The following is a 109,221-nucleotide window of genomic DNA, read 5'->3' on the forward strand; positions in this document are numbered from 1 at the left end:
TATGTATAGGGATCAGGCACTATTTTTACATTTCTCGCCGAGATTTGAACTCAGGACGCACCCGAAGACGTTTAAATCCCGATCAAGTTTTTTTGATGACTGTCTGGATCTTTTTAACTGAATAAGAATATATGTCGTGTGTTTATGAGTGACTGCGTGTTGTGTAGGCCAGGGGTGTCAAACTCGTGGGGTTCGAGGACCACATTGCAGTTCAAAAATTATGCCGAGGGGCGCATGTGATTTTTAATCAAGTTTTATACACTTAAACAACCTTTTCGCTACGGCAGCCACTTTGCAGATCCTTATTTCACCAACAGGCGCCATTTATCCGCTGGTTTTTGTTTTAAAATTACAGATGTAAAGAAATATGTTTATATCATATATATCTATTATATGATATACGTCTATTGACGTCCCCGAAGCCCAGATTAACTTCCAACTTGACAAGATTGAGCTAGTTTTACTGTTTATTACGTCATAATCTATATTGTGACGTTTTTGGAGCCTGTTTTTTCGCATCATTTGCACACAATAGGCCTACAAAAATCTGACGCATATGGCTGCTAGGCTGGTATTACCCTTTTCAGTAACACAAAATCTGTTTAAAACAGTTTCAATACTCTGCTGCAAAAAAATAAGATACAAAAATGATGTACACAAAAACAGAACAAACAAAAACAATGGTGAGCAAAGTAGTTGAATATGTTGTGATGTATTATTTATTTGTGTATCTCTTAAAGATCACAAAAACAGTGTTATTTTACTCTTGACAGATTCTGTCGTTTCTGCAAACATGGATATACATTTCATTGCATGTCAAAAGAGTTGTTTGAAAAACACTGCAAAACATTTTCCTCAAAAAAGGTTTCATGAAGTTCATGGAAAGATGTGTAAAGTTTCCTCTTGAGCCTTGATGTCATAATTTTCAATGGTTTGGGTTGATTGGTGTATGTGTATGACAACCAAGCTACTTGTCACAATAAACATTGTAATTTTTACCACATAAAAATAAACCATTTACAATACAACAGTCGTTTTACACATTTACACAAGTATTTTAAATTACTACTGCATTTGAAAATTGCAACTTAAACTAGCAACTTAGCTGAGTGATTTTATTCTAAAAAATGGCGGACACGGAACGTAAAGTCAGGCCCGTTTTCTCACAAATACCTAAGCTCGAACCCGGCGCGAACCCGAAAGTATAAGCCCGTTTGGGCCCGTAATTTTGATTGACAGGCCTATCCACAAAAGACTTGCAACATGATGAGAAAAGAGAAAGACAACAAACACAATGAACAATAGTTGGCAATGGCGTAAACAATACGTTTTAGAGTAGGGTGGGCATTACGACAAAGCCAGTTACTTAGCTGAGTGATTATATTCAAAAAATGGCGGACACGGAACGTAAAGTCAGGCCCGACTTGTAACTCTGCTACAAACCCTAATTTATGCGACTTTTCATTAACAAAGGCAAAGCTACTTACAGCAGGATTCGTTGTGTCATGACCATATGCCGTTTTCGCGCACTACACGCCAAATTTCTAGTATACTAACCAATCAATGTCCGACCATACCTAATGAAACTTCCCTCGCACATCTGTACTTTCAATTACGTAACATATGACCCAATCCAACTGCGCAAAAAACATCGTTTCAACTATAGTTGTTCCAGGTGCAGCAGTACGCTGTTGAAGAAAGCTGATTCTTTCTGTAGTAGAAAACTCGCTTAATTCACTTGACGTGGTAACCCATAGATTTTCGGTGTGCTTGCTCTCTAATGAAATCTGTTGAATCTACTGTTCTATGAAATGTATCTTAGCCCTGATTTACAAAACTTCCATTTGAAGGCGTTTTTACGGCAAATATTTACAACTCGGGGAACTATGAACAAAAAATAGAATGCAGTGATTTTAGGCAACATACCAAATGTAAGAAACGCGAGAATTACATCATCAAACACAAGGCTACAATGTGTCCGATCGAGCATCAAATTTCATTGCCTATTGTGTTGACTATGTTACACTTTGTTGGTTGTGAAGGTAATGTTACACGATTCACTGCAGAAAAGGAATTGTTCGCCGAAACCATATTATTTTCATACTCATATAGACATATAGTCTTGAACTGCCGACCGGTTTATACGGGAATTTGTGCTATTATAGTTAACAAACCGCTTAGTAAACACATTGCAAAGCAGCAGGAGACAGTTTTTGACTTTTCAGCATAAGTTTGTAGATTAGCAAAGCAAAGCCTGATTATGTTTTTGGATCAAGTTTTTGCCTGGAGAGATCTTCTTTCAACCAATAACATGAAACCTTGGTGGGAATCTGTGCGGTCGTTTGCACTGGCCGGTTTGGTGTCTTCCACTGTACTTTTGTTTTATCGCACTGGATCAAGCAACTTATCTTGTGTTCCTCAATCTCTCAACACGACCATCCTATTTAGTCAACCTGTTGCAGATTATGTAAACCAAAAATGTGTCAGGGGTGCAAATCAAGTAATCATCAACTTTTGGTGGATTGGATTACTTTTCACTTCAGTGCTGTTTATAGCTAACAACTTCTGGGAGTATATTGTGCCATGTGCCAACTCGATAGCTTCCTTTCGAAAGAAGTATGAACTACTTAATGGAATTGAAAACTCGGTTGATGCTGTAATCAAATTTGCTGTTACAGCAAACACTGCCGAGGCACCGGAACCAGAAAAGCAAAAGCGCTTGAAATGCAGAGAAATTGTTGTTAACTTCATGGACTGGAACCTTCCTGAAAACGAACCAAGTTCATCTGACCAAGGATCACAATCAACATCAGTTGGATTGACATTAACTCTAAATAGTGAAGACTCTAGCATAAACGAATCTGAAAACCTCACTGCTGCAGTACCTGATGGGGAACACACTGCGCGAGGTTCACAAGAAATTGAACCATTAAATGCCGTAGCAATAGAACTTGTTCAAACAACAAATCCTAAATCAGATTCAGAAACTGCAAGAAAGTGGTATTTGCGGCGAAACATAATCTCCATAGCGATTTGTATTGGATGGTTTGTGTTCAACATTGCCTTGCTGATTGTTCACGACTATGTAAGCGAGTCTGGGTTTCAGTGCGAAGCTCTTGAACACGATTTTACTTGTAGTTATTCATCAATGAACATTTTCCTACTGACAGCTGTTCTTCAGATAATAGCAGTATTGGCTCAGATTGTAAGTTTATCATTTGGAATTAATCACACCAGTGTTGACACGGACGAGGATTTGTTTCTGGCAATTTGTGCAGCACACGGTGACACTAAACAAACTGAAACATTTAAGGGCATTGCCAAAAGTTTACCCGACCAAAGAGCTGCTTTGCTCGAAGGTATGAAAAACAATCGGGAAGGTGCTGTCATTGCTCGAGATCTTGGTTTTTTCCTCTTTTATCTGAAATTCGACCGTGAAGGCTTGAGGAAATTTTTGAATGATTGGCCTCATCGACTGGAAGGTTCGGCTGATTTCCATGATCTACTAGTGCCGCTTGTGAGAGGAGGGGCGAAATTGCGAAAGCCGCCAATAATTACAAATGGTTCTTAATCTGTAAAACTGCAGTATAAAGCTGTTATCGGTGTCAGTTAAACTGATTTTCGTAAAAGTTTCCTTTTCTTGGTGATGCTTTATAGCAAATTCTGACAACAAACATTCAATCGCATTTGCCGTAGTTAACCTGATTTATGTTGTAGCAGAAAATTTTGATATTTTTCTGGAAACATTTGAGATTAAAAACTTTGTACAGCGTGTTTATTGAAGTTGACATATTCACCTAAGTTCAGGATATTGTTGTAACTCACACACTTCTCCACTATTTTACAGTTTTGTGGAAATTTGTGTTGTTATGTCAATATTTTAATGTCCAGAGACCTTCAAGGACATCGTCAAAAGTTTAGATCTTGGCTTTCTTCTTTCTATTCCCCTATTCCCCTGAAACATGACACTATAGCGGAATAAAAGACTTTGTAAAGTGGCCTTATCGATTGAAAAGCTCGAATGATGTATGATTTGCTTCTGCCTCTTGTAAAAGAAATGACAAATAAGCCAAGCCAAAAAATTAAATCATCAGCTCCTGCTAAAGTGACAACTTACAATTAAAAACTTTGTTTCTACTTTATCTGTACATAGATTTTTGAACATCAATGATCGGCAGTGCTGACTATCTAATAATGAATTCATTGCATGGGTATGTAGGCTACATTTGCACACATCGACCCAATGAAATAATATAGCCTAAAAGTCTAATGGGCTATGTGAACTAAAAGTTTGTTGCTACTCTATCTGTCCATAGGTTTTCGAACGCCGATGTTTGGCAGTGCTGACTATCTAATTATGAATTAATTCGGCTTGCACATTTGAAAACATCGACCCAATGAAATATTATAAAAGGGTAGACATTTCCAAGGGGGGCGTGAGCCAAAAGTTAAATAACCAAATTTATTTAACTTTGGACTCACCTCCCCCAAAAATTAATTTTGCAAGTGTAGTGTATTGTTTGCGAGCACCACGTAAAAGAAACGAATATTATGATGCAATACCTTATGGCGAAACAAAAATTTTGAACGACATACAAGGCAAAGTTTTTAGTTTGTCAGTTTGGAGCAGGGGTCACCAAATTTTTTTAACTGCCGGCCGGATAATTTTGTAAGTTTATCATTTGGAATTTATCACACTGGTGTTGACAACGACGAAGATTTGTTTCTGACAATTTGTGCAGCACACGGTGACACTAAACAAACAGAAACGTTCGTGGACATTACCGATAGTTTACCTGGCAAACAAACTGATTTACTCGAAGGCATAAAAAACAATCGGGAAGGTGCCGTCATTGCTCGAGATCTTGGCTTTTTTCTTTTCTACCAGAAACTTGACCCTAGCGGCTTAAAAGACTTTGTAAAGTGGCCTGCTCGATTGGAAGGCTCGAGTGATTTTTATGATTTGCTTCTGCGTCTTGAAAAAGAAATGGCAAATGGCCCAAAGCCAAAAATTAAATCTTCAGTTCCTTCTAACGTGACAAATTACCATAAAAAACTGTTTTATAATACAGTTGTTTTCTAATTCATCTATCAAGCATATTTTTGAACACAAATATTTGGCAGTGCAGCCTATCCGAACAAAAGTTGGATATGTTCCTGCATTTGTGTTGTGTATATGGGACCAACAAAAATAAAAGGTCTTGGCTGTTGCTCGCGTTTGATATGCCATTCAGGCGAACAATTAGGTAATTCTACAGCAACCACAAAAACACGGTGACTTACAAAGTAAAGCTTTCTGTGCGTGGAAGTTGTTTACGATTCCATGGCAAGAAGGTGAAGTTGAATTGTAGGAAACTTGTTTACTCCAGTAGATATAACAAAATGTTTTTTGCAAGTTAGAAAAATTGAACATTAAAAACACAACTCAACAAACAAGATAGAGATTACCGAGTTAATGAAGCACGACTTTGTGTTCGTCCAGACACTGAAGAATATTTGTACAACGATATTAATTTAACAATCCGATAAAGAACCCCAGCCAGCCAAATCTTTTTCCCGAGACTGTTTCCTTAATTTTGTAAAATCTTTGGAAAAATCTGTATTTCTAAATGCTGTAAAAATAACTGCTTACCTCAAATACTAAAACACCGCTCATTAGTTGAGTGGTCTGCGCATACTGTATTAAAAATCTATAGAAACTTAAATCATAAACATTAGGTTGCGGAAGAATCCAGAAAGGACATTCCCGGGGACGAATCCCGATCAGTTTTTTTAAGTTTGTGTATGGGTCAGGCGCGTCGGACCATTCGGCCAAGTTCCTGCCGCGTATTTTCACACTTTTTTACGGGGTTCGAACCCAGGGCGCTCCCGGGGACGAATCACGATCAAGGTTTTTATGTCTGTACACGGGTCAAGCGCGCCGGACCATTCGGCCAAGTTCCTGTCCCTGTATTTTCACATTAGCATTGAAAAACGCCGTGTGTTTCATAGTGACACTCGCTGTAAAGGATTTGCCGCGTAGTGTGAGCACGCGGTGTCAGCATAAATTAAACATACAAAAAAGAGTTTGAAAGTTACGTGTTACAGGGCAGGAACTTGGCCGAACGGTCTGGCGCGCCTGACCCAACAGACATACAAAAACCTGATCGGGATTCGTCCCCGGGAGAGTCCTGGGTTCGAACCCCGTGAAAAAAAAAAGAAAAAAAAGTTACGTGTTACAATGAAAAAAGCTTGTGGCCATCAGCAACTTTCCTAGTTGATTATTTTTTTATTACAGACAAATCTACTTGATTGCATATCCATCATGAAACTGCAGTCTATCACTTGCTGAAAACACTACACGTACAGTACAACTATATTACAAAGCGAAATGATATTTTAGGTCACAGTTAAGTTCGCCTTCATTACAGTAATTCACATTTTGGTCATTAAACACACACATATATATACATGTACAAAAGGACTCACCAATAATCGTCAACACCAGAATAAACGGCTTTTCTAGTATAACCGACGCAGCACCGTGCTCCACGGAAGTCAGCAACGAAAAGAACTAAACCACATTGCATTATCACACAAAACTAGCAGTAGATTATTACGTCACACAACGCATTAGACTTCAACACAAGTTGTCGTGAGGAAAAGCTGGAATCAATAGAAATCGGCAATTACTGGCAAATAAGATGTAACATTCAAAAAAGCTTTGAAGTAAATTCTTCAGACCTAAAAGTGGCATCGGGTCAACTATAGCATATTTTATTTTTTTATGCGTTGCTGTTTTGTTTACCCACAAGAAAAAGATCAGTAACTCAGTTGCAGGTCAGGACGACGGCCTAGGCCGCCTAAAAACTGACAAAATAAGAATCATAATACCAGAGAAACTTAACGCGTAGCTAGCGTAGCCTATGACATCTCGTGACGTCACAAATAAACCGGTTGAGTTGGCAAAACTGCTAAATATTCGCTTTTTTAGTGACTCGGTCCAAACTTAAGCGTAGTGGGCAGGAACTTGGCCGAATGGTCCGGTGCGTCTGACCCATACACAGACATAAAAACTCTGATCAGGGTTCGTCCCCGGGAATGTCCTGGGTTCGAACCTCGTGAAAAAAGACTTTTGGCGCCGTAGTCCAGTAGTTCTCAAACTGTGCGTCGCGACGCCCTGGTGCGTCGTTTCAATTTTCCAAGGGGGCGGCGCAGAATAGTTCCCTTTCGTGGCTTTTTGTTGTTGCATCAATAAACACAACTTTAATAATATAAGTTTCCTCATTAACTTTTATTTGCTGGTGCGTCGCAAGTCCAGAAAACTTTTCCAGGGGCGTCGCAACAAAAAAAGTTTGAGAACCACTGCCGTCGTCTATTCGGCCAACTTCGTAGGAATGCACAAAAAATTGAAGTTTGTTGTCAACGGTAATACGCTTTTTCGATTTAGACGAGAATGGCAAAATAACATTTGCGCAGTCTATATTGTTGATTTATTGTCGGGTGTTTTTCTTACGAATCTTGTCTTGTCCTAAAACCCAAAACTTCCATTTGAGGGCGTTTTTTACTGTAAATTTTTACACTCGGGTCGGGGACTCGGGGTAAGTATGATATGAACTAAAACAAGAACGCACTGATTTTAGGTAACATACCTAACTTTATTAGCATTATCTAAATAAGTTTTTTGCAAAGGTGTAGCAATAATTCTGTATCAACAATGAAATTTAGAAATTTATTGAAGCAAAAGTACTTTCATAACATGCTATTACTCGTTCCTTGTTAATCCATTCCATTTTGCACTATTTTGTAATATAGACAGCCGGTATAAAAACATGATTAGTTTGTGATGATTTAGGTTGTGTTGCAGACGGTCATGTTCAGTAGCTTTTCATACAAGCATCAACATTCCTCAAAAACTTCCACACTTAATGGTGGTTCAGGTAATTAAGACCAATATTATGGAGTTTGGAAAGAGCTTGTGCAAGGGGTCAAGCATAAATAGTTTGTGACCTCAAAGACTAATTTAACTTTGTAATAAACAGAACGTACATTTTACAGCGTTCTGTACTGCTGCCATTGCTACCAGGGCCATTATGACGTCATCAAAGTTACGTTAACAAAGAAAGTTTTGATGTTTACAATTATATGACATCATTAGCAATGACGACTGACGTACACAGTACACTCCGCTATTACAAAACTTAAAGATCAAGAACAATAAACATTAATCAATTTAAGGGTGTTACGTTTATTTACGTTTTTAAAGTGAACCATTTTTCCATTTGATGTTAAACAGTTAAAGCAGTTGAACTACCAGTGAGTTGCTTAACAATTTATTGTGTCCAACCGATGAGTGTTTTTGCTTTATAGTGACATATATGTTTCCTATTTAGACAATACCCACACTCCACATTCACCCTCACCATCTCAAAAGGTCAGAATACTTTTGTTGATGTTTTATCAATCTATTGATCAAATTTGGAAATTGTTCAATGATGCAAAACAGTTGCTTCCCAACTCTATAGAGCAGAGTTTAACAAACTGTGCAAACGGACGGAGCTCTGTTTTTGCATACTTTTGACTTTCTTGTTAAACCCCCACAATTGACTTACATCTTCCACCACTGTTTTATTTTATTATCCTATCCTTTTTTTCACATTTATAAGTTAAATTGAACATAGTTTCAAAAAAACACTATTCTATAGTCTTTGGTTTGTTTGTTGTGGTTTAAATTAAAAATATTCACTTGTCACCTGATGTCAATCTTCTGAAAATATTGTAACAATTAAACTTTGTTCCTTTTTTAAGCTACTGTTGGAAAAAATTGCACCAAAACAATGTGCCGTTATGTCAGTTGTTCAATGTCACTGAATGAAATACCTTACATTTAAGTTTTTATCTAATTCACAGATGACCTCATTAAAAAGACAGTTTTCCTCTGATTCTAGTGAAGATGAAGCAAACAGCATTAAATCAAAAAAGATTAAAATAAATGGAAATTCTAAACAGTAAGATACATATAAGCTGCTACTGTTTTTTTTGTACCCCAGCCATGGCATATAAATTAGCTAGTGATCATCCCATCATTATAAATAACTAAAGTGAAAAAAACGTACATAAGAGTAGTGTTCACAATGAATAAAGCAAACATGTGCTTTTTTAAATTATGCCCTTTTTGTTTGGCAGGAATGATTTTGTTTCTCAATTTTCTGGTGATGATGATAGCGATTCCTATGGTGGGTGTTCATGTTATACTTAATCAATCAGTTTTAAAATTTGTCATAAAACTAAATATCACCAAGGGGTAACACAACTGTAGAGATTGTACAAAACATTCACTTACCTAAAAATTTTGTCAGTGACAACTGATATTTTGAGGTAACAGAAGATATGGCAGTTAAGTCCAGCAACTGAAAGGTGATTTTAGAAGAGACACAGATAACAAACCAAGCTCAGACTAATTACTTAAACACATTGGTATTGGCCAAAGTACTAGCAGTAGGTTAGTTTATTCCTTTGCTAATGCTTGAAACTATGGTATACAAACAACAGTACAGAATAGAGATTGAACATTGGATTATGAGAAAATTCTTTTTCTTTTTAATTTGTGCCAAAATATGTTTTGTTTTAGTTTCAAAAAGTCTTACATAATGTGTTTCAGAAGGAAAGTTTTCTAGTTCTGCATATTTTCATCAGATATCTGTGACAAATCATCTGCAGTATTTAAAACAGCTATTTCCAGAAATAGATGAGAGTCGTGTAAAGCAAGTTTCAAAGCAGTCAAATTCAAAGAATGGTGCTATAGCTTGTTTGTCCCAAATTGCACAGTTTGGTAGGAAAATTACAGTTTTTTTGTTTGAAAACTAAATATTTCTTTCAAAATTTCAATGAATCTGTCTTAAACCATTCCGCTTTTACAGAAAATGCAACGAAATTTAATGACGATGATCCTGCTGTGACAAATGATTCTTCTATTCCTGAATCTCCATTATTCAAGAGCAAAAAAACTGTAAGTTGTACAAAACACCTCTTTTTTCTTAGTTCATAAATTCTTATCACAGGCAAATCTATTTAATTTCATAATGCTTAATGGAATAATTTGTTTAATTGCATATTCATCATGAAACTGTAGTCTAACACTTAAAATTGTCCGCTTAATTACATAATCCTGTTATTTGCAAAAAATGCCTAGGTTATGCAATAAGCAGTGTTTGTCTGTAAAATAATAGGCCAAATAGTAAAAATTATGCGTTATTTCTCTTCATTGTTTTAACATGATTACATTTTTCAGTTTAATCTGTTTCTAATTCAAAATATGTTTTTGTTAGAAACGATGCCGGTTTGTAAGTGAAAACAGCAGCTCAGATGAAGAAACTACAAAAAGAAAACTTAGCTCTACAGAAACAAACCACATTACTCCTGTAAAGACAAATATTTCCCAACTGAGTTCTAGTGAGGATGAAAATGAGCCACAACAACTAAGCAATGAATCTGTGAGCCCAAAACTGAACCCAACTAAGAAAAAGTTTGTTATTGGAATATCTTGTCGAAGAATAATAAGTCCAAGAAGCTCAGGTATATTATTTCTTAGGATATTGACTTTTTTTGTTGTTCTGCTGCCTGTCCATGCATATTAGGCATGAAAGTAAGTGTGCCTATACTTTTGTTTAAACCAGTGTTCTTCAACCTGTGGGTCGCGACCACAGGTGGGGTCGCCCAAACTTTTTTGGGGTCGCCCAAACCTTCTTTTTTTTTAAAAGCTATAAATGAAATTTATTGGCGTTTAAATTTATTACCAAAAAATGTTTTCTTTCTTTTCTAGTTCCCAGTCTTTGGTCATGTTTTGCAGTACAGCTTGGCACCTCGTGTCACAATCTAATCGTTGTGATGCAATAATCTATATAAAACACAAGTTGTCCAACCTATTGTTACGCGATAGGGCCCCATGAATGACATATTGTGTCCAAAATAATACAGCGGGTACAGGGAAAAATACATAAATCTACTGATTTCTGCAAACTGGTGGGCTTTAATGCTATTTAGCTTGGCCAAATTAAATAAAACTTTTGGGATCTAACATTGTGTGTAATAATGTACTCTGAATGCTAATATTCAAAGTCTAGTTCAAAATTAAGCGGGCATATTTACATGAAAAAAGTTTCAGTTTCGGCATTACAAACATTTTTCTCCCTATCGGAAAAATATGGGGTCACATCTCGCATGTAAATGCTGATTTAATTTTCTTTTAAATTGGGGTCGCTTTTGAAAAGGGTTGAAGACCACTGGTTTAAACCATAAGTTTAATAGTTGTGTGCAAGGGTATTTTACAAACCCTGATGCCGCCTGTTCAAAACTTTGTCAGTATTTTAATTGGAGTGTCAATACATGGTCTTTTTACAATCTTAATTGAGGTCTTGTAATAAGTGACTGTTAAATTGTATAGTTAGTCTCATTTACCAAGCAATGCTCCTTTAGTATGTCAAAAGCAACAAAAGGAAGCAGTTGTTTATGCACAATTGAAATTTTTAGTCTTGTCTGTAATGTGATAAGCTGTCTTTGGATCCTTCCTGTGCATTGTAATCCTATGACACTACATGTTGTCGCAGCAAAACTTTCTCAAGGACTAAATTAATTTTTGAATGGTACAAAGTTACCAATATGATTTGGCAAACCAAAAAATGTGGTCAAAATGTGGTGATCCCTTGTTTAAATCATGGCCCACTAAGGTTTTTAATCCGGCCCACAAACTTGCCTTAAAAATTGCAAAAGACATATAGTAAACATATTCCTTGTATAAATCACTCACAAAATTACTTTTACCCTCTAGTTTTAGTTCCATCCAGCATACCACCAATAGAACGAGATCTGAAATTTGCATCATGCAAAGTGTCACATGTTACAGAATTTTCCCAAATCTGGTTTACAGAGCTTTAAAATTTTAGCAATGAAAGACTCCCCCACTGAAAAACTTTATAGAACTGTGGTTTAAACTAATAATTCTAATAGCCTTAAAGGTGTTAATTGTGTTTTCAAGCAAGACAATATTTGTTCAGTTGATGTTTTACAAACTCCCAAGAAAAGTGAAAAACGTGAAAGGAAACCCAAGCAGAAGGAAGAGTCAGATGCAGATTGGTCTTCAGAAGATGATGAAGACTACATTAGTCCAGAAAAAAAGAAAAAGATCTTGCATTTTTTCCAGGTAATTTGACATGTCTAGCCATTCCTTTATAATTTCCAATGAAATGTTGTGTTTTAGGAGAGTTCTGCAGAAGAATTGGGAACAATTTCAGAGTGCAGTCTTAAAAAAGCTGAAATTCTTGTCAGTTTAAGGCCATTTGTATCATGGGAAGATTTGGTAAATGTTTGTTTGTTTGTTTTATTTTTATCCTCTGTGGGCAGACATGCCGAAAAGTTCACAATAAGTCATTGTTGAGCTGTATGTTTGATGCAAGTCTGTTAAATCTATCTTTATTTGATTTTCTCGACTTGGGCAGTTGGTGACTTCAATTTAATTCAACCCATAGGGAACCACTGGGTTGGAGCAATGTCGCTCAGAAACACAAGCAACCGAGATGGGATTAAAACTCACAATATGGTGTACATAAGGCAGTTGTGCCAACCACTCGGCCATCTTGGCAATTTTATGAGATAAAATATGTTCGATTTTCTTATATTAGAAAACTTATAAAATGATTTTATAAATAAACAGTGTGGCAAAACAATGACAGCAACATATTTTTTCATGCTTGAGCTAACTTTAATCATTTTCAATGTTTTCCTGATTGTTGGAAATTTCAATTTGCCTGGTTATAACTTGTCAAATTAAAGTTAAATTAAATCTTTTCAAGTAGCCTTACCTCAGATTTTGTTACCATTTAAGAAAATTATAAACTTTAACTTTGGCTTAGTTATCCTTACATGATAAATTTTAACAATTTTTTTATATCCCGTAGACAAACAAACTCAATGAAACCAAACACTTGAACGAGAAATTGATTTGGTCTTGCATTGATTTGTTGCATGAGCGAAGGACTTTGTGTTCTCTTATGGAAAAATGTGGAATAATATCTGAGAAATTGGAAAAGGAATTTAACGAAGTGCGAGATATCAATACAGAGTCCCCACGCAAATCAAAATCAGTTACTGTTGCTCAACAACCCGATACCATCCCAGAAAAGTGAGTTTGTGTGAAAATAGTTGCAAAGGTTACCTGAAATAACCTTGTATCTTGGCCACTACTTTTTTTTGCAAATCATTATTTTCAGCTACTTGTTCGATTTTGGGGCAGAAATAGCATTTTTTTTTAAATAAAAAAAAGATGCGTGAAAACGCTGATCGTTATGGTGAGGTTTTATAATAAATCTTAGCACAAACCTTTAATTTAGTTTACAAATAAAAGATAACTGTGCTTTTTACGCCATCTTTAGAGATTTAGCAAACTCTTAGCCAGTTCAACATAAGCAATAATTAAAATTTGCCAAACCAAACTTTGAGCTGCAACGCCGGAGAACAAGCAGAGAAAAATATCAGTTGTATTGGACTACTTATGATTGCTGTATTACGTATATATTTGATGAAATGGCTTCCTGGTAGTTTTTGCATCAAAATTAAATTGGTTTGTGTAGTATATATATATTTTTTTCAAAGTAACACTCTGTAATTTTGCCAAGCAATATTTGTATCATTTTGAGTCATTTTTATTTCAAAATTTTGCCAACTATTTCATTTAAGACAGTGGTTTCCAACGTTTATGGACGAATTCCTCACTTACAATTTAAAACATTTTCATTCCTACCCAATAACTACATAGTAGATATACCAATGATTTAAAATTGTGTCTTTTATCAACTTTGCAAGCCCGGAGCTTAAGTGTCTATTTTACAAACCGGTAGTACAGTTTAAACTAAATTCCTCCTTAAGTTTTAAAATCATCCACAGTTGGAAACCACTGATTTAGGAAAACACAATTATATTCCTTACTGCTAGCACTTTAACAGTTTTACACATATTGGACCCAATAACCACAACACTATAGAATTCAAGTAAAGTATTGACAGTCAGGTAAAACTGTATCAGTGCATAAGTTTACAAAAGTGTTTCTGTTTCAGCTTAATACTGAAACCTTATCAAATGATCGGTCTCAACTGGATTTCCCTACTGCATCGTAACAAAGTTAACGGAATTTTGGCTGATGAAATGGGTTTGGGCAAAACCATCCAAACCATATCATTTTTTGCTTACTTGCAAAGCCTTGGCGAGATTTCGAACCCGCATTTAGTTGTAGTTCCAACTTCAACTTTCGGTAAGTAATAATGTCATTTAAATTAAATCAAAGTACGCCAGGCCTATTAAAGGCGTTATGCCACCTAGCTCAGTTGGTAGAACGCGAGTCCTGGAAAGACTCTTGTCGTGGGTTCGAATCCCACCGCAGGCTAGATTTTTCTAGCCTGTGCCTTGCCATATGCATATGGGAATACTTGGTGACCTGCTGATTCGGTACGCCTTTAATAGGCCTGGCATACTCTGATTTATCGATAAGTATGCCCCCATTGCTGGTCTGCATCGACGCTTTAGGGCTGATCCCAGTATGAATATATTTGGGTTGTTGACTCCTGTCATGGGTGGAATCCAACCGGAAGCTAGATTTTTCTAGCCTGTGCCTTGCCATGTGAGAATGCTTGGGAGCCTGGCTGATTTGGTATGCTGCCTTTAATAGACCTGGCATCTTATGATTTATCAATAAGTATGCAGATTGCTGGTCTGCATCAACGCTTCAGGGCTGATCCCAGTATGAATATATTCATCTTAGTCATTTAAATTAATGCTACTTTGAGCTTACGTTTTGTTACTTTACAGAAAACTGGGTGAGAGAATTTAACGTTTGGTGTCCAACTTTACATGTTCTTCATTATACTGGTTCGCAAGTGGATCGGAAATGTATTCGAAGTGATTTACAGAAGGGTAGATTGTTATGTGATGTCATCTTAACAACGTGAGCTTTTGTGTTTGTTTAGTTTCTTACTATATAAGTAAAATCTTTTACATATATTTACATATACAAGAGGCATTGTTTGAAACTCAACTTTTAATTAAATCATATCCATGGCATTATATATAAATATAAATAAAAATCAGTGGTTTTTGAAAGGGACTTTTAACTGGTTTATATGATAGCTTTTTAAGGTCCACTAATGCTAAAATATTGGCTAAAAAGCTCTTTGAAACTTGAATAGTTTTTATATTACATAGAACACTACAAATTCTATTCAAAAGACTTTCTATTCAAAAGCGAAAACAAGATTTGTTTGCTTGTTATGTCACCTCTATTTGTCACAATATCTTCCAATAGATTATATGTTGTGGCATAAAAAGGTTGCTCTGAATGCTAGCTGGTTACATGGTGTCAAAGTTTTTTGGTTAAATTTTTCAATAAGTTAGTGTGTAAATGGTGCTTTGAAGATTTCTGCACAGTCAGTAGTTGTTGAAAATAAAAATAAGGACTCAAGTCAAAAACAAGGACATTTCTTCGAAATAAGGACAATAAATTTGTCAAGACGTTGCCCTTCAAAATAAGGACAAATCTTAAAATAAGGACGCTATGGCAACCCTGTTTATACACCAGACAATCAATGGTTTAGCACACAATAATTTTAGCAGAATCACCTTGAATAACTTAACAACCATTGTGAGCAATGTTACAAATACCCACTGCGGCCACATGCTAATTTATGCCCATCGTAATAAAAAAGTATTGTTTAATTTTGACTTCAAACTTTGCAATTGCAGATACCACCTGGCAGTCAGCACTCCAGAGGACAGGTCATTGTTTCGAAAACTGGACATTTGTTATGCTGTGTTTGACGAAGGTCATATGCTGAAAAATATGTCATCCCAGAGATACCAACAATTAATGAAAATCAAGGTATATTGAATACATGTTTTTTTGTGGGACAAACATGCACAGAAGGCTGTAAGAAAATGTGAAAATCCCTATTTATAAGTATTTACATGTAAAATGATAGTAAAAATCTGTCCAGCATTGGGATTTGCACCCATGACTCACTCATTAGTGGTAATGCTCTGCAAACCGGTTTACACAGGTTTTATGATATTGCTAACTGCTGCTTACTGAAAACAATTAATTTGAGTAAAAATCCAAAGACGTATTTTGGAACACAATACAATATACACTGATCTAGTTATGAGTTTACTTAGGAACATAGCGACATAAAGAGAGTTAAAAGGGAATGTGCTTTTTTGTTGAGCCTTATCGGCAATTGGACATAAGCGTAGGCAATAGGCATCATCAGTATTAACGTCTAAACAATAAAGCATGTCGCTTTTTGCGTTAATTCGGGCCGTTGTATAGGGGATAATGTACGTGGCATATATCCCCTTGTTCCTAAAAACCTCAAACTTACACTTATAAAATGCCATGATTTACTGCAATCGCCATACACGAGGCCCATTAGAGGCGTTATCCTGAATCAGTCGATCACCAAACATTCCCATATGGCAAGGCGTAGGCTAACATTTTGAACCCACGACTGGAGTCTTCCTGTGCCTTGCACTCTGCCAACTGAGCTAAGCGGTCTCAGCGGCGAACCCGCCGAAAGTCGAATCACAAGCACCGTTGCCTGCCCGGTATGCTACACATGTCAGCTTCGTAGTAGAGAGTCGCCAGTTTGGCCCGTATCAATTACTGCAACAGACCCTGTGGTGTGCATTTATGATAATTATGTTTTCAAGGCAGAGAGACGGTTGCTTTTGACTGGCACGCCACTACAGAATAATCTGTTGGAGTTGATGTCACTCCTACGATTTGTAATGCCCCACATGTTTGAAGAAACAACAAACACTCTTATTCGTCTGTTTTCTCAGGTTGGTTTTTACACAGCTCAGGTTTTTACACGGTTACGTTCGTTTATATGTACAGCGATGCACCACCTTTAAAATACATTTTTTGTTAAAAAAATATTATTATTTTTCCATTAAAAAGGTACAAACTGAGGTGTTGTCGCTATAGATAATTAGCGATAACCGGTATCGGTATCGACTTTAAACAACCATGTCGGTCAACGTTAACACGATTTTTTTGGATCAACATACCGCTGTTTTTACTCAGAGTGGGAATGAAACAGTGAACAGTAATTTTTACCAACGTCGAATTGAACACGCCAAGCAGATCATGCAACCTTTCGTACTTCGCAGGTAGGATTACATTTTTTTCAAGGAAAACTTGTAAGGCCGATTTAAATATGTGCCCGCCGTTGAAGAGCACTGTGCTAAAATTTATCAATAAAATAGAGGATAAATCCTTACTCTGTATTTGACAAACTGTAAACCCTCTCAGCGTTCCAAACACTGATTTCTTATCGACAATGTTGTAGTTTTGAAATATTGCTGTTTTGTAGAATGAAAAAAGATGTTTTGCATCAACTGCCGAAGAAACAAGAAACAATAGTATTTTGTGACATGGCACCTTCTCAAGCTAATTTGTATTCCAAAGTGAAAACCTCGTTAAAAAACAAAACCACAAAGAAAAATCGTAAGTCGGCGTTATTTTTACATCCCTAGGGAGCTGCAATTTTATTTGTTTCGCGTTCAAAAAGTAGGAATCACACTTCAACATACGCTCTGTTGGCTACAATTGTTTGCCTGGTTAAAAAATTTTAAAAATTGTGTTCTGTAACAACAGAAATCGCATGCGGCTTACAATCGAGTAAATACGGTAACCATCATTTCCCATAGTTTTTCTTGTTTTTGGACATACAGTTTAACACTTATTGTTGAACTTGTAAGTAACATTACATATGTACCCTTTGTCAGCACTTTAGTTATGCATAGCAATGATAAATTTCTTGTGTATATCAGTTTTAATTTTAACCCTCCAGTGCCCACTTCAATTTTGTGTGTGTATATATATTATATCAATATTATATAAGAAGCCTGTGGCCTCCAAACTAGTTTGGGTCCACACGTAACTATCAGGTCTTAGGAAATTCAGACCGTTTTGAATTTTTTTATTTTGCACGGAGGCAAGCGCGCTAAAGGCAAAAAATTTTATGTTTGTCAATACAAGTAACACTGTCCGTAACAAAACCTGTTGCCGACAAACGATTATTTTTGAAAAACGTTATTTCTGTATTACCAAGATTGTGTTACTAACGCTTATTTAATTCGAACAGTGCCAAAAGAACGCTTTCAGTTTTTTTCTACCATTGTTCAGTGTTGCTGCTATACCGGAGTAGTATACGGTCCCGAAGTTCGAGCCCGAACCCGAAGTACAAGCCCGAACCCGAATCGTTTTTGAAAAGCCCTTTGGCCCGAAAGTTTGATGGACAATAACATACAATGACCTATATACAAGACGTTTCAGGGCTTTTGAGCATTAGGTTATATCCACCAACTAGCTACTCAACTAGAAAATTTATACTTTTTGAAATTACTGACAAAGAATGTGAATTCAGGCCCGAATCAAGCCTGTTTGTTAAAAAAAAACGAAAAGCCCGACCCGACTTACCACTCTGTGCCATACATCAATTAACCGACTTTTCTACTTTTGCATTTTAGTGCCGAAAGCAGAGTTACGCAACGTTTTCATGGAGTTACGAAAAGTCGCGAACCATCCTTTACTGCGACGCGAATTATACACACTCACTAAACTACGAAAAATGGCTCGTTTCCTGAAAAACGTAAGTCGACAAAATAAAAATGTACTGTTTAGTTAAGTCTGTACCCATGTAAAATGTATCGCCTATTTGATCAATAATTCCGGTTTTGATGTTTTTTAAAGATGGTTGCGTACCCAGACAACTGGAGACGTCACAAACAAAACAACGTTAACACCCCTTGACAAATTTTCGGAGGATTATTATTATTACGCAACAATGTAAAGTCATTCGAAATGAGAAACACTGCGGCGCAAAGTTAAAGGTGCCCTCGTTACAAAAACAGGCGATACAAAAACATTTTTTAAAGACCCAATTTTGTGAAACATGTACAGTAAATGCAGACCCGTTTGGACCCAACAATCTGGCCAAATTAGTTAAAAAGCCGGATTAACCGATGTCGATTAGGTAAAGCCTTACTACATTACAGGTTATTTTTACTCCGAGTTTAATCGAATCCGGTTTAACCGCGGTTTACAGTACTGTATATCAAATATTGTGGGTGTTTATTTGTCAACGTAATTTAAAAAAAATGTCAATCACACCGGGCTTCCATTCATGTGTATTCGGTTGTACAAAAAAATATTAGCGCTTACAGATATGCAATTAAATGTGCTTAAAAATCCGTAAATTTTAGTATTTTTAACGTCTTTCTTAAGGATGTTACCTATATGGATTCGGATGAAACTTATCTTTACGAGGACATGGAAGTGATGACCGACTTCGAACTTCATAACTTGTGTGTTGAACATCGGGTCGTGGACAAGTTCAAGCTCACCAACAATGTTCTGTTTGATTCCGGAAAATTTAATAACTTGGATTCGATTCTTCCTCGGTTACACAGTGAGGTAAAAGAAAACGTTATGAAACAAAACTATATGTCAAAGAGCGCGAAGTCTAGACAACAAACACTAGTTTCATAGTCTAGACCAGTGGTTCTCAACCTTTTTTCTTTCGTGGACCATTTTCGTTGCATGAAAATTCTGTGGCCCAGTAAACTTTTATGAAAGAAAAAAAAACTGTAAAATTGGTTCAGAACAAAAAAACAACAACAATGACTGCAGAACATATTTCAAACAGATGATTTATTCAACCATGCATTAGTGGGAAACTTGCTGCTGAACATAACACACCTGCAGAAGTTCAAAATCACTTAATGCAAAAAAATCATAAAATAGCACTTTCCCTTCTTTTAATCAAGCACTTTCGGTTATGATCGAGTAATTCGACAGTGGACATGCTGCTATTATCTGGCTTTATTGCAATCACAAAATAGTTTATTACATCATAAACAAAAAGTGTTGCAGAAACTCAAAGTAACTTTATTCCGTAAATAGAATAATTCAAATAAATTTACACTCCTTCTCGAGCCATTATTCTTCTAAAATTGAGTATAGTGACGCAGATGAAAGCAAATTCTTAAAAAAAGCTAATTGGTCTGTGGCCCACCTCAAAATGCTTCCATGGCCCACTGGTTGAGAACCGCTGGTCTAGACAAAAAACACAAGTTGTCCCACTAGTTGTTACGTCCTAGATCTATATATATTAACGGACACTCGGCGCAGGGAATAGAATATACAACACCACGTTGTTCAAGGGTGTCGATTGGATCTTTCGGGTGACTCAGTAGCTTAGCAGTTCCGCCTCGCAGTCGTCGCTATGAGTGCACAAGCGTCGTGCCTGATCTTTTAGGGAACGAACCACCCCTCTTTTCTAGTATGTGGGGTGATGAGATCGAAAATTGAGATACCTGCCGGTACTCGCGGTATCACAAGGCCACCGCATTGATTTCAATGCGGCGTCTGTTGTGGCCTGGGAGCCTGACTAAAGGAAAAGACTATTTCTTGAGTCATGGAATATTCACCAACGGGGCAACACAATGAACATCAAAACAGACGTGATGCTTCCAGCGGCATCCTGCTTAAAGATTAGAGGGCCAATCATTTGTTATCGCGCGGTGTCTTCGTTGCGTTGTGACGTGCTTGCGTTCCATTCTTTTTTTCCTTGTTTATCGTGCACTGCATGTACTAGTCGCATTCAGTGTTATTTACCCTGATGAAGACGACCTGTATAGGACGTCGAAACGTCGGAATAAAATCACATTTGCCAGAAGAGCTCTTTAAACTTGATTGGGCTTTATCGTTTAACAATAAGATGGAAAACTTGTGATTTTAGACTTTGCGCAAATTGCGTCGGTCTTCTCTGAATGACCATATGTGGCAAGGAATAAGCTAGAAAATCTGGCATGCGGTGGGATTCGAACCCACGACAGGAATCTTTCTGGGACTCGCGCTCTACCAACTGAGCTAAAAGACTCGGTGGTGGGCCAGTTGAAAGTCGAATCAAAAGCACTGTAGCCTACCTCGTATGCCGCACGTGTCAGCTTCGTGGTTGTCAGAGGAATTTATTTCTGCCATTAACCCTGAAGAATTCATACCAGCGATCGCGGCACACTCAAATGTAAACTACAGTACGCCAGGCCTGTAGCGTTCTATCGTGGCTTTGACGGGCGAGATTTTTCTACCCTATGCTTTGCTGCAAAATGATCAACGCGCTGATGCTACACCGTTACTAAAAAGCGTTATGTGACAGGGACTCACATTAGAGGATGCGGTTCTGGCGCATTGTGATGTAAAGGTTTTTCGGGTAACTGACTGTTAGCCAAACTGGCGATCCCCTACTACGAAGCTGACATGTACAGAATACGAGACAGGCAACGGTGCTTGTCATTCGACGGGCTCACCGCTGAACGGGTGAATTAAACATTGAATTCCTTTTTCTTTCAGGGCAAGAGGGTTTTAATTTTCAGTCAGTTCACGATGATGATGGACATCCTACAGCGTTACCTTGACGACAGAAAGCACAAGTTTCTTCGTCTTGATGGGCAGACCCCGATGGCTGAAAGGTTAAAACCATGTCTAAGTTTTTACGATAAAACGACTTAAGGTTTTGTTGCGTCAAGTCTCGGCCTGTACATGCAAGCATAATCGTGGTGACTGAAAAACACTACGATTACCATCCGTTGAAACTAGATTTTTCCGCAATTTCAATTATGCTACTCTCCTTAAAAATATAGTATGTTACCATAATACAATTCCTTACCTAGAGCCAAAATAACAGTAGAAAGTTTACTTTGAAAACGGAATGGACCCTGCCCTGTAATTCTAATGTTAACGTTGTACCTTTTATTTCCAGGTTAAATCTGATCGATACATTTAACGAAGACCCTTCATACTTTGTATTTATGCTTTCCACCAAGGCCGGTGGGCTTGGAATCAATCTCACGTCGGCCAGTGTCGTGATTCTACATGATATTGATTGTAATCCGTACAATGATAAACAGGCAGAGGACCGATGCCATAGAGTTGGACAAACCAAGTAATATTCACTTGTTGGTTTCTATTTTCCAAAGTAGACACATTTAGTTCGAACTTAGTTTGTTCCATTGTGTCTTAGTTTGTCTAGTGATGCTCTGAAATTACGGTTGGCATAGTGTGCCATTTTGACGATGTTTCGGCCTGAACTATTTTAAAACCAGGTCAAAACCAAACTTTTAAGTCATAAAACTAGAAGGGTGGCTTAGCACATATTGCCCTTGCATATACACTATAACACATATTTTCTACACTAATTTTATATTAGGTCCCATATCATCCATTGTCTTTTATAACCTTGGCTGTTTCTGCAAGCAAAAACTCATGGGTCCCCCACACATGCAAAGTTGTAAATAATACATTTCAAGAGATAACCATGAGAAAGTCGGGTGTTGTAAGGTAAAACACAGTGATCGGTACTGTGCCTGAATAAATATGCTATATGGAGAACAAACTATTCAAATTCAGTCCATTTATACATTTTTGAAGGTTTTTCTATTTTATGGTCTATCTGAGAAAAAAAGTGTTAAACAGTGAGAAAATAGGCTAAAACACAACAATCAGCTCCTATAACACAAATCAGCGCGAATTGCACGTGACTGTTGGTGGCTAGTGGAGTAAATGATAGAGCTACAGGGTTGAACCCAACAATTAACACCTATAAATATTGCACTGTACAAGCTCTCCAAATTTCATTTAATTCAGACATAGTTTGAAAAATTGACCCATTTTGGGGGGCTAGTGGGGTAAATGCTGGGGCAACAGGGTAAAACACAACATTATACACCTATAAATGCACACTCTACAAGCTGTCCAAATTTCATTTAATTCTGACATTGTTAAAAAATTGACCCATTTTGGGGGGCTAGTGGGGTAAATGTTGGGGCGACAAAGTTGAACATAACAAACAACAACTATAAGTAGCACACTCTATAAGCTGTCCAAATTTCATCCAATTCGGACAATGTTTAACAAATTCACCCTTTTAGGGGGCTAGAGGGGTAAATATTGGGGCTACAGGGTTAAACACAACAATTGAAACCTAAAAATGACAAATTATACAAGCTGTCAAAATTTCATCTAATTCCGACAGCGTTTAAAACACTCACCCATTTTAGGGGTTAGTGGGGTAACTGATGGGGTTTAAAACCCAAAAGTATAAAATATGAAACCACAATGACCCAATCAACAGTCATGTAAAATTTTATCCAATTCTGACAATGTTTAACATTTTGACCACTAGAGGTGTTATTAGCAACATTCGTCAATGCTTCTGACGTCATAAGGCTGTTAAGTGTCAACTGCAAAACATCCTCGAACAAACCCACAAACACTGGTAACAAATGTCTGGTTGCCTTTATAACACCTCAGAAAACTAACATTTGTGGTGCGCACCAACAACATTTTACAGTTTGATGGCTAGCAGAAAACTAACGTTTGTGGTGCGCACCAACAACATTTTACATTTTGGGGGCTAGCGGGGTAAATACTGGGGTTGTCATGACAAACGAAGCAGATGGCACATCTGCACAACCATATCTACCATCTGTGAAAGTTTCATCTAAATTCACCAAAGATTTCATGGCAAAATGGGGTGGACAAACTTCAGGGAAGAAAAAAAAAAAAAAGAAAAAAAAAGAAAAAAAAAAAAAAGAAATCGAGTAAAATCAAAATGTGTCCCCTTCAGGGAAGGGGACCCATAATTAATGCCCAAACTTTTGACATTGCCAATTCAAATCAGCTGTTGTGTCAAAAAACACAAGCCATGTTGTCAAGATTTTGACATTTTAAGCTGCAGACAATGCACACTGTTTTGACCTACAAGGTCTCATCAGTGTAGCTTGTGACAAGAGATCGGCCGCATTGCACAGGATAGGTGAGGCACAAGTTTCTACCCTGTGCTCCCAAAAAACTGGAGTGCCGTTGGATGGCTACACCAGTAAACTCTGCTGATCTCTTGTCACCAGCTGCACTGATGAGACCTTATAGGTCGAAACAGTGTGCACTGTCTGCAGATTATCATTTATTGGCTCAATGCTTTTACATTTAGACATTTTGTTCAGCTTAAAACCACGTAAAATAGTAGGACCCAGCATGCATGAAACGAGTGTATTGCACTGCATTGATATGTTTGGTAATTTTTCGTGTGCAGAACTGTAGAAATAATCAAACTGGTATCAAAAGACTCGATAGAGGAAAGAATGTTTCAATTTGCACAAAACAAGTTGCAGCTGGAGAAAGAAATGACAGAAAACAGTAAGAAAACTGGTTTTATATTTATGGACACAGTAAATCCTGGACCAGTTTGGACAATGAAAATTTGTCGATTAGTTAAAGCAGTGGTTCCCAACCTTTTTGTAGTCATGGACCCCTTTTATAAACTTTATCGGTCCGCGGACCCCCAACGTAATTTAGTCTATTTTCGTTTCCTACATTTTACGTTATTATACGTTTTTTGGGGGCAGAATTTTATTCAACCTTCAAAGTCCTTTAATCTCAATAAAGTTACTGTAGTGTAGCAGTCAATGCACTAAAAGGGATAAATTTTCTAGTGTACAATACCTAAAACAAAGCACTAAGAATTATATTGTTAATGTCTGTTGTGATGTCACAATGGAGGTAACAATCACAAGTTTTCCTAATCCAAGGGTTTGATAAACAGTTTGTACTCATATACAGGATTGTAAAAACGGTCTGGGAACTTAAAAATATTGTACTGTTGTTAATACTGCTACAAATGTTTGCCTCCACGGACCCCCTGAAACCATCTCACGGACCCCTTGGGGGTCCGCGAACCCCAGGTTGGGAACCACTGAGTTAAAGCCTTACCACATTACAAATTATGTGTACGTCAAGTTTTGTCCAAATTAGGCGAAAATCCGGTTTAACAGAGGTTTACTGTAAATGCATGTTTGCCATCATAAGTAAATTATCTAAATAATATAGTATTGAAAATGCAAGGTCTAAAATAAAAAACACTATTTCGTGTGGTATGTCTTGTCACATTTTTTTGCTTGGTTTGCAGGTACAGATGGAATAGACCTGGCTGCCTTGATTACAGAGTCTCTGTCATCTTAACCTTTATTGTCATCTCGTTATGTTGCTTTTTTGACAAATCATTTGCTAGGACAATTTTTGTTGTTGCTTAGGTCAAGATTTTTTTGCTGCAATGAAGTATTGGTATTTAAGAATAGCAGCATAAAAGTTCCAAATAGAAAATTCCGGCCACAGTGCATCTGTAAACTCCAAACATGCTTCGCTGCATTGCCACATCAAAAAATCACTTAGACGAATCTGAAATAAAAAGAGAATTATTGTCAATTGTCAGGGGTCATAAATTATCAATTTTCATGTGAAAATTTATGAGTAACACAGGGCAATTTTTGACTGGTTAAAATGACTAAAAGTGTACATTTTGCTTATTTGTTTTCTCGCAAACCAACTCTTATTTTGACATTTGTACTTTTGCAAGTGTTTCTTTCCTTTTGTATTACATCGTTGCCACATGTTTGGACAATCACACACCTTTGTTTGTAACAAAGCAGTATTTGAGAAGCTAGAATAGGCGAATCCGTAAGACAGTGAGTCTTAATGTATTCAAAATATTACGTGAAAACCACTGCTCAATTAAAATAATTTCCAGATTGTTTACCTCTCCGGAGGTTCGGATTGCTAAATCAACGCTGGGAATTTGAAGTGTCTTTCCAAAAAGGTCGTCTGTTATTTGGTCTTCCTGTAGTGTTCCATTCCTTAACCTAAGTGAAATGTCCTTCATGGCTTGAACCATTTCATGTCGGGATGTGTATGCAAAACATACATTTAGGCAGCACCTGACATAAAAAAATAACTATCAGTGACTAAAATGCCTATTTAAGCTTCAAGGGTTAAGGACTTTTTGAAAGAAACCAAAAAATGTGTCTTTAGGACTACTGTTTAGAAACCTGCTCTATAGGCATATGTCAGTGATTTCCAAATTGATTTTATTTCACTCAATAAAATAAATCGTAGTGGCACAATTGTGACAAACGTTTCTTACTTGCGTACAACTTAAAAGTTTCATACAATATTCGCTTGTCACAGGCTACAGCAGTCGTTCTCAAACTTTTTTTGTTGCAACGCCCCTGGAAAAGTTTTCTGGACTTGCGACGCACCAGCAAATAAAGGTTAATGAGGAAACTTATTATTAAAGTTGTGTTTATTGATACAACCACAAAAATCCACGAAACTGAACTATACTGCGCTGCCCTTGGAAAATTGAAACAACGCACAGTTTGAGAACTACTGGGCTACAGTACAGTAACTACAATCAATACAGCACTCTTTGTTGCATCATAAATGAGTGAAATGAAATTTATTTCACTATTTCAGATGAACATAAATATGTCTTGCCATATGGAAATGCTTGGTGACCGACTTGATTCGGTAAAATACATCCAATAGGCTTGGCATACTATAAATTTTATACTATGTAGATTTACCTCTTGTCGACTAAAGTAAGTTTGTGTACCAATAATAGTAAGCGTAACAGAGTTTTGGAACCACTAACCTATGTTCAGTTGAATTACGACTTGCATTTACATTTTTTTATTTCGTTAAATAAAAACAGGTTACCTCGCATGATCTTTCGTTATTGACATAACCTCTTGTGCCATGTTTTGGATATCCTCGGGAAGTTGTTTAAGTTCACCAATGACACGTATTTTCACCCCATTTGCTTTTAATTGATCTCTGTAAAAAGGAAAAGGGTAAATAGTGTGTTTGCGTTTTTCAGCAGCAAGCTACTAAACTGTTCACAAATTAACGTAAAATTTTACCTTTCTTGCATAATAAGTGCTAATTTGTGTCTAGCAAGCTCCATTAAACTTTCAACCTCTTCTTTTGATCGTTTAAAGTTTTCTGCACTGAATGCAAAAACAGTGACTTCTTCTACACCAAGATCCTGGCACCACTTCAACACCTAAACAAAAAGAGCAACATTATGTACAGAATTTACACAATTAAATTTTTCGCTTCTTTCTGCACGTACTTTTTTCCGCATATTATGTACACATGGAATGAAAAGCTTAGGAATTTGTGGTTAAAAGTTTTTTGGTTAATATTTTGACTGGATTTAAAAAACTGTTTTTTTCACTATTTAGTTTTTACAATATCCTTACAAATAAAAAATGGCATAACATATGTTAAACAATAACAATTTTTGGTCAAAGGCCATGACTTGAGTTTTCATATAATTTCAAATGGAGTCATAGAAATAATCGAATTTATCTCAAATTCATTTAAACCTAGCAAAAGGATCACATTTTTTTATATTTTGTGCATTTACCTCTGCAAGTTTATCAAATCCACGTGTGTGGCCCTCAATCCTTTCTACATGTTTTTTGGCTGCAAACCTTCGATTTCCATCCATGATAAATGCGACATGCCGAGGAATTGGCCCTTTGCACATAAATCGACAGCAACATTTTTGGATCCAAGTTTGTTCAAGAGCATTGTCCGGTCGAATTAACGCCATCTTTACTCTTCTTGCAAAGTAAAACCTAGATATCTACCAATATACATAAAAACCTAAAAGGGCAGAAGCTTCTTTATTTTTAAGACACTTTTTACTTGTTTCTGTTAATTTTAGGCTGAGACAAATTTAGCCAAATACATTGAACATTTTTTTGAAGTAAGAACTAAAAAGTCTAAATCAATTTATCTAAATTTTATATTTCAAGAAATGGGTTACAGACAACAAATTAGAATGCAAAAATCCACCAGTTTAGCTAATTAAAATGCGAATTGTACAAAGGTACACCTATTACTGAAAAAACACATAAATACCGTTGCTAAAGTCTTTTGCAGAAAAGGTTTGTGTCTTATTTCTTCACAAAATGCCTTCAAGTAGATTTTGCACCGTGTCAAAAAATACGTGTTCTTGTAGGGGATTCCCCTTTGCGTGACGTAGTTGTCCACACAATCCGCGGTCTGCGGATGAATATTTGCTTGATTTATCAGATTTTTGTGTTTTTCACCAAAGAAGGCCTCTAATTTTTTCAGTTGAATGTTGTATTTGCTTAGTTGGCTCATTCGCACAAAGGCTGTAGTAATATTAAGTTATTTTTGCGCGTAAATGAGGAAAAACATTTGAAAAAGTAAAACACACCACCCTTGGCCTGTCTGGTACAGAGGCTTTGTAAAGATGAATGGTAAAGTGAATTCTGTTTGGCTCGACATGCGAAAGGTATAATCAAGCTCCCTTGTCTTCAATATTTAGATGTGAAACGGGCGTTTTAAGTTCAGAATGTCAGGTTTATCAGAAAGTGGATCAAAAGACGAGTTCGGTAGGTTTAGGCCTGTGTAACTTAGTTGGAAGTAGCTGATCTGTTGCTGTTAAGTTTGATTAAGTGATGAGGAAGAAAGATTACGTTTTCTTGTGTTCTTTCAGATGTTTACTGCCTCATTGAGCGTTATTTATCTCAGGGACCATTCCAACGCGTCGCAAAGGTATGTTAAACAGCATGCATATTATTTGGCTGATCAAAGTACATGTACAGTTTTGTAATGACTTTGGATCTTTTCTGCAGATCTTACGGGAAGAAATGGGATCCCTCAAGGTAGGAGGACTCTTCAGGAGCCGATACCGAAATGTTTTTGCTGAAACTTTCGTTTAATTTAGTTGCTTTTTTGTCATGTCAGGGTCACTTTTTGGTGCCTAAAATGTTTTCAAATTTTTCAGTTGATCCCAAAGAGACGAGATTGGAAAGGAGCTTTTCATGAGCAAAGTTACGATGATTTGGTAAGTTCGCGTAATTAATTTACCTCCTAATACCCTTCGGGCACGATGCGCCTAAACACATTTGTCTTGGGTTGTATGCAGCAAATGCAGCTAAAAATGTATTTTCGCAAAAAAATGTTGCAAATTGCTGCATTTTGTGGATGTTGGCGTTGATCCCTGGGTCGTTTTGTATCCAGGCGTAAAGGGAAGGCATTTCGCTTACAGCTATGCGAGTTCTCTGCTTTGCCTTTGTCGTGCCTTTTTCCCCTCGGCGAACGTTTGTCCAATCACGCTTGGCTCACGTGACATTATATAAACGCGTCATGATGCCGCGAGCGCTCATGCAAGACCGAGAGAAAAAGGCTTCTCTCGTCGCTTCAGTTCGGTGGAATAATGGCCGAAATCGTGCATGTTTTTTGTCTGATATCCTAAGTGCCTAGTTGGGTAATTGCAAATTCTGTTCAATATATTATAGTTTGTGTTTTATGTATGAAACATTTTTCAATTATATTTTATCGATAGAATTGCCACTAGCTGCCAATTCCGTGGTAGTACCGAATTTGTTTGTTGGAAAACAGCAAAAACAAAAATTATTCACTTTTTTGTAGTAATGGAGAATTTAAGTGTCCCTTTACCTAACAGACAATTTTTGGGTCAATGGGGGGACCCTTGTACCCCCTCGAAATGCCAAAAAAATCACCTTTTTGTTTGAGAAAAGCCATTCAAATATTACTTTTACATTTCAGCAAAGAAAACAAGTAAACGTCCAGAACGACCATTTGCTTCAGATCTGTTCCCGACTTGCACCTTTGCTGGAAAAACATGTGTCCCCTTCCCTATTTCACGACTCATCACTGCTTAACACTGGCAGAAGAAATTCCCTTTTGCGAACCGTCGAATCTGTTGCACACACAAAATGGAGTTTCAAGCATTTTGCTGCGTCAGCAAATGCTCGACCTGTGGTCCCGCCAAGCAATCTTCAAAATTGCAATCGAAGTAAGGCAATTTTCACTGTGAATTATAAGCCTTGTTTTTATGACCCATTTGTGGACAACACGATGTTTTTCATAGCGGTTATTGCACCTGATTAGTAAATTTCCATGAATTTAACATTTTGGTGTTTTTAATTTCAACCACTATAGTGCAATTTCCAAGCGTGTCTCGAATTTTAAAGCGAAACTAGTGTCTTAGTTTTGATCCTGTTGACGAAATATGCCTCACCCATGATAGTAAAACACGTTAATTTTTCGGACAATTTACGTGTTTTAGCATGCAAATGGTACCTGAATCAGATAATTTGAGCGTCAAATCCCCAAAGTACTAGCGCGAATCCCGATATAAGGCCTAAAACAAGGTAAAATTACCATGGACCAGTGTGTAAAGTTTGGCCTAAAAAAAGCATACCCAAAAAGCCCGACTCGAGTTACAACTCTTACCGGAATATTACAGTATCTCTATTAGTTTTTTTTTTACAAGATGCCATTATTTCAAACCCGATCCGAAACGGCCCGAATCGAACTCTGGCCCGAATATCACAATCTCTATAAAAATTTTGTACAAGCCCACATTAATCGAAGCGATTAAACGGTAAACAAAAAATAAACTTGCAATAGGGTGAAAATGAACGTTGGGACGGGAACTCGGCCGAATGGCCTGACGCGCCTGACCCATATACAGACATTAAAAACCTAAAAAAAATAGGGTGGAAATGAACAGATTTTTTAACGCTGTTTGCAGTTCATCCGTTAAGAGGACGCGAGCTAAGACAAACTTCTTCAAACAAGTTAATGGTTCCGGTCAGTTCGTACAGCGAGATGAAAATGTGTCTTCGATGTCTTGGTCATCTTTCCTCAATCTACTGTGTCTTGTTTGATCGAACTGGAACCAAAATTTTTACTGTAAGTAAACGAGATAAGATGGCTGGACTCTAATCTTGGGTTCGAATCCCACCGCCGCTAGGTTTTCTAAGACTGTTAATTCAATGGTCAAATTACCATGATAGTACTGGGATCATCTTAATAACCTTATAACTTCAAAAGGTTCCAAATAAGGCGGTTACTTTATACAGCAATGTATAATTACAGTTGAAAACAATCCCTAATATGAACCAACTAAGGTGAATATATTCTTACTGGAATCTGCCCTATACGGTCCATACAGACCACAGCATACTTCTCCGTAAATTATAGTATGCCAAGCCTCTTAAAGGCGTGATACCGAATCAAGTCGATCCAAGCATTCCCATATGGCAAGGCGAAGTCTAGAACAGTGGTCGGCAACCGCTGGTCCGCGAGGAGTTCGTTACCCGGCCGTATACTTTCAGGTTAAATGCTTTAAACCATTTTGCCCATGTATCCCGGAGATGATAAACTAATTAATGCGTTTTGATTGTTGAATATTTGTAGTTTTTGAAGGCCGGTCTGAGATTAAATTTCAGTTTCAAAAACGGTCCGCAGTACAAAAAAGGTTGCCGACCCCTGGTCTAAAAAACGTAGCCTGCAGTGGGATTCGAACCCACGACAGGAGTCTTTCTAAAGTAAACCAGTGTTGCTCACACTTTACTTGTATCGTGGTGCAAATATACAAAATGATGTGATTTTAAAATCATGTCATCATTGATTCTTCCAAGTTACTGTTACTATATATATAATCATTATTCGAGCACTAAGGTTAAAATGAAATGTTGTTTTTCAGGGTTCTGACGACTGCCTCATTAAATGCTGGTGTGTTTTTACGGGTCGGTTACTTTACACTTTTCGCGGTCACCAAGCTGAAATTTGCGACATGGACGTATCGTTCGACAACCGACTTATTGCAGCGGCAAGTTGTAACAAGGTAATTTACAGAACTCGACATATTACTATGTACACCCTTACCAAAATGTTTGTAGATAATCGCTATATAGGCCTTGTTTATTGAATTATTTGAGAAATTTTAGGCGGGACTTTTCCAGGTTTTTAAACTAAACATGTTGGCGAAATGAGATGCTTATGCAAAAAAAAAATGTTGAATGTAGCTGTTCCGTAACGCAAATGACCCAAACTCATTTTGTTTTTCAATTGACTCATGTTGTTGTAGCACATGCGTTTTAACGGGTGTCCTTCATGAAATAAACATATGTTGGTGTTGCTCGTTTAAATTGCATAACAATGCTAATTTGCATTGCAACAACTGCCGCGTTGTGTAGCAAACCACGAGACACTTGCGTTTATCATGGTTGTGGCATTAAATACCACAAACAAACAGTTAAAGCTAAAGTAACTCACAGTCATGTCTGTGGTTTTTCTGACAATTATGAATAAAAAACAGGACTGACATATGAGAGGTAACATGCCATCCTGCATTTAACAACTTAGATTGACACACCCGCACAATGACAATCAATTATATCGTACTTGCTTTATTCTTTGCTATAAAGCCACCGCCCCGCGTTGAAACGATTGTGTGGGCTGCATATAAGGAACACTATTAATTTCATGGAAATATCTTATTGCTGCGAACTAGAGTTGTACCGGGCCTCAAACATGGTTACAACCTGGATTAAAATCAAACCGATTTACCAAGCTACGACAAAATGGGGTCTAGTGTAAAATCCGACCCGAACCCGTTTTATTCAAACCGAAACCCGAACCCGGCCCAAACAGTCTGCCCGATTTACAGCTCTGGACGAAACAACCTGCTATAAGCTGTGAATACGAAACTTACGTTGGTTTACTAATCGCCGGACCGAAAAGAAAAAAAGTTTCGAAAAAGTTACCCCACATCGGTCGCAAGCAAATATGTTTTGGCGCTGTTTTGTAACTTAAATCGGTTTGGATGAAGCGATACAATTACAGCGTTTCGCGAAAAACTATGCTGTCTTATTCGAGTTGTACCCAATTTACACAAAAAAACGTTTTTTCCGTGGTTTAGTTGTAATGAAATCGTTTCTACTTTAGATTATTCGCGTGTGGAATTTGCAGACGGCGGTACCGATTGCGATTTTACACGGTCATTCTGCGACACTTACATCCTTGGAGGTTTGTATATTTTTTACCCTAAATATTTGATTTCGCATGACTGTGTTTTGACTTTTGACTTGAGCATTAACCGAAAGTGTTCGATGCGATCGGTTATCGGCAATTGTGACGTCACACGCACATGACGTAACAACCTCGTAGTCACGGTGTGTTTTATTCTTGTAAAGCGAAATGTTTCACAATATTGTTTTATTATATCTAGCGAATATTATGGCAAAACCGTGATTTGTGTAGTATGATTATGAGCTACACATTTGCGAATTAATATTACCTTACAAATAAACTTGCTCAAATGTTTTGCTTGATTATCTCAAACCCTTTAACAGATTTTGATAACATTAACAATAACTTAAACATTATTTTTATTTTTTACAGTTTAGTCCAGTGATACACGATGATATGAGATACCTTGTTTCTACTGGCCGAGATGGTAATGTCTGTTTCTGGCAGTGGAATGCTAAAACTCAAGTTAGTGAATTGTAACCTATGTACTAGGGATTGGCCAAAACTGCAAATATTGTGTTTGGTTGAACAACAAGCATTCACATGATGCATTGTGACATCAAAAACATAGTTTCATGTCTTTTCCAGGCCTGAATATGCAAATTTGATGCTGGGTCAGTTTGTGTAACTTCTTGGCCTAGCACTGAGCATAAATAAAAAATAAAAATAAAAAAAAGGTGACGCTCGGTACCGAGTACTCAGGTTCTGGCTTGGCTCGGCCCACTCTTTCGGACACTAGTTACGTATGTTAGCAGGGAGTGAATATGCAAATTTTATTTTGGTTCAGTTTGTGCAAGTTGAGCATCGATGCTCAGTACCAACTACTCTGGTTCTGGCTCTGCTCGACCCATTCCATCTATGTACCTTATATAAGAGCTCTTTTGCTATTTTATCAAGCAATGAAACTCAACCTTGTAAAGCTAACATATTTTTTTAGGAATTTTGTACACAACCGATCAAATTCCAGGAGCGGAATCGACCTGGTGTTTCGATGCTGTGTGCTTCATGGAGTGCAGGGGGGAGATTTGTGGCTGTTGGTGGATCTGACTGCAATGTTTACGTTTATTACATAGCGCCAGACCTTGATGTACCATGTCGAATTAATGAACTCTCTTCACATACTGTAAGTTTTGAACGGAAAACCAAAATTTTTTTTATGGTTGCTGTTCCTTAGCACATTTTATTGGTTTTGCATTGTAACAACAATAGCCAATTTGATGTACAGTAAACCTTGGTTAATCTAGACCTGTTTTAAACAAAAAACTTGATTGAATAACTGATGTCAATTAGTTTAAGTCTTATGACATTATAAATTATTTATATGTTGAGTTTTGTCCAAACTAAGCAAAGATCCAGATTAACCAAATCGCTTTATCTTAGATTTAATGTAGCAAGGTAAACAGTGGGGAGGGGGAGAATTAGTTTTGACATGCATTGGAGAAATAGAAACAATTTACTTTTGTCCATATTTTATTTGGAAAATCATGCCCTTTTATGTCAAAATTTTTTTTTGCAAAAAATTTGACATAAAAGACTTTATCCAACAGCTTTGTTATAAAACATGTGCTGTTAAACTTTAATCACCAAAAGGGTATAAATGTTTTTGTTTTTGCAACAGCTTAACGAGATTGCTTGGTGATGAAATAAAACACATAAAAACCAAGCAGTCGAAACGCTTGTCGTATAAGTTCAGGTTCGATTGGGGTTCAATTTCCATTGTTTCAAGGGGTTCGGGTTTGGTTCAGGTTTTTACAAGTTTATATTTCCGGATTCTGGTTTTGTTTTACTTTGGGCAATTTACCAGTTCGAACCGTTTTGCAGATTTTAAACCGGTTTAAATTCCCATGTGTTTAATTTTAAATCAACCCACACAGCCTTATAGAACCATAAAGGAATTTTTACTCTGATATGCGCAACACCTTATAATGTGTAAGCCATTTATGACAATCCCTATATGTGTTAACTTGTGTCCTTCAGTACTTTTCTGAATTTAACAACTCTTTTGGTTGCAATTACAAATTTAATACTATGTTTTGACTTTTTACTGGTTCGGGTTTAATACCAAATATAGGGTTCAATACCGGCCTTTTTTGATAACAATATGATGTAACAAATAAAAATGTGTTTCTTGTGTTCAGGATAAAGTTGACAGTATATGGTTTGCCCACAACAGTCTGCGATTCGCGAGCGGCTCGTGTGACGGTTCTGCTCGTATTTGGAAATTTGAGAAAAACGAATGGAAATCGTCATGTTTAAATGTTGCAAAGTCAGAAACGGTAAAAAAAATGTGTTGTTATATTGGATATATAATAAGTGATAAAAGGTTTTTTGTTTGATTTATTAAAATTGAAATTAAAATACTCACACATTGTTTCATACTACTTTTACCATTGTTAATGCACACAAGTTTTCAGCCCAAAAATGTGGTTACACTAACTGAGTGGTTCTCAACCTGTGGTACGGTACCACTATTGGCATGATGTAGCTTTTCCTGTGATTATATTTCTGTTAATTCAAGCCAAAATGAAAAAATGTAACCCAACCGACCCAACTAAACCAGGGGCGGGCAACTTCTCCAGTCAGCGGGCCTAAAATGAGAAAATGAAGTACTTGGCGGGCCGGATTCCTGAATCGATACATTAATCGCGTATTTATCCAGTGATTTAAAACGCATTTTTGACCACCTAAACCAAATACAATCAAGAATGTCACAATTACAATACAGTTTAAACTATCTAACTGATATAACATAAAATTATTCACCACAGCAAATTTAATGCATACACCACAGACTTAGATACTGCTGAAACACTATAACTAGGGTACACGTGTGGAAACAAAGGAAACAGTGAAAGCAGACCACAAGCAAGGTTGGCACTTATGTCGTAACAATGGACGTATGGTGCAACAACGGCTGGAAAGTATTTTTTTGCTATTGAGAAGCGTTACTGTCCATTACATTTACAACTATAATTTGACGTTGTAAGCAAGTAGTGGGGGATTGTGGCAGACTGTGGATGCGGGCCACATTATCATGTAAGACTGGAAACTGTCTGCGGGCCGCTTAAAATCCCGTCTCGGGCCGGATCCTAGGAGATTAGGAACCACTGCATGACCCTATCTGGTCAATGTCTTGTCACCAACTGCACCAATAGGACCTCATAGGTTAAAGCAGTGTGCACTATCTGCAGCTTACATAAGCCCCCTAAAAAATTGCTTTTCATAAACTTTAGCACTGGCGGTACTGCTATGATGAAAGGGCATTTTTACAAAATTTTACAATTTTTCTCCTAAACACAGAATGACGAATCTTCATCAACTGACAAAAACAAAATCAAAGTTGTGATGGTTGCTTGGGATTGCCACGACCAACATGTTATTACTTCTTTAACTGATTATACTATCAAAGTGTGGAAAGCTGATGATTACACACTGCAAACTGTTCTAAAGGTAGAAAAAAATATTTTACGGCATTATTAGACAATATAAACCAAAAATGACGTGTTTAAAAAGTATTGTATGGTTTATGGGAAGTAGGTTCTTGCTTCAATAAAATAGTTGATTTAAGTCCTAAATTGAATTTACTTTTCTCTCTATGGTCAGAAAAATAGTTTGGTTGCTTATTGTTTTTAACTAATCATTAACATTACTATACAAATGTATCTGATAACAGATAACAAATTTAGATGTTTTTTTGATCCACATTTGTGCAAATGTTGACAACCACTAATTTAAATATTCAAATTTTAACAATTTTACTCTAAAAATACACTTGCAGGGTCATTTGGATGATGCTTATTGTTTGGAAGGTCATCCAACAGATCCTAGAATCTTGCTCAGTGCTGGCCATGATGGAAATGTTTTCTTGTGGAATGTTACCACTGGGGAACATATCATGAAATTTTATAACATGGTAAAAAAAATCTGCACAAGATTTGAAGTTATTTAACAAACTGGGCCTCAATCTTTTTCTTCGGCAAACATAGCATAGGCCTAACCAGGGTTTTTTTTAAGGTTTGGTTTGGGTGACTGCTAAGTAGTTTTAAGAGACCGCAAGTGTTTCATTTAAATACCAAAAAATAGCCATATTTGCAAAAAAATAGCCATAAGTCCAAATTTTGGGAAACCGCTGGAGAAATTTGGGGGACCGTTTCGGTCCACCAAAACACCTTTAAAAAAAACACTAGGCCTAACCAGTGAAACTGAAAATTCTAAATATTAACTTTATTGAAATTTTATTTGATGCTTTTATTTTAAATATTATTATTTGACAATTAATACTAATAAAGCAAAAGTTACCAAATATGCTCAGTGGTTAGCGCAACTGCCTTGTGTTTGCAAGGTTGTGGTTCCTAGTCCTGTCTCTGTCACTTGTGTTTCCTAAAAAACTTAAGCAGCATTGCTCAACCTAGTGAAATCCGATCACTTGAACTAAATTGAAGTCCCCAACTTCCAGAAAGTCAAAAAAATAAAAAAAAAGATTCAACAGACTTGCAATTAAAACATAATGGTGTGAGTATAACACATTTAGGCATTGCCTGTCCTCCGAGGATAAAAATAAAACAAGCAAACAACAAAAATGCAGATAACTTCGTCACAAACAAAACTTAATTAAGTTTTGATTTTAATAAAAAAGAATCTAAAGCAAAGGCACAAAATATTTTTTCTATGTTTTAGCTTGAAGGTCAAGGCCACGGTGCAGTATTTGATGCAAAGTTTTCACCAACTGGAGATCATATTGTTTGTACAGATTCCCATGGACATTTGATTATATTCAGCTATGGAAACGGACTTGCCTACAAAAAAGTTTGTTTACTTTTACGATGTAACACATGCCAAAAGATGTCAAGAGACATTGACAAAAATTTTAAAATAAATAATGTGATTTTTCTAATATGTTGTCTAAAATCAAAAATGTTTTAATCATAATTACTACAAGTTTGCATTTGCCTGTCTAAGAATCAGCCCGTTTTTGCCTACAAAACCACATTGCTTTGTAATTCCTGAGTAAAGATTGGGACTTAGTTGAAATTAGGCAAAAAACAAAGAAACATATCTGTTATAAGGGCGAATGGTGTGTTTGGATAATTATAAAATAGATAAATTTGCAACAGTCATGTATACAGTTTTTCATAATTGGGCAAAACAAGATTTCCAACATATTTTTTTATAAAACTACAAAACAGGTGCCAGAAGAGCAGTTTTTTCACACTGATTATCGACCACTTATCCACGACTCCTTTGGTTCCGTGTTGGACGAACAAACCCAGCAAGCCCCACATCGAATGCCACCCCCGTTTTTAGTTGATGTTGATGGTAACCCACACCCAGCTGACCTGCAAAGATTGGTCCCAGGAAGAGAAAACTTGGCAAATGATACTTTGTTGCCAGTTGTCGCTGTTGCCGAAAACGGTGAGATATAGCAACTGAATAGAAAAATAAAATCACATTTTTTTATACTTATACAGCAAACCTTGGTTAATACGGACCCTTTGTTCCAAATAGTTTGTCCGGATTATATGAAATTCGTGGAAAATTTGGAAAATTTTTGAATTGTGGAAATTTATGGTCTTGTATTTTATTTAGGTTTGCAGGAAGTCTTGGGAGAAATGGAAGATGGAAATGTACAACCTGGGGAAATTGCAAACATAGCAGATCAACCAGAAAATCCTTTATCACCAAGTAAAGCATCTAATTTTAACTACATTCTAAGCTTGAACATTATTAAATTTTCAAATCAGATACAAATCTGAAGTGCTGAAATAAATCAGTAATTACAGCACACTTTTATATAAACCATAGCGCATTAGACCTATCAAACTCATAATACCAAATCAGGCCATAAAGCATCATTACACGTGGATAAGAAAATGATTTAGAATAACCAAATAAACGCATGTACATGTAATAATCTGCTAACACAATACCTCTTTTTCACCACACCAACCATACCCCTCATTAGCTGCAAAATTAATCATTGTTTTTTTTGCCCCACCTATTGAGTTTAGTTAAATTTGGGACTGCTGTGAGGTATAGTGTTAATAGCTCAAATACTTCCTTCATATTCCTAACAATTTTTCCACTCAAAATTGATTCTGCAAGAGATAAGAAATTAGCATGTTTTAATTAAAACTGAGAATATATGGTAAATTAAGTGTACTATGTATGCTTTTATTTGAGCATATTCAGTCACTTGCCGACTACAACTATGCAACAATCTGTAGTCAACCACTCAGAATACTGCACTAATTTAATCATCAACAAAAGTTGTTCAAGGCAATTAAACCAAACCTTGCTTTTAGATGCAAGACCTGAACAGATGCTACCACCATTGGCCTCCCCATCTCGAAATGCCCCAGTAGGTTTACGGAGAGAAGGAGAGGTAGCCGGTGTTCGTCAAATGCACAGCAATGCACCAAGGAGCCAAATGGCTTCAGCTGCAGATCTAATGGCATTAGGTCAGCGAATGCTGGCTACTGATGATTTATCTCATTATAACAGGTAATGATATGTTTTTTGTGTGTCAGACTATTGGATACTGTTCTGTTTTTGGCATGAAATTTTGGCAAGAGAGTTTTGTATTCACTGCATATGCTTGGCAAGATTACGGTTTGAGACCTCGGGTTCTACCTATTATCGACTGGACAGCCCCGATATTTTGCATATTACTGATTATATTCAGTATCAGCTTTTTTTAAAATTTTTGCCGTGGAAAAGATACAAAATTTAAGTCACCCCTTCGGTGATTGGCCTACTTAACTATTAATAATAATCGGTATCGGCCTTAAAAGACATATCAGTCCATCTCTATTAAGAACTGTGGTTTTTAAACTTTTTTGTGCTTGTGACTTTAAGCTGTCATGAAATTTTAGCGACACAGTTGTAAAAACATTGTGAAACATATTAAACGGCTTATTTACAAATAGGCTGAAACAATAAATGCTTTTAGAAATACTGTATCTTATACCCCAACCTTGTGCTATCGATCTCCAAGGAGGGAAATGTAGCCCTAAATGAACCCAAGAATTACATGATAACTGTTTTTTGGCTTTCACTAAATTTCAACATTTTCATTCAAAATGAGTTTAAAAAATATAGTTACTATGCGTAAACTGTATTTTTAGGGGAAATGATAAATTCTACAAAGCGCAGGGAGAACGCGAAATATTGCACTTCAAACGAGAAAAACAGTTCACTACAAAAGTTGCTATCCAGGAAACTGCTGCTCACATAAAAGTTTCGAAAAGTTCTACTCGAAGAAGAAAACAAACTGTTTTTGTAAGACTTTTTACCTGCTTTTAATTTGATATAAATTGGGTAAATGTCACACCTTTTTAACAACGTCAAAACTCAATGCAATTAACACAGGTCGGCCAGTGTCACATTATAGCATGTTGTTTGTTGTGTTTGCCCAAAAGCCAGACCTATTACCCCACAAACCCTTAAATGTGACAATGTTTAAGTTTTTCTGGACCAAGGTACAAATACGATTATTTAAACATTTCAATAGTTTTACAATGGCAGCCAAATGCTAACTCTTTTTAGGACAACTTTTAAAGAAATGAATAAATAAATATAAAACAATGCAGCTTGATTTCTGACCAATATAAAACAAGATCACAATATGAGTAAACATTTTATCAAAACACTAAAATTTCAGGTTTCTGAAGAGGAAGCAGAAAATGTTATTGATGATGAAAATGATGAAGAAGTTGATTCGAGTAGATTGAGACTGAATCGGTTTATCAACAAACAACGTCACAACTACGGAACTCGGTCTAACATGTTTCGAGAAAGTGGTAAGCAGTATCAGTTTTGTAGTTTTTATCTTAAGTCAAGTCTTGTTATACTTCACGGATTTATCCTGAAAGCTACAGTTCAATATGATTATCCGCAACTAAAATCGTTTGCAAGGAACGTATATGGCAGGCTGATTTTTGTATGGCTCAGTTTTTATTTTATCTCAGGTTTTGGGAACTCAAACTTAAAATTTATTTATAGCATTGAACTGAAGTCATAGTGTTGACTGGAAAAACAAAAGTGTAATTTGTGTCAATACAATTCAGTTTAGGATGTGGCTTGAAGAACGTTAACTTTTCTTGTACCTTTGCATAACAGGAGGAAAACTAAATTCTTTCGCCCAAATGAGATTGTCATGAAAACTAAGCAGCAAGCAACTTTATTTCATTTGAAAAGAACAAAATTTCATTTTTTCTTTATTATTTGTTGCAGAAAGTTTTTCAGATTTAAGTGATGAGGAAACACAAACTCGAAACAATCATCGCTTGAGCAGCGACCCCAGTAACAGTGAAAGCGGTATGTGTACAATTTTTGTGTGTGTAATGCTACTATTGTATGCTAAATTCAATGCACAGTGGATTTTTATTTTCTGGGTTGTATTATTTACTTCGTCTGTTTGGTATCAAAAATAATGAGTGTTTGTATAATTTTTGTTCATAATCCCCTGCAAATGTGTAATGGATATATAAATAAATCTGTTTCTAACTTGGCCAATCTGTTCTCAAAAACGTATGTATGATGACTATTCATTCAATTGAGATTTTTGTAGCCAAACTTGTTGCTTGTATTGAATCTGATACATGTATGCTTAGGCAATTATTAACTTGGCTTGGCTTCACCCCTATTGTTTAAATCAATCTTATGTCCTTAAGCAACTAAATGATGTTTTAATTTTTTATGGACTGTAGATGGTAGTTCCAGCTCTTCTGAAGACAACGACGATGATGAATGGTCATCTCCTCGTCATTCGCATGAAAATATTCCGACAAGAAACAGTTCAGGTAGGGTTTTTTTAATCCTTGTATTAGGTATTTTTAAATCAATGTTTGCATCAGTAAACTAGTAATTACAGTTCACAACTGTTATGAAGACTGTTGTCTACTAGTTTCACAAATTTTGTCGTAATTTTCCAGAGGAAAGATTGAAAATTTATGTTGCATAGTGAATACCAAAATACCAAGAATTTAGGAACGCAAGACACAGCTTGTATCCGCTTGTACATTATATTTTCACTGATGATGACAATTGTTTTTGTCAAAACGTCTGTTTAATAAAATGAATATGTTTTATTCTACATCGCTGGCAATTTGGTTTTTATTAATGTCCAAAAATAATATTACAAACTATCTAGTAAAGTATTTTTCCCAGGACCAGCCAAGCCGTCTCAAAATAGCAAACAAACTATATTTAAACCAGTTTTTTTATCTTGGGTCAGTTCAATATAAAGTTTTTGCATGAGCTAATTCTCACAAACATTTTTTACACCCAGAAAAAAGATCCTCCAGGACCCAGCGTAAATCACGAAGAAGAGAGAAGCGATTGTTGTCCACTATGTCTTGGAACACAAATCAATCAGATGGTCATATTAGTGATGCTCATTCAAATATTTCCAATGGTAAGTGGATTGCTGCACTTGTCATAGAAAAAACGCATAAAAAGTATTTATTATTGTGTAGAAAACTCAGAAGCATCTGAAATGGAACAAGCAAAGATTCACAAGATTGAATCTTCAACAATGTCAATGCGAACTAGTTACGGGGCACAGGTTTGCAAATATTTTATTTATCTGATTTTAGACCGCTGCTGAGTTAAGTTTGTTTCGCTTGGTGAAAAAAAACCATAGCAACACAACTGCTTTAAAACTATCACCAAGCCGGAAATAGCTGTGCAACAGTAAACATTATGGAGTGCAAAACAGGGAAGGGCACAATTGGTGGATAATGGCTGAACGCGCTGCAGCTACACCGTATTATAAAGCATTATGTGACTGGGGCTGACAAGAAAGTGAGGTTGGCGCATTGTGGGTAAACCCAACTGGGGGACATTGGTGGGACCAGTCAAGAGGGCCCTAAAAATTTGCCACCAGTGTTCAACAGTAAAAGAAACTTTCCAAAGAAACCTTGTCTGAAGGTTTTAAGCGCCGAAAGGAAGGACACATGTTGGTTTAAAAAAATTAATGCTCCCTGAATACGGGTTTATTTTTTACTTCTTGTGGTTGTTTTAAGTATTTTTGTCATTTATTCGGACTGTAATGATCTATCATAAGCCATTGCATTTTCATGCTTCAGTGTTGCACTTTTTCCCAGATGAAATCTCCATTTGCTATTATTCCTGGAATGTTGCCCCCAGAAGAGTACCTTCCACCTAAATGGATCCAACAAGAAGTTCCCCGTCCTTCACCTTACCTGCCCCAGATAGGGGACGAAGTAATGTACATTAGAGAGGTAAGAAAAAATGGGTTCTTGGTTTCAAATGGCTAAGTAGGATTTCATAGCTGGTTAAAAACAATTAACTCAAGTTAGCCAGATCAAGAATATGATTTTTAAGTAGTTCAAATTCTACTAAAGCAAGATTTACACCCAAGGTGTGAAAAAATAATTAATTAGTTAAAAAATATATATTTTTTGTTCGAAAAAAGTTTTTAATTAGGATTAAGTGAAAAACCCTTAGTTTTTAGTGGCTAAAAGTATGATTTCATAACTAGTAAAAACACCTAAAACAATTCTAGTGCCAGATAAAAGAATGCTTTTTTTGGTAAAAAGAGTTACTATAGAAAATTTTTACACTTTTACACAAATTTTACAAAAAATGATTAGCTGTTATTTAGGATTTAGGCAAAAAAAACCTTAAGATGATGTTTAAGAAGCAACTGTTTTAGGATTGGTCACATTATTGGCTGTCTTTAGTTGTGTAATTTCTCTAACACTTAGCACTTATTGCAGGGACACCAGCTGTATGTAAAAGTTGTGTCAGAAAAAAAGATTTGGAACATTGGGGATGTGGCTGATCTTTGCTACAACAACTTGCAATTAAGGTACGTAAAACTAATTCAACAAAATATTTGCTAAAGAGCTGGCATTATACAATTTTCGACGTTGACACCAGAAAGGATGGTAAATGAGGCTTCTAGTCTTTAACAGAAATAAAGTTGTTAGTGTAACCTACTTTGTTATACATAGTCATTCTGGCACTTTTCTGTTACAACAGTGGAGCAAGGCCAGTTTGTAGGTGGTGTAAGGATGCTGAATTATCATGATTATAAATTAATAGTTTAGGAAACACAAATTAGGGTGTGAAAACTGGTTGATGACGCCAAGGGGTACTGCTGATTTATGAACTCATCTGGAACTGCAAATGCATTCTTCACTTTCTACTGTAAAGATAAATAAAATGTACTTGTGCTTAAAAAAATGTTAATATAGCTACCATGTTAAAAAAACTGGCCTAAAAATACAGCTTTTAATAAAATTACCCTATGGGTCTATACCATAACCAATTTGTGGATATACTAGTGACTTTTAAGTGCAGTTAGTGGTATTAATTATTTCAGTTCAGTGACTTTTCTGTGGTCTCCCAGCTGTTCAATTTGCTTTTTTAATTCAGTTCTGTGGAACATTGTCGAGTGATTGATATTACTTTCGAAGTCGGACCTCCAACTCTATGCAAGCTAAACTTACTTCGATTAAGTGATGACGATCCTTTGGAGGAGGAAAAAACGTTTTCCTTTCGATTTCATGACATGCCTGATGTCATTGACTTTCTTGTCCTGAAACAGCAGGTAAAAGTTTATGCTTTTTAAAAATGTTTACCATGTCTCGAATTTGTCAGTGACTGTCCTTGGAGTACCTTGCGCTAGTGTTTTCGTTTATGCTGGTTTTATTTGCCCAGCCAGCGCTTTATGGACCCAACCAGGTTGTTTAGGTGGTTGCGCTCCCAAGGCAGATTAAACCCTTCAAACATCATGTAAATAACAGGATACTTGACTGGATAACTAATGTGTTTTTTCGTGACCTTCAGGAATGGGCTAAAACTGCAAATGTTCTGTGTTGGTCGAGCACCGAGCATCTCACGTTAACGCTCGGTGGATTGTGACGTCACAAACATTTCGAATTCCTCGCTAGTTTTGTAGCTTTTTAGCCCCTATGTCACCAGCAGTGTATTAAGCTGTACAGGCCCCAAAAGTACCCGTTTTTCACTGCCTAACGCATTTAAACACACAGTAATTTTTGTTCTTTGATACCCTTTCAATTACTAGTTTTGTGTGTTAACAGGGCATGAATATGCAAATTTAATGCTCGTGTCGATTTGTGAAACTATGACAGAACATACATCTGTTACAATACAGGCATTCATCACTTATCATAAGTACACTTTTATTAGTTGCTTTTTTGTACAAACAAAGAATAAACTAAACCTAATACGTTTTTTTGCTTTTTAGTATGAAAATAGCTTATTGCAAGGTTGGAAATCAGGGGATCGTTTTCGATCAATTATTGATGACGCTTGGTGGTATGGGACGATCCTCTCATCGGACGCAAGTGATTCGACACAGCCTGATAACATTTTTCAGTGTTTTGTTGTGGAGTGGGACTCTCAGGTATCATGTTGTATGCTTAGTATTAGTGATGCACCGTCACGTTGGCTGCAAAATATTAGAAGTTTAGTAAAGTTTACGCATTGTGAAAGTGGTTTTTGAGTGTCGTTAACCAGTTCATTTCTATCAGTAACACAAGATTCAGTTGAACACATAAAACAGCTGATTAGGCCGAAAGTTATACTCAACCTTTTGAGGCGGGTTTTGGTGCATTACTACTTTATTTACGTCTGCTTGGTGCCCAAACTGGTAAATATCAAATGCTGGAATGGTACCAAATTGGTCTGCATTGTATATCAATGTTAAGTTTTGTTCGCATGGTGTAAATTGTTAAGGTGTCGAAAAACGCATTGTACTCACAAGGTTGTGGGTTTTAATCCCATCTGCCCCACTTGTGTGTTTCCCTGAGAAAGAAACTTGACCAAAATTTCTACAACTACAAGGCACTAAATTAAAATCGCTAATTACATTTTAGTGAGAAAAATTAAAATGAACTGTTACATTATGTCTTCATTCAATATAATTGCACTTGTTCGGTTTTGTTTTGAATTTAACTTTGAAATGAACATTTATAGGAAACGGAACGAATGTCACCATGGGACTTGGAAACAATATCCGACTCAGAGTTATCTGTCAAAACACGAAATCAAGAAAAACAGCAACAGACATGTGGTACGTAATAAGTATACTCCAGTAGAAAAACATTTACCGTGAAAATTCCAAATTTGGAGGATTTTTCCTTTGTATCACAGCCTTTATCTTTATTTTGCTTTTTCTATACATAGGTCTGCCGATCGGTGTTGAAGAAATGAATGAGCTTTTTCGTGTTCGACAATTACCGAGCGCATGGTGGGACGAACCACGTGACCTTGATGACGACACAGTTGACGTTGTAGACAGGGAAACAAGTAGAATAGTGTGTGCAATTGAAACTCTCCTCAATTTTAGTAAGTGAACATTTTTTACAAGATTATTATGTTTTAAACATTTGAGGCTGTATATAATTACAAACTAAAGGAATTCAAAATCTGCTGCATTTCATTTTTTGTGTGTTTTCAAATTAGAAAAAGGAAAAAAAAAATAATTCCCCCTTTAAAAATTCAAAACATTTTTATTCCTACCGAATACACTACATAGAAGATGCTTAAGCATACAAAAAACACTTAAAATTTGACTTTTCTATGAACTTTACAGGTTGTATTTCCGGAGATTGAGTGTCTATTTACAAAACACATTTACAAATTAAAGTAAATTCCTCCCCTCATGTTTTAAAATTCTTCCCTTGGGCGTTCAACACCGCGTTCAACAATGCATTTTTGATTTTGTTTTGTTTCGAAGTTTTTCGGCAGTTACTCATGTGAAACAACATACAGTTAGTATTCTGTGTTTAAGTTAAAACATAAACAAATCACAAAATTAAAAAATGTAGTCAGGGTGTGGTGATAAAAACAGCGTTGTAAGTCGGGCCGGGCTTTTTGGGTCGGGTTAAGGCCCAAGTTTCAGACGTGTTTCGAGCCTGACATTTCCTAAATTTAGGCCTGGCTTTACAGTAGGCATCATTTTCACCAACTTTTCCGCTATTGTTTAGGAAAAAGTCTGGTTTGGACGCGAATTTCGGACTTGTACTTTCGGGTTAGGGCTGAGTTCGGAAACTAATTTCAGGCTTGCTTACAGCTCATGAAAAAAAAATTGTTCTGTTGTATTAGAGATAGTTTTTAGGCCGATGCAGATACTGGTTATCGATAGTTAAGTAGGCCGGTGACCGATATTTAAATCTGATGTTTACTTTTCTGTAAAAAGCCCAATTTTTTACGTTTTTTACGTTTTTAACGGCAAAAAAATGCAACGTTGTTTAGAAATAAACGTTTATTGTGCGACAAAGTAACAAAAAATACATTTTTTCTCCAGAGATGTTTTTCCAGTTTTCGGGGCCAGTGGATTTCAAAATCTACCCAACATACGTTCTTGCAGTGCCATATCCCATCGATCTCTCGCTCATATTACGAAGATTACAAAGCCGATTTTACAGAAGAAAAGCGTCACTTGTTTGGGACATTGAGTTGCTCTCCAAAAACGCTCTTGCCTTTAACAAATCTGATTCGAAAATTGTCAAAACAGCGCAGGTATGAAAAACAGTTTTTATGGAAAACATTCTAAGTCTGGAAATGTTATCTTTTATTATTTGATTCGTAACTATAACTTCAATTTTTTAGACGATAGTTGTTTTTTTCGCTTAAATTTTGAAAAGCTTTTTAGCATGCGAATTGTTTACATTTTGAAACACATATCCTTACAGCTCAATTGCCCATTTTTTGATAAAAAAGTGCGTTTTGTGTTACTAGTGTCTTATTGGCTCTTGTACAAAATGCGATCTATACTGTAATCGAAATTGTGTCGAAAAGAGACGAAAAATATCCTGCCAACTTTTGTTTTAAAACAATGAATTCCCTAAAAACATCATAATTAGTATCTTATGCAACCACAGACTTCGGATAAATGCTGTTTTGTAAGAAAAATTTTTTCTTAATATTAAAATCTGAAGGACTGGATGATGTGTTGAACTATAATTAATCAGTACAAATCCGTCTCTTGGGAAATTTCCGGAGATTATAAGTTTACATTAAGGTTGCGATGTGATTTGAATCCACGCGTCATATGGCAAAGCGCTAGCCGCAATTAATCTTCTGTTGTGGGTTCGAATCCCGGGATTTTTTTCGGCCTATGACTTGATTAAGGTTGATGCCAGCTTATATCATATACAGCAGGGGTGTGCAACCTTTGTTACTGTGGGGCCAAATACAATTGCCAAAATTAGATCGCGGGCCGCACCTGTGTATCAAACAAGGTGATTTTTGTTCGTTGCTTCTCTAATATGCTTAACTACAAGTAAATTCGCGTTTGATTCTAGCCACAAATTGCCAGGTCGCAGAAAAATAGCATCTGGCGCATTAATCTGCTCAAAAATATGTAATAGTTGGACTCATTTGCCAGTACATTTGAAATCCAAACGTCTCTGCGGGCCGCACAACCTTTAATAAAGGGCCGCATTTGGCCCGCGGGCCGCAGGTTGCACACCCCTGATATACAGTATTTTCTTTAATATGCCTGGCGTAATGTGATTTATATATAAGTGTGGCGTGATCGCTGGTCTTCATAGACGCTTCAGGGCTCACCCCAGTTATGAATTTAATTTCATATTGTTTGAAACATCGTAAATTAGTTGAATTTGTGCATTAAATTCGTGTTTTATTCTAGTTTAGGGAGGAACTGTTAAGTGGGAATTAATTAAAAAAGGTTTATAACCACTGATTTATCTCATCATTTTATATTTTGCAGTTTCTTGAAAATCGTCTCTTGTCGTTTATGGACGACATTGATTGCGACGACATTAATTTGTTGTTGAATGATGTTTCAATTGATGATTACCTCAATGCCACTCCAGATTCGGAACATTTTGTGGTGAGAACTTCTAATTCTGGAAACACTATTTTACTTTCAGATAAAAAGTTAAATCCTCTTAGTAAATGTTCGATTTCTTAAGTTTGATAATCAGGGTTGCCATCGGCATGGAGCCCAAAATAAGGACAACCAAAAAAATATTTTTTTTTACGAAATGAAACAAACGTTTTTGAACAAATCTTTGCATTTACATAAGGCATAACAGAGAAAAATTGTTTTGTAATTTGTCGAAAATAAGACAAAATAGGGACTCAAGCAAAAACAAGGACATTTCTTAGAAATAAGTACAATTAATTTTTTCCAAGACACTGGACTTTAAAACAAAGAGAAATCTTAGAAATAAGGACGATATGGAAACTCTGTTAATAGGATTAAATATATCGACAAAAACTTTACGAGGCGCCCTAAAAAAATATGCTCAAACGTTTTTCTTTCACCATACATAGTGATTGGACTATACCAGATTTTGAAGCGAGTACCGATACCGACTACTTAAATATAGTGTTGTACTTAGTTGTAGGCTATATCACTAGCTAATTTATGTGCCATGGCATGCGGACACACACACATGCAGAAGCACGTAGAAAAATGTGATTTCCCCACATTAGCGAAACAAATATACGTAACCTGCTGACAGAAGTTTTTTCCCGATTTTGTGCTGTCCGAAGTAAATTTAGACAAAAAGTTGCCCGTATTCTTATAGTGTAAACGGGCCTTCGGTATCGAACATTGGTATCGAAAACTATGGCAAAATATTTCGATAATGAGTACGAGTACCACTGAAATGAGAAATAAATGAGTACCACTGAAATCTGAAATAAATGAGTACCACTGAAATCGTTCGATACCAAGTACCGAGTCTTGTTCCAACACTAACCATAGATGCATGTCTTGGGGCCCGTTTATATGCTAGTCACAAGTAAAGTAAAAAGCTTTTACATATTAAAACACTGTTTATTGGACTGTAGGGATCAGACAAAAAAATATGTCTCCCTGCATTGAAGGAATTTGGCTCAAATACCTAAAACCTCTTTGCAACTCGACTCAAAATCCTATTTGACTCGCAGACAATTAAAAAGATTCCGAAGAAAATTCGCTACCCAAAACGCCGTAGTTCTCGAAGAAAAGTTTCAAAACAGGTCAAATCGAGTGATGAAAGTGAAGAGCTACCTGATGTGGATGACTGGAAACGCCAATGTACCGAGTTAATGTCACTTGTATGGGACACTGAGGATGCTACCCCGTTTAGAGAAGGTGTAGATGAGGACGAATACCCGGTATGTAGTTTTTGCAAGTTGTGACGTATTACATTACGTCATCATATCTAAACGTTTAATCATAAAACAACTAAATTTAGTTGTTTTACTTTGTTACCTAATTAGTGGTTCTCAACCTTTTTGGCAGACCACAATGTGATACGAGTAAAAAAGTCATAAAACAAAGAACTAAGACGTAAGTACGAACCCTATTGTCCCATACAGCGCGTTTAGTAAAAAGCAAATATTTTGTGTAAAATTTTGATTTAATTCTAAACACAAGCCATTTTTTTCTTCCAAAGAACGAACGGTTTTAAATTGGTTTGTTTTGAAGACTAAGCTTTTTTGTGGGTTAATGTTTTTGTGTAAATGGCTAAAAAATAAGCAAATTTGCTGAAATATAGTGTCAAACCTGAAAATTGCCTCCACACATAAACCCCTAGCAGTGCCTTATCGAGAGATTGCTCACTTAACTCATGAAATTCATTTTAGCTTATAGTTTAGTGTTTGAACATTTGTTAAAAACTCAGATCATAATTTTAATTGAGACTTAGCTTTTTGTTTGTCAATAATAATAAAAATCATTTGGACAAAACATTAGGTTGAAATTTTATTCAACTGCTTCTTTTTTATGCAGGATTATCATGAATATGTCGATGAGCCAATGGATTTAAAACAAATTCGAGAGAAACTAGCGTTTGGAAGTTACGATAGTCCGAAGGCAGTCAACGACGATATTTGTCTCATTTTTAAGAACTCGAAAATTTATAACACCAACAAAAAGTCCAAGGTTGGTGTTTTGTTAAATTGTTGTCATTGTTTTCGTTTTTTGTTGCTGTTGTTGTTGTTTTTTGCTCCTCTTCAATTTTATTCTTTGTTTACGCCTTTGCCTCTTTTAGAGACAGAATTGTACACTAAGTTTTGGTTAACAAACAAATTTCGAAAAAATTGATTTCAAGAACAATGTCCACATTAGTTTCGTTAGTGACCTGTTGGAAGTATGATAAAATTATACATGACCAAATAAGGTACTCTGCAATCAAATCCGGTTAATTGCATATAGATTTTTAAGCATTTCATGCAATTAACCAAAAATGCAATTACCCAAAGTTTTTCCATCACAAGTGATAGACTTGGGATGCTGCGTTTCCTTGCAATTAAACAGACTGTGCGCTTGCCCAGTATGCATTTAACCAGATTTGCATGTTCATGAATTTGCATTAACCAGATTTGCATTGTTCATGAAAATATATATGTGTAGAAGTATATAAATTTTGTTTTTGTTTTTCATGTTCAGATTTACAGTATGACTGTGAGGCTTCAGGCTCTTGTATTGGCAAGAATGGGTCCAATCATCAAAGAATGGCAAAACAGAAAAGATTTACATGCCAGCATTGTTGCACGTCGCTCAAATCGAAGGTGATTTGTTAAAAATATATAATTATTGAATAAAAATATTCTTTAAAACACCTAATCTACTAAGTTTGGTACTGAATAACAACGTCATTTTTCAAAGAGTTTTGGGTGAAGTACATAGGAGAGCATTACACAGAGTTGTGTGTCTTGCTTTTCTGCTTTGAGCCGGGTTCAGGCTTAAATTTGAATTAAACGGGCTTAATTCTGGACTGATTGGGGTCTTATTTTTTCTTTTGTCTGTTGTCTGTGCTGTTTTTGATACAAGATGTTACCAACATTCGGACAAAACAACTTGTCAGCATGAATTAAAGGCTATTTGGTATTTGTTGCGTCTTTAATGCTAACAATACTCTGTTAAAAGGACCGGGCCCAGGATTTTTTATTACTTATTTAGAAAAAAAACTGCGCTCTATGTCTCTGAGATAGTCATGCTATTTTGTCAAAAAGTAGGACTGCTTTGGTTGGTAACATGGAACAACATGCGATATAACGCATGTTTGGAGTCGCCTAAATTGTTTATTTAAGCCGTCCGGAATTTTGTTCATACATATATGGTAACCCTAAACTATCACCTAGACGCCGGTCTAGCAAGAAACAACGCACTCGCATCAAATCGGAAGAATCAAGCACTGAACGGAAAGTCCTACGAACAACCAGACGTCGTGTTATCATGGAATCACACACAGAAGGGGACGAGGACCAGCCTTGCTCGTCCAGGTCACTAGCAGCCCAACGTTTTGATTCACCAAAATACGACAGCGACTCTGACGACAGCTCGTGCGCATCAGAGCATGACAACACTCTGGTCACGAGGTCGTTCAGGAAACGCAGCCGCAAGAAAGCGATGATTGACGAAACCAGCGACGGTCCAGAAGTTTCCAGCAGCAAGAAAATCAAGCAGGAGTTTGTTTCGCCTGCTGGAAAGTCCTCAGCGAGCGTTGTGTCGCCCCAGTGCAATGGTGATTCCCCTAAGTCCCCGGAAGTACGAGGATACATGTATGACCCCGACTTTGATGACGACATCGACGCGTCACCGTCTCCGCTGAAACCGACCCGCCAAGGCAAGTTTGTATCCCAGTCTCACTGTTAATTTAAATCACTATGCTCTTTACGCCATCTATTGACAAGCATTTCGTTTGTGAGTTCTGGTATTAGTAGCTCTACCCACAAAATGTACATCAATCGCGCCCAATTAAGCAAAATATTTGTTCACGTCTATAACGGCGAAAAAAATCATAACGTAATATTGGCGTTGGCCTTCGATACATACTAGGTTCAGTTGCAAAGTAATACTTTCTGCGGCACTGATGTGAACTTTTTGGAATTTTTCAACCTTTTGGTTCAATTTTTGGCTTGTTTTGAACTTCAATACTTAACTTCAATACCGTCTAGACTCAATTACTTTGTTACTTTCGCCAGTAATGAAAGACGCGCCATTTGCAAGCCGCTCATCCGACGAAAGTTCGGAAGAAAACGAGGAATCCCATTTCCAGCCGCAAAGCAAATTTAAAAACCTACGCAAATCCAAACGGACTTCGAAGAAAATCAGCTTCCTCGAAAACAATTCATCGGGCGGTGACGACATGAGTGATGACGTCACCAGGCCAGTGACGTCAAAAAGCTCGAGGCTTCGTAGCCGGCGATCAACAAGACGAATTGCTTCAGTGTATAAGTCTACTCGGTCTAATGGACGTCGTTCAGCGAGTCAAATCCAGACTTACTCCGAGTTGAGTGAACACGACTCGGACGAGTTTAGTAGCGATCACGCGACGAGCGTATCGAGTCGTGGACGAATTCGACGCATGTCGGCTAAAGCTATGGAGAGTAGGGTTTGCTGATACAACGCAAAGAGTTGATTGTTTGTTTCGCTCGAATAACGCACCAAGGAAGAGGTTCTCAAACCAGGGTGAATTTACTCCTTAGCGGGAAATTTGATATCATTTGGGGTTAAATATGAGGATATGAATTGGGATAAATAAGTTTGTTTTATCTACATTTAAACTAAATTCATTTAAATTTACATTTGCACTGGCGAAATCACTGATAACACAGTTTTGTGGGAAGAGTTTGGTAAAAAAATAGGGGAATTTGAAACGAGGCAAAATGGGTCGAGAACCTCTGAACTAAACGGAAATAAGAAAGAAAATATTTTCTGAAAACTGGGGTTGCTGCCTAAAATCAATTTATTGAACAAAATGATGTAGCCTATATAACACATGAAAATCCTTCACATCGCAAATAAGCGTCAGTTCAGTATGTTTTCATTTTGGGACCCCTAAGATAATTTTGTGTCAAATTTTCTATTTTCTCCAAAAACAGCATATGCTTTTCGCTTGTTTATTTCACAAATTTCTTGCGTATCTCTAATCCCGAGTTACCCTTCTCAAATATGCAAACTCGCCATGTTAAGCTGTTATCACCGCTTTTCCTTTTTTATGATCAGCCAAAGTTTACGGGTTACCCTAACCGTGCCTCAAAAAAGTCATTTGAACTCGCAAAATCGGCGATCGTTCTTTTTCCTCTCAAAGAGCAACCGTTTTTACCTCACCCCGTGACGTCAGAGCTCGCAATGACGCCATCGCCGTGTGACGCGCCCTTCGTAATAGTGGCGATTTATTTTTGTAATAAAATTGACACAGAAATTGAAGAAAGGCATTTGAGGCAGAATTGAATCATTGCGAAATGATTTAAAACTGGAGACTGTTATTGTGTTACCAAATCACACATCTCTCATCTCCCCTGTTCATCTCGGAGGTCACAGGACAATCATAAGCTTTGCTGAATTCGTCAAAGTTTGACATAGACCCAATCACCCTGTTGAAAGAATAGGTGATTGGTTATAACTAGGGCAAATATTTTTTGACTTATCAAAAAAAGTCAAAATTTTGTCAAATTTTTTAGAATAGGCCAAAAATTGTCAAAATCGTTTACAAAGTCAAAATTTTTTACAAAGTTAAAATTGTTTACAAACTGCATTGTCGTGGTGTTGTAGAGGTTGCACTGCCAGCAAACTATTCGTTTTACACCTTGTAGCCTACTTTATACTGTTGTAATTGGCCCATTGCCCCAATTATTGCGAATCATAAACCATCAAGTGAGTAAAACAATTAGGTTGACACACCTCAAAACGTACAAAATTTTGGTAGGTCCCAAGTCATTTTACGGCAGCTGCAGGTTAGGTGCAGCTCTTGCTTCGGTTTTGCTTTAGATACTTCATGTATCTTTCGTTTTGTGTTTTGAATAGTTTTCGTTGTGTCTTAGCTGCATTTTTTTGGCAGTGATTTTTAATTAGCTCATTCCCTTTTCAGAATAGGTTAGGTCTATGTTCAGATTTTTGCCCTTTTGTTAGACTTTTGCACATTCTATAGCTCTAGTTAGATTAGCCTGCAGCCATATTCTAACTTTTTGAACGTTAATGCGTAATTTAACTACTTGAATTCTTCATAGGTCAAAATTTTGTCAAAAAAAAGTTTTTTAAGGTCAAAATTTTTCGTTTTTTAGGTCAAAAAATAATTGCCCTAGTTATAACATTTCTGTAAGAACCAAGGTACCCAAATGATCGGTTCCACCTACACTTTTTAAATGTTCAAACTAACGGTTCTGGAATTCACCCAGTTTTAAAATTTGTGCGTGCTCGCAAAGGTTCACAAAGTTTGTGCCTTTATGAAATATTTTTAGGTAATAGTATTCTGATGATCCTTTATACTACCATGTAGCTGAGTTTTTACCGACTAGTAGCGTAGATAAACAAGTTTGAAAACCAGGATTACCTAGTAGGCTACCTACTAAAAGTGTTAAAATGGGTTAAGCCGTTGAAATTATGAAGACAAACATAATCGACACTAACGGCTACTGCCTCAATTGCAAGTGATGGATTGCTTTTTCAGGTTGTAATTAGAAGTAGGTAGGAACTTATCGTTAAACGATTTTGTGCTACTAAAGTTTACTGTTAAACAGGTTCGGTTGCCCGTTGATCCCTATACTATAAGAAAGGTTCTCAAGTTAACTGATTGTCCCCTATTCTAAGTGGTAATTTTGACATGTTGGGAGTAGATTTCAGCATACCAAAGTGTTTTTGTTGTGTGGGATTAACATACAAAAGTTGTTTTTGTTATGCCTGCCAAACGTCTCTTTTTTAAAAGACATGTACCTCCTTTTAACGAAAACCAAGTTGTCATTCGAGGACAATTATGCCTTTGAACACTAAACTGATTTTAGACGTAAGAACACTTGCAAAAACACCCTAATAGGCATCAATTGGCACAGCTTAAGATCCAACGCGGGGTCAAATCGAGTTTACCTAAACTTGCCGGGGCTGTGTACATCAGTTTTAATGGAATCTTTTGCTGCTTCAGGACGATAGTGTCCACATCTTACCTGCGAACAGTAAAAATGATGGAAGTCAATAATCCGAAATGTAATTGAAAACGTAAAACTGAAATATAAATAAAAAACGCTCGTGATTTTATCTTTCCTGCAAAAGTTTTTAAATAATCACTGCTGATTTTTTTTATGTTAAATTGAATTAAAACCACAAAATTAAAAGCAAAACTATCACCTTGATAAGACCAGTACTAAAAGTAGTGGTAAACGACAATTAATCACAGATAGGTAAGAAAAACTTTTCGCGTTCTATAATTGGTTAAAAAGTATTAAACACTTACGTTTGCATAACCGACGAAAAACATTTGATCATTGGTGAGTGGTATTCCAGGGAGAGGCATTTCTTTTCCCTTGTCGTTTACCCATTGCTGGTATGCCTGTAGGGACAATATAACTGACATTGGTGACAGCTGTAAATGTCACTTTTTGATCGCGTATATCAAAGTAAAACCACTCGTTTCAAGTTCGCTGACAGAAAAATTACTTTTAAACATTATTAGTTGAAACATTAACATAATCTATCTACATACCTAATAGTGCTAGGAAAGATATTGTTTATGAATGCGCGAAAAAAACTGGACAAAATTTTTATGCTGCAGTCTCGAACTATTATTGCCTTAGCATAGCCATAACCGGACTGAAATTTCGTAAAGTAATGAAAATATTATCAGGGTAAAAATGTTTTGATGTTGTGAAGTGAAAACCCTTTACAGATTTAGTCTACAGTTTAGAAACACTGCGTCAGAGAAGAAAACTGACATACGTAAAAAGATTCCCGTATTCCGCCGTTGTCAGCTATGTTCTCTCCAAGGGTATTCTCACCATCCAACTGGAAAAACGCTAATGTCAAAACTTAGCATAAGTAGACTACTAGGGATAACTATACAGATAAACAGATTCATTTTTATGTTTATTCAATTATGATGGCTTAATTGTCGACAGACAATGCGTTCGGCTGTTCAGTCCTTTCCATTCACTGACAAAAAGGCGCAAGTTTTGTTTTGAAAACGTTCTTTAAACCAAAAAAATGTCGATTGTTAGCGCACAATAGGTCAAAAGTTGATGTCATAAAGAGACAATACGTTTTGCTCTGACAGTCAGAGATGAAGCACACCTTTTGAAAATTGTGTTGATACGCCCTGGATAGATGGAAATGTTTTACATGCAAAATGTTGCTAAAATTGTTGACTAGAAACCGATTCAAAATATGTTATTGTAAAGTGTTGACAGTTTAAAGGCAAAACTATTATTTGTGTGCATATGCTGAAAGTAATATAGATACCAGCTGTAAAAACAAGCAAAGATGTTTTTGGAAAATGTGAAAATGCCACTCTAAGGTGATTAAACTGTCAAGCAAAGTCATTCATTTTAGGAGACCGCAAATCTTTTCCACAAAGCAACAGCACCAAGCAAACAAATTGCATAACTGTTCAAATATTGTTCAGTTGCCTACAGTGACAACATGACCCATATTTGGACTTACGTATCCTTCAGCGGTATCCCAGTAATAATTGCCATACTGATCAATTAGACATTGTGTTTCTGTATTAAAAGCTTCAATGGAACTGTCCGTCCACCATTGCTGCCTGTTGCCATCTTTGTCATACTGTCTTCCATTGTTGTCAAATGCATGTGTTATTTCGTGTCCAATGATGGTTCCAATCGCTCCAAATTGAAAAGAGCTGTTAGAAAATTTAGTTAAACCAGCAGCAAAAGTTTCTTCAAGCCGTTTTCATGCATAGTAAGTAGAAGAGTGGTGTTCGCGAAACTAGATGATTTCCAAAGGGTTACTGAGATAGACATTTTTTGAAAACACATTGAAAGAGTTTTTAATTTGACTTCACTGTCAAATCACTTAGTCCGCTGTAGCAAAAAAATATGAAGGTCCACAGACATATTTGTGATAAAAAAACTAGAGTTAAATAAAGTGTTAACAAATATCATAAGTTATGATGTACAAACTCAGTTCTTGAAGTATTACGGGTTTATGTAACAAACTACTAACATGTTGTAATTTAAATTTAGGCTTGGAATAAAGCGCTTGTCTTACACCTTGTGTAAATTTAATGACAATGGTGTGGTGCATCTTTTGTAGCTGCACAAACAAACCTATATGGTCTGAATGACATGTTTGTTTGTCGTACTCACAATAGATATTCGTCGCCCCAAAAGAATGGATACTGCAGTTCGCCGGCTGGAAACGCTGTGAAAAAAGTTATGTTGGAAACACAAAAGTATGAATAATGTATTGTACCATACAAGAATTTGTTAAATGTGTAAAAGGGCCTGTCGTATTTAAAAGACTTTGTACCATATACGGATTTTATCCAATGATTAGCACAAACCGGGGTTATATATTAAATATCTGGACAAACTTACTGATTCTGTTCAGAGTGGGAGAGTAATATGCATTCACAGTGGTGGGAGGTGTACTCCACGAATCCTTATCAACAATCGTGTCAATATAAGGCCAATCCTGTTGGGCAGCATTGGACAAAACGTGTACAACGTTTCCGAAATAGTCCATTGGGTCGATTGTAATCTGTAAATCACAATTACAAATCGAAAGTTAACATGTTTTTAAGTGTTGTAAGTCAGTCCGGGCTTTTCAGGTCGGGTCCAGGCCTGAGTTTCAATAAACGGGGTCGGACATGGCATCATATGTGTTTTTAAATGTGATACCTTTAAACCCGGCATATATTGTGCCGGCATATTTATATTGTTGCAACAAAGGCTTAATAAATGCTCTTGGCTAAATTAAAATTACAACTAAATTGTTGTCAGTGTATCTCGCTTTTTTAATGGATACTTACATCTTTAATCGTTTCAGCCAAGTATGTTTTGTTTTTGTAGAATTCCGCGTATCCGATTTTCGGGTCGATATAATCGCACTTTTCTTCTGCTACAACCTTGCTTACTTGGTCCATCCATTCCACTCCCGTGTCCAAAAGCATTTTAAACGACGCTTTTAGGCGATTTACCATTTCCAGAACCTAGAAAATTTAGGCATCTTTTTTAAAAGATACTGTGATATAAGTTTAGTAAAGTGACAATGACTTGAAGTTGGTAATTTGTTGTGTGTAAAACAATATTTTTTTCTTATCTTTTTCTTGTCAGTAGGCTGTTTAGCCCCATAGTTTCGTTAGCAATACATTTAAAGAGTTTTAAAAGTTATTTTTTGCCGTGGCATTCCAAGTACAGAGGGCAATCTATTCTTTTCGGGTTGACGAAGTAGGCTTGCATTGGCTACAATAATATAATGGTTCTTGTGGAGAAAGGTTACAGTAAAATACTTCGTGTAAAAGATTTGCTGTAACATACACATGTTTGATCTGCAGAGTTACAAAACCTGTAACCAAAATATTTGCCTACGAAAATGATGATAGAATAATACGAAAAGGCCATGCCCATGTCGCTAAAGAATCTTACTCAAATATACACACATTTTTTAACCAAAAGGCAACCGTAGGCCTACAGTAATTTACGGGAACTGTCTCAATATAATAAAATTTTACGTTGCGGTAACACAACGTGCACGGTGGTACTGCCCCTTTTAATGACATATTACCCTTTTTGTTGCTGCACGATGCGGCCTTAATTGTTTGCAGTGTGTTCCAAGTTAAGTACCGTGTTTGCGAGTGAGTTTCTAAAGCAGTGTTTTGTAACCTTTTTAGCGCTCGTACCCTTTGAGCTTTAATAAAATTTTCTCGTACCCCCTGTCTACAATGGCCGACGGAAGTAAATAAAATTGTAATAATACGAATTAAACTCAGTGTATTTTATGCATTAAAACAGTCTTATAAGTTCCCACAATTTTAGCAGCACATCAACAATTAGTCAATTGAAATCAGTCAATAACAAAGGAACTTGTTACACATTTAAATATGCGTATATTTTCACACTGCATGTCGTACCCCCTGCTTTGGTGCTTCGTGCCCCCATGGGTTACACGTACCACTGGTTAAGAACCCCTGGCATAAAATGTATTTAGTGTACCAAAGTTTTAAGTCGGGCCGGGTTTCTCGGTTTGGGCTAAGTTTAGTTTTTTTTTTTTTTTTAAAAACAGGCCAGATACGGGTCTGGCCTTCCAACTTTTATGCACATGCTGCATGTGTTTTGGTTTGGTGGGTACAGTCGTCTATTCTATTTATGAAGGTATCTCTTCCAAAATGTTTGATTCAAACTGCTTACGGGCCTAATTTGGCCTTTATAAGGGGTTTGGGGCGGATTTTGGCCTCGTACTTTTAGGGTTCAGGCCTAATTGAACCCGGTTTAAACTACATTGCGCAAACTGCGTTCGATATATGGAAGCGATTTTCCATTCTCTTTATTGGGTAAATTTTAGGATAGCATGGTTTAACGTAAAAACACCTTTATGATCGAGTGGCCAACTTAGCGTAGCCTACAAATCTACACAATAACGTGTTAAAACCTTTTTTCCTAACACCTCACCGTTTGCTTTTTTTCTTCCTCAAAATAGTTGGTGATGAACAAATTTCCTGTAGGTCCAGGCAAAACCGCGTCCACGTAATCAACACACGAATACCAGCGTTCGTTTAAACTCGTTTGTCCAGTGATCACCTAAAAATCATAAAATTGATCGTTTTTTTATGTTTTATATTTATACACGCAAGGAATTTTTACCTTGTTGAATTCCAATACACGATTTTGATAACTTTGTCCGAGATTGTTGACACGATTTAAAACGATTCGCCACACCATGTAGTTCTGCTTTACCCTGTCACACACAATACAATATATATTAATAAACCTTTCCACATTTTATAGGTTTCGAATTGGAAACTGTTTCTACATTTTATAGGTTTCGAATTGGAAACTGCACTCATAGTCGTTGCACATTTTCACTTATTGTATTTTAGATAGGACTTCAAAACCGGGTTAATAGTTTACCCCAAGAGTAGATAAGCTTTTACGACCGAAAAGTTTTATAAACACGTACTGCTTTACTCAGTTATTCTATTTTAAATATGTTTAATGCATTACTACGAAGAGTAGAACGCTTATATCACATTATAACAGGCTCGAGAACCGAATCCGCAAATTACAAGTCTGAAACCGGATTTAAAAAGTTGGCCCTGAAAGTTATTGACACAACTGTGGCAGAGTGCGAAGTCAGGCTCAAATCCTATATTCGTTTTATTAAAACTTAAACCTGAACTTAAACCCGGCTGGACATACAGCTCTGACTTAAAAAATAAACTTTTGCTGTACTGTTATTAAATACTAACATGTTTTGAAGGCACTTACCTTGCTGGTGTATTGTTGAGTAGCTCGATCAGGCTTTTTAGATATTCAGGCGCACGAACTATTAAAAGTTGATCTGAAGTTACTTCTCTAGTTTGGATGATTTCATTAGCGAGTGTCGTCCAGGGAAGCTAAAACGCACCAACGATAAAATATATATTTCTTTTTAAGTATGTATGTTTATTACACACATTTCTTTGAACATTTCTCGATGATTAACCAATTTACCGAGTAAAGCTAAACACACACCAATAACGATAAAATATACATTTCTTTTGAAATTTGTATGTTTATTACATACATTTATTTGAACATTTCTCGATGATTAACCAATTTACCGAGTAAAGCTAAACACACACCAATAACGATAAAATATACATTTCTTTTGAAATTTGTATGTTTATTACATACATTTATTTGAACATTTCTCGATGATTAACCAATTTACCGAGTAAAGCTAAACACACACCAATAACGATAAAATATACATTTCTTTTTAAATTTGTATTTTCAACGTGTCCTGATGATAAACGACATTTGAATTTAAACGTGTCTTGGCGGTAAACCTTGTTTTTAAAACTAATACGTTAGTTTGGCCTGAAACTACGATGTGTAGTTTTGGCCTTAAATTTTCAAGTGGAAATCTGGCCTTAAACTATAATGTAGGATTTTGGCCTGAAATTATAAAGTGGAATTTTGACCTGAAATTGGAAAGCAGTATTTGACCTGAAACTTTGACGTGGTATTTTGGGGTATTTTTGCCTATAATATGTTATTTTAGAAACACACATGCACTTACTCCGGGGACAGCTGTCGTCTCCAATTCTGCGAAGGTCATTTTGTTGTAAATGCTCTCGCTTGTTCTGTTTGAGCTTGGTATCTGAAGACAAACATATTTATCTCAAACACGATTTCTCAACAAACAACCCGTGGTTGTTTTTTCAACCGCTGACATATTACAATTATTTTTAGACTCCCAGGTAGATGGATGCATTTACAAGCACACTATCTGCATTTATATCAATTTTCAACCGCTGACATAGTAAAATTTATCAAGTGTGTTGCCTTTAGCGCTAAATGACACTTATAGGTAAAACGTACACCAGAGGCATTTTCGTTTGAAAATTGACACAAATGCCGATAGTGTTCTTGTAAATGCATCCATCTACCTGGGAGTCTAAAAAGGACCCCATTTTGCTAAATTAGTTGTCGATACCGCGACTTAAAGTAAATTTTAAGTTGTAATGGATGTATGACTTTTAAGTTGTAATGGATAAAGAAAAATATTTTTTACGTATTCATTTCCTTGTAAACGGTTTTTCATTAGACGTAATGCTAGGGTCCTTTATAATTATTGTCATGAAAAAATTTTGCCAACCCGTTTTGAAGAAAACAGGAGTCGACGTGAATTGATCGAAAAATGCAAAGGTTTAACTAGACTCATATTGTAATATTTAAACTCCAGAATATTGTTGAAACCACGACGTCTCCCGTAAGGTTGATAGTAAATGGTTTGCTTGCATATATTCAATGACTTGTTTACTTTGTTTGAACTATTAGTCTCCTTGTTATAGTAAATGTTGTCACGCGAAGTCCTTACCATTTTGAAATAACAAGTTAATTGACACGCATTGCATAATAGGGTACTGACACTTGGTTTATAGATCGCACATGCCTTAATTTGAGCGAGTTCCTTTTCGAATGCAAAAGCGTCGTTCATTTCTTGTGTTGCATTGGTGCAGTCTACAGATGGATCTCCAGCATTGTCTTGTTTGATCATGCAAGCTATGTCACTCATAAGTAACTTTAATGCCGCCTGATACTGTTGACAGATCATATCGAGAAAATGTTACTATATAACAGTGGTTTCCAACCTTTTCGACAAATAATAAAGGAAAATTGACTTTTATCAACGGTCAAAGCCCAGAGCAAAAGTGTCTATTTACAAACCACATGTAAAAATAAAAGTAAATTCCTCCCCGGTTGGGAACCACTGCTATATACCATTCGTTATTGTGAAACATTTATGTCCTTAATTTACAAACTAAACAAAAATATCTGGAAAAATATTTAGCAAAATTATAGCAAATGACGCATAATTACCAATTAACTAGTCTTTTGTTTCAGCCAATAAAGATACATTAAAAGTCAACAAACATGAGTAACATATGTGGTAATTGGCAAATACATACCTCTCCGTACAATGTGTCATTGAGATAATAGTCGTCAGTCATTGTTAAACCGGACTGATCCATCTGAAACAGTGACAGAACAAATCAAGAAAAATATGTGGCCAAAGCGTTGTACTGACTATTAAACTGATCTTAACAACAGAAGACAAGTATAAAACACATTAGCATGGTTTCTATATTCTAAGAGATTCCTTGTGTAGTTTATGAATGAGTGAAAACGAAGTTCGATTTTTGCTATGTGCCGGCTGACTTGTTTGCTAACAAGCGGTCAAAAAATCTAAACAAACCTGTAAAACGTAGACCGAAGAATTTTTGTCGTCAGTTCCGACGTAAAAATTCACCAAGATTGAATTACTGTATCCACCCTGCAAGGTCGCCAAAGTGCCAATTTCGTCGTATTGTGTGTCAGTCCAAGTATCCTCCAGTACAGGCCATGACAAATTTCCCACCAGAAAATCAATCAATGGCTGCACACCTAATGCTTCGATTTTGGCTTTGGAAAAAAATGTGTCAAGACAATTAGTTCCAAAAATAATAATAACAAAAAAGTTTCTTATCAGCACATTAACATGCTATAAAGCAGTGATTCTCAAACTTATATGGATCGCGTACCACCTGACAACGTTTTCTATCGCTGCGTACCACTAAACCCCGTTTGAATGGATAGACCAAGAAATAGGCCCCTTTTCTCAACCTGACCAGCATATTTAGCAATTTTAAAATAATGTCCAAAACAAGAGTTTCGCCCAAACCAGGGCCGATCAGTTGGGTCAGTTGAGTTGCAATTTTAAATCGGACTTAATAGCTATAGCAGAAAACTACTCGCGTACCACCTAAAAAGTTCTAGCGTACCACTAGTGTTTTGCTTGTTTGTGAATCTAAAAATTAGCTATGTCAACTATCTCATTGAGTTACATTCTTTCGAATAGTCAACTAAGCATATGTGGATATACATGGGCCAATAAAAGTCCTAGAGAAACGCTTGGGACATACCAGTATCGACGCATGAATTATAAAGGTTCTTCGCTTTGGTGATAGCTTCTCCGTCCTCGGTGGGTTGGACTTCAATCTCTAACAAACCTAAATTGTTTGCTGATTAATCACATGCCTTGCGAGTTGTGATAATAAACCGACGATGGTGTTTGCTATGCACTGAGTAAACTGTTTGTTAGGCATTGTACAAACATACGTACTTTTCAGGTTGGTTTTTACGCGATCGCGCAGTACGCTGTAGGTCTGATAGTTGCTTGCGTCGCCGGGAATTGGGTTTTCCTGAATCCATTTGCCGCAAGCAAATTCAAAGAAGTCCTCGCATGGGTCTTGGTCCCAGTTTATCTTTCCATTGTAGTAAGCAGCTAAATGATCAAATACAAAAGCTTACAAAAAACGCTTTGAATGCAGTTTATAGTGTATGTTTAACTATGCTATAAAACAGACCTAACCAACATCAGTGCCCGTTAAAAAGGCATAAATCCAAGTAAATCCTTGTTCTATTGTAAATTCCGTACCGATTTGCACTTCTCATAAAATATACCTCTATTGAGAATTGAGAAACCTAAAAGATTTTAACCTGGAAATAAATGTTTCCAAACTTGTGTTCTTAAATAAGCATCTCTTATTTCTGATTTGGGGCAAGGGTTTATAAATAAACTTACAACTAGTAAGTAGTGTAATAGCTTGTTGAGAAAAAAAAATGGAGACACACTTCGGAGGGATCGATTTGTTGATCACGGCATTTTGAACTGCTTTAGAACCAATGCCAACCTTTTAAGTATTGATCTCATATAAAGAAGTGACTGATGGCTAATGTTAAGTCGCAACGCGATGGAGGGCCTTAAGCTTATATCGATGTCGATTGATTAAATTAGTATCTTAGCTCGTCGCAATTAATCCCATGTCATGTAAGCCACGCCTATCAAGTTGCTGTTCACCCTACTGGGAATATATTGCCATTTGCATTACATGCAGTCGCCGAGTGTCTATGGAATTTAATACGCCCAGCCAAAAACGCTGGCTGTAATTAAGTTCCTATCCACTGTGGCGCCTAATATTATTAAATTGGTTATACTTTGATGGCTTGGTTAATCGTTACAGCAAAATGTAATATCTGACTTCAAAGTTTTAAACGGGCCTTTAATTGAAGCCCGAACCAGAATCGTTTTTGAGAAGCCCGTTTAGGTCCAAAGGTTTGATTGACTAGCCTATGCATTGAATCTTTAGGAAAGACCACGACAACAAACACAATAGACAATTGGTCTTAAACAAGGCGGTTTAGGGTTGTTTGAAATTCAGTTATACCCACCAACTGGCTACTTAGCTAGTTAAATTTGTTCAAAAAGATACTGACGCAGGGTGTGAAGTCAGGCCCGAATCAAGCCCGTTTTTATGAAAAAACCCAAGCCCGAACTCGGCACGAACCCGGCCCGAACCCGACCCGATTTATAACTCTGTTTCACTTACAGACTTCAACACATTGTTGCGAAGTGCAAACTTTTTCCATCTTGTCTCCATCGTTGCCGTTTATTGATATTGCGCCAGTGTAAGCTAAACATAAAGATATGTTCTATTCTGAAATACTTTTCGGTTTATTAGTACACCCATAAATCAATAGTAAATCTCCAAACTTATAACCACCAGTATTTACCGTATTGCATTTTTTTTCCAAAGAATTAACGTTATCCATGGCCAAAAAGGATATAACTTATGTAAAAATGAAACGGTTTTCGGAAAATGCAATAAATTCAAGTTGGTTATCTTTATATGGCAAGTTCTTTAAAAACCGAAGAATACTAGTTATAAATCGCGAATTCGAAATTTAAACAAAAGTGTCAAAGAAGTAATACTACTTACCGAGAGCAAAGACAGTTATAAAAATGACTGTGGTTCCAAAGAACACTGCAAACAGAATCCAAGGCAACTTTGAGCTCCCCATCTTAATGCGATATACCTTTTTACACTCTTATCCGTCCGTATGCAGGCACACTGGATTAAAAGGCCGCCAAATCTGACTCCTAATGAAATTTCATTTGCAACATACGTATACTATGACAGAATACACTACAATTTCAGGATTTATTGCTCTGTATCTATGTTTAATTAAGGTACTATTACTTCGTTACTTAAGTAATTAGTTTTTGTATTAAACGTTTATTTATTTTATCAATTATTATTATCACATAAAATTTGTAAAACAAAATTTAAGACAATAATACTTTTTTATCCAAATAAATTTCATTGCAGCTGCATTTGTCTTCATATTCGCCTTTCAAACAATATTATGCTTGAGCGACCACTACCGGTTATAAGTTCTACCTTTACAAGTTTTGAAATTGGGATCTCAAGCGGCTTATTAATACCTTGTAGAAATTATGATGATTTGAAACTAACGATTTTTTATTTTGCAAATCTATAAAGAAAGAAACAAACAATAAAAAACATGTTACTTAAAATTTTAAAGAATAATATTTTATTTTTGATTACATTACTCTTCAAGTTTGTGTATAGTCTTCCCAATTTTTTTTTAATTTTCTGTGATTTATATTGACCATGATTCGTACTGTTTTAATATATGTTAAATAAGAAAAAAAAATCTTTTAAACCTATCATTTCAGTTTCGTATGACAAGTTGTGTGTACGTGTATGTACAAAAAAATAAATAAAATAATTCAAAAAAGTACTAATGATAGCTTTCTACATGTGAATGACAGTAAAAAGTGGCACAATGGAAAAAAAAAAACTTGAACTTAAACGTGCAGTTTATAAGGCCTATTCAAAAAGAAACACAGAAAATTGCGTTAAATGACAAAAAAAGTGATGCTTTATAGGTTCACATTAACTCATGTTTTAGATGATCTTTTTCACAAATTGGTACACAAGTCGTTGTGAAATCTCAGTTTTTCGTATAATTCCCTTCTTGTAATACTGCCGAATTGAGCGACTCAGTTTATCATAGTTCATTGCTGGGCGGTTTTTTCGCACGCCCCATAAACGAGCAACCTCAACGGAATCTTCTATCTTGAAAACACCTAGAAAAACAATTTTGACTTGGTTATAAATAGTAATTATGATTAAAAAGTATAGAATTAACCCTCGTGGGGTTGGTATAAAATTATTTGTGCGAGTTTTGAAGGGTATGTTTTCGAAAGTGGTTTGAAAAGTTTGAATCGCTTCGTGGCCCGAAGTGAAAAGCATCACTCAACAAATACGTCAAAAAGAACCTTTGTCCAAAAACCTGTCGGGAGTTTGAATCTCACCGCAGGTTAGATTTTTCTAGCCTACGTACGCCATGCCGTATGATAATGGGGCCATAGAGAATGGTTAGGGACCAGCTGATTCGGTATTCAATAGGCTTGGCGTATGATTTATATACGAGTGTGCCGTGATCGCTGGTCTGCAAGTACGCTTCAGGGCTGATCCCAGTTATGATTTTATGTTCATCTTAACTAATACTGGTCAATCTGGCGATCCCCTACTACGAAGCTAACATGTGGAGCATACGAGGTACGAGGCTTTCGGCGGTTCTCTACTCAGTCTGAGTAGCTTAGTTTGTAGAGCGCGAGTTCCGGAAATACTCCTGTCGTGGGTTTGAATCCCACCGCAGTTCTAGCCTACGCCCTGCCACATGGTGGTGAATACTTGGTAACCGGCTGATTCGGCATGGCCTTATGATTTAAAAATTAGTCTGTATGTACGCTTCAGGTTGGTCCCAGTTAGGGATTGATGTTCTTCTTTACTTACCCAAAAACCTGACCTATTTCATATTCAGTAAATGATTAATTAAGAAGCAAATGCTTCTGACTCAAAATCAGTAGACACTGAGTAGGTATATTCGAGATATATATTTCGCTTATTCAGGCATCGTCAGTCTCTAAAAACTGCAAACAAACGGAGGTAAAATGTATATTTCATATTCAAGTCACCACCAGTTTGGAAAAGTATAATTTTTAACGTTTTTTTTTCGACCAGTGTATACCTTGATCTCTGTCTATCCATCGAATACATCGCCCATATCGATCCGGTTGGAGTAACAATTCCTTTAAAAACTGCCACAGATGAATTCCACTTGTGTGGTTTGGTGTCATGGCCTCCACTAAATCACCATTCGACTCTGCAGAAATTTAAAAAATAAACCCTTTGAAACAGAAAATAAACCCTTTGAAACAGACAAACCAGAAAGAAAATTACTACCCAGATTATATTTACTTTTTAAACGAACTACTTATGTTATAATTGATGGTTATATGGCTGAGTTGTTAACGTAACCATCTTGTAAATGAGCTATTGCTTCTAGGCATGATATCAAGTTTATAGAGGTCTTCTGGCCAGTATTTTTATTCCGACGTTTGCATTTAATTCTCTTTTTCTTTGTTTATCGTGTACTGTACTAGTCGCATTCAGTGTTATTTACCCTGATGAAGGCGACCTGTATAGCAGTGGTTCCCAACCTATGGGTCGCGTGAACATTCTGTTGGGTCGCTTGTTTTAGTGACAATTATAGCATCTACTTTTTGACGCCTCGTAGCGTTACTTTTATATTGCCCAGGGCTTTAAATTGTTGCCCAATAATAAACTTCATCACAACTTGTGATAATGGTTAAAACTGTTTGTGACGTCATAAAGTGATGTGTTAGCTCACAGTAGAGCGTTGTCTGGCTAATAATGCCTTGATTCAACTCCAAGTTCGGAATAAATGGAAATGTTTGGTCGTAAAAAACAACAGCGTTTGTTCGTTATAAGGTTATTGATTTGCTAGACTGGCGTAGTAATTTTCAAACAGCTTTCCTAACTTACAGACAAAAATACAACTAAAATAGCATGTCCATGGGTCGCGAGAAACCACAAAACTAAATTTTGGTAAGTATTTGGGTCGCGTTAAAAAAAGGTTGGGAACCACTGCTGTATAGGACGTCAAAATGTCAGAATAAAAATATTTTCCAGAAGATCTCTTTAAACTTGATAACCATCTTGTGTGCTAAAGGTTGAATGTTTTAATTTCGTCTCGGTCATCTTTGTTTGACACTGTTTAATTGTTTATTTCGTTCGATATTTTTGTTTCGTTCCGGTCTAACCGAAATAAATTTATTACGGTTATTTTCCGTATTTCGATCTCAACGAAAGAAAATCTCTTTGTGGTCTTTACTCGTCTTACATAACATTTACACAACTATGCCACTAAATGTGTAAAAAGGATTTCACTTTTATTTCACAAAGACTACAATTATAATTACTTTTGACAAAGGGTACAAAGACATTTCATAAAAATCTACAGGGTACGTTGTTCAATCAGCCGATGATAAAATATAACAAGCGAACAAACGAAAGTGCTATACCTTTGCTTGGGTTGCTGTTGCTTCCGCCGCTAACTTGGTTTGTGGAATTACTTTTTGTATTAAGTTCACAGTATTTCTTTTCAGTACCTCCCGAAAGTTTTGCAACTGAAAAAGATGTTTGAATTTATAACTTAAGTTATAATCAATTGATTATCCAGGCCAAGTAAGATACTAATTATTAAGCCCGCAATTGAAACTCTAAAAAATACGACACGGTCTCAAAACTAACTGATATTCGATTAAAGCTAAACATTATAAACATGTGGTTCGCGGACAACCAAAAAATATTTTGTTTTGTTTTTTACTTCATGGGATTCGAACCCAGGACGCTCCCGGGGACGAATCCCGATCAAGGTTGTTCATGTCTGTAAATGGGTCAGTGACCATTCGGCCAAGTTCATGCCCACAACCAGATTGTTTTCACGGGGTTCGAAACCAGGACATTCCCGGGGACGAATCCCGATCAAGGTTGGTCATGTCTGTAAATGGGTCAGTGACCATTCGGCCAAGTTCATGCCCACAACCAGATTGTTTTCACGGGGTTCGAAACCAGGAAATTCCCGAGGACGAATCCCGATTAGGTTTTTTTATGTCTGTGTATGGGTCAAGGGCGACGGATCATTCGGTCAAGTTGCAAAAACACAAATTGAATTACCAGATCTCCAAACGTCCAGTCGTGCGTGCAAAATATCTCCGCACAGCGGCGCTAAAGACCTCATCATGTTTTCTGTCATGGAGCAAAATTCTTTTCCAGGCATGGAAAATAGCGTTACATCGACAGAGGAAAGTCGACATTGGTGGACGGTCCACATAACCCACTTCTGTACTTGGTTTGCGTCCCATTTGCAAGGGTCTAAAATACACATAGTAAGTTAGGCTATATATCAGAGATGTAAAACACACATTGAACTAGCTTTTTTGTATCGTCCATATATAATAGGCTAAGTTCATGTCAAAGGTTATCACTGATGATGACATAAGCATTTATCGAAATGTTTGAATATGTCGCTTTTTGCGTCTATTTGGGCTATTATATTTGTTATTAAACTTATGAACAGACCTGTGTATATAGTGTTCCATAACAAAGATACTTTACGACAAAATGAATAAGTTGACATAGGCTGACGAAATGGGTTATAGTAACGAAATAAACACAATTGAAGAAATAATTTACACTGGCTGTTTAAAAAAACGGGGACATATTTGTTGGTTTGTTCTGTTTAATTTTCCCCTAGTTTTTCCAAGTGTCCGTAATCGCACACCGTTTATGAATGCTAAAGTTCCAAAGGCAGCGATAGTACCCACATTGTAAAGTATAGTGCAAGCTTTAATACATTTTCGACGCAATCAAACTGCGTTTACAAGATATTGTTTAGTTTAATCTAACTATTTTCTCACATTGTTCAACTTTTGGGCCTGTTTTTAAAAAAAAATTGTAGAATTTGTTTTGCCTGTTGATAAATAATGGAACAAAAAGGAAACAAAAAATGCCAACGACAAAAATAAACAGCTTATAGTTTATAATAAACTCCACTAAGCATACCAATTTTGAAAGCCATTTCTTAATTGTACCAGTCTTTTATGCTTTGTTCAACATATTTTTTTCCTTATGCAAAAGCAATAAGCGTTATTTCACACACCTTTGGCCAAATTGAGTAAAGAACAGGCAAACTCTACTTCTTTCACAGCCTCGTTTTGGTATTCCTTCTCAAGTTGCTCCATACACGACTTGTCCACAACTGATAGATCAATATCTTCAAACAAATAGTTGCACAGATGATGGTTGTTCCCATCCAATTGTTCGTGAACAACGGGCTGATCTAAGCTACCAAGTTCATTATCGTTTTTCCGTCGAACTTTAGGTGACCTTTTCCAAGTTGGCTCAAAAACATCTTGTTTTATGGCTTCTACATTGCGCGAAGCAGAATTAGAAAACTGTGCAGAATTTTCGTGAAAATATGAAGCAAAGTTATGAGTGCTGTATTCATATGAATCAGTTTCCATTACAAATCGTGAATCTGTTGAAAATGTGCCCATTTCTTGCGCAGTAACTTGATTTTGGACCGTTGGTTTATTTAAAGGCTTAGCAAAAAATTCGGTGGAATACTTTTCTGGTGATGTACTGTTGGATTCATTGGTGCCAAATTCAGGTTGCACGTTGTAACAGTTGCTTTCCCACACTCTATCGGGCATAGCAGGGGGCTCGTTTAGTGTGTCAACGGCTTGGGATAACAAATCGTCGTTCAACAATTCGCTAAACGAGCACGGTCTGTTAATTTCCTCTTCGTGGCAACCAGCATAAGCATGACTGTAATCTGTTGCATGTGGAATAGTTTCAGCGACTTTTTGCGCGCTGTTGTCCATTTTGTTGTCAAAAAACGTTGTGCTTGATTGCGACAAGCGCTCTTTTTTCGGGCAATGGCTTTCTTTTGATGCTTGCGACGACGAAACAACGGTTGAATATAAGTTATCGTGGAATACATCGGCCCCATTGGTAAACACTGAGCCATCGGCGACTATACCTCCACAATGGAGACCATTATTACTCACTGCATCGCCTTTTAAAGCTTCTGTTTGCGAAGAAATCGTTTGTTGTTCATTTTCCGAACAAAAACCTTTGCCGGGTACTGGGTAATTATTGTTGTAAAACCGAAAATCGGAACTGGCCGAAACTTCTCTTTTTGGCACCACAAACGAAGTCTGTTGAGCAGGTGGTTTAAAATCTTTGCGTTTTTGTGACCATTCGTCGCGTAAAAACTCTCCTATTTCCGGCAACCCATAAGTTTGGTCTTTTCTTGAACTTGTCAGCCAGGTGCTTGGTATCGTACTGGAGCCAAAACCTTTCGCCATAATCTTATGTTATATCAAGTCATTTTGATGATGTAATATAACTTATTACCTGTATGCAAGATTCTAATAACTTGAATCATTTTCTATTCTGTTTTTATCCTTGTAACGATTTGCACGTTTCATATTGTGCATCACAAGTATAGAAAAGTTTATTTTAAGATTCTGTTTGAATATGACACGGAAGTTGCTTGCATAAGCGAAATATATTTGTTTAATGTACGACCTCGCTAACTGATTTTAGCCAAGAAACAAACGTTCAAAAACATGCGATGTATGCAAAATTATACTATATATAGTGTTGCTGGTATAAATTAGCGCAGCGATTTTCAATTCTTTTGCCAACACGTAATTTTATCACCAAAAAATTCGTAATGCCCTAACGTGGTGATGCACACTGCTTGTATAAGAAACATGGTTACTTTACTTACAGCTAAAACTATCCTTTTTCAATCGTTTTACAAATTTTATTCATGTGTGCTGAAAGCGTAATTATCAAACAATTCAATTCGATCGAAAAACTTAACCAAATGAACCGAGGTTAAATATTTCGTTTGATACGAAAAAAGTAGCACTTACCCAACTTTAGCAATCTGTGCTTAATAAAAATAAAAATATTTCATCTAAAACCTAAATCTCAACTTTGCTTTTCAATTTCTAAGTTACGGCACCTTGAAACGGCGAGTTTGTTTTGTCGCAAATTTGTCCCCACAAGCACTTACAGTGACAAGTATACGCGCTATACCTACAAGTTGCCATAACCGTTAAGAGGACGTTTCTCATGCCTTATAACAACAAATATCTACGTAAGAACACTCAAAACACCTTCACACTAACCATTTCGCACAAAAAATTGACCCAAAAACTTTTTTGCTGTGTCTATTGGATATCTAAACACCTCACAGCGAAAGCTCTATGTTTCCGCCCATTTTAATCCCCTATGTAGATCCACTGGGCGAGACACAATAAAAGTAAAGGGTAAAAAATTGTTTCCTGTCATTCCTACATTGTTTGGGGTCGTTGGTTTAGCACTGACGCTTTACAAAGACGAGTTTGGATAACTCGTATGAACTGAGGGAAAGACTTAGCTGAACCAAATAACTTAGGCGACACCTACACATTGTCGGGGTATTTGTTCATACGATATGGAATCAAAAAGAAAATGGTGACCCTCTTTGTGCTATAGAATCCCACGTCAGAATTTCTACCACAATGTGTGTACTTTTCAAGCCAAGTTTAAATTTGTTTTAAAAACCTGCCTAGATACATAAATCAAACTTTTGCCTGTTGTTAGAGGTGGTCTCAAATTATACGTGCTCGCTCGAGTCCAAACAGCGAAAAATATTGAGAATAAAATATGTCCATTAGGTCAGTTTTTTTCAACAATTTTTAAGCATTAAAATAATCTTGCGGAACTTCAAACGAAATTTTAATAAGATGCAATAAAGTAAACAAGCTTATACTCAACTACTGAATATCGAACTTAACAGCAACAGGCCCACGCAATTACATTTTTATTATTACACAACGAGTCTTATAATTACACAACAATAAATGGACCAAATCACGATAGAACATTCTAACTGGTAAGAGTGAATAATCACTTTTATAAAATAAAAGCTATTTACGCCCATTTGTGTTAAACCCGCGATTTTTGATAGGTGTATGGAATACTAGTCAAACCAACAAAATTCTTGCGTAACACCTGACGATTTTTGCACGAAACACCCGTTGAAAATCATTACATTACAGGCAGTGGTGGGATTCATTTTTTGTCAGCCGGTTCTATCACAAAAGTCATTTTTTTCAGCCGGTTCTGTTACAAAGTCTATTGACTGTAGCCAGTAATGCTAACCGGTTCGTTGATTTCATAAAATTTCGTGAGAAGGTTGTATAGAACCGGTGCGAACCGGCTGAATCCCACCACTGATTATAGGGCTTAATTGCGTATATACATTAAATTTAGTTCTTTTACAATTATAAACAAAGTCTGGACCAAACCTTTACTAAACCTCAAGCAATTTATTATGCACAAACAGCAAACCGACTTTGAAACGACAAAACACAAAACGTTTGACTTAGCAAGCCCACAGTGCAATGTTTGGACAACCCTCGTCAAATAGATATACATATAAAACGTGAAGGCTTCAATACAACCAGCATGGACGGGAAATGATTTCGAGTGACTCTCCAAGAGCAAAAGAGGGACATGATTTGTCGACAGCCGAGTGTGCTTCACTTGTTACAATATTTAGTCTGTTTTAATCGATATTTACAGGAGCATGGATAAGTTATGGACATGTTTATAGTGTGTAGCCATATTAAACTAGCAGGCCTATAAACACTTGTTCTACTATTGCATCTAAAATATTTAGTTAGTTCGAAATTAAACATAAAGATAGTTGACGATAGTATGATTACCAACATAACTTGAAAATTGCCTAATACCAAGATGATAAAAAATGGCAAATAAACAACAAACATTATAGCTACACAACCAAATTTCGGAATAAAAATTATTGATACACACATACCGTTAGCATTTCATGTTTAAAAGTTTGTGTAATGCACAAGTTCTCAACCCTATTTGTCGATTGGAAAAATAGATTTAAAAATATACTTCACTCGAATTTAAATTGCAGACACTAAAGTTTGGCCCCAAAACATGTCGAAATTAACTCTTATTGGCAAGTTACGGGTGTCTGTAATTACCATATGACCGCTGTGGCCAACCTGTAAATACCGCGTGGCCATGAAACTTCTATGGCGTGACCACTGAGGCCAATCTGCATTTACTGTGTGACCGCTGTGGTCAACCTGTATAGGTAAATGAGACCGGGTGGAAGTGTTATTTCCATTACCAACCCTCGCCCCAACCCAAATAGCTCTAATCATCAGCGCTTGTGTCAAAAAAAGTGTTCACAGCGGTCACGCAGTATATACAGGCTGGCCGCAGCATTTAGAAAGGGTGTACAGGCTGGCCACACGCGGCCACAGCGGTCAAGTCGTATTTACATACATCGGGTGGTGGGATTCAAATTTTTTGTCAGCCTGTTCTGCCACAAAAGTCATATTTTTCGGCCGGTTCTGTTACAAAAAGTGCATTGACAGTAACCGGTAATGCCAATCGTTCGCTGATCACATAAAAATTCGTGAGACGGTTCTATAGAACCGGTGCAAACCGGTTGAATCCCACCACTGCACATCCTAATTTACCTCCGTTTAAAAACTTTAAATGTAAATTTTAAAGAATTTATGTTCATCTTAAAAGTAAATGGAACATTTCTACGTTGATCTTTCTGAAAGCTTTATGTACGAAAGCGTACTTTGAAAAGAAGTAATAGAAATGGATAGGCCTACAATGATTTCATTAGAAACTCAAGCAAGATTAATTACAGCGAACTTTACAAACATGTTACTGAACACCTTTTTCTCTAAACCAGGGGTGGGCAAACTACGGCCCGCGGGCCGCATGCGGCCCGGCAAAGGAGTTCATGCGGCCCGCCAAATGTTGGGAAATTTTAAACAGAAAGTTACCGAGCAACGCTGAATAGTATCATAACCACAGGCGTAGTTTTAAAAAATACCGGGGTGTTTACGTGCATTAGCCTGCTGTTTCTGCCACGTTATCATGCGCATATTCACTTGAAACAATTTCTTCGTTCGATAAATGTAAAAGCAATTTACGTTTTCAAATACAGCCCACTTTGTACTGTTGACGCCAAAACTTTGGTCACTTTGGATCAGGTTTAGGTCGTTGCAGTACATTGCAAACGGACATTAAACACGGCTTTAGAATCATTAACACACACCACACCACACTTAAGATGGATACTAAATGCGGCTCGCTTTGTTTAATGTTGGCGCAAGGAATATATTAACAAAAAAACGTGGTGCAGCCTATGTTGCAACAAATGCTTGTTTATTTTTGAACAATTACAATTGTTGCGTTTCAACCAATGTTTGTGCAAACAAAGTGACAACAAACGTATTTGCACATAGCTGAAAATATACTATGTTAATATTTTGAGCTAAATCAGGGGTGCACAACCTGCGGCCGCGGAGACGAGTTTGTGCGGCCGTGACCATGTATGTTAAAATACATGTACTGGCTGTCGTGACGTAACAAAAACTATTTTGCCAAATATTTTGATTTTCAAACTGCTAAAAACGGATTTCGTGAGACTGAAAAAAAGATTACCATCCTAAGAACCACATGCGCCAGGCTTTTTATCCGCTTATTGTCTGCAAACATTGCAAAAAAACAGACACGGCAATCGTCACAATCTCGATTATGACGTCATAAACAGTTAGCTCCGTTCAGCTAAACTTATGCACCAAGATAGAAATTATTAATCTGAGCATTTTAAGCGGATTTGAATGGTATATACATCAAATAAACCCAATTCTTTACACCAGTTATTTTTTGAAATACTATGCGGCCCCATAAGATTAAGAACTTTTGAATGCGGCCCTTGCGCTGAAAAGTTTGCCCACCCCTGAGTAATTCCGACGCTTCATTTAATGAAAGTAACCATGTATTTTTTTTAAAATAAGGCATATAGTTTTTTTTCTCGGAGCCTCAAGAAAGGGCGTTTTTACTAACACACCTTCTGCGCATATAGGATAGGCAAGTTCTTAGGTTTTTAACCCTTAGTGGGCTCTGCGTGTGCGGAACCCTGAATCCTCTGCGTGTGTTAGATGGAACCCAGCACGAATCGCTTCTTAACGGCATTTAGTTGGTCAAACCATTTAAAAGTTTCAGCATTACATCTAAACTGAAATATATTTTGTTCAACACAGGGGACTTGAAATTTCCAGATAGTAACGACCTACCTAGGTTTGTTCAAACGTCATAAACTTTGAAAGAACATGAATAAACCCAATAGCAAAACATGAAACTTAAAAGGTGGCTTTTGCTGACCTAAATTATAAAACATACCGTCGTAACTGAAAACAAGAAAATGGCTCAAAAGAGAAATGTATCTTGTTTTAAAGCAGTGGTTCCCAAACTTTTTCATATTTTTTTCAAAACGGTCCCTTTGCCATTATTTCGAAGGCTCGTGGTCGTTAAGCCTAAATGTGTATTTCATAAAAACGAAAATTGATTGCAGGATTTTAGCTAGTTATGCAAAATTGCGCATAACAATCATCCAAAGACAGCATATGACATCACAAACAGGACAAAAACATTACGATTGTGCGCGAACAATTGCATTTTTGATAGTTGTCATTCAATAAAGGCCATTGTTTAGCAATGGAGACAGTCGATTCTCAATTCTACTTTGATTTAAACTTATTTAGTGGCACAAACTGACGCCAAATAAGATTATAGAATTACTTCAACCGCTTCGCGGTCCCCCCAAAATTGCCTCACGGACCCCAGTTTGGGAACCGCTGTTTTAAAGGTTTGATGCAGATTTGTAAGCGAGCCCGGCCCGAACCCAAATCGTTTTTGACAGGTCAGTTGGCCCCGAAAGTTTGATTGACAAGCCTTATGATAATAATGACATACAAAATGTACAATGGCATAAACAAGACGTTTGGGGCTGTTGGGCAGAAGGTTATATCCAGCAACTAGCTACCTGGACAGGTAAATCATATTCAAAAAATTACTGACATACAATGTGAAGTCAGGCCCGAATCAAACCCGATTGTTAAAAAAAGAAAGCTCGAACCCGGCTTACAATTCTGGTTTGAAGACACATCCATTTGGTATGTACATTTATTGGAATTGCGTAAATTGCGAATAACAGTCGAAAAATCGCTAACGACAACTAGACATCAAACGTGTCAGCAGCAAAACCCGAAAACAACAGGATCTTCGCCATAAAAGCGGCAACCTTTTGACCCTCCCAACCACCAGAAGAGAGGACAAATGATACAATGAACTATTTCTTCTTCTTTAACGAAGCTAGAGCCCTTTTTCTAAGCCTTCTTTCATTTTCGCTGGTACTGTAATCAGAATCGTAGCCTTTTTGACGTGGCTTGACGTCTGATTCGGAACCAGATGAACTGCTTGACGATTGGGCAGATTTCCTAACTGGAACCTTACGGATTTTGGTGGATTTTTTCTCGGCCGTTTTGGGCCTTTTGGTTGGTACCGGGGCATCGGCTTCGTCAGAACTACTGCTACCGTCTTCTGATTCGCTGGACGATTGTGGAGGCGGTGTTGGTAGTTTTCGCTTCCTTGATTTCTTGCTGTGTTTCTTGCTTTTCCTCGCAACGTCGCCCTTTGATTTTTCGTGTTTCTTGGCTGAAAAAAAAAACATGTAACATGTCATGTATATTTTAAACACAAAATTTCTAAACTTTTTTAAACGAGGGCATATCATTTGGGGTATCTGTGCTTTTAATAAAAACCGTCCATACTTCTAAATTTTATCCTTATTTTTCTGGCCAACCTATTAAAATTGTTTTTATTTCCAAACAAGTCCTTATTTTTGACTTTAACAAGTCCTATATTTTTTAGTTTTAGGAAATGTTTAAGATCTTAGCAAAATACACAATTATTGGCTCTAGATAGAAGATTCTTTTCTACCTTGATATATTATTAGAGCGGCAATTAGTGAACAACTTCAATATTTGCGTAATTGCGTCCGATAGTGGTGGTGTTTTGTCACAAAAAACGGCTAAAAAACGAATTTATGTCAACGCAGATTTTGCATTGGAAACCATTTATTACCACATTTACTGCCCCGAAGGCCCTTGTTTTCTATTTACCTTTCTTTTTTGAGCTTTGCTTTTTCCTTTCACGTTTTTCTCTCTCATCTTCTGACTCAGAATTGGAGACAGGTTTTTTCACAATCTTCTTCTTTGGTGGAGGGGAAGGTGATGATGACGATGACGAACTGCTTCCAGAACTTTCTTTTGCGATTTCTTTCTTCGCCGGCTTTACTACTTCCTTTGTCGCCCGTTTCTACAGCAACAATGAAAAAATCTAAGCCAACCTATCCAGGGTGCACAACTCAAATGGGGGTCACATTGCCTATAAGTTATCATACATGCTGCGCCACATCAAGGTCAAGTAACTGTAACGTTTAAACAGCTTTACATATACTTTGTCATCTAAACCAGGGGTCGGCAACCTTTTATGCACTGCGGACTGGTTCAAAACTTAAATTTTTACCATGGACCGGCCTTTAGAAACAGTTCAGCACAGAAAACTAAATACAGTTATTACAATTTTGATTCAATGTGAACCATGAGCAAGTTTTATGTGCCCGGTAAAAAAACCCTTTACGGACTGGCACCGGGCCGCGGCTCGGTGGTTGCCGACCACTGATCTAAACAATGATTATGTTGCAATTTAACAAAGGCATCGAGTTAAGAGTTTTTAGGCATCGTAATTAACTAGTGATTGGTCGAATATTTGATTTGCTAAAATTATTTGACTGATTTAGGCATTTTCACAAAGATTCAGTTTCGGCCGGATAATTTGTTGCGATTCCGTCCGAGCGATTCTTTAACGAAGACAATTTTTAAGGGTGTCTTTTTTAATTAGGTAGTAGGTACCATATAATATTTTGCACTGCATTGAAACTATGATCAAAGTTTTATAATTTTTAAATTATTATTGTTTTGTCAACTCCAGACAAAGACCTTTAATTCATTTACAGCCTGGCAACAACGGCCGAGAAAACCTTAAAATTCACATTACTGAGATCATAATGAACACGACTATTATGTTGTAGTAACACCACTGTTTGCCCGGTAGAAAAAAACGTATGTTTTTATGTCAAAAGCGTAGCATACAGGTTTGTGTGACATCATAAACGATTTGGTTGATTACGACGAATTTATTTCAGCAAAACTACCGATTATTCGGTTTCTTTTTCCGAACCCAATTTAGCCGATTCAGTACATCCCTAATAGTACCTAAGCACACGCTGCAAGTGACATTTTTAAACCAATCTTTGATACATGTTGTGCATCTTTTGTCATACGCTGTTAGCAAATTTTGTTGTAAGGTTTTGGTAAAATAGGGTCAAAATTGTCCCACGCACAAATGGCTTAAGTTTATTTTTGAAGTTCAAAAAAGGTAATTTCGCTAAGGTGGTAAATTTTTGTTTGTTTTAGGCCATTTCCTTTACAAACTTGCTTTTTTACCATTTGAACCCAGTCAGTGTTCTATAAGCAATCCTGATTGTAACAATACCTGAATTGGTGGACCTTCTGCATCACTTTCGGACGAGGAGCTGCTAGAACTAAAACTCTCTTCTTTAAGCTCCCGCTTCTTTTTGATTTTTTGTTTCTCTTTTTCCTGTTTTCTGTGTTTTTCTTTCTTCAACTTTTTTTGTTGCTTCTTTTTCATTTTTTTCTGAAAATTAATAAAATAAAAAAATCAGTTTTACTAGACAACTACACTATGATATGAGGTAGACCTTTTAACACCAAAACTCACAGTAGACCTAAATTTAGCTATTTTTCGATAGGTGGCGTAAAGAGCTGAATTATTTATTTAGCGTCTAAAGAGGGGTTAGTTTGGGATGCAAGTTTTTGAAAATGTTACATTAGTAACTAGTTTTTTTGCTAGTTTTATTGAATTTTAAATGCTAATACCTTACCCCGACCCTTATAGCCCTACCCGTGAGCATTTTTAGAGATATAACGTTTTAAATGGGAAAAGAGCTCTTTGCGCCACCTATTAAAAATTAGCTAAATGTGGGTCTACCGTGAGGTATAGTGTTAGTACATTTTCCGTGATATGAGATCACTACATATTGATACAAAAAACATTTTTGTAGAGTACATACAGAAAAGCAACAAACCATTTTTCTATCTTCTTTGGCATCATCCCTGGTATGTTTATGCTTCTTTCTGATTGGTTCAGGGGAAGATGATTTTTGGTGAACGGAAGAATTTTCAAATTCTTCTGATGACTCACTAAAAGTTAAAAGCATCGCATTTAATAGGGATGGGCCAAAACTGCAATTGTTCTGTTTGGTCGAACACTGAGCATCTCATATTAATGCTCGGTGCATTGTGATGTCAAAAACATTCCTATTTACACTAAGGCTTAAATCAGAGGTTCTTAACCTTTCGTGAACCGTGGCCCCCTAAAAGTAACTTTTTGACCTTGTGGGCCCCCTTCAAGTAACCATGTGAGTCCTGTGGACCCCCTAAAAAACTAAAATGACAAATTTGGTACTAATATCGGCTTTAATCATGTCAAATAGAGTAAACAAGAATCCGTATTTGTGAAAAACTTTAACATAGACAAATAATGTGTGAAATAGCCGATTACATTAGGAATAAAGTTATTTGCAACAGACACTAATTACTTATGTGCATTAAAAATCAAATGGCTTTTAGTGGGTGTTTCTGGTGAATCTACACCTGTGCCCCCCCACCCCCACAACACAGCTCGTGGACCCCCTGGGGGACCATGGACCCCGGTTGAGAACCACTGGCTTAAATCAACATAAATCATTGGATCAGGCCTACAGCGTCCATGCAGACCAGCGATAACGGCACACTCATATATAAATGCAACAGTCGAGGCAGGCAACGGTGCTTGTGATTCAACTTTCGGTGAATTCTCCACTGAGCCTGCGTAGCTCAGTTGGTAATGCACAAGTCCAGGAAAAACTCCTATCGTGGGTTTGAATCCCACCCCAGGCTAGATTTTTCTAGCCTACGACTTGCAATATGGTAGTGAATGCTTGGTGACCGGCTGATTCGGCATGGCATCTTCAATATGCCTGGCGTACTGTGATTTTTACACTTTAAGTCCAATCTATAGCCACCAGAGCCGTATTTAAACTCTAAATGTGAGTTTAAATCTGCATGATATATGACAAGCGCTAAGTGACACTTTTTGAAGCCCTAAATGCCTCCGACAGCACTTTAAATAATTGGGCTTACATGACCCAACCGTTACAACATAAAACTTATGACCAAGATGTACCTTCTTGCTCTAGCTGACGTTTTTGCAGGTTTCAGTGGACTGGGTTGAATTTTTTGTACACTTCCATGTCGTGGAGCACGAGCCCATGGGTCAGGAGGAGCGTTACCTCGATTCTGAGTTTTTCTTTCAGGAGAGGAAGCTGTGTAAAGAAATTTTATCAGTAACCACTTAAATCAAATCCAAAATGTTGCCTAACATACCAGAGGAGGCAGAACTACTGCGTCTTCTGGGTGGCCTGTTGCTGCTTCTGTGCCTTGAGTCGTTTCTGGATCTTGGACCTAAAATAATTACATGTGTAAATACTTTAAGTTAACAAAATTTTTAGTCATATTAAAATCCATTAGCTTTCTTATTTAAGACAACAACATTTTGCTAACTTGGCACCATAGGTGTCCTATTCAAATATTATCCAAAACTGTGGAATATAGTGTAGAAATGGTCAAGAAAATTGCAATCAGATTGGAAACAATTTCCAAAATGCATTTACCAAAGATTTATGTGTAGATATTTTTGCGTTTTTTTAATTAAGCATTTGAAATTAATGAAAACAAGCTACAAAGCATCATAAGTTTACAAGGTCTTTTTTGTGGTAAAAAACAATTACACTAGTATTGTATAGTTTCTAAAATTCGAATGTGAACAGGTAAACTGAAACAAGGAACTTTTTCAGAACAACCAGATGCAGTATTTAAAAAATATACTGTAGAAAAAGCAGACAGCTTAATAAATTACAGGTTTTTGTCAAACATTTTTAAGTTTGAATACCTTGGCCTGATTCCTCTTTTCTTCTTGATGAGTTCATGTTTCGTGAGTCACGACTTTTCCTACAAAAACGTTGTCGAAATAATTACACATATGTTTACTTGACAGGTTATTTTTAATTTTTTGAAGGTCATATAGATTATAGACTGTTTAGGCCAGAGGTTCCCAACCAGGGCCCATGGCCCCCCAGGGGGGCCACGAGCTGTGTTCCGGGGGGCCACGGGCGTAGATTCACAAGAAACACCCACTGAAAGTCATTTTCACCTTAACTTTATTCCCGAATTTAACCGACTATTTCACATACTATTTGTTTATAGTGAGAGTTGTCACGCTCATTTACTCTATATTTGACCTGTTTAAGGCCAAAATTAATACCACATTTCAACACGAGATTTCAATCTACATTTTAAGGGGGCCACAGGTCCTACATGGTAACTTGAAGGGGGCACACGAGGCCAAAAAGTTACTTTAAGGGGGCCACGGTCCACGAAAGGTTGGGAACCACTGGTTTAGGCTTAGCAAGGTTTTTGTACAGAAACAATGTCATACTGCTGGCATTGTTGTTACATCAAACTTGGTAAAATGTGGACCATGTGAAAAAACATAGAAATTAAATAAAAGCTCTTCCTTGTTGTTATTGGTTTGGTTACAGGCCAAAATAAAGGGTCATAACGTACGTTTAATTAAGTATCAGTTTATCGGGAATTTTTGTTAAATATGTTTAAATTTAAAGAGAGGGTAGTGTGATGCAAATCAGGCCCCCTTGAGTAGCATAAGGAAATCAAATTCTTAGAGCTTGGTAAAATGAAACACTTGTCTTTATAGTCAGTTATTATGATTTATTGCCTTATAACAAAGGCTTTATAAATCCACAATACACCTTAAAAAAGGACAAGTTTAAACATAAGGGTTTAACCATTGCACCATTCATGGCCAACATATACATGGAGAATTATACGTTAAATATGTTCTTTTTTAAGAAAAAGGATTAAAAAGTGTATGAAATCATTCTTACTGATGTACATGTTCAACAAACAAACAAAAGTCATAATTTTAAACTATGCATAATACTAAATAAACTTGTAAGATGTTTCATCGCATGGTACATACCTTGGTGGTGAAGAGGACTCCGATGAAGAAGAATCAGAAGATGAACTGACATTTCTTTTGTGTTCCTCCCGTCTTCTTTGCTTTCCTGTATTTCAAAAAGACCCCCAATAACAAAACAAGTAATATATTAAAACGACAGTTTCAGTATTAAATCAAAACCATCAACAGCGGGACTTAAACTGACGACCATTTCTTACAACTCATTTTTCATCGATTTTCAGAAACTGATGATGCCATTTTGGTGAAATATATATTTGTCATATGAAACTGACTGATTTTGTTTAAACCAAGGATTTTACAGTCTATTGGCTATACCGTTCTATATATAGTATATTACATTACTGAAACAAGTAATCACACTACTTACCATCACTCATTCTTTGTGGTCTAGGAGACAATGATTTCCTTCTGAAAAATATAGCAAATTGTAAGTCACATTTTGCACCACGCTGTTAAAAAAAATAACAAAGGACTGCCTGAAAAAATGGTAAAATTTCTAACCAGTAAAAATATTACATTTTGTTGGTGATGTATCAAACACTTCCAAAAATGGCAATTTTGAAATCTTTTTGGAACCACATTTTCCAAATCTTTGTGGACAGAACAATAGGGATGGGCCAAAAGTGCAAATGTTTTGTTGGGTAGAACACTGATCATCTCATGTTAATGCTTAATACTTGGCTGACCAGGCTTAGTCCGTTGTGACGCCACAATGAATCCCAATTCCACTATAGTTCTGCAGTTTTCCAAGCCCCCTTATGTTACCAGTGATGTATTAAGCTGTGCAGGCCCCAGAAGTACGCATTTTCAACCATCTAGTGCATTTAAAACATAGTCATTTTTGTTCTTGGATACCCTTTTGTACACTAATTATGTATTACCATTTAATGCTTGGCCCAGTTTGTGCGACTGCATTTATTCTGCAGGGATAAAAATACTTGGATCAGCCAATGGCATGAAAAGTGCACATCATCATTACACAACATTTTTACATAATATGTCTTATTATTACCTTTCTTTCATTGGTCTTCGACGACTTAAACGATCCCTTGATGATGACCTCGAATGTCGGGGAGGTCGTGATTTTGAGTATGAGTTCCTTGAGCGTGATCTTCTATTTCTTCTCGGAGATCTAGAGTATCTGCGTCTTCTTGGAGACCTTGATCTCCTGAAATGTTGTGGTCTGTATTCCCGATGTCGTGAACGATTTGGTGAGCGTGACCTTGATCGAGTTCGCCTGCGACGCCTCACTTCTACTGATGGTGAGCGTCTCGACCTTGAACGACTTGTATGATTTTTTTCAATGTCATTGTCCGTTTTGGAGGTTTCTTGAATTTTCTTTGCATCATCTGATGTTGCTTGTGAAGAACTGTGTTCATTTTCAGGGGTGCTGTGAAGATGAAAGATGAAAATAATAGTTGTGAAAAAGCAAAATTATCAAATGGTTTTCACAGATAAAATATTGTAAATTCTTACCATACAAGCCAAGTTGTCTGAAATATATGTTGTGTTTTTAGGCGATTTTATTTAAATTAACAATATCTGATTCAGTTGAGTTGAAAATTTTTATTTGGCCAGGTTCAGCTTTTTTGGTACATTTCAGTTCGCTGCATCCGAAAAAACTTGAAAGGAACTTTTTGTTGTTAAAATATTTACCTCTCTTTTTTGGTTGGTGATTCTGGTTCGGGTTCCAGGGCAGAAGTTTCAACTGCTTTAACTTCTGATTGGTCACTGTTCAAATATATAAGTGTCACAATCACAAATGTGTTCAACATTTTGCAGCCAAATTTAGAAACAATTTCTGCAAACTTGTAACGACTTATGTCAGTGGTTCCCAACCTTTATCAATGAATTTCTTGCTTAACAATTCAAAACATTTTCATTCCTCAACAATAAACTACATAGTAGATGCTTAACCATACAAAGATCATTTAAAATTGGGTTTTTATCAACTTCACAGCATCGGTTTTTAAAACAAAAGTGTCTATTTACAAATCACATGTACAAATTAAAGTAAATTCCTTCGCTTAAGTTTTAAAATTCCCTCAAATTGGAAACCACTGACTTATGTGTATAGAGTAGAGCAGCAAAATTCCTTTGAAAAATTTAAAAGCTAAAAATTCCACAAACTTTACTTTGTTTCTTTAGGGTCTGGTGAAACAACCAACCCACTGTTGTTAACTGATACATTGTTCTCTTTATCTGCATCTTCTGATGGTTGAGCAGGCGCTGAAGCATCCTTGGTCTCTGTTACTTGTAATAAAAAAAACACACAATTTGAGATAAATTTGTGTATGTGTGTTTGGTGTGGGTTTGAAAATCACTGTTTCTTTTTATGTCAACTGTAAGTTTATTAACTTATTTGTGAAAGATGTGTATGTGTCTACAACCACAAAGCACATTTAAACTATTTTAGAACAGGCCTAAACCTTGGTTAACCAAATTTGGTTAATCCCAGTCTTTGCCTAATTCGGACAAAACTCAAGATACAAATGATTAGTAATGTGGTAGACTTGAACAAATCGACATTGGTTAATCTTTGCCTAATCCAGACAAAGCTTTAGGTCCAAACAGATTTTTGTGGGGGGGTTAAGTGCACACGAAAATCTTTCATCATGTTTAAACACTCTATTGTCCACACCCAGTTGATTAGGATCTTTAAAAAAGTGGCAAAATTGGCATGTGGATTGGCATGTGGATTACCATGATAGTATGTACTTGTCTTTCAGGACAAGGCTAGCACCAATATTAAAAAAAAGTTTTCAATTCCAAAAATTCATAAAAGTTTAGAAACACAGGTTTTACGGTATGTTTCTTTATTCCGTTTTCAAATTTTTTTTTTGGAAATCTACCTGGAGTGTCATCTTTCTTAGTTTCAACAGGAACAACTTCTTGAAATGATTTATTTTTCTCCACTACTGGGACTGAATGTGTTGGTTCTGATCTAAAAGACCACAGGTACATGTTAATAAGGCATGAAAGTCTCGAAACAGCACAAATCTACAGTTAAATTTAATGACAAATAAAAGTTACAACCAGGTGTGCACAAAAGATGCAAGATCCAACCCAGAGAAAATCAATTTCTTAAAGTGGTCTAAAGGTAAAGGAAATGACTTATAACTAGGGCAATTATTTTTTGACTTGTCATAAAAAGTCAAAAATTTGTCAAAATTTTTAGAATAGGTCAAAAATTGTCAAAATTGTTTACAAACTGCATGTCCTGATGTTGTAGAGCAGTGGTTCTCAAACTGTGGAACGTGTACCACTAGTGGTACGCCGGAACTTTTCTGGTGGTACGCGAGTAGCTTTCTGTGATACCTAATTTAAGTCCGATCTAAAAAAGCAACTCAACTGACCCAACTGGTCAGCCCGGATTTGGCCGAAACTCGTGTTTTGGACATTCTTTGAAATTTCTAAATATGCTAGCCATGTTGAGAAAATGGGCCTATTTCTTGGCCTATTCATTCAAACAGGGAGATTTAGGTGGTACGCAGCGACAAATTTTTTTGTCAGGTGGTACACGATCCGTATAAGATTGAGAACCACTGTTGTAGAGGTTACACTGTGATGGAACTTTTAGTTTTACACCTTGTAGCCTACTTTATACTGTTGTAAATGGTCCATTGTCTACTTATTGTGAATCATAAACCATCAAGTGAAATTATCAGGTTGATATTCTCAACACACTGTAAAATTTTGGTAAGTCCCAAGTCATTTTACGGCAGCTGTAAGGTAGGTGCAGCTCTTGCTTAGGTTTTGCTATAGATACTTCACGTATCTTTCGTTTAGACAAAAGTATTGAACAATATTTGTTGTTCTCACAAAAAGTTTTCTATTATCAAATTTTGTTATTTTTTAGGTCAAAAAATAATTGCCCTACTTATAACCATAAAAAATTGTTTGCAACACAAAAGCTTTGATGGCTTCTGCTCTGTTTTTGTACTACAATTTTTTGTTACTTAGTGGTACAATCACATGTTAAACAAAGTTGGAGTTTTTTGCCATACAAATTTCAGCCTTTTACCGCAAATAAAACAATCCTTATCCCTACGCTAAACCTGTACCATAAACACAAAGAACCAAATGTATTTTTGCTTTTCATTATTTTTCCTTTGTTGAACAAACAAAAATTATTTGACGTTATTAACTTTTTTTATTTGCTAATGACACCGTGGTGCAACAAAATTTTCCCCCTGCTCCACTATCTGATAGTAAAAAATAACCAACCTATGGCTGTTGTTTCGATGAGGAGATGAAATCTTTGCCACAGGTGACCTAGAGCGTGATCGTCTACGATACTTGCGGTGTCGCCTCTCCCGGGATCTACTTCTGCTCCTTGAACGCCTGTAGTAACGACCATTGGTAACAAACTAGAGATAGACCGCTCTGGGTTCTTATAAGTCTGATACCAAACAAATTTTAGTTCTAAAGGTCGTGCTTTTCTATACGTAAGTATAAATACAAATGAATGGACTGCTGCAAAAACAGAACTAACGAAAGCCATGTCAGAGCATCAAAGCTTTTGCCTTGATACCGATCAGTGGCTGAGCAATGCTTAATGCAAGACACAGTTGCACCATGCAAAAATAACATATTTACAACTGTGCCGTTTGTCAGGTGTCTGATGACAAAAAGGCACAAACTCATAATTGATAACATGCACAATACTGTCATTGATAATTATTATTTTAAAATTAATTTTATAATAATTAAATCGGTCTATTCCCACAATGAACAACATTAAACATATGATAAAAAAGTTATGAACACCAAACACCTGCGATCACGCCTCTTTCTTTCTGACTTGGATTCTTTTTCTTTTGTTGCATCTTCAACCAGTTTTTGAGCAGCAAGTTTCTCAGCTTCCAACTGTTTATCACAAAATTCATTACAGCAAAATGAAGTAATCTGCTATCTTTTTTGATCAATAATCTTTCTAACTAAAACATGATAACAATTGATTATACTCGAAACAGATAAACTTACTTGTCTTTTTCGAATTTCTTCCTTTTTCTGTTCTAAAAATGCCTCAGGAATCCCAGTAACATTTTCCTGAGCTGATGTTAAAAGTGGCCAAAGTTCACCAAGGAACGCACGAGAATTTTTTCCATTGAGAAATCCAGTTAGGTTGATTTGAAGAACTTTTGGATCTGGAAACTAAGCAAATATAAGTTTTTCATTTATGACCAACCCATGTCTTAGCGTTTTACTTGATATATTTGCATTAACTTAAACCAGGAGTCAGCAACCTATGGCTCGTGTGCTGTCCCATCAACCAATATTATGTGGCCAGTGACCGTCTTTGAGAAAAGTGGCAGTGATGGATTAAACCAGTGGTTCTCAACCTTTTATCAACCATGGCCCCTAAAGTATATTTTTGGCCTTGTGGCCCCTTTAAATAACGGTAGAGCTACTAACACCATAACGAGAATCAGAACTTCGCTTTCACAAGGGAGCGTAAAGAGCTGAATTTTTATTTAGCGGCTATAAATGGGTTGGATTGGGAAAAATGTACATACAATTTTTACATTAGTAACTAATTTTTTGGGTTAGTTTTATTGGATTTTAAGTGCTAATACCTTACCTCGACCCTAATAGCCCTAACCGTAAGCATTTTTGGAGATATAACCAATCAAATTTGGGGTAGATTCTCGTTATGGTGTTAGTAGCTCTACCTTAAATAACAATGTAAGATCTGTGGCCCCTGCAAAAAATTTAAATGGCAAACTCCTGGTTGAGAACCACTGGGCTAAACTAAGCTTACATGTTTCATCATAATCATTAGTCTCAGTTTCCTGAATAACTCAGGGATGCAAGTAATTTTATTCTAACATTGTTTTAAGCGCTTGTTTCACAATGATTGCATTAAGGTAGTTGTCAGTCCCGCATCTGCAGGAGTACGAAAGATTGAAGAAGTTGAAGTTTGTGGACTGAATTTTTGTCAAGTTTTTTAAACTAATGGCAAAAAGTGGCTAAATAACAACCCAAAATTGGAGGGATTTAACAGCATGATCAACAGCAAAGGGACTGAAATTATAAATGACAAAATTAGTACAGCCAGCTGCATGTAATATTGCCACCTACCCTATCCACTTCAAGGCTGTTGTAAACATACGCGATAACAACGTCATCTTCAAAACCCAACATTTGTGTAATTTTTTGAGAAATCCAAGGTTTGATTGTTTCCATGTTGACTTTGCTCATATCAATCTAAAAAAAATTGGTTGAAACGTTTTATGTCAAACAGTAAAAAGCGCACATAAAATTGGGTTCTTATTTGCAAAAACCTACACATGAGCAAGTAATTCATTTACTACTTTAACAGTCAACAAGTAATGTGTCATACAAAGCTTTTACCTTTTTATGACTCAATGACCAATGTTTGACTCTCACTAACCAAGCTGTGCAGTTATTACTTTTGCTTTTATTTCGTACATGCAATTATTCAATTTTCAAAGGGTGGCAAATAAAATATTGATTTGACTTACATTAAACAATGCAGCCTTTTATTACCTTAATGTCCAAGCCCTCTGCAAACTTCATGGACTTAAGCAACTTCTTTTGCTTGTTTGCAAATCGATTGTCCTGGTCTGCACTGGTGCCCTGTTTAAATAATTGAAATTTAAAAAACAAATAACCCCATAGGGAATGGAACTAGCTCATTGGTTCTATAACTGGGGTCTGCGATTTCTTACGTATTTTTTTTAAGGTGGTCTCCCTAAGAGCTCAAAATCTTTTTGGAATCTTATGCGAAATAAGATCATACCTAAGTGTAAGTTGAAGTGTATTTGAAGATCTACATAACTCTAGATTTGAAAGTTTGTTTCTTGCACAGAATTTGTAGGTCAACAACTGCTGGTGTAACCACAATTTTTTTATTTCACTTTCACAAGTTACTAAAGGAAGTCCGATTTGTTCCACCCAAAAGCCATTCTTTCCAATTTAGCTTTCATAGATATGCAGTTTCTTGAGTTTTAGCTTTATTATTACTTCAGCATTGCTGAAAATGCCATAGTTCCTTAGTCTTCCGGTATAACTTATGTGGCAAATAGTGTCGGAATTAAAATAAAGAAAACGAAACTTTTCAAACTTACAATTAATTGGAAATATTTCACAAAGCCTTTGACAAAGTATAGTTTTACAATAAAATTTTAGCGTTTTTTTACCCGAAAAAATCCAGCATCCATGATTTTCTGTTGAGTTTCACTGTTTTTGAAAGCTTCCTAAAACTTAGTTGATTCTATTGTATAAATTGCTCTGGTAAAATAACACATACAATGTAATGCTTTGACGCTACAAAAATGCCTCTACACGAACTCAAGCATTTATCAAGTTTATGCAAAAGTTTAAAACAGTTTTCATTTTCACATAACCATATTACCATAAGCATGTTCTCGTCAGGTTTTGCGCTTCAACTTCCGTAAAAATACCTAGCCCTCATTGATGTTTGAGTTTTTAAATTATTTTTTTGTAGAATTTTTACAGCCAAGTAAATTGAACAGAGGTTAAACTTACTTTATACAATAAAAAGTATTCTTTGGCTGACAAATAAAAAACCTGCAATTTCCCAAATTGACAAATATATATATATATATTTTTAAATACACACGGGACTTAAAATTACTGTAGCCCAGTGATTCTCAACTCTCGGACCTCGTGGCCCCTGTTAAGTAACCCCGAAAGACCTGTCCCCCTACCAAAAAATTTATGTGTCTAAAAGTCAAGGGCCTTGGTTAAAAACCACTGCTATAGCCCAAAGAACGCAAAAGGACCCAACATAACATAACTTTGTAAAACGGTGTCCTTTTTTTCAGGTTTTGTTTCAAAAGGTGTTTATGTTTTAAATAGCGCGACTTAATTGGGGTAAACTGTTGGTGTTTTAATTCAGTTTTATTCGCATGCTACATCGCGGGAGATTTTCTGCACAGCGCTAGATCGCAGACGACTGAAGGAGGGTAATTTCGGGTGATACTAAAAACCTTATGATACCGCATGTCATGCTGATCAGAATACCGCATGGTGTACGAAATGTGAATATACAAGCCCCAACAAGGGTAAATTAGACGAGATTGTAGTGTTATTATGGGTCCCCTTCCCTGAAGGGGACACATATTGATTTTACTTTTTTTTTTTTTTTTCTTCTTTTTTTTTTCTCCCCAAAGTTTGTCCGACTCGTTTTTCCATGAAATGTTTGATGGATTTCGATGAAATTTACACAGATGGTAGATATAGTTATGTAGATGTGCATCCCACTTTGTTTTTGTTGATAACCCCAGTATTTACCCCGCTAGCCCCCTTTTACCCCAAAGTTTGTCCGACTCGTTTTGCCATCAAATGTTTAATGAATTTAGATGAAACTTACACAGATGGTAGGTATAGTTATGTAGATGTGCATCCCACTTTGTTTGTGTTGATAACCCCACTATTTACCCCGCTAGCCCCCTAAAATGGTTTTTTTCACCCAAAGTTTGTCCGACTCGTTTTTCCATCAAATGTTTAATGGATTTGGGTGAAATTTGCACAGATGGTAGATATAGTTATGTAGATGTGCATCCCACTTGGTTTGTGATGATAATCCCACTATTTATCCCGCTATCCCCCTAAAATGTTTTTTTTTCACCCATAGTTTGTCAGACTCGTTTTGCCATCAAATGCTTAATGGATTCGGATGAAACTTACACATATGGTAAAGATAGTTATGTAGATGTGCATCCCACTTTGTTTTTGTTGATAACCCCAGTATTTACCCCGCTAGCCCCCTTTTACCCCAAAGTTTGTCCGACTCGTTTTGCCATCAAATGTTTAATGAATTTAGATGAAACTTACACAGATGGTAGGTATAGTTATGTAGATGTGCATCCCACTTTGTTTGTGTTGATAACCCCACTATTTACCCCGCTAGCCCCCTAAAATGGTTTTTTTCACCCAAAGTTTGTCCGACTCGTTTTTCCATCAAATGTATGATGGATTTGGGTGAAATTTGCACAGATGGTAGATATAGTTATGTAGATGTGCATCCCACTTTGTTTGTGTTGATAACCCCAGTACTTACCCCGCTAGCCCCCTAAAATGTTTTTTTACCCCGCAAAGTTTGTCCGACTCGTTTTGCCATCAAATGCTTAATGGATTCGGATGAAACTTACACATATGGTAAAGATAGTTATGTAGATGTGCTTCCCACTTTGTTTGTGTTGATAACCCCAGTATTTACCCTGTTAACCCCTTAAAATGGGTGAGGTTTTAAACAGTGTCGGAATGGGCTGAAATTTGGATAGCTTGAAGAAGAGGCCATTTATAGGTGTTGATTGTTGTGTTCAACCCTGTAGCCCCAACATTCACCCCACTAGCCCCCAAAGTGTAAAACGTATTTGTATGTTATTGGGCACCACAAACGAAAGATTTCTGTGGCCCAATAGTGTTACAAGGGCAACCAGTTGTGTGTTACTTGTGTTTGTGGGTTGGTTGTTGGACGTTTTTGTGGCATGGCAGTTAGGGGGTTGTTAACAGCCTTATGTAGTCAGAAGCATTAATGGTTGTTGCTCAAAACACCTCTAGTGGTCAAACCTTTAAACATTGGCGGATTGGGCTCAAATTTTGTAGTACTATTGATTGAATTATTGTGGTTTCATAGTATTATTATTTAAGCCCAGTGCTGATCACTGTGTTTTACCTTACAACACCCGACTTTCTCATGGTTATCTCTTGAAATGCATTATTTTTAACTTTGCATGTGTGGGGACCCATGAGTTTCTGCCTGCAGAAACAACTAAGGTTATAAAAGACGCTGGATAATGTGGGACCCGATATAAAACAAGCAGAGGAAATATATGAATGTTTTAAAATAGGTTATAGTGTATAGGCAATGACAAAATGTGCTAAGCCACCCTTCTAGTTTCAATGACAAACCCTCATCCAACCCGAATAACCGCTTGCAAAAGTTCGAAAAATTTGAAAATTGAAAAAGCCAAATCATGTCCTTTAAACTGCTTACTTTGTGAACATGTGCGATAACATGTGGTATTTAGTACTAACGGGGAATTTCTGTGTACCCATGTTATCTTATTCCAAAAACCTAGCCCCAGCCTAAATAGCAGTAACTATTAGCATTTTCAACGGCCAATATACAGAAAATTCAACAGTTTGTGAGGTTGTCTACCCAATTAAATGATAAATCATTACGGTAATGGAATTGTAGTTGCTTTAAAGTAACTACTACCCGAACTGGTTAGTGTCTTGAAAGGCATACCCTCAAAGGAAAGAGTCACTGCACCAGTAGGTCCAAAGGAAACACTTCCAATGTCAAAACAAAATCAATTGAAAGGTTAAGGCCAAAATGCACTCTGGACTTTGCCATACAGTATTTCGTCTTGCAGTTTCAGGTTTATGCTGTTTATTTTATTGTTAACACACATTTGCGCATGACATAGTTGGAACTTAACTGCATAAACAAAACATATAAATTACTATGGCATAAACAGTGGGTACGTTTGTAGTTATATAAGCAAAATACAGTGAAAATAAACAGTAAATAGTCCAGAAAGTCTTGTTGGTGCTACATGTCCATGTTGGGGTAAAACACTGTTGGCTTCTCTTTAGCCCTTAAACTAATTACAATGGGCTTTCTGTGCTCTGTTACCAACAAAACAAATTGACAAATGGCAAAGATTATATGACATGACATGATACCCAATACTTGCACTTGCAAGCTTTTTGGGTTGTGTCTTATGGAAAAACAACGGAAGCAATAAAACTAAGCATGTTTTTGTTAAACTAAAACATACAGAAAGTTTTTTTTAAAATGATTTTAAATAATGCATTTTGCCATTTTGTTGCTTACATTAGCATCATACTCAATATACTAGATAAAACCTATACTGAACAGAATATAAAATTTTCTGGTTGTGTGAACAAAATGTAGTTGATTTTGACAATCCCTAGCATATCATCTATGAGTGCATTTGAAATGGACAACATAGAAAATAATTAGTTTCATTAAAAACATTTCTTCATAAACAACTGTGCAAAACATATTCTTGCCCTTGGATTATAATTTATAAACCTAAAAAATGGGTTGATTAGCAAAGTTAAAACAGTGCAACACATGTAAAAAATAAAACACATGCTTTAGGACAAAAAGTGATACGTATAACATAGTTTTCATTCCTAAGGATAGTGCATATTCTCACTTTATCTTTCTTGTTGAAAGAAAAACAAGGTTAACCAGAGAAAAATAAGAAAGGATACAAAATACTGGATGTTGTTGATATTTAATATAGCTTTTTTTCACAGTAAAAATGCCTATATGAAGGAGTATCCAGCATGTCCACACTTCACTGCAATGAACAACTTTTGCTGAAGTGTTTCATAGGAACCATACTCAGGAAGCTTCAGCATGTTCATACTGCACAAAAAACATGTCATTGGCGCTTGATAGCAAAAAAATCCTGTCAGAATTTTATGCCTTTTACAAGTTCTAGATGTGTGTTTCAAGGTCGAATTTAAGCAAATTTTATCACATGCAGTGCAATTTTTTTCAACACAGATATTAGTAAAATTTGAATGTTTTTACTTGTTTTGAAAAAAGCACATGTAAACAGAAAAAGGTTTGTATAATATTAAAGGAATTAAAAATATAAAATAAATATTAAAAATATAAAAAAATATTTGGAAAAACATCAAAATTGTCAGTAAACATAAATCTTAATGAATATATTGTTCCTCACAGGCATAATGTATTAACAAATATGTGGCTCTCCAACAGTTTTTACTTTAACAAGCTGATATTTAGACGTCACATATAAGGCACCTTAAACAGGGTAATGACATGATTTAAAACACAAAGTTGTCATAAAAAACCCTGATGCTTTAAGTTTGGAATAAAGTTACACTGTCTTGTCCTAATATCATGCTGAATTTGTTTTTAAACCATATGTTTTAGGGATAGTACCAAAGAAATGATCTACACACCATGTACTGGCAGTGGGCAGTTTTTCTTCACTGCCAGGTTCATGACTCACAACAAACTTTGTGTTGTGATGAGTTAAGAATGGTGGTGGAAGCCGAGAACATCCAGTGACGAAAAGTAGCAAAGATGTTTGTTCCTCATCATCCATGTTTTCCACACATTGCCACAACCACTTGATCACCTAAATACAATATATTCTACTTGGACAAGACTTGGAAATGTTTAATGATTGTATAAGACTGCTAAATGCAATTAAAAAACTAAGTGTGCATTGGAAAAGTTTATCCTTTAAATCAAGTAAAACATGTGTGCTTTATTTGTCCGCAATCTATTTTTACCAGCAGATGCACATCTTAAATTGAAAAGAAACATGATGGTAGGGAGGCATATTTCGGTTTTTGAGTCAAGATGCTAAAAAAATCAACCAAATAAACATGTTTGCAAGGTTATATGTATGCAAATTAATGTACTATTTTGAAAAGAGAAAATGTTCAGAAACAAATCTAGTATTGTGACTATTTTGGTTGACCACACTTACCATGAGTTTTTTGCTTTGAACAGTGCCTGACCTAATTTAAAAATATTTTAAAGTTAAATAGTTTATAGGGTTCTTATTTTTCTTTGTGACTGGGCAATGCCTAAATGCCATATGCCCTCATTGCAAGCCTAGTGAGGTCATTTCACTTGTTTTAATTTTAATGATTTTTCATGGGTTTGTGACAGTTCAGTTTTTTTCAGATTTTACTAGCTGGTAGTAATGCTGTTATGTTTCTTGCTCAGGGAAAGACACAGGTGCTTGGGACAGGGTTAAAACCGACAGCCTTATGAGCACTGGTCAGTTGTGCTAACCACTTGGCCATCTAGAAATATGTTCAATTACCTGATGGTTTTCATCATAACAACCAGAATATGATGTAAGTGATTTCAAATATTCCACATCTAACTTTGAAGATCCTGATAACATTGTTTTCAACTCATCAACATCAAAGATTTGCAAAAGTGATTCTACATAAAGTGAAGCAGAGTTCTTAAAAAAGGTTCAATACACAAAAGCAAACTTGATAATAGTAACTACCTGGTATAAATTCATTAAATCCCTCTTTGAAAGCATCTATTTGTGGCTGTATGGCTCGAGTCATACGGAGTTCTGTAACCAGTTGAACATATTCTTCCTTGTTTTCCTGGAAATTAATAACATGGTTGTACAAAACTCAAACACAGGACGCTCCAGAGTATAAATCACAAGCATTTTTTTATTTTTTGTTCATTGGTCATGGGCCTTAAACCATTCTTAGTTAGCAAATGTTACATAGGTTTGTTGCAATGGTGGCTCTTCTTTGTTAGCAAACTATTCAGGGCCATGAAAACAAGGGGTAATAATTAGCTAAAACTGCAAATGTTCTGTTTGGTCGAACAACAAGCATCTCACGTTAATGCTCTGCCAAACAAGCTCAATACGTTGTGACATCACAAACATTTCTAATAGTTTTTAAGCTTTCCAAGGTACTTAACAGTACCAAAACAAGTATGTTTGTCACTTGTAGTGTATTAGGCCGTACAGGCCCCAGAAGTATGCATTTTTTCCCATCTAAAATGCATTTAAAAAAGTCATTTTGTTCTTGCATACCCTTTTATACAGTAGTTTTGCATGTTAGCAGGAATGAATATGCAAATTTAATGCTTGGGTCAGTGTGTGCAACTGCTCGGTCGAGCACCAAGCATCGAAAACAGCGGTGCACGGTACTGAGTACTCAGGTTTTGGCTTGACTTGACGCTTCCCTAGTGATAATCTTGTAAGTCCCTTTTCTAAACACTACTATATTTGTCAATGATATCACATATGTTGAATAAATGAGCACATGCCACAACTGTAATATATACTCATGTTTGATAAAAAAAACAATTTTTTTACTTGAGTAACCAAAATCTTGGATCCATTTTTCTTCAATTCTAACTCTTGCATTACACCAAACACGTCAGTTTCAACAACAAATGAGAGCTCCAAACCTAAAACATAGTTAAACAGTTTCCAATCCAGCATTAAACTAAAAAATAATTCCACTTTTTTTGATACCCAAGTCAGTGATGTCATTGTCAAGAATCCACTGTAAGTTTTTGGCATATTCTGGGTCAATTGATTCTACATCCATGTAGTTCACTTTTATGCCAAGCAAGTGTTTATAGAATGAAGATGTAAATGTGACGTTGACAAACTGTCCGCGGTAAAGTGCAAGGCCCAAAATCTTTCCAGCAAACCTAAAATAACATAATTTATTTTCACTGTTTGGATGCTACAACTCAAAAATCTTGAATAAGCCGTAGGCCGTGTACACTCTTTTGACCTACAAGGTCTCATCAGTGCAAAACATAGGTTACATTTAAAAAAATAAGTTGATAACCAACAGATTGTTTGTAAAGTTCCTAGTGTGTTATGTATTACTATAATAAAAAACAGACAAGTCCAGTGGAAATTTTGTTGAAATGTCACAACACATGCCTACTGCACAATCTGTAACCCACAAAAGAGCCCATGCAAAAAGTCTTTTTACTGGCTAAAAAAATGTTGGTTAACCTTACTTGAAGTAGACAAGGTGGTCAGGGTTAATCGCAGAATGTCGATTGGGTTGAAAAGAGCAGCCATCAGCAGAGGGAGAAAACAGACCATACTGTGGATTCATGATTTCGCTCGACAGCAAACTTAACCACTCGCGCATCACTCCATCTCCCTAGCAAGATACATACAAACACTTTTCTCAAACAAATCATAGTAAGCCAGGCCTATTAGAGGCGTTATACCGAATCAGCCAGACACCACGCATTCCCATATGGTAAGGTTTCTAGCCTGCGGTGGGATTCAAACCCACAACAGGAGTCTTTCCGGGACTTGCCCATTACAAGCGGTAAGCCTTTCATTTGTACTGCACATGTCAGTTTTGTGGTAGGGGATTACTAGATTGACCAGTACTCAGTTAAAACCAAAGGCTAGATTTTTCTAGGCTATGCCTTGCCATGTGAGAATGCTTGGTGACCAGCTGATTTGGTATCGACCTGACATACTATGATTTATATATGAGTGTGCCGTGATCGCTGGTCTACTTGGCTGATCCTAGTTATAAACTTCTGTTCACCTTTTCTCAAACAAATATTTTTTCATTTTACACATAAATTTCATTGGATGGTTTGTCGAACATTTTAAACTGTAGCAATTAATGTGTTCATTACAGATAAATAAAAAACATACCATGCCCTCTTCATCTTTAAATTGGACAGAAAAATGCTGTTTAACGTTTCTAACATCCATGTCATTAAATGCAGAGCAGCTATCTTGAAATATTTTTTGGCGGTCGACCTACAAAAAATAACAAAGTTTTGTAATACGGTTATACACGTATAACAACACAAATCTTACCAATCGAAAGGTTTTAACACAAAAACGTAAACGTTAGTGCCATGCAAACAGTGGATAATTATACTAGTTGATATGATGTTGAATGCAAATAGGTGAAAAAGACACTGTTTGCTCATTATATGTTCGTAAAAAAATCTGTTTTTGACTAAATCACCATAAATTCGGCAAACAAAAAATTTGGTATATAACTAGTGCTAACCAGTTGGCAACCTTGACAATATATCATACAAAGTAATAACACTAGCCTGTAATTTAAAGGCTAAAGTATTTAGGGACATTTCTAGAATACTAAAATACCAAGGTTCTGGCCTTTTAAATGTTACCTTAAAAACAGTTGCCTCTGCAACACTTATTGCAGTTACTGAATGTTGATCCAGGTTTTCGTAAAACCAGTTGTAACGTATTTCGAAAGGTTGACTTTTTATGTGACTGAGAAAAATTGATAGGAGTTGCTCGCTGCTGAATACAAAGCTGAAATGCTAAAAAAAGTTCATCATAGAGTTATGTGTAAGTACATTATCAAGCAAAAACCAACCTTGAAAATGATTGAAGGGTTTATAGAAATGAAACACTTTAGAACAATCATATGTCGCTCCACAAAGGATGTAAATTGAGAAGACCTTTTTCTAATTTTTGAACAATAGGAGTTTAATTGCAGTTGCAACTACAAGGGTGGCTTTCCTATATGTTTCCATTTATATATTCTATGTCATATTTAGCGATTTACACACCATTCAACATACACTCATGATTGTTTTGCAAGCAAAAACTAATGGGCCCTCTCCGTATTTTCGTATTTTCGCATTTTCGCATTTTCGCTGAATTTTTTTTTAATGAAAAATTTTTTCACAAAATTTCTAAACAGGTCCATATTAACCATGGTTTACTGCACTTGGCATGTAACTTTTTCAAGAAATCGACTATGCAATAAATGGAAAAAGATTTTTTTCATCAAAACTTAACATACTTACAGTATGTTTTTTTGCAGACTGATAGTGCAAGCATGCATAGTATGTATAAGTGCACAGAGTCGTTCACTCATTTTGACAATTAGTGTTTCTTCTGTATGTTCATTTTCTGCTATTTTTTCCATGTGAGCATTTGCATCTGTTTTAACATGGAATTAATACATGCCAATGAAATAATAAGACATTGTCTGAAATATTATGGTAAAAATATGGTGTTTTTAAAAAATAACAATGAGACTATGTCTTTGAATACTGGGTAAAAATTTGTTATTTTTTTAATTCCAAAATTTGGTCATGTACAGTGGCAGAGAAATTGGGGAATTTGTTTCAGAATATTATGATAAACTGGTATTATTTTTACAATATATATCAAAATTTGGTCATTTACAGTGGAAATAAAAAAAATCCACTAATATTTTGACCAGGCAGAGATATTTTTAACTTTTGTGGCAGTGTCCACTTCCAGAAAAAAAAAACAGCAATACAATCACACTTTTATGTGTATACCTTTCTCAAGCAATGCTAGCCAATCATCCAGTGCATTCCACAATGGAGTTAGACTACTTAAATTGTCCTCATATACTTTTTTCCTGGTCAGAGTTGTGTCTATAGATTAGTAAATTACATTTAACACAAAACACAACGCTACCTTGTCAGTGTGCCCTTGTTTTGTGTGCTACTTACCCGAAATACCACATCACAATTCTACACATAGATATACTTGACAACAAATTTCTAAAACGGTCTGCTGTTTTTCACCTTGTAATTCATATTTGGTCCTAAATTTACCAAACCTTTACATGCTTGTCGATATACACATAAGGTTGTAACTATCCATTTAAAAGTTGTAAAACTAAGTACATGCAAAACTATCCATTTAAAAGTTGAATCACAATTTTTTTAGCTACACAAAAACAAGTCCGCAGATAAAATAACTTTGTAAATACGGCATAAAAGACCAAACAAATTACATAAATTACAGTAAACTGACTTTAAAAAATATATTTTACCACCACAGTAACAATACCTGTAGATTTTGAAACGTATTTTATCATCGCAAGAAAAATCTGTTTTGCTCGATCTAAAGATTCAACCTGTAAAAAAATATCTCTTTAAGCTGTATATAAACACATTTGCATTGATAGCAGCTTACCAAACGTTTGTAGTCGGAACTTAAGCTAATCACTTGAAATCCACAGTCGCACAATACAGCAGATATTTTGTTGTGCAATGTAACAAACATGTCAGTTGTAAACAAATAGCTGAAACATTCCGTGACCTGAAACGCAATGACTTTTATTTAAATCACAAGAATTTTATGTATTTTTTTGGCTTCAGCTTTTAACTGCATTTTTCCAAAACAACAACAACACCAAGCGAGACAAAAATGTCACCCAGAAAGTAATTACAGCTACTATAAATGAGTCTTTTGTAGCAATTATAAACAACATACCTTGGAAAAATCAATGTCCAAGTTATAAACTGCTTTATTCAGAAAAACATTTAAATTTGTTTCACCACTTTTCAGTAGAATTTCTGAAGCAACACCATAACCACCCTGCAATTAATAAATGGTAAAAAACAACCTGCCTTTTCAGCCAGCTTCTACAAAGGCTTTAGTCCAAACTTGTTCAAAAGAAGTATGCAGGTAAATTAAAAAGTATGCAAAATTTGTGTATTAAAAGTTTCCAATCATTAGGTATACAGTTTAGTTTTTTCAATCTCTTAAGTATGTAGGCTTAAATAATGATACTACGCAAAACATTATTAAAACACACCATGTTTTTTTATATATTTTTATGTGACCAATAAAGGCTTAGAAGTACAGGTTGTTATTTTAATTTATTTGGTCACTTAAAAGTCACAAAACAGCTTTAAAGTAAACTGTTCCCTCAAAATACAATCCATATTACACCTATCTAGGCATACAAAACTACAGACTATATATATATCACAACCTGCATGCATAGATCCAAAGGTGTCACACCAGAGCTGTCAGGCAGGGTACTGGCATGCTTTTCAATTAACAATGCAATTGCATCTCGTTGTCCAGTTGAACAAGCAGCATGCATTGGAGTTACACCTTGTTGATTGGCAAAATTCAAATCAGCGCCATCATTTATAAGGCATTCCATAGCCTGTGAAGGCAAAGAGTTTGTTAGACTCTGACCAAACTGATTATTAACAGGTTTATGGTGCACAAAAGGTATACAGTGGGACTTCTTGTGGTTGTCAATTCCAGTAAAAAAGCAAAACAACTAATATTCACAAACAGTAAAACTGTGCTAAAATAGCAAACAAAAAAATGGTATAGTTAGATCAGGGGCAGGCAACATACGGCCCACGGGCCGGATCCTGCCCGCGACGGGATTTTGAGCGGCCCGCAAACAGTTTCTGGTCTTACATGATATTGTGGCCCGCGGCCACAGCCTGCCGCAATCCCCTACTACTTGCTTACTACGTCAAATTATAGTTGCAACGGACAGTAACGCTCCCCAATAGCAAAAAACTTTCCCGCCGTTGTTACCATTGCACCATACACCCATTGTTACGGCATAACTGCCAACTTTGTGTGTGGCCTGCTTTCACGGTTTCCTTTGTTTCCACACGTGTAGCCTAGTTAGTGTTATAGCAGTATCTAAGTCTGTTGTGTATGCATTAAATTTGCTGTGGTGAATAATTTTATGTTATATCAGTTAGATTGTTTGGACTGTATTGTAATTGTGACGTTCTTGATTGTATTTGGTTTATGTGGTCAAAAATACGTTTTAAATCACTGGATAAATAAGCGAATAATGTATCGATTCAGGAATCTGGCCCGCCAAGTACTTCATTTTCCCATATCAGGCCCGCCGACTGGAGAAGCTGCCCGCCCCTGAGTTAGATGAAATAACACCCTTAACCTAATTTAATGTTCAGTATTCCATAAAAAAATGCTGCCTCTTTTTCCATTTTTTGAACTCTATTAAATATGTGTAACCCTACGATCAAGAATCAATGCTATTTTTTTAAAATACTTTGGTTATTTCAGTTCAAAGAATCTTGAACATACAAGAATCTTGTCTTGAACATAAAAATTGAAGTAAGTTCAGTCTTACATTTTGTTGTGAAAATGAAAATGTTACCAAGTATTTAATTGGGCTGTCATTTTTGAAAACATTTAATTTTCACTTAAACAAAACAATAAAAAATGTGTACTTTCACATGTCCATTTCGAGCAGCAGCATGCAGAGGAGTGTGTCCATGGTAATCCAACACATTTAGTTGATGAGTTCGTGTCAGTACCGATTTTAATATTTCATGCCGTCCATTTGTCTGTCAAAAAATTAACAAACACTAAATTACTAATTGCTGTTAAATGAGATACATAATGCCAACATGTAGCTCAAATTGGTTAAAATTTAATTTTGTTTCGATATCACTGGCCTGCCCATTAAGCCCAAAGCCTGTAGACCAGGATTTTGGCAACCTTTTGCATGCACAACCAAGGCCAGCCAAGTGGCAGCTGGATTTTTTTTAAATCCAGACACATAATTTATACACACACTTATATTAAGTAGTTACCGCTAGCCAATGTATAGTGGTTGCTCCATCATTCCCAGGCAAGTTAGGGTCACCACCATGCTCCAAAAGTTTTTCCACACATCGCTTTTGTCTGTAACAGAATTGCATGTGGACCCAGTTGAGGGGGGCCTACAATCTAACCGTTCCAATACAATTAAACAGTTTCTAACCACATTTAACCATATTAGTTTGTAAATGTTCGTCTAAATTTTTGTTACTTACCCATTTTTCGCTGCTAGGTGTAAAGCTGTGCTGCCAGATATGTCTTGTATGTTAGGATCGCCACCATGTGCTAGCAGAACATTTATACACTCCCAATGACCACAACTAAAAACAAAAAATCGCACATTTTTAGGATATGATAACTTAGGCAATAGAAATTAAAACTAAATTTTATTACTTTTTTCGCAGTTAGTGTAATTTAATACAAATAAGTTGCATTGCTAAGTTAGAATTAACTGTAAAATATAAAAACTTTTTTACAAATATATACAGAAAACATTTAAATCAAAATTTGCAAAATTACTAATTCGAGCATTTGTTTTTACTAATTGTGATATCAAACTGACTACCACCATCAAACAAGTAATAAAATATGTTACTTGGCAGCTATGTGCATTAATGTTCTTTGTGCCCTTCCATATGAATAGTTGACATTGAATGTTGAGTTGTTCAACAAATCCCCAATTGACCTGAACGCATGTATATATATTTTTTTGAAACAATTAGAGATTAAGGGTCAAAATATTCAAAGAAAAAAAAAAATTTGACATCAATTCATAAAGTTCATAAAACTGGGTAATGCAAAGTTGCTAAATCATTAACTCTAAAAGAAGCATTAAAAAGAGCAAGGACAAAATCCTAGTTTCTTTTACTTAAATTTATTTTTAAAAAAAATTTTTTAAAATTAATTTTCAGTCATTATTGGGATTGCGAAATTTTTTAGTGGTTTATACAGGTGATTTTGAATGCAACTTCAATATTGTTTTTTATGTAACTGACTGAAATATGCAATTAACTGGAATATATTCCTGGCTTCATTACACAATAAACTAAAACTAGTGATATTGAAATTATCTGCACCACATTATATTTTTCCCAGTGCGCTAAAAAAAGTTATAGAGAAAACATTACAGAAATAAGTCAAAAATAATAAAACCCTTTCAATTTTAAGCATGTCTGTATGGTTTCCATAAGCTAAAAAATAGAAACACTGCTACCCAGATTAAACTAAATCTGATGAGATAAATAAAATTAGCTGAAAATCAAAATGTACTGAAATAAGACATGTAGCTTTGTAGTATCCCCAATTTCCCATAGTTGGCAAGAGGCATTAACACTTTGCTCCTGTAAACAAACATATGCAGTAAGCACCTACTTGTACTGATTGGCAAAAACCATAGGAAGAAGAAGTGACAATGCAGACTCAGGATCTATGAAAACAAAAATGACTGTGTAGCTCAGTGGTTCTCAAACTTTATTTGTTGCGACGCCCCTGGAAAGGTTTTCTGGATTTGTGACACACCAGCAAATAAAAGTTAATGGGGAAACTTATTATCAAAGTTGTGTTTATTGATACAACTACAAAAATCCATGAAACAGACCTATTTTGCGACACCCTTGGAAAATTGAAACGACGTGTCGCGACGCACAGTTTGAGAACTGCTGGTGTAGCTTATACCAGGATAAGTACATTTTATTATATAATGAAACCCAAAGTCAGGGAGCCAATTAACAATCGAACTACTGTATTTATTCGATTGTTAGCAACTAATAATGCTTTCTATCCAACAGTTTATGCGGCTTACATTCGAATATCATACCGGTATTTCTACACCCCGCTGTTTGATTTATTTGGTGTTTAAAATTCTTTGGCACATAAGCATTGCATGTCAGCATACGCTCTGTTTGGTACAATTATTTACGTGACTAAAAATTGTTAATAAATAGATATACTATATAGTAACATAAACAAGTATCTAACATCATCACATGCAGCTTACATTATGTTTTGACACCTTTACATTTGGGTTACTACCATGGGCAGCTTATAATCAAGCGAATGCTCTGACTTAACAATATTTAACAACACAAATTTGGCACCACTTCAAAAATGTGATTCTACTGAACCGAGTCTGACTTCAAAACCTAGTTAAAACTCTGTACCTTTCGGAAGTTCTACGCTTCGACCGGTCCTCAGTGACTGTGCAAGAAGACGGATCTGCTGTGTAGGACTCCACATTTTACTGATTGGAACTACAATTGGACTATAGGTGAACTAGTCCTATGAGGTTTACAGGTCACAAATAATGTCACATTTTAACAGATACCTAAAATAAACTGGTAATGACAATATTTTTGAATGGCAAACATATAGCTTTAAATCATTAACAACCATGACTCATTATTGATCAGTGTACACCAGTGGTTTTCAACCTCTGGGTCACGACCCCCTTGGGGTTGTTGCCATTTTACTGAGGGTTGCAAAGGCTTTGCTTTGCAAGGCTTTGCTGGGTTGCAAAGGCTTTGCTAAACATGACAAAATTAAACCCATAATAAGTATCACTTTAATAAACTTATTATTTGTACGGTTATTTTTTTGCATATTGATTCTGGCCCTATATAGTAGCACCGCATGAAAAAAATCACACAATTTGATTTTAACTTGTTTTTGGTCTATTATGGCAATTACAATAAAAATTAAATGCTTCGCTACATAACTATGTGCAGAAGAAAATTGGCTCAACAAACTTGCCACATTGCACTATGGACAAAAGAACATAGGAACAGACAGTATTTGATAATACAGGATTACTTATCAAGCATGTAAGTGTGAAATGACAGGTTAACCAACTATATAAGATAGCAAGCTCAGCCAATTATTTTTGTCTTAAGTCAAACTTTATTCTAGTTATTGTCAAAAAATGATGACATTTTTGCAGGGGGTCATCAGTTTCAGTCAAGTCTGTAGAACAAGGCAGTTCCCAAGTCCGACGCCGACGATATCCATATCTTGGGCGTGCATGACCCTCAAGTCTGCGTGCAATATCAATTTCAGCAGGCACAAAACAAGTGATAGAGGTCAAGGCAGGTCAATTAAATGCCTCTGGTGCAAAATTTCCGGGTACAACAACAACAAAGTGCGCATGCAGCTGCCATACTCTGCAGATTGAGTTTTAGTTACATTGGGTGGCTAAAATGGGCTGTAGGATAAAAAAGGTTGAAAACCACTGGTGTAGACAACAATCATCATGAAGTCATGTCCTAGGCTGCCAACATTAAACTTTTACTGAAGATTTTTAAAAAAGATTTAATATTAGCCTAATGAAGAAAAACCGAAGCAGAAACAAAACCTAATATTCGTTATTCACTAACAAATTCACATCTTGTTATTGCGCTGTCCTAAATAAAATAATAAACAATCATGTATAGTTTATGCAAATATACTGGTTTTAAATATTACAAAACACCTTAATACAACAACAATACAAACAAAATCTTGAAGAAATGTTTCGTATTCGAAAGGTGTTTTCCCTAACATGCGTAAAACATTAATTTGACGGAAATATAAAAATCATACGGCTTAGAATATTGGATTTGAAAAACAGAAAGGTTTTCAATTGAAAATATACAACGGTTTTCGTTTAATAAGGTGTTCACTGCCTATATTTGATTTTTTTTTTAAAAAACAGACATTTGTTTGTTTGTTGCTTTTTAATTCTCGGTTAAGGAAAAACAAGCGACCGAGACAGGGTTAGAGCCAACAACCTTATAGTCAGGGTTGCCATCGACTTGAAACTAAAAATAAGGACAACCAAAAAATTATTTTTTATACGAAACAAAACAAACGTTTTTGAACAAATCTTTGCATTTATACGAGTCATGACATATTATAGGCAATATTTTGGCCAGAAACGATGTGTTCGAGCAATCCTTGTTTGTAGAAAATACTTCGTGCATCTCACGACATTTCAGGTCTAGGTTTACTTTTACTTGTAGCAGGGATTTGATTAGTAATTGTTCAAAAAAAGACAAAATAAGGACTCAAGTAAAAATTAAGGACATTTCTTAGAAATAAGGACAATGAACTTTTCTAAGACATGGCCCTTCAAAATAAGGACAAATCTTAGAAATAAGGAAGGTATGGCAACCCTGCTTATAGTAAAGACTGATGAAAAATACAAACTACACAAGTTGGATGTTACTCTCAACCTGCCAGTCAATAAATTACGGTGTTAACAGGGCAATCGATAAAGCACGATGTAACGTGACACCGTTGTCCAAATTTCATCATTAACTGATATTTTAAAAGCTAATGCGAGGCTAAATATTGAATGCAAAGGACAGGCTTAAATAGCTATGCTTCTGCAATCTGCCTATTCCTACATTGTTTTTACAGCTGGACAAACGCCGCAACAGCAACGCTAACTAAGATAGGCTATAAGCTACAAGCGCTCTGTAAACTACCTCAGATTTGTAAGTCGGACCGGGCTTTTCGGGACGAGTTTGGCCTTAGGTTTCTTCATAAAAACGGACTTAATTCGAGCCTGACTTCATACTCTTTGTCAGTGTTTTTTTGAATCAATTTTACTTGCTAAGTAGCCAGTTGCTGGACCTCACCTAATGTCAAACAGTCCTAAAACGCCTTGTTCAAGATCAATTGTCTGTTATTGTGTTTGTTGGATTCGTCTTTTCTGAGGCCTCAATGCATAGGCCTGTCAATCAAACTTTCGGGCCTTAACGGGCTTCTGAAAAACGATTCGGGTTCGGGATCCAATTTCAGGCCCGTTTACAACTATGAACTACCTAATTAACCTCTATTCAGGATAAAATTACTGCTCGGGTGACAGTTATTAATGCTCATTGAACACATGTCACTATGTAAAACTGGCATCTAACAGATGTCACTTGTCGGAAATACGGACAACAGGCGATTTTTTGTGAAAAAAAAAAAACGTTAAGCGATTTGTTTTAAATAGCGATGGGCTGTCCAATTTTTATCCAAAAGCCCAAGGATAAAATTTGGTGTAGAATATTTGTAAACGTAAAAAATGCAAAGATATATTTATTGCTGCGTGTTTAGTTTGGTTACAGTTTATACGCTGGTTTAGAATTGGTAAGTTTTTAATACAGCGATTCTGCCCGTTTGGGCAATAGATCCAGTTTCTATCTGACTTAGTGGAAAGATA

General features: G+C 36.3%; 6 protein-coding genes and 1 long non-coding RNA gene across 11 annotated transcripts; 3 read left to right on the forward strand and 4 right to left on the reverse strand.

Annotated features, from left to right (window-relative positions):
* Positions 1-7,509: 7,509 nt before the first annotated feature.
* LOC145233795 (SWI/SNF-related matrix-associated actin-dependent regulator of chromatin subfamily A containing DEAD/H box 1-like) lies at positions 7,510-25,546 on the forward strand. Of its 4 annotated transcripts, none has more exons than XM_080098580.1 (21): positions 7,510-7,580; positions 7,847-7,919; positions 8,373-8,413; positions 8,890-8,987; positions 9,166-9,215; positions 9,900-9,988; positions 10,308-10,554; positions 12,033-12,178; positions 12,236-12,334; positions 12,933-13,156; positions 14,088-14,281; positions 14,836-14,971; positions 15,766-15,901; positions 16,729-16,860; positions 17,105-17,190; positions 17,394-17,527; positions 18,553-18,674; positions 19,310-19,498; positions 21,437-21,555; positions 21,846-22,028; positions 24,177-25,546. In XM_080098580.1, exons 2-21 carry the CDS (start codon positions 7,853-7,855, stop codon positions 24,541-24,543), a joined length of 2,859 nt encoding a protein of 952 aa, XP_079954706.1. In that variant the 5' UTR covers positions 7,510-7,580; positions 7,847-7,852; the 3' UTR covers positions 24,544-25,546. The 4 variants fall into 4 exon arrangements, with proteins under 4 accessions (XP_079954706.1, XP_079954703.1, XP_079954705.1 ...); XM_080098577.1 differs by having other exon boundaries at positions 7,542-7,622; XM_080098579.1 differs by lacking the exon at positions 7,510-7,580 and adding an exon at positions 7,604-7,622 and having other exon boundaries at positions 7,835-7,919.
* LOC145233796 (uncharacterized) lies at positions 24,120-28,093 on the reverse strand. Its single transcript, XM_080098582.1, has 6 exons — positions 27,848-28,093; positions 27,348-27,569; positions 26,839-26,981; positions 26,636-26,752; positions 25,677-25,854; positions 24,120-25,318 (listed from the first exon to the last, which is right to left on the reverse strand). Exons 1-6 carry the CDS (start codon positions 28,091-28,093, stop codon positions 25,175-25,177), a joined length of 1,050 nt encoding a protein of 349 aa, XP_079954708.1. The 3' UTR covers positions 24,120-25,174.
* Positions 28,094-28,145: 52 nt separating this feature from the next.
* On the forward strand, positions 28,146-53,970 carry LOC145233794 (bromodomain and WD repeat-containing protein 1-like). The gene is made up of 37 exons (XM_080098576.1): positions 28,146-28,212; positions 28,281-28,347; positions 28,452-28,510; positions 28,591-28,620; positions 28,743-28,802; positions 29,528-29,777; positions 30,519-30,679; positions 31,476-31,616; positions 32,720-32,800; positions 33,176-33,268; positions 33,741-33,926; positions 34,942-35,079; positions 36,104-36,253; positions 36,582-36,716; positions 37,481-37,609; positions 37,990-38,215; positions 38,390-38,485; positions 39,106-39,304; positions 39,928-40,081; positions 40,464-40,602; positions 41,036-41,119; positions 41,512-41,604; positions 42,093-42,218; positions 42,280-42,368; positions 42,910-43,047; positions 43,546-43,637; positions 44,207-44,381; positions 45,042-45,200; positions 45,773-45,869; positions 45,983-46,144; positions 47,106-47,320; positions 48,534-48,656; positions 49,724-49,933; positions 50,550-50,702; positions 51,210-51,331; positions 51,905-52,389; positions 52,748-53,970. The coding sequence occupies exons 2-37, from the start codon at positions 28,308-28,310 to the stop codon at positions 53,164-53,166; spliced, it is 5,409 nt and encodes a 1,802-aa protein (XP_079954702.1). The 5' UTR covers positions 28,146-28,212; positions 28,281-28,307; the 3' UTR covers positions 53,167-53,970.
* Positions 53,971-54,020: 50 nt separating this feature from the next.
* On the reverse strand, positions 54,021-66,147 carry LOC145234415 (phosphate-regulating neutral endopeptidase PHEX-like). The gene is made up of 19 exons (XM_080099150.1): positions 66,019-66,147; positions 65,629-65,712; positions 64,362-64,523; positions 64,162-64,248; positions 63,456-63,661; positions 63,169-63,231; positions 62,652-62,798; positions 61,776-61,856; positions 60,980-61,107; positions 60,356-60,449; positions 60,164-60,292; positions 58,525-58,704; positions 58,091-58,253; positions 57,860-57,914; positions 57,195-57,393; positions 56,475-56,540; positions 55,993-56,088; positions 55,629-55,705; positions 54,021-54,142 (listed from the first exon to the last, which is right to left on the reverse strand). Exons 1-19 carry the CDS (start codon positions 66,098-66,100, stop codon positions 54,040-54,042), a joined length of 2,202 nt encoding a protein of 733 aa, XP_079955276.1. The 5' UTR covers positions 66,101-66,147; the 3' UTR covers positions 54,021-54,039.
* An 11,908-nt stretch (positions 66,148-78,055) lies between these two features.
* LOC145233177 (uncharacterized) lies at positions 78,056-91,489 on the reverse strand. Of its 2 annotated transcripts, none has more exons than XM_080097851.1 (19): positions 91,293-91,489; positions 90,640-90,729; positions 90,211-90,336; positions 89,113-89,283; positions 88,904-88,995; positions 88,354-88,470; positions 86,979-87,070; positions 86,262-86,379; positions 85,783-85,857; positions 85,139-85,516; positions 84,494-84,534; positions 84,127-84,211; positions 83,020-83,078; positions 82,455-82,532; positions 82,255-82,393; positions 81,116-81,230; positions 80,503-80,664; positions 79,068-79,263; positions 78,056-78,600 (listed from the first exon to the last, which is right to left on the reverse strand). In XM_080097851.1, exons 1-19 carry the CDS (start codon positions 91,311-91,313, stop codon positions 78,236-78,238), a joined length of 2,520 nt encoding a protein of 839 aa, XP_079953977.1. In that variant the 5' UTR covers positions 91,314-91,489; the 3' UTR covers positions 78,056-78,235. The 2 variants fall into 2 exon arrangements, with proteins under 2 accessions (XP_079953977.1, XP_079953978.1); XM_080097852.1 differs by having other exon boundaries at positions 86,262-86,373; positions 91,293-91,459.
* Positions 91,490-94,499: 3,010 nt separating this feature from the next.
* LOC145233066 (E3 ubiquitin-protein ligase HACE1-like) lies at positions 94,500-107,307 on the reverse strand. Its single transcript, XM_080097727.1, has 22 exons — positions 106,199-107,307; positions 105,411-105,465; positions 104,635-104,724; positions 104,255-104,359; positions 104,033-104,123; positions 103,667-103,783; positions 102,427-102,606; positions 101,922-102,026; positions 101,622-101,747; positions 101,496-101,562; positions 100,976-101,074; positions 100,472-100,607; positions 100,036-100,126; positions 99,824-99,979; positions 99,333-99,440; positions 98,669-98,817; positions 98,166-98,347; positions 98,004-98,098; positions 97,167-97,272; positions 96,972-97,096; positions 96,094-96,272; positions 94,500-95,527 (listed from the first exon to the last, which is right to left on the reverse strand). Exons 1-22 carry the CDS (start codon positions 106,272-106,274, stop codon positions 95,425-95,427), a joined length of 2,541 nt encoding a protein of 846 aa, XP_079953853.1. The 5' UTR covers positions 106,275-107,307; the 3' UTR covers positions 94,500-95,424.
* Positions 95,521-96,407, forward strand: LOC145233067 (uncharacterized). The gene is made up of 2 exons (XR_013861007.1): positions 95,521-95,729; positions 96,065-96,407. It is a non-coding gene; the product is annotated as an uncharacterized LOC145233067 (long non-coding RNA).
* Positions 107,308-109,221: the final 1,914 nt, after the last annotated feature.

This window comes from Phallusia mammillata, chromosome 6, assembly GCF_965637545.1.
Source record: "Phallusia mammillata chromosome 6, kaPhaMamm4.hap1.1, whole genome shotgun sequence".
Classification (NCBI taxonomy): domain Eukaryota; kingdom Metazoa; phylum Chordata; class Ascidiacea; order Phlebobranchia; family Ascidiidae; genus Phallusia; species Phallusia mammillata.

Coding starts and splice junctions, on each gene's coding strand:
- LOC145233066 (XM_080097727.1), bottom strand. CDS start 106,274: ATGTGGAGTCCTACACAGCAGATCCGTCTTCTTGCACAGTCACTGAGG. Junction 105,466..106,198: donor AAGCGTAGAACTTCCGAAAG/GTACAGAGTTTT, acceptor TTGTTTTCATAG/ATCCTGAGTCTGCATTGTCA. Junction 98,099..98,165: donor CAATGACATCACTGACTTGG/GTATCAAAAAAA, acceptor ACTATGTTTTAG/GTTTGGAGCTCTCATTTGTT.
- LOC145233177 (XM_080097851.1), bottom strand. CDS start 91,313: ATGGATGCTGGATTTTTTCGG. Junction 85,858..86,261: donor CCAGACCCTAAAGAAACAAA/GTAAAGTTTGTG, acceptor ATATTTGAACAG/TGACCAATCAGAAGTTAAAG. Junction 78,601..79,067: donor GCAAAGCTCAAAAAAGAAAG/GTAAATAGAAAA, acceptor TTTTTTTTTCAG/CCAAGAAACACGAAAAATCA.
- LOC145233794 (XM_080098576.1), top strand. CDS start 28,308: ATGTCAGGTTTATCAGAAAGTGGATCAAAAGACGAGTTCG. Junction 38,486..39,105: donor AGAAAATCCTTTATCACCAA/GTAAAGCATCTA, acceptor CCTTGCTTTTAG/ATGCAAGACCTGAACAGATG. Junction 43,638..44,206: donor TACAACAACTTGCAATTAAG/GTACGTAAAACT, acceptor TTTTTAATTCAG/TTCTGTGGAACATTGTCGAG.
- LOC145234415 (XM_080099150.1), bottom strand. CDS start 66,100: ATGGGGAGCTCAAAGTTGCCTTGGATTCTGTTTGCAGTGTTCTTTGGA. Junction 61,108..61,775: donor AGACGACAGCTGTCCCCGGA/GTAAGTGCATGT, acceptor GGTGCGTTTTAG/CTTCCCTGGACGACACTCGC. Junction 56,089..56,474: donor GAATACGGGAATCTTTTTAC/GTATGTCAGTTT, acceptor TTGTCCCTACAG/GCATACCAGCAATGGGTAAA.
- LOC145233795 (XM_080098580.1), top strand. CDS start 7,853: ATGTTCAGTAGCTTTTCATACAAGCATCAACATTCCTCAAAAACTTCC. Junction 8,988..9,165: donor ATAAATGGAAATTCTAAACA/GTAAGATACATA, acceptor TTTGTTTGGCAG/GAATGATTTTGTTTCTCAAT. Junction 12,179..12,235: donor AGATCTTGCATTTTTTCCAG/GTAATTTGACAT, acceptor GTTGTGTTTTAG/GAGAGTTCTGCAGAAGAATT.
- LOC145233796 (XM_080098582.1), bottom strand. CDS start 28,093: ATGAGCCAACTAAGCAAATACAACATTCAACTGAAAAAATTAGAGGCC. Junction 26,982..27,347: donor GATTTGATAAACTTGCAGAG/GTAAATGCACAA, acceptor CTTTTTGTTTAG/GTGTTGAAGTGGTGCCAGGA. Junction 26,753..26,838: donor GCACTTATTATGCAAGAAAG/GTAAAATTTTAC, acceptor TCCTTTTTACAG/AGATCAATTAAAAGCAAATG.